The 121,896-nt window shown below is 42.4% G+C and overlaps 3 protein-coding genes across 9 annotated transcripts in view; all 3 read left to right on the top strand.

Annotated features, from left to right (window-relative positions):
• Positions 1–9,801: 9,801 nt before the first annotated feature.
• Positions 9,802–18,490, top strand: LOC137594298 (tyrosine-protein phosphatase non-receptor type 5-like). Its single transcript, XM_068313695.1, has 13 exons — positions 9,802–9,894; positions 10,897–11,188; positions 11,541–11,663; positions 11,767–11,862; positions 12,029–12,285; positions 12,441–12,633; positions 13,646–13,730; positions 13,962–14,041; positions 14,293–14,430; positions 14,563–14,673; positions 16,310–16,470; positions 16,753–16,866; positions 17,789–18,490. Exons 2-13 carry the CDS (start codon positions 10,919–10,921, stop codon positions 17,880–17,882), a joined length of 1,722 nt encoding a protein of 573 aa, XP_068169796.1. The 5' UTR covers positions 9,802–9,894; positions 10,897–10,918; the 3' UTR covers positions 17,883–18,490.
• Positions 18,491–23,171: 4,681 nt separating this feature from the next.
• On the top strand, positions 23,172–73,820 carry dusp8a (dual specificity phosphatase 8a). 4 transcript variants are annotated; one of them, XM_068312355.1, is made up of 7 exons: positions 23,172–23,298; positions 31,458–31,867; positions 43,614–43,752; positions 68,665–68,831; positions 69,086–69,245; positions 69,730–69,853; positions 70,143–73,820. In XM_068312355.1, the coding sequence occupies exons 2-7, from the start codon at positions 31,631–31,633 to the stop codon at positions 71,386–71,388; spliced, it is 2,073 nt and encodes a 690-aa protein (XP_068168456.1). In that variant the 5' UTR covers positions 23,172–23,298; positions 31,458–31,630; the 3' UTR covers positions 71,389–73,820. The 4 variants fall into 4 exon arrangements, with proteins under 4 accessions (XP_068168456.1, XP_068168455.1, XP_068168457.1 ...); XM_068312354.1 differs by lacking the exon at positions 23,172–23,298 and adding an exon at positions 23,475–23,595; XM_068312356.1 differs by lacking the exons at positions 23,172–23,298; positions 31,458–31,867; positions 43,614–43,752 and adding an exon at positions 48,799–48,823.
• Positions 73,821–85,665: 11,845 nt separating this feature from the next.
• Positions 85,666–121,896, top strand: part of mob2a (MOB kinase activator 2a) — a 49,795-nt gene continuing 13,564 nt past the window's right edge. The window contains exon 1 of one of the 4 annotated variants that reach the window (XM_068313263.1): positions 85,666–86,150. In XM_068313263.1, the coding sequence (XP_068169364.1) occupies positions 86,134–86,150 (17 nt within the window). In that variant the 5' untranslated portion in view covers positions 85,666–86,133. Of the gene's footprint in view, positions 86,151–102,941; positions 103,487–106,592; positions 106,910–121,769 lie in introns of those variants that run through there. The other 3 variants (XM_068313261.1, XM_068313262.1, XM_068313260.1) reach the window with 3 other exon arrangements.

The raw sequence follows: 121,896 nt of genomic DNA, 5'->3' as shown, positions 1-121,896 counted from the left end.
AACAATTCTATTAATAAAGTTTGACTGACTGATCTCAGTATTTCCCAACTGGAAATACTGAGATCAGTCAGTCAAACTTTATTGGAAATAACCCACTTTAAACTTAATTGGTCAAAAAATGCTGTTGTCGAGTGTCAGTGCTGTAATTTGGAATCTAGTGACGGTCCATTCTATTAGTCTGTGGAAACACACGGAGAAACTGGCATAAAGGTGAATGAAAGACCCTCAAAGCTGAACTTCCAGCCTTTTCTGAAATTTTAAGAGCAGAGTCACTGCTAGACAAAGGTGTCTGGTGTGCTGCAATTTATTTTAGTTGATACCTGAAAAAACACGTTCGGGGCATTCACCCCTGGCCAACCACTCCCACTTGGGGTGGGAGTGGTTGGCCAGGGGTGGGACAGTCTATGGTTCCCTTGGGTGGAATATATCACAGCGCCTTAAAGGGTGTAGCACGTCCTGTGCCGTATGCTAAAAGTCTAGTAGACTATTCTTCATCTTAGTGTGCAGTGTTTCCTAGGTGTGTCCTAAATGAGTGACCAGTTTTGGTGTAGTGGTTTTATAGCCAATGCGCTGGGGTTTATCCAATTTAGGGGGCTTAGGTGTTCCCCCCCAACTATCTTCCTTACCTGACTGTGCCCTTCCACGCCTGTTTTATGAAGGACCCGTACCAATAAAGTCTTGTCTTATTGCATACCAACCTCTCTGCTGTGTGTCCGTTCAAAGGTTCTGACATTCCTGGCATTTGCTGCCTAGGTACACCCACACATATTACAGTACTTTCATCAGAAAATCTCAGCTAAGGAAAAAAACCCATGCGTGTTGACTTCTTTCTAAGATGGCAAAGGAATCAAGTGATCAGGTTCCTTGATGAGGCTCAGAATGGCTTATTGAAATACTAGGGGCCATTCACAGCTGATTAAAGGTACTCATCATGAATGCTCTAGCTAGTGGACGGATAGTGCGACTACAGCCACTACTTCTTTAAATCTATTTCAATTTTTTTATTATATGTGCCTTATAATCCGGTGTGCCTTATATATGAAATAAATTATAAAATAAACAATTCATTAAGGGTGCGCCTTATAATCCAGTGCGCCTTATAGTGCAGAAAATACTGTAGTCCTTTTTTCATGAGTTAAAGAAAACATCCCCCCTATTTTTTCTTTGACAAATAACACCCCACATTTGTTTGTTAGGATTTTTTAAAAAAAAACTTTTACTGCCTATCTAAGCACCCTGACATTTCATTCATTCATCATCTACCGCTTAATACTCTATGGCGGGTACCAGGGAGCTGGAGCCTGTCCCAGCTGACTGAAGGCGTGAGGCGGGGAAACTCCGGGCGTGACACCGGTGCACCCACACAAAGACCAACAACCATGCAAGCTCAAACTCACACACTACCTTCAATTTGGAATGGCCAATTAACCTGAAGCACATGTTTTTTGAGGTGTGAAGAAGCTGGAGGACCAGGAGAGGACCCACACAGACATGGGGATATCGTGCTAACTGCACAGAGCAGGATTCGAAGCTGCCTTGCTGTGTGGTGACGGCGCTACCCACTGCACCCCCGTGTCACCCACCCTGACATGTCATTATGTTTAAATATTTTTGCACAGTTCTTTTTTTTTGTTCCTATGTGTTGGAAGCCTTTTTTTAATTCCAATAATTCAATGACTGAATAGCATTGCTCAGTTTTTACTGTCTGCATTTGTCAAGATGAATCCAGAATCTCTATACTCAAACCTTTCGGTGTGCTTGACATCTGAGCACTCAAACTAAACTTGCATGAGCTTGAATGGAATTCATGAAGCCATTTTAAAACTCCTGATTTTGTTAGGTATAATATTCTTAGTTTGCTTTATGGAATCGGCATGAGGTGCATCAGGACTGTCCCAGTGATCTGTGTCTGTGTGACTACTAATGCAATCACAGTTTTTTTTTTAGCAAAACAAGTTACTGACTCGATTTGGTATTCTGAAACCAACAATCAACATCTAACAGTTATGCATCAAAACTGGACCAAGTAAATGACAGGACCCTCTATCAAAACCCTGGAAAACCTTCATTTCTTTCATCCCATTAGTTCACACAGAGGTACTGCATGCAAATAGTGGTGAATATTGTCCATAATATATAATACATATTACAAATTATTATTTTCAAAAAACAATTGTTAGAAATAAGAGTGTAATAGTACTGTACGACCACTGCGAACAACAAACAGATTATTGGAGAAATTACCAGTTGTTGTTGTTATTATTATTATTGTTGTTGTCTTTGGTGGTGGTGGAGGTGATTGTTAAAAAAACAAAACAAAAATAGAATGATTATTTCTTGCAATTTCAGCTCTTCCGAAACACTGAATAATCCTCAGCACTCAGTTTTTTTCAGGTCTATGGAGCTCTTAAGTAACATTTTGTCTTTAATTGTGTCTTCTTTTATAGTAGTTTTACCGTGTGATGATATGACACGATATGATAATAATATGATACTCAGCAAACAGCTAAAAAACTTAGCATGTATCTTCTGAACATTGTAAAGCCTTTCACAGCTAAAGAGACAAATACTTCCCTCGATGCTAATGTTGCTTTTTGCACATCAAGGACTGTTGTCTTGTAAGTTTTCCATATTAATTTAACAGGTGATATATCATGCTTTGTTTGCAGTGTTTCTACTCTGATTTTTCCTGAACTTTCAAATTATCGTGCTTCAACCACTTTATGGTAATGTCTATAAAGCTCATTTAAATCAAACACACACACACACACAAACACATGAGGTCATTGTTGTGCTGTGCTGTGCTGTGTTTGTGTTGATCAGATCATGCTTGTTTCCTGCTGGTGAAATCAGAGCTGAAAGGGAAAAGCTACCATATATCTAGAGAAGAGGGAGGGAGACTAAAACCCACTGAAGGGGGGAGTCACTAGCCATGATGGGAAGTTGTAAGTAGTGATAGCAAAAGAGGAAGAAGAGGGAGAATACAGAAAACAAACAGGACCATGTGTGAAGATAAGAGCAGTAATACCACAGGGACAATCAAAAGGGACGAGGTTTTTCACTCAAGATGAGTGAGACCGGGTGAGAGAGGTGGGAGGAAGAGTCTACAGTTTGGAAGCAGAGGAGGTGACAGTGGGGGGTATTCACTGCTCAGCCATGTATTATGATCTGATCTTCTGATCTGACACACACACACACACACACACACACACACACACACACACACACACACACACACACACACACACACACACGCACACACGCACACACAAATTTGTCCCATTGCAGGGGTTTGTTATTATCAGGAAATACAATGAAAAGACCAAATCCCAGAGATGGGTCAGTCTGGTAATACTTCATGATTTCCTGGTCTGTCTGTGACTCGAAGCATCAAACCCACTTCCACATAATTATATAATATTGTTAGTAGTGTTGCTAGTAGAGTTTTTTAGAAAATGCTTCCCAATTAGGAATGAATTATACATTTCTTTGGGACTTTTTTCTGCAGTGGATTAATACATTTTCATTGTTTTGATAAGAGTTTATGGAATCAAGATGGTCTATGTAGGATTGACTCAAGATGAAGTGCAGCAGTTCATTACACATGTTCATGGTAATGAACATTGTGTGTGTGTGTGTGTGTGTGTGTGTGTGTGTGTGTGTGTGTGTGTGTGTGTGTGTGTGTGTGTGTGTGTGTGTGTGTGTGTGTGTGTGTGTGTGTGTGTGTGTGTGTGTGTGTGTGTTCATGGTAATGAACGGCTGCGTCACACCGTGTGATGTTGGTGGTCATTCATGTGTTCTTACAGGTTTTTCAGCAACAATCGAGGTTCATGACTCAGAGTTCTACCTGCTGTTAGGCTTTATTTTTTGATACTTTTGTCATTTTACGGTACAGTATATGTTGACAAGAATTCGTTTGTAGAAAATCTTTCATCATTTAAGCCTAAGATGTAATGGTTTACCATGTGGGGACCATCTTTAGGTGAGGTGAGTTCCCTTTGTCTGAATGTATGAACAGTTCTGTGTGTCCGCAATGTGATTAAGACACACACACACACACACACACACACACACACACACACACACACACACACACACACACACACACACACACACACACACACACACACACACACTCATACAGAGTCGTTTGCCTTTCAGTTCCCTCGCTCGCTCTTTCTCCCTCATTCTGGCTCTGTTGCCTAGGCTACCGTACAGCCTCTTGCTGCATATACTTCGACGAAGCTGCCGCCTGTGGATCTCTCTCTCCTCTAGGATATAAACAAATGAAAACCCATCACACTTTTCTATCTCTATCTCCATTTCACACAGAGACACACACACACCCACAGTCGTGGATTTTGCCTCTCCTAACCTCACACATCCTCTGCCTCTCGCTGTCGGGCTGCCTCCTTTTTACATGCAAGCGCTCTCCTTCTCGCAGACAGAGGAGCAGTAAAGGGATTGGCATAGCTCTTGGGTTTGGCTCAGAGGGAGCAGAGCAGCAGATGGTGATGTGAAGACGACCTCAGCCAGGTAAGAGGACTAATCCTCATGAGTGACTGTTCCAACCTTCGTCTAGTCCCCTTGTCTGTCTCCTCCATCCCCCCACCTACAGTGCGACATGAAGTGAATACCAATTCCTCAGCATAGCCTTCATGGTTCATATGGTTGCTGCGATTTCCCAGCTGTAAAAAAGGTATGGATCGGTGGGTGTGCGTGTTTATTTTCAGATTATTAGAACTGTATGTTCATTTTGCCAACAGGTTGGTTCTTCGATGCTGTTATGACTGTTTTCTCTCATCCTTTGTCACACGTAGCTTGATTTCCTCTGTGTTGTATCATGTCTATGTGACAGTGTGGGAGTTACCAGAGAGAGATGCAACAGTCCGCCTCCCTGGGTGATTCATTACTAATCCATCCAGCTCTGCACTATGGTCGCTCTAGTTTAGTGTGGCGAAGTATGTGATTGCAATGTTTTTTAGTATTAATATGAATGCCATAAAGATGCCATTCCTGCTCTGATGTTCTGATGCCGCCCAATCATATCAGCAATTTTTTTGTCACAGAAAATCCAAATTTATCTCTAGCAGTAAATCAATTTGCTATGCAACACATTTGAATTATTCACACTGTATATCTTAGGTTAAATTGCAGATTTATACATGTGTAATTGAATTAATTTATTGAATACCCCTGAAACTGCTACAAGAAACTGTAGGAGTGTATGTAAACAATAGAGTTGATTGATTTTCTGTTTGTGATGTGCAAGAAAAGGCTCTAGGCTTACTTGCTATTTCATTTTAATGTCAATGTAAGCTTATGTGTGCATTGATATCTATATTTTATCAGTTCAGTGGGTGTGCATGACAGAAACAAGGTTGATAAGGCTGGTCTTGGCCCTCGTGACTTAATCTCACATTACCATCCCATCATCACTTTCAGTAAGAGCTTCCTCTTACCTCGTTTCCCTGCTACATTCAGCATTTCAACAAAACACTTGATATGTCACATGCCTTTGATTCACCTGGAAACAGGAAATGCTGCTGCGCCTAAGATTTTGCTTTTATGACTCAGACACATAAACAAACAAAGAAGAAATCCTGACCTTTTTTAATAGAGCAGAAAAGCAGATTTCAACACAGTATTTGTCCAGATGGAGGCACTTGGTGCATAAAGAATGTCCATTAAAACACAGGCCAGCTGTCACCCAAAGCAAAAAAATAATAAACCATGTTAATTCCTCTCCGTCCTGGAATATGGGCCACGTGTTTATTGTATGGCTCTGTTTATACTCAGTTGGAGTTGGTGCTTTAAACGGACGCAGATCAATGGAAACTCGACACACATACTCTATTTGAAGATTGAGGGGGTGGTGTTTGTTAGGACCCAAAGACAGTAGGCCTTTGGTGAGGGATGAGACTGGATTGGCTGTCAGGTTTGACTTACCTGGATTTGTTGTGAATTTATTTGTGCTGGTTGTCCATTTATCCCAGATTATTTTAATTCTGGTGTTAAAGGAGTTAAGTAGTCATCGTATTTTCTGTTAATTAATTTAAATCCCTCTTTGTGTGCATCGGATGTTTATTTTTATATGTAGTACTCAGAGCATGTCACTTGCTAGTTGTAAAGCATTTTGAAGCTCATGCCTTGTGTGAAAATTGCCATACATGAAGATTTCATTACTATATATAGTTTGATTCTTATATCATACGGTTACAATGAGGAGCTGGAAGAAGTTGATGGATATAAATTGAACTGATTCTGCTTGAAAGAAAGTAACCATTACAAAGCTGAGAATGTCAGCAAGAGATGCTGTTTTTAAAGATTTAATATAGGAATGAGAGTAAAACAAGCAGCACGTTAAGAACTAAAATACAGATATAATAACTGAACAGTTAGCAATTGAAAGCTGTTGAATTTTTACATTTTCCATTGTCGGTTTCTACATGGCTAGAGCCCTGGTTAAATGTGCCAAACATGCATTGAGCCAAACAAGCACTTAGCAGTCAAAGTAAGTGAGTGAAAAACAGCGTTTATCTCAAACGATAAAAGCAAAGAGATAAACATGGATATTGTCACTGTTCTCCCAGTGTAGATACATATTTATTATTCTTTGTCCATGCAGTGTGTGTGTGCGTGTGTGTGTGTGTGTGTGTGTGTGTGTGTGCGTGTGCGTGTGCGTGTGCGTGCGTGCGTGCGTGTGTGTGCGTGTGTGTGTGCACTACAGTATGATGGTTGCCACAGTTACCAAAACACCAACCTCACTGCGTCATTGCTTCAGACAACCTTCACATAAAAATAAGTCACTAGTTCTTCTTCATCTCTCCATTCACTCACATACCTGCCCATCTATTGTTTAAAAATTGAATCAGTTTATCTTATATAAGCGTGTGTGTGTGTGTGTGTGTGTGTGTGTGTGTGTGTGTGTGTGTGTGTGTGTGTGTGTGTGTGTGTGTACGTGCGTATGTTGTGTCGATACTTTACTTGTGTATGTGCATTGTATGTATGCCCATTGCCATGACAACGGACCAGGGTAACTGGCGTCATCATCTCAAAAAACACCTTTGCAGCAAGAAAAAGAGCTCCACTCTGTTCAGCTCCTCTTCTCTCTCTCTCTCTCTCTCTCTCTCTCTCTCTCTCTCTCTCTCTCTCTCTCTCTCTCTCTCTCTCTCTGTCTCTCTCACGCACACACACACACACACACACACACACACACACACACACACACACACACACACACACACACACACACACACACAGTCCTGTTACTGGTGTGGTCTCATATTCCGCTGAGCTCACCTCATTCGTTCAACAGGGTCCAGTGGCACAGAAGGAAGGGAGCGGAGATGAGAGAGAAGACTTGACTTCATGCATACTGATTAGACTGGAGCAATCTGAATATATTTCTGGGGATGTCTGCTTAGTCTGGGTGTCTGAGGGAGGCAGAGACAGAAAGTGAGGGGAAGAATATTGACAGTTGACTGTGTCACCTTACATCATCATCCTCTCCTCATGAAAGCACAGCAGGGAGCCAAATAGGGTGTTACTCCACTACGACTTCAGATGAAACGATTACTAAACATGTCTCAACGTGACCAGCTGAGTATGAGTCACATCGTGACATTTCTCCGCATGCACCATATTGGGATAATTTAAATTTCCTATTTTATTCCTATTTACATATTTTTCATTTCCCATGAACAACATAAGGCAAAAGATACGACTTGATCCATCCTATGGTCCATCTTTTTTTTCCATCAGGATTTTAGGATCATTCTGTGCGTTTCTCAAATGAGGATTTCAATAACTCAGAAATTGTTCAATATTTTTTTCACAAAATTGTATGTGCACAACCCCAATATCGAGGAGACAGGCATTTAAGTGTTTTACAATGTCTTTTTTCTTAATTCTCACCATTACAGTTAATTTTATCTGATACAATCAATAGTACAAATTATAGTGGGGCAGATAACTGAAATAATCATTCACATCCGGATACAAACACCAAAATTGGCACATATACTCATTGTGGGTAGCTGTTATGATAAAACCCGTTAGACACCTGAAAATGAAAGATGGCGACCATTTTTAAAGATGTCAGCTATTGAATATACAGTAACATGGCATTTCTTAATAAAATTGCATAAACTTGTCCTATTTGAAAAATATTGGTGTCAAATCATACATTTTTCACTATGCAGTATTCAAATTTGGACCCATGGACTTACTCACTGGCTTCTTTGTACCATATAACCTACCAGTGCTGTCTAATAAGCCCCGCATCAGGTAGCTAGTTTAGATTACATGTAATCCCATTGTTGGATCACTCTTTGTCCAGTCTCTATCCTCGACCTGTTTGGCTTGGGTGACCCTGCCAGTAGTACAAGACTTCACCAATATAGCTGTACAGGTCATGGAGACATGCAAACTGCCATACCACGGTAAGGTGAGGATCCCATTGTGGCCGGGTTGCTTTTTTTTGTCTTTTCCTTTTTTGTCTTTTTTTACGCATTCATTTACGCTCTTATTGAGATTCATTGCCATCACTTGTCTCGTGAGCTCAGAGGGCGGGGCTTCTTTATCACAGATGAAACACATTTGACATTCAAGACTGGCTCTGCTCAGCTTGGTATGGCATTCCTCTTGCTGAGTGCTCTCTGCTGTTCTTTTTTCAACTCTTTCCAGTTTTGTATTGTTAAACATAAGGCGACACCTTTGATGATACCGCGCCTTGTTCCTCCTCAGAGTTTGTTCAATATCACCACCATCATGAAGTCTGGCTGGATCCAGGACAATAAACATCTGCTTAATTGCATGAAAGAGTGGAATATTAGTCGCAAGCGTAGCATAGCCATCATGGTGTCTTGAGCTCTTCACTACTATTCTTCTGGCAAAGACAACACCTGCTCCAATCAGTATGGAATTTTGATGGTCCTGGATCTGTATTTGCCATTTTTTGAATGGTAATCAAGGTATCACAGTGATAATTTGCTTTTCTTAATTAGCTTTTCTTCACAGTGTATCAAGGCCGAGGGGTTATCCTTTTACCACCTTGTGCTCATGCACATTAAAGTATGGGATACAACTAGGTTCGGGAATAATAAAAAAAAGACCTACAACTAGCTCAATCGTTCATTCAGTATCCTGTAAGTCCCTGTGATCTGTACACCTTCCAGGTCGGTCCATGAACAAGTCATGTATAGCCCCCTCACCCTTGGCTTGGCTCTCCAGCGCTGGCACACCCTGTCAATTTAGGCACAGCTGGCTAACGAAACATCTATGTTAAACTACATGTAATCAACACTAGCTAACTCATGTGGGGCTAATTAGACAGCATTTGGGACACTGAAGGCATTATTTGGCTAAACCAAACTAACTTCAGCTGACACTGAACCCCACGCTGAGTTTCACAGCAGCGGTGCCACCAGCGTGCCCTGGCTGTGCCTGGATATCTGCTTCGCTGACCTAATCTACTCATTCCACTGCAAGTCTCTTGAAAAATGAGCACCATCTTTGATTTTTAAGTGGCTAATGGATTTTATCAAAAGATCAACCCCCAAAGAATATCTGTACCAATTTTGGTGTTTGTATCCGGAAGTGAATGATTCTCTTGTAATTCACACTTGATCTGCCCCACTATTAACAGGGACAACTGAACAAACAACTTATTAGCTGCCTTTATTCAATGAACCCCAAAGAGGAGGATTTAATGTATTTTTTCTTGTTGAATTTGAAACACATTAAAATGTAAAGCTTGGATGTTGTCTTTTCTACCTCAGATTCAACGCTGCCTCACAATGGCTAACTGTGGCTACTTGACAAAGGATACGGGATTTATCCTGGTCATGTGATCTGACTCACTTCTGCAGTTTCATGCCATCTATATCATAGGTGAGTCATGTGACAGAATTCATAGTTTTTGATGTTCCAACAGACCTAATCCTTTTCTTCAGCACCGTAGCCAGTAATTATTAATAAATAAACTGGTTCCAAGCTCTCTTGTGCCAAATTTAGCCAACAGCACACATTCAGGCAAAAGTGATAAGTGTGCAAAACTGCACACCACACTCCTACAGACCCCCATATTCACACATCCACACAAAACACGTGGCAGTCATCAGCCAAATGTACACATTTATTAATGGCTGAAGGACGAAAGTGTAGGGCGAAAAGGGCTTTGGATACACTGCTGACTGATACAGAGGTGTGTGTGTGTGTGTGTGTGTGTGTGTGTGTGTGCGTGCGTGCGTGCGTGCGTGCGTGCGTGTGTGTGTGTGTGTGTTGTCAGTAGATGATAATGCGTGGAATAGATGAGAGGGAAGAGAGCCACTCTGTTGCCTGGCAACGGATGGGGCTGTAAACACGCTACCCCTGACTCATCTCTCCACAATAGAGCCTCTCTCTCCCTCCCTCTCTCTGTCTATCTTTCTCTCTCACACACACACACACACACACACACACACACACACACACACACACACACACACACACACACACGGGCACATGCACGTGCATGCACGCCCATACACATTCACACAAAAGAATCTTATCTAAAGGAGAAAAGAGGATGCGGAGATGAGAGCCACTCCAAGTTGTTTAGCTATACATCTGAATATGTCTTTACATACTAATTTACAAGTGCACAAGCACACAAACACACACAACCTGAATAACATAGCAAGCAATAACTGAACTGGAAATCAATATGCTCAATATCTTTGTTAAATTGTCTTTTTCTATTTGTGACAAAAGAAAAGATGATACACATTGAAATATTATTACTAAATATTTTCACATGGAAAAGTTTAACTTTGTGCAGCTTGAATTACATTTACCCATTAGTCATACACAGCAAACACATAATACCTCATGTTTTTATCTTTTAACATGAAGGATCCTTATTTAACGGGGGATCATGATCCGCCGGCTGAGCAGCTCCACCCGTTCCCACACTGAGGACTCCATCTTTCTAAGGCCTGACGAGGACCCCGTCTGGCTGGATGAGCCCACAAAGACTGAAAAACTAGGTGATGGCGTCCCTAAAAAAGACAGGCTCCAAAATTGCAAAGATGCAACAACTGGGGGTCAAAATCCACAGGGAGAAGAAGTGTTCATGCACAAAGTGTATACTCTGGTGATCGAGATCCACTGCTGGGCTGCACTATTTGTCGTCTCCCAAGTCACAGTATGTGAAAGGATATCCTTTGAAAGCAGAAAAATAAGACATGGATAAAATTACTACTCTCATATGGCTTCATACTGGAATAAATGCCTGCTTTAAAGTAGCCTTAAGTTAAGCTAACCTTGCACAAGCTTTAGTTTTCAATTCAGCACACAGACCTGTATGACAATCTTCTTAATGCTATCATATCTGTTCAGCTGGAATACAGGTCCAACATTAACATAATACAGCCATCTTGCTTTGTATTTATTTGTGTTTCCTTCTCAGCCGAGAGCAGATACAACTCTGCCCGATTCTGAATGAATGGGCGGTGAGAGCACGCTGACAATCTGTCTTCTCTCCCACTCTCCTTAAGGGCTACTGGGTGTTTTTTGTGGTAGAAGGAAATGGACCGCTCTCTTCCATCTACAAAGCCCTGCAGGTCATTGACTTCTATCTTGGCTTCATCTTACCCTGCCACCCAATATTTGGAATGGACGTAAGTGTCAATCTCTCTACAGGAGAGCTGTTCACGTTGGAGGCCTTACAGATTGACTGAATTAAGTGTTAACTTCCTTTCCTGTCATCATGTCTCTGGTCAGTCCATGCTGTTGATGAGGGAAGTTGTAAACACAGAGCAGCACAACTGGATTGTCAATGGAACAGCTGGGATTGGTGTGGCCATCTGTGTTATCATGGTAAAACGTGATGGACAGTTCATTTAGCTTGTTGAATATTGAATTACTATGATTCACAACACAACAGTATTTAAAGTGAACTACATGGAGTGGATCATCATTTTTAATTAGTTTCACATGTTTAATGAGCAGTAAATTGAGACACGTTCTGTTGACCTTTCCTCAGGTTGTCCATATGGTCTGTAAGTGGCGTTACGGCTCTGGCTTGTGGTCATCAGGGACGGTGTCGCAGGATCTTGGTGATCGGCGGCAGTCTGTGAGCCGCCAACCCTCCTTCACCCTGTCGGAATGGACGGATGCTCAAGAGGATCTGCTGGATATGGACCCAGTGCCACAAACGCCAGTCTTTGAAATGGGCACTGACATCAGGATGGAGGCAGACGCCGCCACTCTCACTGTCACACCAGTGGGACTTCAGGAGAGGTTAGATCATGTTGCACAGGACTTCGTGGGGGGGGCGTTGGTTTGTCTGGATCTGCAGGAAGGCATTCATGCATTTTACCACCATATATGGAGATGCTATTACAGATGAGAATATGCATGCTGTATTTCTACATGATTCAATATTTATCACACAGGAGGGGCTCCAATGTGTCTTTGACCTTGGATATGTGTACACCCGGCTGCACTGAGCCCTATGGCTATGGTGCTCAGCTCTCCCCTAGAGACCAGTCAGCCCAGGAATACCTTCGACAAGGAACACACAGCCTGACCCCCGCCATGCTCCACATGCGAGCCATGGATGACCAGAGTCTACAGGCTGAGTTTTATGTGAGCACAGCTATAGCGTTCACCAGCCTATGCATTTCAGACTAACAGGACAGACTTACCAGAAATGATTGTACAATGGCCCCCAAAGAGGGGGTTTTAGGCTCTTTTTAGGTGCACAAACATAACTAAATGAAATTTAAACAAATGGCACAGAATAGGTGGATTTGTTGGTGTGTTGGGTTCTGTTGTCCATGAATCACTGAAGTACTGTTGGTGATATTGTAATAACATCTTATAAACAATATGAATGCAGTTTTCAATTGGGAAAATAATATTTAACTTCACTCCTATAGTTTTTTAAGCAGATTCATTTCACACATCACTTATTCTCTGTTGATTATATTACAGCTATAAGATACAGGTACAATATGCCCTTGTACAATAGAGATTTTTTTAAATTTTAATTAATGTAGTTTTTTCTCTAGGGTATTGATGATCCCCAACCCTTTATTTAGAAAACGTTACTCTGTGGTTTCATTCTTGTCATAATGACACACTGCTTTTGGTCGCAGGTTATTTTTTTACCAGCTTTCTTCTTACCCAGATGCATAAATTGGACAGTGTCTGAAATTTTGGATGATATTATTAGATGAAATGGTGTGTTATCTTGTATTGTATGCATGTCTCATTATGGACTGAGCCCCCCTAGAATCACCCCTGGCTCCCACACACTGCCACATACACACCTACACACACATCCCGTGGAGCTCTGCACATAACCATAGGCTCTTTCACTACTTGTTAGTGGGCGATGAAGGATGGATACAGGGATATTTACATGCATAAACCCGTAGAGGATTCCACTGTCTGTGAGGCAGAAAGATGTACTTGTTATTGTTCCGAAGTTTTCCATAGACTTTCAATTGAACACAAATAGATACCAACAGTTTAGTGTAAAGAGCAGTGAATGACTTAATGTGGAGGGTAATGTCCTTACTATTTTGTTATCTTGTGGAGGTGATTCCAGGTCAATACTTAAGTTGTCATAACATTGTTCTATGCCCATCAACAGGAAACTCCCATGAACTTTGTGGACCCTAAGGAATATAACTATCCAGGGTTGGTGCGAAAGAACCGCTACAAAACCATCTTACCTAGTGAGTACAACTGCAACTATTGGAACAGTAGAAACAGTGTGCTGCTTCTCTTGAATAGCATCACATCGCCTTTGTAGCTCTGATGTGTCTGTTAAAAGTCTGTCTGTGTCTCACCCTGAGACACAATACAAAAAAAGATATCAGTGCATCTAACATAATGTTATATGTCTGTGTAAATACTGCACTAAAAGCCATCTGTCTTTCTTTCCGATGATAACTGTCCACTACCAGACACACACAGTAGAGTGATCCTGAAGTCACAGGATGAAGATGATTTCCTCTCTACCTACATCAATGCTAATTATCTCAAAGTAAGTGTACGCGTGTGTTTGTGTGTGAGTGTGTGTGTGTGTGTGTGTGTGTGTGTGTGTTAAACACACACACACACACACTGACAACAAGAAAAAACCTGTAATGGGACAAAATATATTTTTGTGTGTGTGTGTGTGTGTGTGTCTCTCTCTCTCTGTGTGTGTGTGTGTGTGTGTGTGTGTGTGTGTGTGTGTGTGTGTGTGTGTGTGTGTGTGTGTGTGTGTGTGTGTGTGTGTGTGCGCGCGCGCAGGGCTATGGGGGTGAAGAGTGTGCATACATTGCCACCCAGGGTCCCACCGTGAACACAGTGGGGGACTTCTGGAGGATGGTGTGGCAGGAGAGAACCCCAATCATAGTGATGATCACTAACCTGGAGGAGAAGAATGAGGTCAGTGCAGCAAAACCCTAGATTGTACTGACAATCACATCAATGGATGTCAATGAGATTGTAATGTGTGGACACATACTGAAGTAGATAATGTAATGGCTAAAAATACTGAGTGTGAATTGTATCTTGTAGAAATGTGCAGAGTATTGGCCAGAGGACACTGTGACCCACGAGGGCATTGAGATCACTGTCCTCTCTGTAACACAGGAAGATGACTACAGTTTGAGGGTGTTTACTTTGAAGGTAAGACACAGAAAGGTGGCACTATGGGATAAATGGTAACAAATCAACATATTGGAAGGTTGTCAATTTAATTCCTTGTCCCCTACAGTAAAGATGTTAAAATATCCTTGAACAAGGTACTGAAACCTAAACCCTGTTTATATACAGCAGGGGTGTCAAACTCAATTTCACCTAGGGCCACATTGGCATAATGGCTGTCCTCAAAGGGCCAGATGTAACTAATAAATGTAACTAAATGTAGTGTAAAATAATTGTAACTATACCTTAATGTTCAATAACTCTGAATTTATTAGTTAATCAAGTTACAAATATTACAGTTGCACAGAAAAAATGTTTGTTTGTTGCTCTGATATAAAATAAATCCTTTTTATTTGTCAGGTTATCAAACCCACAGAATCCCATCAATCAAGGAATAAACTATGCAAGTGAATAAAGACAAATAACATCAAACACAAGTTAGGACATTAATCTTGTTCAAACATTATTGTCAGAGTTAAAATGGGCTTACTTATTGCATTGCGGGAAATGTAGTTTCAGGTCAAAGCACGCCTTTGATCTATTATTTTTATTACCTTTTATGCTCTGTGGCGGGCCACATTTGGCTCCCGGGCCTTGAGTTTGATACATGTGATATACAGGAATTGTATAGGGTCAATTAAGCTGCTTTTTCTTTTTGGTTAGGTGTGCATCATGTTTACCATCTTAGTTAAACAGAATATCATGCTTTATCAGCATTAAACAAATGGTACATTCTACTTACCTCAGAGGTAAAAAATCATAGGTGAGAATGGTACAACATCCCCATTGAGAGCTTTCCAGTCAGAAAACAAGACAAAGACAAACACTTCCAAGGAAACATTCGTTGTGCTTAAACTTTTGGAATATTAGCTTAACTTACCCTTTCGTCACTGTAGGAACACATCCCTGGCTGTAAGGTAGACAATACAATGTGTGCGACTGATTTAATGAGGAAAATCAGACAGAAGTGCTGCTGAAATGTACATCGGTGAAGCGGAGCAGTCTTGGATTCTGAGATCAGGGTTTGATGGGGTTCCTTCAGCTTTGCAAGTTGAAGTTCTGACCTCAAAAGGCATTCCAGTTCAAACTTCTGACTACGAACTTCTAAATTTTGTCTGTCCCCGGACAATTGGGATTCAACCAAAGCACACCTGTGAATGAAGGAAATGTGCTTAGTTTTACAAATACTTTCCTCATATTATAATTTGTGTACACGCATCTGATCTGCTGATAAATGTCAGAGTAATATAAACCTGATACGCTGCGGTGTAGCCTGTCTACCATCACGACATAAACCAACTTTCTCCCACATGAAATGTTTTATTCATCAGTCTATTTAGGTTTGTGCACATTTTGAGTGCAAGTGTTTCTTCAACACCCGTAATGTCATCAAATGTTTTCAGTCCATTCACGATGGTTAGGTAGAAAATTTGAGTTCAAGGAGGCATAGATTCTCACCAAGGAAATTATAATAATTGTCTAAATCCAGCCAGCAAGTGATCAAAAACATCAAGGGAATAATTACAAATCAGTCTGTTGGATTAATTCATTGTTGTCAGGCTGACACTGTAAAAAACTTTTTCAAAACCTCTCATTGTATGCTCTGTGTGCGCACCAGTGTGGTGAAGAGGAACGTAGTCTGAAGCAGTACTGGTACACCTCGTGGCCTGATCAGAAGACACCAGACAAGGCGCCACCTCTTCTAGAACTGGTGCAAGAAGTAGAAAGGGCACGGGAGGAAGCCCCTCCCTCCACTGGCCCTATAATCGTTCACTGCAGGTACAAAAGTAGCTTGTTTGTGATGTGAGGAGTTTGTGTTAAATACATGACTACATTCATTTAGGCAATGGCCCCTATGGGTGCACTTATATACAGTACCAACAGCAATCACTTGGCAAAGCAAATTATTTGTCTTATTTCACTGTGCTGCTGGCTGATTTCCCCGTGGAGTATTTCACATTAATTAAATTAGTTTGATTTGTGCAAATCAATATACCAATCCATCCATCCATTGTTTCTGCACATTCTTCAGACCATTTACTCCTCCAATTTTTTCTGCAGTGCTGGAATTGGTCGGACTGGCTGCTTCATCGCCACTTCCATCCTGTGCAAGCAGCTGAGGACTGAGGGCGTGGTTGACATCCTGAGAACTACTTGCCAGCTCCGTCTGGACAGGTGAGATGTTATCAGGCGTGGACCATGATCATAACTATCTTTAGCTCTTGACATTAAATGTTATGTTTTGATAAATATTCAGTTAATGCTTTAAATAATGAGTTACATTAAATAAATTGAAGTTGGCTGAAATATAAGTCGCTTGACTTAAAATTAGACTTGAATGGAAATTTAAAGTTTGAATTTTAAGTACCGAACATTGTGCCAATTGAATCAAGAGTCTGCAAGGAGCTCAGTCATACCCAAGTTCTTCCAGAGGATGACAGGTGCTGAGATACCAAGTCAGTAAGGTCCAGTCCATCAACATGTATGCCCAACCGGTCATCACACACAAAACCGGAACAGTCTCAAGGACAGCTAGTTGCTGCTCATGTCAGGAGACAATAACTCCCCACAATGCATGGAGGCTTCAACTCAAAGTCCAGCACGCTGCAGTCCATGAAAAGAGAGGCAGCACCTCCCTCTCTGGCTCACAATAGGAAATTCTAATAAAGACTGACAATTTAGTTCCCAGAGAGGAGTGGTGACAGTCACATACTCACATTAAAATATATAAAAGATTTTGCTGCAAGACTAAAATAAGCATTGATCTCATAAAAGATTGACCCCTTTTGTGGGGTTAAACTGTGAGAATACATACAGACAAAAAAGGAGAGGCAGTATGGATGTTATCAGACATCCATCAGAGAGATGGCCCTGAATATGGATCAGAAGTTCCCATGTTCTAATATGAGGCACCACTGAAGGTGGTTAAAACAGCAAAGCAAAGATCTTGTGAGAATTGAAGTTCCAGAAAAAGGAAAATAAAGCTATATATGCAGATGTGTGTGCTCTTTCAGTGCTTTCTAGTTTGTAGTTCCTTTGAGACAATGGTCAAATGGTTCTGTCCTCTCTGAGTTATTGTTCTGTCTGTGTTTCTCAGGGGTGGGATGATCCAGACATGCGAGCAGTACCAGTTTGTGCATCACGTTCTCAGCCTGTATGAGAAGCAGCTGTCTCACACTGCTGAGGAGTAGAGTGAACACTACAGCCACACCCAGACCGAGACACACCACTGTACACTGTACCGCCTCTGGTGGTATGCACCACTGTACCTAGAATCATCTCAACCTCACCCTTTAACAAGTTCAAACTATGTTATTCTATTCACCAGAGACAGACTCTCTCAAACAGGAGTACAAAGTCAACACGAAAGTTGAGCTCATTGTAATTCTTGAGCATAATAAGCATAGCAAAGTGATATTTGAGCTAACACTTAAAATCCAGATCAGACATTTTAGTGTTATTGATCCAGAGAGTCCTGGAGAGAAGCAACAGTCAGGTCTAAAATAATCTGAGATGGCACTCCTGACATAATTTGCACTGCTGAGGTTTTTATCACATTACATGTACAAAAGTGTCGGTCATCAGGTCCTGATACATGGTCTGAAACAGTCCCCTCCCACATTGTATGTACAGTTATCTAAAGGTTGAACTGGACCTGAAATAAAATCAGATCACCTGCGGTGGTGTCATTTTACTGCAAGGAAGAAATTCAAGGTCAGTTTCCACAAGTTATCATCAATAATAAGGACCCTTTACAGTGCAGATGCCAGCATCATTTAAATCTACAGAAGTAATCAAATACCAGCCTGATATTAAACAATATATAGATGTAAAAGTTCATATTAAATTTAAGTTAACTAATGTCTTTTCTCATTAACTCTCACTTCTAATGTAAAAAATCATTACAGAAGGCCTGTTTCAACTTTTGATGCATTCAGGGCCTCATCTTCAGGCTGCATGGTGCTAAGTGTTCATTAAAGGCATGTGCAATGTTATGGAACATAGGAATGTATAACAATTAGGTTATCAATTAACCGATTAGCATTTCTGTTCAGTCTACAGCATTACAGTTTTACCATGCTGCCTGTGCAGTCTTCATAGCCAACGATGTTTAAAGTAATCAACTCCTGCATTAAGGCCACATAGACGTACACTCAGAGGCGTCACAGAGCCAGTGACACTCAGGTGGGAGTGGGTTGAGACAGAATCAAAAATCAATGCAAAGCTGTGGAGAATCTGACATCTACACACATAGTGGTGATCAGTTAAAAGTAAAGTGCCGCATGATATCCTGATAAACATCCCATTACTATCATAAAGCTCGCCTCAGAATTACATGCTCTGTGATGCCTCTGTTTTCAACAGTAGCTTGAACATATCTGTGAAGTAAGAAGCCCATGATTGTTGTATAGACAGGCCAGGCCTAATCTGTATGAAGCACAATAGACCATTTAAGGTTGTCTTTGATGTTCAGCCGTACAAGTTATTTTATTTGCTGTATTGTGTTTTGATTGTGTTGATTTTATTGGATTGCATGTGCCGTATGGGACTCTATAGGTCCACAATCAAAGCGACGTGATTGATTGTCCTGCTTTTTGTTGTGTAAAGGGTTTAAGCCTATTATATTGCTTGCTCTCGCCCAATGCTTTTGATACAGTTTGCTTTTGTGAAATCAACCAGAGATATTTTTAGAACATTTTTATACAATCCTTTTGAGTAGATGCCTTGTGTATATTTCCGTTTACACCATGATGGAATGTAGCTCATACTGTGGATCAAACCATCTGTTTCTATTGCAAGATTATACAGAACAAAATGTGACAACTACCTAAGTTACCTTCCAGTACAGAAAATAAATAGGTTATGTTCAGTCTTCAGTATTATTACTTTATATATTTGGGCTTTGCTTTAATATGCTTTGCTTTCTGTGTACATTTTTATCATTTTATTGAATAATTTTACCTCAGACTGAGTCTCTACCCAGTCGGTTCCATCTGAAAATGTCAGCTACTCCCAGTTGTCAACATAAGAAATAATATGTAAGGCAGCTAAAACAGTAAAGACTGTTTTTCATGTAACAAATTTCACCTTCTAAATCAGACCAACAGTTGTGAAAAGTATCAGATGATGGATAAATAAACTTGCTAAATTACTGCCAAAATGAAGTTTTACAGACATATGTGACTGGAATTGATATATATATATTATACTTGTATACTTGTATACTTGTATACTTGTATACAAGCTTTATTTTCTGTGCTTGTTCTGAATACTTACCTGGTCTTCTTTTGGACATCAAAACTGGGAGGGCAAAATCATCAATTAGACAAACAAACAACCAGCAATCAGTATTCCTCTCCTCTGCTACAGCATCGCTTTAAGTTGTGAGTTTTGCATCCAAATAAAGGTAGATTTTCATGACTCTGTTTTGCTGTCTCTGACTCTTTCAGTCACATGCAAACCTCACTTTAAACCAGAGCATCTGTCAATGCAATATTATGAAAGAACTGTAAGTTTGCAAACACATCCATCCATCTGTTTTCTATAGCTGCTTATTCTGTGCAGGATCACAGGTTGAGCTGGAGACAGAGGTGAGCTCCACCCTGGTCAAGGCACCGCTTCATCACATGGTCAACACTTAAAAGATCAAACATTCATAAACACCATAAACACATCCTAAATACAGCACTCATACAATAGATGGATAATTATACACATGCATTCTTATGATTATATTATATGCATGAAAGGTAACTACGCCAAGTGCAACAACTTAAAGCTACATACATACAAACCATCAACCAATGCGAAGGCTGAAGGTCTGGAACTGCAGTCAAGTTTGGCCTAAAAGCCAGTTTGACGTGTATTATTTACTGGCCTCTTGCCCAGTTAGTCTCTAATCTATCCTTCTTTACATCCTCTGGTCTTTTCACCCTTAGAGGCTAATGAGCAGCCATTGCCTAATATGGTGCCATTTCTTGCCAGAATTCAATACTTTGAACCAGGAAGTCTCCATCTACCAGGGGTCATGTGATAGTGATGTCCACACCGATACTCCACCGATACTCTGACCTGTCAGTCTGATCAGGACACAGTCAACTAACTACAAACTTGCTGAACTTGACAAGACTAGGTCAAGGTCAAATTTCAACTTTTTTACACTCAGGAACCAGATAAGATAGAAAGACAAGGGAGAAGGCCAGTGTGAGTAAGACCATAGATCAAAGCACTAGGCACTAGCTTTGATCAACGGTCAAAGCTAGTCAAAGCTAGTGCATAGCTTTGACCGACCCTGAAAGGTCAAAGCTATGCACTTGTCAGGAACTATTTTCAGGGTACCCTGACCTACCCTTTGCAGGATATTGCAGTCTCTCACTGCCTTGGTTCTTGCTTTATTTGTTAGTAGTGTATTGGTTTTCCACTCCTGATAGCAAACTAGACAAGAAGTTGCTTTCACCTTATTGAACATCTGCATCTAATGAAGTAGGGATAGCATTTTAAGTAATTCTGACAGTTATTAAACAAGGCTCCTATTCTGATTGGTGTGCCAATTGCTAAACTTTTAGCTTATAAAATGTATAAAGTGAATCATCAAAGACAAGGGAAATAGGTCATCCAGTGTTGAGAACAACACAGAAAATTTTAAGCAACAGAATATTTAGATGAGATGGTCACGATTCCCTCGTCTTCATGGATTTGCCCTAGTCTCATGGAGTAGAAAGTGCAGCTATTGCTATACAAAGCAGCATTACACCTCTTTCACTCAGTATTTGGTCCAATTTATATTTATGATTTTGCTAATCCTTGTACACAAGGATACACTAAAATGATTGACTGTAGTATGGCTTGCAAGCATGCTATGATCAGAGACCACTCATGTCATCATAGAACATCAAGGTATTGCCAGAATAATTGTAAGGATTTTAATTAATATCAGGGACCATGATGACATATAATACTGTTTAAACTTGTGGAAATAGCAATTGTTGTACGATGTTCTGTCGAGGTGACGTTCGTGGCCTTTGCTGTACAGCACCAACAGATAGTAGTTAAATATGTAAACCGCTAGGTGTCAGTATATACAACGTAACTGCATATTGTTTCAATAGCCTAATGAAACCCACGTTCATTTGTTTGATCACATTCACTTTGGGATGGCTGGGAAACAGAACAAAGGCCTTTAGTCAAACAAAAGAGACTTAATAACTTGAATTCAGACATCCAACGCCTGAATACTACAAGCGTTACTGTGAATAAACAATTCATGTTAACCTTAACAATTTATATCTAATTTCTATGATCGAAATATACTGTAAGTTGTATATTATAGCTTTCCTAATAGCAGAATTTAATGTTATTTTGTATTTGTCAGCCTAATTTTACCCAACTTGCACCAAAATAAATGTCTAATTAGTCAGCCTGAAAGAAAACATCCCTGTAGGTGTCCAGGATCTCAAAGATGTTGAACAGTGTACAGAATATAGTACAAGACAAAGGAACAGCTCAGTTTCAGATACCAGATCATTTCATGAAGACGTCCTATCCATCCATCCATCCATCCATCCATCCATCCATCCATCCATCCATCCATCCATCCATCCATCCATCCATCCTTCCTTCCTTCCTTCCTTCCATACTGCATATCTTGGGAATTAGAAGCGGAGGTAGTAATCGACCTAAATCACTGTCTGCATATACAGTACAAATTCTGCAAGGCGATATAAATGAACAGCGGCATTGACAATGAATGTTTGGACCCACAATCAACAGAACTTAAATTCAGGTTCGGGTATCTAAAATCTGTGAGCAAAAGTCACACCAGTGGTGGTAGTTGGGATTGTGTACATTAACAAAAACACCACAAACACAACGTTTTCCGTCATTGAAATGAAATTTCACGTGCTGTGTTGAAGAGGATTTTGTGAGAAATTAAATAATTTTTTAGACGTTTTAAAGGTCTTCATTTTTTGAGAATGTATACATTTAGAACATAAACAACATTGTTTTAAAATAATGCTGGAATTTCTATAGGATTTTGCATTCACGTGGTTCACAATTGCTACTAAACGACTGCAGTACTCATGTGCGCGTCTCCTTTAAAAAACAGACTGTCCCTTTAATAAGCGGATCAAAGAGTCGACGTCATCTATCCTAAGAGGCGAACGCGCTGATTGGCTGGAGGTGACGTCAACTCATATTTTCCTCCCCCCCCCTCACACCCAACTGAACCATGACCTCATCGGTTTAGCTAGTTCAAGAAAGTGCTAAAGTGCACTTCTATAACAGCCCCCCACCCTCCTCTCCTCCTCCGTCCTTCTCAACGTACACACGACCCTTTTCAGCTGCTGACTAGCCTCACAACGCTAATCTTTCCCAACACGTATCAGTTAAAGCGGCTGAAGGAGCGCAGAGTTGTCCGTCATCGTGCTTTCATGTCTCGCGCTGTCACCCCCTGTCAGCTCAGCTGTACTGCCCCCCCCCAACCCCGACTCAGCCAGGTAGCAGGCAGACACCGGCCAGCCTCATGAAGACACGGCCGTCGCCCCCCCCCCCCCTCATTGCATGGAGGTCAGCTGAATGACACAAAGGAGCTGCGTGGAACCCGAGGTCAGTGTGTGAGCGTGATTCGGTTCATAGAAGCTACTCGTTAGTAACTGCGTCGTAGCCTTCAGAGCTAGCTTACGTTAGCCGAGCTGTGTCTGCTCGTACCGTCCCCCTCCCCCCCCCCGCCTCGCGCTGCAGCTCCTGCTGAGTCTGTCCCCCCCCCCCCCCCCACACACACACACACACCTCCCTCTTTATGTGCGCTCATGTCTTATAATGGAATTAAACCCGTCCAGGCTGAAGTTATCGATTCGTTTACTTTCCCAAACGTCAGATCGTTTTCCACTCAACCATTTCAAGGTAGGAGGAATGTGTGTATTTATATTATTACTGTTTATTATGCGTGTCATATGCACGCGTTATAACATCGGGCAGGTTTCGATCAGTGCGATGTGAACCATTTCACGAACGTGTGGTTCAACATTTCTGAATGCATAATTGTTTATAAGCGATGATCCGCACTTCTGTTTGTATTTATTAATTTATTAATCAAAGTCGCTTTATTATAGTGCGCTACGAACGCTCACCCTCCACCATTGTTATTGACGTTAATCAATGATAATGGTGTCTATGTTGTAGTGCGCCCCTCATAATATTACAAGCTATGCAAGCTTTGATTTTTAATACGCAATTTATAAGTGTTCTGCAGTGTTATATATGTCAGGGATCGTTGTTGGTATCCACGTCGTAATTATTCCGGTAGAGCCGGGGTTGTTTCAGTTTTCTCCACTGAGGGAGCATTGATTAAAGAGCACCATGAGGCTTTCTGCTGTATGTGTTATTTACAGTAAAATGATACTTTCTGCTCCAAACAATCAGAAATCGATTTTTCATAATTACACGAACACCATAACAGAACCAATCATTTCGGTTTTTCCATGTATATCATTCTTCTATTATACACCCTCAGTTACCCTGAATTGACTGACAGTGCTGCTCAACTATTGCTGTCGGTCATACATAAGAAGCATCCATAAATGTTCTCGGTAGATTTATGTCTGTTTTATAAACACTGGATGTGCATGTTGTTTGATTTTTGGGTGACTGTGTTGTAGTAGCATTTATGACACATGACAGATGATGTCTGGATTATATTTACATTTGTGTCAGGAAATCAAAGAAATGAAGTCCAAGTAATCAATGAACTAACTAGTATATTGGCACAAAATCTGCTAATCTTTTGATAACAGATGAAGAGGAACAACAGAGTGTTGACTACATTTATTATGACTGTTTAGAGTTAATGTTGGTTGTTAGTAGGATTACGCAAATGCTAATGAATGCATTTTCATGAAACTTGGTGGGAATAGGCACAGAAAAGACTTCCATTGGATTTTTACTGCAGATCAATTCAAAAGGTGGATTTGTTTAATTGTTTGTTTGTTTGTTTGTTTGTTTGCACATTCTTATGAAATGTGTAATGAATGCATTTTTTTAATCTTAAAAGAAGGTTTATTTAGGTGGTGATATTTATGAGTTTATGCTATTTGGTACAGATCCAAATAAAAATATGGATCCACCAGTTTTTATAACTCCAGTCACCTTAATTATGTGTGCAGGATTAAAGTTTGATTGGATTTAGGGGAAATAGCAGTTCTTAACATAGGCATGCACTTTGAGTGCCAGTCAAAGTTGTCTTATTTTATAGTAAATATATTTGAATTGAATTTTAGATAAGATATATTATTATATTTTTTAAATAGAAAATAGGCTCTTCAAAGTCAGACACTGGGATTGAGAAAACTGGAATATTTTTCCACCTGCTTTGTAGACTGAGCTATTATTCCATCAACCAAGAAAACAATTAACATGATAAATAATGATGAAAATAATATTTTGTTATAGTTAACACCCAGGAGTCTAAAACATGAGGTTATGATCTAGTAATTGATCCAACAGCATTTTGAAGCATACCATTAATTCGTCCTCTATCTGTTCCAGTCTGTTGGTGAACAGTAATCCCATGCTAATGGAGTTGGTCTGAATACCTGCAGTGACTCTTATGTTGGTCACATGCAAACAAGTAGCTGATGAGAGAACCTGTGGTGCAGAATAAAGGGCAACAGAGACTCTGGTGATATTATTGTTTTTGGTCAAAAGACGCTACTTGAGTCGTCATTGTGTAAGTCGAGGAAGCAGTTTTATATTGATCTACTCTAAGCTCTGACCACAGGTGATGTTATTTGTGGAGTTAATGAATAACTTGGATTGGGTTACATCAGTATTGGTGAGCGTCCAGTAACTCTGTTTCCCCATTCAATGATAGTATTGAGCTTTCCCATCATGCTTTGCTCATGGTTTATATCAAGTGGCTATAATCTGCATGGACTATTCATTTTATGGACGTACTGTAACTACAATTTTATTCACCAATTACAACAGAATAGTTTTATCTTCAGTCATTTCTTAGCAGCTCTGAAGAGAATAACAAATGAGTCTGTTGTTCCTGTAAGTCTTCATTCTGCTGTTACAAAACATGGCAGTCATTTTTATGTAACACACATATCTCTAAATCTGTAACCAAAGATTATTTTGATCATCAGACCAGTTTTTCCATTGTTTGAATCAACTCGTGTTTTTCAAGGCCTGTGCAGGTTATCAATCATGAATACAAGCAAACCTTGGTTTTCGAACGCTTTGGACATCAAACAAATCGGAATTCGACCAACAAATTCAGAATTTTTTTGTCTTAGAAGTCGAACAAAATTTGGAAGTCGAATGCAAAACGATCGCCTTATTGGGGCGACCGTGGCTCAGTGGCATCGCGGGTCATCCAATCATCCAGTCATTTGTCGTTGTGTTCTTGGGCAAGACATTTTAACCTCCTTGCCTCCAGTGGGGCAATCGCTGGTGTGTGAATGTGTGTGATTGTTCAGCTGGTGGTCAGAGGGACCGTAGGCGCAGGTTGGAAGCTATGCCCCTGTCAGTCTGCCCCAGAGCAGCTGTGGCTACACACGTAGCTTACCATCACAAAGTATGAATGAGGAGTGAATGAATAATGGGTCCAATGTAAAGCGTCTTTGAGTGTCCAGAAAAGCGCTATGGAAATCTAATCCATTACTATTATTATTATTATTATTATTGTTATTATTGTTATTATTATTATTATTATTATTATTATTATTATTATTATTATTATTATTATTATTATTATTATTATTATTATTATTATTATTATTATTATGGGGCGGCACGGTGGCGCAGTGGGTAGCGCTGTTGCCTCACGACACGGCAGTTCCGGGTTCGAGTCCCGCTCTGTGCGGAGTTCGCATGCTCTTCCCGTGTCTGCGTGGGTTCTCTCCGGGTTCTCCGGCTTCCTCCCATCTCCAAAAGTATGTGCTTGAGGTTGATTGGTCGGTCCCAAAATTGCCCGTAGGAGGGAAGGTGTGTGTGCATGGTTGTTTGTCTTTGTGTGTGGTTCCGCGGTGCACTGGCATTGTGCACGGAGTGTCCCCCACCTCACGCCCTGTGCCAGCTAAGATATGCTCCAGCTCCCCGTGATCCACTACGGCGGATGAAGTGGCAGATGAATGAATTATTATTTCTTGCCGCCAAGCGTGAGAAAAGTCGAGAGAAAACGTGACGGTAATGTAGTTTTTATTTTAGTTTACTGTATTCAATAATTTTTCATTTAAGTTGCGTTCCATTGCCTATATGGTACGAGTTACGGTACTGTAAACTTCTGTCCAAAAGACGACGGTAACTCGTACCTTAGGCAAACCTGATTACATCGATGTTTTTTTTTCTTTCTTTCTCGTGTTTGCTCCTTTATTTTTTATTTAATTTTATACCATTTAGTGTAGTGTATGTCGTGTGGTATGTCCTGTGATGTCAGTATTTATTTGTTATGTAATGCCTGAGCAGTGGATATGTGCAATCTATCTATCTATCTATCTATCTATCTATCTATCTATCTATCTATCTATCTATCTATCTATCTATCTATCTATCTATCTATCTATCTATCTATCTATCTATCTATCTATCTATCTATCTATCTTTCACATTTCTTTGATATGTTTTGTTACTATACAATTTGATATATATATTGATATATAAATGACATTATGAAATAACACATTGTGTTGAAAAAAGATAGTTTTCTAGCGTCTTGGAACAGATTAAAAACCATGTACATTATTTGTAATGGGAAAAATTCATTCATCTTCCAACCCGCTTAATCCGCCAACGCAGGTCGCGGGGGAGCCGGTGCCTATCCTGGCAGTCTCAGGGCGTGAGGTGGGGGACACTCCGGGCACGATGCCAGTGTACCGCAGAGCCACATAGAATCAAACAATCATTCACACACACCCCATTCCTACGGTCAATTTGGGACCGGCCAATCAACCTGAAGCACATGCTTTTGGAGGTGGGAGGAAGCTGGAGAACCCGGAGAGAACCCACGCAGACACGGGGAGAGCATGCGAACTCCGCACAGAGCGGGACTCGAACCCGGGTCCGCTGTGTTGTGAGGCGGCAGCGCTAACCACTGCCCCACCGTACTGCCCTCATGGGAAAAATGTATTTGGAATTTGAACAAATCGGTATTCGAACCGCTTTCCGGAACGAATTGTGGTTGGAAACCGAGGTTTGCCTGTACTAATAAGCAATATTGGCAAACAGTATACACTTTAGTGTCCACACATTTAAGAACATTTTCTAACATTCATCACTCTGATAGTTAGGTGATGCTCATCTGGACGTCCCAGTAGTTTAAAGAAATTAACTCTGAAAATTCTACAGCTAGATCTGCCTCATGAAGGACCAGTCAATCTGGTTCTTCTCCCCTAAGCCAGGAGCGTAGGTGTAAATGCATTGATTGAACTTAAATGAGCACAAGCTTCTCTGTCTTAATCATTTCTTCATGTGAACTTTGCTGCACAAGGAATATATTTTATAGAAGTGTTCAGAAGGTTGGGGTTTTTGTAACAACTCGCAACAGACATAAAAACTAATACCAATTTCGCCTCTGGCAAGAGCAAATCAACAGCTTGCAGAGATCGTCTCCATTAAAATCTCATCATGTTAAAGTGAAAATTATGAATTCAGTACAGACACACAGCTGAAGTTTGAAGGATCTATTTGATGAGATATTGTAAAGCTGTCGGCGTTAGCTCTTTCCCACCTAGTGTCCAGTTCCAACGTGAGGCATCACTGGTATCCATCCCATCACCATCACCCTTTCTGTGGACCTTTCTCACCCCATCTGGGCTGTTTCTATGGCAACAGCAGAATATGCTCCAGGCCTGTACATGCTTCCTGTGTGTCTTTGCTTTCTCTCCTCTCAGCTTGTTTTCCCCTGTTTAGCTCGAGCATCACGGCAAACTCCTGGCTGCTGCCTGCTTTATTTGGAGGAGACTTGTTTGTTTTACTCCTCACAGGATGCAAGATGGAGTGAGAAAGATGACTTATACTAAAAGTGTTTTGTGTTGTTATGCTGGGTAATATCTCATTTTCTTATTACTCTGCCTTTCTGTATTTTTTATATTTTTCCTGTCTCTGTTTTTCCTTTTTCCATATTTCCTCCTATCACCTCCTGTCTTTGTTCACTTTCCTGTCCAAAGCAACGGGGGCTGCTGGAACTAAAATGACTGTAGAATGGTGATTTAGTAGTGTAGAAAGGTGCAGAGCAGTCACATATGTAGACCTGCACACTCCCCTCCCCATCCCTGTTCACTGCACAAGAGCAAGAAAGGGAGAGAAGGAGGGATTCAGAGAAAAAGAGTGAGAGAGGATGGGCAACAGTCACCATCAGACATATGCAGTGTAAGATGTAGTGCACAGCAGCAGGGATTCTGCAAAATAAGGAGAGAAATTCACACCCCTGGAAGCTGCATCGGTGGCTGCTCGGTTAACGGCTCCGCACTGTATGAGGTATGTTATGACAGGTGATAAGGCAGGTCGTAATGAGCCAGGAGCTGTTGTGGTCAGGGAGCACTGGCGTTGCTGCTGCGCTTTGTGTTTCTGCAGAGTGGCTGCATGAGATGTAAAAAAAAATAATTCTGTGTCAAACTGCTGCTAGGCACAAATTTTTGCCCTGTTTAAAGAATTAATGCTGTAATCCACATTCAGTCACACTAAAACACAAGAGATGAGAGATTGGATCAGATTTAGTTGGTTCATGTTTGTTTCTTAAGATCCAGTCGGCATTATGGTTGTGCAGAGCACTATGTGTCTTGTTTGTATGCATTTACTCCAGAGAAGACGCTTTCTAATTAATGTTTATGGGGTGAGCAGTGCTGCTGTATGTCTAGCTTTACTCCATGTTCCTCTTCTGCTGTGCTTGCATCACATAGATTGCCAGGCAGCATAAGCATTTGTGCACCTATGTTCAGGCCTTGCCTGATTATGATTATCTGAATCCTCAGTCGTTGCAGTCGTTCCAGGTTAGTTAAGGAGAAAATGAACCACCTCACTTTGCCTCCTCTCATCATCTTCATCATTTTCTTCCTCACTCCATCTCCACACATTTCCCTCCCTTACCTTGAACTGGCTGAGTTGCTATGCTGGAGAGCCTGACTGAATAACATCCTTTGTCACCTCTTCTCCCCCTCCCTCCGCAGCAGTGGTGTCAGAACAGGATTGAGAAGTTACAGAGCAGAGCTGCCTGGATGTTTTCCCAAAACAGGGCAGATCAGAAGACCCAGTCACTCCACAGTTTCTCGCTCTCAGTCACTGTTTTCTGGCCCACCGTGTCAAACCTGTTCCTGCGTACAAAATGTCTTTCCTGTTCTTCTTCTCCTCCATTCCTCATTGCTGACATCAAGACTCACTTATTTCACTTTCTGCTTTGTAATTTCCTCCTTTACCATTTCCCCACTATCTTCTATGTTTTCATGAGGCAGGTAAATATGTTTTTGATATTATATGGTGCCGGTGGTTTAAGTTGTGCCAAAGCTTGTGTTTGTTTTTTCCACTGTCTCTTTCCACACCTATCATACTCTCCCTTTTCAACTGAGGGTTAAATCTCTATTTCGGCATTGTGGTACATGAGAGAAGGTCCATTCATTTTTCATGACATCATGTGACTGTACATGAATAAAACAACACAACAGCATTCACATACTGACCTTCTCACTTGTCGCATGACACCTTGTTGACAAAGGAAATTATCCTCGGCCTCGACAGGGTTTTTGTTTGTATGTTTTCTCCAGGATGCGGAGTGGTGTTTTTTAATGTAACGGTTGAATGAAGCCCGAGACGCTTTTACCCAGTTGTTGATCTTCCAACTCTGACAAATGATTTGTGTTAAATGTAGAAGTTCTGTTGCAAAAAGGCAATCAAAGTGATTAATGGTGATAGATTGGAGAAGGCAGTTTGTCAAGGCTCAGAAAGACATGCACACACACACACACACACACACACACACACACACACACACACACACACACACACACACACACACACACACACACACACACACACACACACACAAACACACACATGCTCATTCACAGATACGCACACACAAGATGTCACACAAGCTCTTTTTCTGTGTCCAGACCAGACCTGAATTACCCAGGCTTAAATTATCTCACACCCTCAGGTTCCTGTTTCATGAGTAGCCACACAAGAGACCCTCAATCGTCAGCGTCCAGCCTTCACACACACACACACACACACACACACACACACACACACACACACACACACACACACACACACACACACACACACACACACACACACACACACACACACCAACACCTTTTATAGTTGCGCTTGTCTAACTTAAGTCTTCGGCTTTGTGTTTGAATGTTTGATCTCAGGACGGATAAATCCTTGTGGACCATCCAGGTTAACTGGGAGTCTATAAATAACATTTATATTCATGTTAAGCATTGCGGCTAGTATTAGCTTAGAGTCCTGCCAATAAGAGATCAACCAAATACACAGCAATCCAATGTGCAGTTGACTGTGGTATGGAAATGTGTGTGAACTAAATCCATCAATATCACTTTTAAAAAAGTGGTGTGACTGCTTGCGCTTGTTGTTCTTTGCATGAGTGAAATGATTGTGAGTAGAAGTGATCATGTCCTCAGTGCCTGATCATCAGATGATTTGCATTTCAGCCACATTAAATCAAACCATTGCGTGATGTGCTTTTCTACTCCAGTGTGGCATCTCTTTTCAAACTGTTACCTTGTTTTCATCTGTTCCAGGCACCATGGATCTCTCAGTGCTTGCTCCAGTGGTAGCTCTCCTCCACTAGCCTCATCTGCTCCTCCCTCCATCTCTTCCTCCACCTTCTCCTTGTCACATCTACTCCTCTTCCCCCTAATCCTTACTACCTCAAGTCAGTGACAGAGAGAGGCCGATCTGCTATTCCTTCATCATGGCAGGAGAGAAAGGTCCAACTAAGCGAAGCACCATGGACATCAAGCGCCTGGCGAGCCTCATCCAGAGAGGAACCGGACGTTTGCTGGTCATTGACAGCAGGACGTTCTCTGAGTACAATGCATCACATGTGCAAGGTGCAATCAATGTCTGCTGCTCCAAGCTGGTGAAGAGGAGACTGCAGCAGGACAAAGTGTCTGTCACTGAGCTGCTTCAACCCAATGGCAAGGTGAAGGTGAGTTCAAGCACAATAGACATGACATTTGGGGTTCTGTGGGGAGGGGGGTGTCTGTGTGATATTGACTGCCAGAGTTAGGGTTAGGGTTATACAACTGTAAAATAATGTGCTAGTTTTTGACCTTTAGAGGTGCTGGAAAGGTGAATTTGGTTACCTTTGGTCAGAGCCTTACCTCAGAGCTAACAGATAGCCACCTTTTAATGACCATGCAGAAATGAAATTGTGATCATTAGGGATGAATATCCTATATATCTTGAGCCGTAAAAAATATGTGGGTCTTTGTTCTTTAGTTGTACAATCTGTTGCACTATATAGGAGAGAAACTCTCTGTGTCACATGTAATAGGGAGGACTTACAGAATCTGTTCTTTGTTATTAAGACTTACTGTAGATGCGACAAGTTGTGATAGTAGGACAAAAGACTTTTCCTTGAGCCAGAGGTCTCATATTCAAGTTCCCATGTCAACAATTGTTCACCCTGCTGCTGCTCAAGTGTCCTGGAGTGAGACACTGACTCCTCAATATCTCAGGTTGGTTATTGACAGCATTTCAAATGGTCTGTCTCAGACACTTCTACGGTTTTTAATTGGCCTCTTAGGTGTTAGCGCAAGTTTGTGCCACATCAGTGAGTGCTAAATTTGGCAGCCGGGCAGGCATACTGTAGGTTTGTTGGTTATCAGGGGTCATGAAATCGGATCCTCACGTTTTCCATGGCTTCTCCTTCGAATATGACAGCCTTTTTTCCGTGGCCTGTCCACCTGTGGCATGCTGACTCCTGTATTTTTAGTCTCTGTGTGAAACTGAAGGGAATCTAATAGAGGAAAACTAACTAAACAGGTAGCACAGTTCAAGTTTGTGTGCTTAATATGTGGTACATGTCTGAAAAAGCACATTAACTGAGCAGCAGATATGGCTAATGCTGCACTCTTATTCAAATCTTGTTTTTAGGTTGTGTGTGTGTGTGTGTGTGTGTGTGTGTGTGTGTGTGTGTGTGTGTGTGTGTGTGTGTGTGTGTGTGTGTGTGTGTGTGTGTGTGGGTGTGTGTGTGTGTGTGTGTGTGTGTGTGTGTGTGTGTGTGTGTGTGTGTGTGTGTGTGAGAAGCATTTAATTACTTTGTGGTTAACACAATGAAATGCTGATATGCTGTTTCTTTGAGGCCAATGACACGGTAACAGGTGTCTGAATTTTTTTTAATAGGTGTGCCTTTGGATGATAGTACAAAAGTAAATACCATTGCCTTTTTTGTGATCAGTTTACTTCCTAGTTGCCAGGACCTAGTTGGGCAGTTTGACCTGCTACACTCCTCTGACTGTTGATAAATACAATTTATTACCTGCTCACATGTAGAGTCTAAGATACTGTATAGGTCACCTATGGACAGGTAACAAAATGATTCTGTAATTCATGTTGATGTTAAGCTTGGCTACTTAAATTCCAAAAGACCTGGTCCAATAAATGGAAAATTAATCTTCATTAATGCCTTAGACTGCCTCTCCTGTTTGTATCCAGTTCACACTTGTGTGTAATTGGCAGTTTCCCTGTTGTCAGATGGCAAAATGGTGAGTAACTATGGATTCTTGCTATTTTTGAAAATCCAAGGACCCTCAGTTCATTTAATACAGCTATATAATTGGTGAATTGGCAGAGAGGCTGCATCCCCCTATTTCTCTTGAACTCTGTTTTAATGCTTTTTTCTTTTAAATAATCTTTATTTCAAGATCTTTGTTAATAAAACCGACATGCCGACATAGGGGCGGCAGTGGCTCAGTGGTAAAGTGGGCGGTAGAACAGGTCGTCCCGTGATTCAAGCTCAGCAGTTCGATTCCCGCCCCCGCCCAAAAAAAATACCCGGAGGTGAGCTGACAGTGGGAGGCGTCAGCTCACCTCCAGAGCACTGCCGAGGCACCCTTGAGCAAGGTGCCGTCCCCTTTACAAATTGCTCATTTGAGGCGCACCAAGAAGGAGCTGCCTGCCACTCTACCTCCCTTGCATGCCTACAGGCCCCCTTGTGTGTAGTGTGTGTATTACAGGGGCCTGTACACACTAATATGCATGCATGTGATTTGATTTGATTGACTAACAAAAACTAGAGTGTGCGTTCTTAATTTCCCTTCGGGGATTATAACAGTGTATTAAATTAAATTAAATGCCTTTCTTCTCATCCAGAATTTGCCACTGTTAATTGGACATAGATCTTGTATAACCCCCCTCACATCCATACATTGTGCCTGTTTGAATTTCAACACACCTGGACACAAAAGAAACCGCTGTGAGCAAAGGCCAAACAGGAGATCATGCATCTCATGACTCATGCTTACCAAATGTTTTCATTATTTTGGGCTCTGGTGACGCACGACTTGCTCTTGCAGTCTACAGATGTAATGCCGACAAAATAAGATGAGTGTGAGAGCTTGTGGATCCAGTCTTAGTTTCATTTCACTTTAATCAGTGAAAGCATGTTTCTGTGCTCAGTCTTTTGGGTTAGTCTTTTGGGCCCTGTGGTTTCCAGATCTCGTGCTGACATCCCATATAGCTGAGCTTCCCCTTATATTCTCTCACTTTCTATCTCATGACAGCTCTGCACCCATCTTTAACTACCATAGGTTCTTACATCATCACTTATTCCTATTATATTTCCTCTTCCGCTCCTTATCTGGGTTGTACCATGGCTGGTTTGTTATCATCATTCCCCACGCACAGTAAAGAGGATAACGCTGGCGATTAATGCTAGGCTGGATAAAGCTGGAGCTAGTTGTGTGAGGGAGGAGGGCCTGACCGACCAGAGTCTTTTGTTATTGGCTAAGCATGACATCATCCCTTTTGTGCGGCCACTGGCAGGCTGCGGGCTAGGCACGTGCAGACTGGCTGTGTGGTGTTAAGGTCGGCTTCCCACACACACACGCACACACAGAGACACTCACATCATCCTCCTTCCTACCCCCCACATAGCTCTGAGCACCGCCAGGAGCTGCCTTAGCCAGCCAAGACAGCAAAGGACACCATTGTGGCTCTTTGTTGGGGAAGTGAATGCAGGAAGCAGGAGAGCTGCACTGAGGGTATTCATGGATGGGTGGCTGCCTCCACCTCCTCCCCAGCTACCTCCCACCTCACATCCCATTGAGCACTAATAGCCTGCGTCCCCCAAGGCACTGCACTCACCCTCTTTCATAGAATCTCCCAATGCTTCACTTAACTGAGCTGAATGAACATCTCTGAACATCCAGAGCAGCAATCTAAATGGTGTCCTCTTTCTTCTCCCTTTCAAATTGCATCCCTTCATAACCTCTTTATGTATGCCCTCTATTAATGTGGGTCAGACCGAACTGGATACAGTAGGTTAGGTGCTGGTGAACCTTCACTGGGAGAGGAATGGCACAGGCTTAGTTGGAAATGGGGTTTCCTCATGCCTTTTCTCACAGACTTTAGACAGGCGGCTGGTTTCTTGGTTAAGCCTGGCTAATCCCTGCTGCTATGGTGGGGACAGACGGCTAGGCATGCCTGACAGATGGACCAGAAGTTTTCGCGACCAGCAGACAGCTTGTGGAAACACCCTTCCTCCCGTATGCAGGTATGGAGGCCCGACCTCTGATGATTGGGACCCAGAGTTGTACAAAGAAAACAGCAGCCGGCTCATTGAGAAAAACGATAGCGTTACAATCTGTCAATGTAACCTAATATTTCCTACCATAGGCAAGTTTCAAGTGAAGAGGGGCACAAACAGAGCGAAACCTTTTTCTGTGATTTGACATTTGACTTAATGTCAGATATTGTGTCAGAAGATGCAACATATCGTCATGAGCAACAGTCCTTGAGAACTCTTCTTTTTAAACAGTGACAGACAAAAAGGCCAACTGATCATAAACTGAAAATGAATCACCATTTTCTGAAAAACAAAATTATTTTATGTTGTCAAAAAAAATATACCAAGACTCATGTATGATTCACTGCTTATGTCTGTTTTGTTATAATTCTAGCTTCCATGCTGTTGATTAAAATTACAAGCTATTTGACTGCCTAAATTCAGGCTGTGGAAGTTTGTAATGACAGTAGTTGCAACAGTGAAATGCCTTTGTGATAGGTGGAGAGTACTTGTACAGTTTTTTAAATGTTGTTGACAGAATTCTGCTGTAATACACCCTTTTAATTATTCTTATCAGTCACTACAATGAACAGGAACATAGTTCTTACTCTTTGTATAATGGCTACATAGCAAAATAGAGAAGCAGGTCTGCGATGTTGTGTCAGCTTGACGCATGGCCAATTAATGCGTTTATGCAACAATTTGCCTCAGCTCCACTTGTGTTACAACATATGTTGTGTTTATAGTAAGACTCTGGCTGTGACGAAACATAATGGGAATCTATGGAGGCTTTTGAAATGAATTGGTGTGATGCTTCAGAGGTCTCATGAGATCACAGAGGTTAAACACGATAATAGGGTGCTGAGCTCTCGTACTTTTGTTTTGTGCTAGCTGACCACAATACTGTTAGCCTAGAATACTGTACCATACATTATACAATTATATAATATGTAGTCCTTAAAATGGTCTTTTGTTGGTAAAAATTTGCGAAAGTAATGTCTGTGAACAACATTTCTGGTCATTAATAATAATAGATTTCTCTAAAAATATTAAAATTTTGATCAAACTGATTATATAAACATAAATAAAAAGCCTTGAACAGCTTTGAATTCACGTGGCTCTGATGTTCTTTAATTGGCCATTGGCTCTCTGGTTCTTTTTATTTACATGTTCTCACAAGATTGACTAAAGCTTATATTTCTACCCTTTCAACCATAGAAGAAAGTAAAGGATTGTGTTGATTACAAGAAGATAATATCTTTCAGGTGTCAAAAATCTGGCAAAGATGCTACCGAAAATGAGATCAGAACCACTGAAGGATAAACCGAGCAAGAATATAATATGAAAACATCATTTTCACTTTTAGATAGATTCTTCATTTCCCATCACACTGTAAACAAACTCTGCAGCATAAATTATTTTTTTTCTTGAAAATGAATTTTGTAAAATTAAACAGAGAACATGATTTGCCTCTTGCTGCTGTTTCAGACATTGTCTAAAGACACTGGTGATGTCTTTGGAGTTTTTCAATCGAACAGTTCAGGATGCAGAAATTTCCCCTAAATACAGCATAGTACTCTGAAACATGGAGTGAAACATGTGACATCTGCCTTGACAGTAGCAGCAGAACTGAGGGCTAAACTGATGACTCACTTTGTGGATATTTTCCCAGATTACCCAGAAGGCAATCTCAGGGAATTTTTGCATGTTTCATTCACATTTTCCCATTTGCCAAGTTCAAACAAAGACACTGTAGCAGGCAGTGGTTTCTCTACAGAGCCAGATATGTCATCTGTTTGATTTGATGAGGTCATGGCATGAATCATTGTTTGCTTTAAAGATCCTACTGTTTGATATTGACACACACTGTAATATAGTTTCAGATGGAGCCTAACTGCCACAAAGTACCAAATAAGCAATGTTTACGTAAAGATGTATTTTTAAGTCACAGATGTAAATGAAACATGGGGGGGAATGATTCATAGATGATTTGCGGATTCAAAATATGGCTTTCATTATATACAAAGGGAGGAATGAAGAGATGACGTGTAGCCGGATCTACAATGAGCTGTTTTCAAAGACAACAATTTAGTCTGTGTGCGTGTGTGTCTGTGTGTGTGTGTGTGTCTGTGTGTGTGTGTGTGTGTGTGTGTGTGTGTGTGTGTGTGTGTGTACGTGCGTGCGTGCGTGTGTGCGTGTGTGTGTTATACGCAGAAATTGAAAATCTTATGTGAATTATGAACTGTACGTGACTGGCTACAGCACTGTGGGAGCTCTGGTGGGTTTAGTGCTTTGTACTTTTTAACTCTGTTGACTGATTGTCTGTCTCACTGGTCCATTCTTATCTAAACCCTCAACATAATTCTAAATGTAGAGTCAAACCTGAACCTGTTACTTAAACCCTTAACTGAAAACTCATTTGGTTTTTGTCAGTATAGATTCCAGAAGCACAGGGACTATGTGACACATGCAAGAACACCTATACTCATGGACGTGGCAGCTGCCATTGACAATCGGTGACATCAATAGGCCCCAGGATGCTGTCGTCACAGCAGTGGGTAGTGGTCTATGTCACACCCTGTGTGGCAAGGTCTGAACTCACTGACCAATTGCAAAAAGTGGATTTCTTATAACAGATTCTCTATAACACATGTGTCAAACACAAGGCCCTCGGGCCAAATGTGGCCCCTCACATCATTTTATGTGGCCCACGAGGGCATAAAAGCTCAGAGTGTCTAAAAGTAAATAGGTCTGGTAAACATCTCCACATTTTTTTCGTAAATTTAGATATTTTTTTTGCTAAATGGAAAAATGTATTTGTTTGTAAGCTTTAAATAGATTCTAAGTAACCAAATATTATTGAAAATACATTCATGATTAAACTACAGGACAGACCTTGGATTGGTTATTTTAGGTTTAGCCCGGACACAAGTTAGTTGGACATGCAGTACGTCGTTTGACTGATGTCGTGTCTCCTGGAACCAGTTAATGAAGTAGGGTGAAGCATACTTGTGTGTGTGTGTGTGTAATGTGGGTTTTTTTTTAGTTCCCATTAAAGTAATTTTAACAATAAGTGTAGTAAAAGTGTTCTATAAATGAAAAAAAATATGTGACAGGTTTACTGAATTTCCCTTGGGATGATTAAATTTTATATCTATCTATCTACCTATCTATCTATCTACTGACTTGATGTAATGTCACTTTTGTTTCCTTCTCAAAAATATTCCTTCCATGGCTGTGAAGTCAGTCTGAGCTGAAAACAGTTGAGCAGCTTCCTGACAGTCAACTTGTTTTCTGAGGAACATCCTGGAGAGGACACACAGCAGGGACTCAAGCTACGCTTCAGGAATGTGTGGCCATTTTTAGACTGTTTCTGCTGACGTTGTGTCACATGACAGTTGGCATGTAAACAAACATACTGTACCCCGCAACACTGACCTTGTCACTTGTCCATAGCAAGGCCTGGGAAAACTGGGTCTTGCTTTCTTACACAAGGATCTACAGTGTACGCTACAGCAGTTTTCCAGAGATATATTTTGTTGCTAAGCTTACCGTCATCTGTGTTTCACAGTGTTTGTATATGAGTGAGTGTGTGGGTTCCTCCAGAAGAGTGTTGACATTAAGGCTGAGTCGTGACATGCAGCCTTGTAGCAGACGTTGGTGTCCTGCTCCCCCTTGTAACATTTTATAACATGAGGTCAAGCCAAGTTCTATTTCCTGTTTGACACCATCACCTTTTCTCCTTTACACTCAGAGTTTCTCTTTTCAAAAATACACACACAATCTGGCTCCTTACTTGCTTCTCTCTTTCTTTCTTTCGGCATTGTGCTATCTGTGTACTTCTGCAGTTAACTGGAGAATAACCTCCTCTGGTGTCCTGCTGTGATGCCAGCCATTTGTGTGCATCAGGATCATAGCGATTGGGCTGGCAGTGCCACCTTCTGTCCTTCTCAGTGTCCTCCTCTCCCAACACTTTCTCTTGTCAGAGAACCATCTTCCTAATTCAGTTCCCATTCTGATCTCCATTCTTTCCTTTGGTCCATTGTATTTTCTCCCGACTCTTCACATCCCTCTTTGCTGCTTCTCTGTATGTCCTCTTGGTCTTGCAGTGTTCATGCGTCACAGCTCAGCACTGTAGTATTTGTGATGCTGTAGCACTGCAGAGAGATGAAGATATGTACTGCTGCAGTCTGAAAGCCAGCCCCATTCTCCCCCGAGGTGTTGACCTGTAACACTCCAGCTAAGTCCACGCATATCACATATTAGAGTAGAGTAGAGAGTAGAGTACAACTTTGCTTATCCAGAGAAATTAATTTCTCTGTTGCACACAGCACAGTAAGTACACAAAACACAGAAAAAGCACACAGAAAGCACCAGCATAGAAAGTAGTACAACATCAAATTGAAAGACACATCAAGAATATATAAATAGAAAATCATAAATAGGCATAGAAATAAAAATAAACAGGCCTGGTTAAGTATGGGTATAGTGAAATGTCTATAGCGTTTGTATTGTTTTTGATGTGTTGTCTGTGTCATCCCTCAGCTCTCGTGTGGACTTTCTTCTTCTTCAACTCCCCCGGAGAGGAGTTGAGTAGTTTAATGGGTGGGGGGGATGAATTAGTTCTTCAGTCTGTCCTGCATGTTGGAAGGTGCAGCCTCTGGCTGGTCAGGCTTCTCAGGCTTTTCTGGTCTTTTGGTAACTGTGTGCAGAGGGTGGCTGACATTATCCATGATGTCCAGCAGTTTGTCCAATGTTCTCTTCTCTGCCACCGTTGCCAGAGGGTCCAGCTTCATCCCGACCACCGAGCTGGCCTGCCTGATCAGCTTCTCCATCCTGGAGAGATCCACCTTGGTCACGCTCACTCCCAACACACCACAGCGAACGACAGGACGCTGGCAACCACAGACTGATAGAAAATCCACAGGAGCTTCCTGCAGATGTTGAATGCCCTCAGCCTCCTCAGAAAGTACATCCTGCTCTGTGCTTACTTGTACAGCTGCCTCGTGTTGCTGGTCCAGTCCAGCTTGTTGTCCAGCCAAAGCCCAAGATGTTTATATGTCTACACAATCTCCACCTCCTCTGTTCCTATCAGAACTGGTCTAGGTTGGGGTCTGTCCCTCTTGAAGTCAATGACCAGCTCTTTAGTTTTGGAGTTGAGCTGCAGGCTGTTGCTGTGACACCAATCAACAAAGTCCTTCACCAGGCATCTATACTCCTCCTCCTCATTGTCCCTGATACATCCCATGATATCTGGGATATCATCTGCATACTTCTGGATGAGACACAGTTCTGATTTGTGTCAGAAGTCCGCCGTGTACAGGGAGAAGAGGATTGGAGACAAGACAGTCCCCTGTGGAGCATTGATGCAGCTGACCACAATATCAGACGTGGCGTCCTTTAGCCTGACAAACTGTGGTCTGTCAGTGAGGTAGTCTTGGATCAAAGCAACCAGACCAGGGTCCACTCGCATTTGTAAGAGTTTGTCATGCAGTATACAAGGCTAGATGGTGTTAAAGGCACTTGAAAATCCAGCAAAAGGATCCTCACAGTGCCGCTTTCCTTGTCCAGATGCGAATGGGCTCGGTGTAGCATGTGGAGGATGGCGTTCTCCACGCTGACCTTTTCCCGGTAAGGCAAACTGTATAGAGTCCTCAGCATGTTTCACCTGAGGCCTGAGGAGACTGAGGAAGAGCCGCTCCAGATTCTTCATCAGATACGATGTGAGCGCCACCGGTCGGAAGTCATATTATTAGTTGTATATTATTAGTCATGTAATATACGTAATATAATATACGTAATATAATATACGTAATATAGTCATATAATATACGTTAGTATGTATTATTAGTCATATATTAAGGGCTAGCTTTACCTTCAGGTAGAATCTGTGGCTGAAATCCCATTATTAATAGTGTCATACATCTACAACTATTGAATTTAGAGGCAGGGAGTAGTGTCTCATGAAAACAAAATGACATTTTATCCTTTTAGCTGAAGCAGTTGACCTCAAGATAGTAGAATGTTCCAGAGAGTAAAGCTTTGAGTTTCTCGCAGTTTAGGAGAATAGTTTTTATTCACAAAATGATAAAGGCTTGGATTAAGTTATGAATTAGTCAAGGGGAGAGAAGTGTTGCATTGTCAAACAATCAGCAGCGGAATAAATAACTCTTCTGTTTTAGTGCAGTAATGATTTTATGACTTCATCGTAAAAGTAAAACTTTTTGTGCAGTTGATAAAAAGACCGTTGGGTATTGTATACAGTGTTCACGTGTATACAATCCATCTATGTATAGTTAAAGGCCACTAATCTGCATTGAGGTAAGGAACCCAAATTAGACCTGATCCCATTAGGATTTGTAGCCCAAATTATCCAGGGTCAACAAAGAAGATGTGTGTCTGGGATTTAAAACAAAGAAAGGTGGAGATGAAAATACTACGATGGATTAAGGCCAAGGAAGGATGTCACTGTGTAATTTAAATTTGTAGCACTGCATTGATGTCTTTCTCCATGCTGACTGCTGCATCACAGTTGTATTTGACTGAAAAGCAGTAAGGTTTCTTTTCAGATTCCTCAAAAAACTGAAGTTTTTTGTGCTTTTATTCCAGTGAGCCTGATGCAGCAATAAAGACCTACGCTGGGTTTTAATGGATCAGACTCATAGGTAGTCAGACTTCACAGTCTGACCTTGTCCTGTCTAATTCACCTGCATGGCCATCTGCCCTGTCTTTCTGCTACAGCTGCTCTGTAAGCAGAAACACAGGCAAAAATACTATTTCCATGGTGAAGCTGCATGTGCCACATGCTCTCATCAGCTGAACAGATGAGATAGGTTGCCTCTTTAAAGTGCAGTTTTGCCCAGGAGTGAGCCTCTTTTTAGTGGCAGCTCTTAAATGAGGACGATGGGGGCAGGGGGTGTATGGTAAGGTAAGCAGTGAGTTGTTGTGTCTGATTGCCTCCATCACTATCTTTAGTTTCCCGTCCTCCGCCTACCGTTTCTCCTCACCTCAGTTTTCTCCTCTTCCCTCTTTATTTCCTTCTTCCATATCCCTGTTTCTCTTTCCTGCTCCTCCACAACCCACCATGTCCATCCCTCCCCCCTCCTCTTTCCCTGCTTCCTCCTCCTCCTCTCTTCTCCTGGCCAGTGGTGCTTCAGTGATGCAGTGATTCATAGCTGCAGTAGGTGCTGCCTAATGGTCATGTGACCAAAGCCTGCCTGACAACACGGGGAACAACACAATCAGGGTTGGCGTGTGTGAGAAGCTCATGCACATGCTCACACTTACACGCATGCTCACAGTATCTGATCTTTTTTTACAATCTTTACAGGCAGCATCACACTGATGCATTGACAGATGCCCACAGCCTCCACAACTGATCCGGTTTTTATCATTTTACCTTCCAAATGATGCCCCTCAGGAGTATCTGCTCTGTAGATATTGCAGTCTGTTGCAAAGTGCAACACTCAGCTCTAATGTATTATTCATAATCCTATATTTTATTTTCATAACTACTGAATCACCTGTAATTCATTCTGCTTACTGTGGCAGTCTCTAGCACATCGGTGAAGCCAATTTCTATTGTCAGTACTCCCTGTGGGGTGTTTGTGCATTCATTCTGTGTCCCTTGTTGCTGCTTCCTGCCTTAATTTAAGGCAACGTAGTGGTTAAATGATAGAGGAAACTATCTCAGGGTATGACGTCTACTGTAGCTCAGCAGCATTTTGGCAATAAATTGCTCAACTCAGCCAGCCACAGACTAATTGGCCTCTTAAAATGTGAATGCTTAATCCTCAGTACTGTCCTGTGTGTGACATGCTATGAATTCTCAATAATGCTGTCCAACCCAGCCCTTTTATTTCTGCATATCTGGACGGGTTACAGCAGCAGCAAACTAAGCAGGGTAGACTAGATTCCTTCCCAACAACCCTTTCAAGCATTTCCGGGTGGTTCCTGAAGCACTCGTAGCCTAGATGGAATATATAATCCCTCCAGCTTGTTCTGGGTTTACCCCGGGGTTTCCCTCCTGTTAACATGATCTTCTGAACGTACCGGTTGTATTTAAAAAAAATTCAGACATATCAACTAAAACTCTTCCTTGTTCCTTCTTCCATAACAGAAAAATTAAATGTCTTCTTGTATTTGTTGTTTGTTCATTGCACAGGTGGAGCTGGGCAGGAAGCAGGAAGTGGTGGTTTATGACCAGAGCTCCAAAGAAGCAGGGCATCTGTCCAAAGACAGCTTCATGCACATTCTTTTTGGAAAGTTGGAGGGCACTTTCCACAAGGTCTCCCTCCTAACTGGTATGTGGGAGTGTGTGCAGCATGAGTGTGATGGTGGTAGAGTTCTTTCTTTCTTTCTTTCTTTGTGATTAAAGTGTTTTTGCAAAAATCCAAAAAAAAACATCTTTTTTTCTTGCATACCTTCCTTCTTTCTTTCCATCTGTCTATTCATCTGTCTTTTTCTGTCTTTGTCTGTCTGACTGTCTGTCTGAATGTCTTTCTTTCTTCTTGTTTTTGTATCTCTATTTGCCAATTTTTTTCTTTGTCTTGCGGCTCTACTTTTTACTGCGTAGTAAGCAGGTGTGCTGCACCTTATCACCACCTGCTTTGTTTGTGTGTGAGTGTTGTTCCCAGTTTGATCAGCAGATGTCACTGATGTGCCAAGTCCTCAGTCACATTAAATTGTTCATCCTGGTATTTCAGATGTATATGAGGTGAAAGAAAAGAGAAGAGGAAGACTTCAAATCATGCTGCTAGAATGCAAAGCCTCTCTGATGATCCTTTGATTTTTACACTTCCTTTGAATCATTCTGTAACCCAGCATCACTGAAATGAAACTGAAGCTTAGTTTCAATCCTCTTGCCCTAATTACCACAGTTATTGTCCTGTTGCACTTTCTATGAAGCGAATTGAAGCTTATAACTGAGCTCTTGCAAGACTGTTAATATCCTCATTTAGTTAATGGCATCTCATCTGCGGTGGCTGCAGCTTTTTAAAGGATGACAGTATACAGCCATAAACCAGCAGAGTTCAACCCAAATGTGTCTGTAGAGAAAGGAGAGTGTCATCTGCCTCAGTTAGGATTGAAATTCAATGGAACTGAAATGAGGAAGAGGGATGCTGTTCAAGCAATTCTCCACTCTCCTCCGTCTTCATCCCCACATCTCCCTTCCTCACCTTCCCTCAGTTCCCTCCATCCGCTGGGAGATTAGTGCTTTTTCATGAGTCATTCATAGATGCTGAGGATTGCCTCAAAGATCCACAGTTAGTCCCACTCACTGAGATGTATTGAGCACATGCTAAGGCTGTGCACCACTTTATATAGAGGTATACTGTACATATACAGATTATGTAGCCATTTCGATTACACACACTCACAGACACAGACACACACACAAACACACACACACACACACACACACACACACATACACACACACACACACACACACACACACACACAGAGTTCATTTTCTTCTATACTCTGAATTGAAAAACGCTCATCAGCGATTTGTTGCTCTTCCTTGTCTCACTCATGTTACGTTTAATCACAACAAAGAAAGAGGACTTGCGCATCTTCTGTTTTTGTTCTTGCTCTTCTGCTGTTTCCACGACAACAGTGGCAGAGAATTTTCCCCAGAAGGATTCAGCCAATGGCGTTGGCTTTTGTTTGGGTGCTTGTATTATTGGGGTCAGTGGAGCTGGCAGCCTGTCTCTGTGCTTGCTTGATGTTTATGTGCGTATTCGTGTATATGGATGGGCAGAGGGGGGTATTGCATGTACACGCATGCATGCATGGATTGGTGCCTAAACGCATTCATACCGAATAATGTTGATGAGTGCTGCAGTATTTGCTTTTGTTTGAAGGAAATCTGCAGTATGCAAGAGAGGGATTGCATGAGACACAAGAGGAAAGGGTGCTTCACTATTAAAACACATTACATCAAACATGTGTGTGTGTGTGCGTGCGTGCGTGCGTGCGTGCGTGCGTTTGTGCGTGCGTGCGTGCGTGCGTGCGTGCGTGCGTGTGTGTGTGTGTGTGTGTGTGTGTGTGTGTAATTATGTTAAAGATGGGCTCCATAAAATATTTCCTTTTTTCCTTTTCCTTCCATTTTCCCGATCTTGCAAACTGTAATCCTCCCCTCTCTTTCCCTTTTTCCTCATCCCTTAAGCTTCTTTTTCCTTATCTTCCTTCTCTGGCCTTGCTCTCCTTCTGCCTTCAGGTTTTCCACCTCCCCTTGCCTGTCTACTGATCCTGTGATTTCTGATGCTTATAATTCCTGCGATTACCTCATATTTTACTGACAACTTAAATTCAGTCTGACTGATGCAGACCGCACACTCACAGCACACACTGTAGCATCGCTGCATATCAAGTGGGAAGGAATATGAGTGGAAGAGGGGTTACATGGAGAGATGGGAGGAAAAGAATCCATAAATGGGATGGACAGGGTGAATAAAAGAATAGTTGCTCAGCTTACTGTCAAAGGACAGGAGGATTTTCTGCTTTATACAGAACCTTGCCTGAAGGAGGCTGGTGCACATTCTTGCAGAGACAACAGCGAGCAAATTGTAATGACTCCAACTTCCCATGAGCTCCAAAAATTGTTTGCAGTAAAGATTTGGGTAACGGCTTGATTGATATGTCACACTACCTTAACCAGCATACAGGGAACTTTTTGATCTTAATCAACTGATCATTTTTCTGTATTTTCACAGAAAGCTTTGGATTTTTGCCTTGTCAGTGATGTTATGAGGCAAACTTTGTTTTTGTGGATGTCTGGTTATGGAATAGCTGATAAATGTACCTTTACTTATTTTGAAATTGTTCACATTAATGATGAACAATCTTCCATGTGTGTGTATGTGTGCATTATTACTTCACTGACTGTGTGAAAGTGTTTTTGAGAAACATGTTTTTCTCTGAGGACAAGCCGTATTTTTATCACAGTGATGATCTCACCCGGTTGGAGTTCAGGCTGATGTGCCTTGCCTTTTTCAGAGTTCTGACTCTGTGTGTGTGTGTGTGTGTGTGTGTGTGTGTGTGTGTGTGTGTGTGTGTGTGTGTGTGCGTGCGTGCGTGCGTGCGTGTGTGTGTGTGTGTTTGCGTGCGTGTGTGCGTGCGTGCCTGTGTGTGTGTGTGTGTGTGTATGTGTGTGTTTTTCTTATTGAGGAGAAGAACATTGCTGCCTCCCCAGTGGGTCTAAAGTTTGCGTGTTTCCCACAAATTCTCAGCACACAGCCAAACCAAAGACAACACTGCCTACTAGTGTGTATCTAGGTGGTATGTTGGCATCAGGCCCTGCCAGGAAGAAATGATTTGATGTTGGCCTCAGATTCTCAGTGTTGTAGTTTTAGCAAAGGAAGCAAGAGAGACTTTTTTTTTTTAATGGAATAATGATCAAAACAGAAAACAGAAACGTGGAATATGCACTAATGTTCTGCAGATGGAGAGAGCTGGATCATGCTTTCAGGGGAATGGGGGTTATGATGAGTAGCATTTTATTCACAGCGCAGTGGTTTGTTGTACACTGAGAAAAAAACTGATCACTGGAAATGATTTGAGGGGGAAAAGAAAGAAAGAACTGTAGAAGGGAAAGAAATACAGTTAGACCATGAAAATGGAAATTAAGGTGTGAGGACAGGGATGCAGGTTTGCTTGTGTGTTTGTGCATGTGTGAATGTGGTTTGCAGATGTGCAAGACTGCTCCTAATCTTCCTCAGTGCCATCTGTCAATGTTTTTTGCTGGATTATGGAGGCGTCACACGACGGGGTCAAAAAGATGAAGAGGAAAGAAGGATATTTGAAGGCATCATTTGAGGCTCTTGAAGAATGTCTGAAGTATCTTTTGCACTTTTAGACTAAATGATTAATCAATTAATCACAACAGCTAAGAGCTATTCAGTCATCAGCCAAGGTGAAACATCCAAGGCGTTGTTTAGATCTGACCTCTGACCTTCACCAGTTGCGGTTGCGACTGAACAGGATCGGTGAGAACTGAACTGTCACATTTTCACATCAAGTTTTGAGCAAGTTATGCTGTAACACTAAAATGTATTTTTTTTTAAATGAAGCATACTCATTTTTGCATGCTTATCTGTAACCGTCACTTACACACACAAATTACATATGCAGTGGTACCTCTACTTACGAGTGTCTCTACTTACGAAATTTTCTACTTACGAAATTTCTTAGCAGTAAAATATTACCTCTAGTTACGAAAGAAATTTCGACTTACGAAAGGTAAAAATACAGTATGGGCTGATACTCGCAGCACCCACAGGTTCCTGAACGCAACATTCATAGCTGCTCTGCCATTGGCTATTACCTATTATCATCCTGGCATTCCATTGGCTAAGAGGGACCTCTTTGTGGACCTAGATCGGTGTTTATGCAGGGTCCTCGTCATTCGGCTCTTGACCCATGACGTGTTCTGGTAGTTTTACGTAAACATATTAACTTTTTGAGTATTCACTATGGACCCCAAGAAAGTGACGGAGAAAAGAGGAAAAGAAAAGATGAAGAAAAGAGTTTTTTTGTCCATACAAACAAAGCAAGAGATGATAGAAAAGCTTGAAAAAGGGATGCGTTTGGTTGATCTCGCCAAAGAATATGGCCGTAATGCATCTACAATCACCACATTATTAAAACAAAAGGAAGTTAAAGGAGTTTAAGGCATCCCGTGGGTGGTTGGAGAAGTTCAAAAGGAGGACTGGAATTCAGTCTGTTGTTCGGCATCGTGAGGCAGGAGCGCATGAACCAAAGAGGGCAAAAAACAATGAGGACAGCAGTTAAAAGGTAAATGACCATCATTTTTATTCTTCACCCTATTCTTTGGTTTTTACGCTATGCACAACTGTCATTTATTGTGTAATAATCTAATCGTAACATGTATTTGTTACATGTTGTGATGCATTTTTATGGTTTATAAAATATTTATGTTGGAATATTTTTGGGCTTGGAACAGATTGGGGCATTTGCATGGAAAACGCATCTCTACTTACGTAATTTTCTACTTACGTAATTTCTTCCGGAACCAATTAATTTTGTAAGTAGAGGTACCACTGTATATTCAAAGGAACGTTTTGAGGATGGTGGTGAGAGACTAAGGGTAAAATATTACAACTTTCAATTTCATTTCATCACTTTTGTTTGGCAGTAGCTTTCATGTGTCTCCAAATATTGAATCGACATATTGTTCCACGTAGAACGGAGCAACAGAGCGCTGTGATGATGGATATATGGGCGCACGCTGCAGTATTAGTACGCAACTGGGACACCGTTTTGACATGCTGTCTCCCACGCCGTCCGCCTGCCAGCTCAATAAACAAGCACACAGGACAAGACATGGTGATGACATAATGATGAAAGGTATTTGGAGATGAAAGCTGCCTCCCTCTTATTTTCTTTCTCTCACTCACACACAGCAAAAACACAGGAGCTGCTTTGTACCCCAAGGCCTCGGTGAGATCAGGTTAAGGTGTGTCTGTGCAGGCAGAGGTACAACGGTCAACACTGTGTGTGTGTGTGTGTGTGTGTGTGTGTGTGTGTGTGTGTGTGTGTGTGTGTGTGTGTGTGTGTGTGTGTGTGTGTGTGTGTGTGTGTGTGTGTGTGTGTTTGTGTGTCTTTGCATCAGTGAGAAGCTGAAGGAGTGAGGTAATCGTGGGAGGCCTAATCTCACAATGCAACCGTTCACAGACACTGAGCTCGATGAGGAGGTCTGTTTGTGTCACTGTGTGTGTGTGTTGTGTGTGTGTGTGTGTTTGTGTGTGTGTGTGTGTGTGTGTGTGTGTGTGTGTGTGTGTGTGTGCGTGTGTGTGTGCGTGCGTGCGTGTGTGTGTGCGTGTGTGTGTGTTTTTGTGTGTCTGCATGAATATGTGCATACGAAGTGATACATGCACGCGCATGAGGCAATGTTTGAGTGGTCATCTGTGAGAAAAAGACAAAACGGAATGAGGAGGGCTATTGAGGAGATGAGGTAATACTCGTCTCATCTTGAATGTGTAGATGTGTGCAAAAGTGTTCGGTTGCCTACATTTACGTGCATTCACGTGTGTTTTAGTCAGATTGTGTGTGTGTGTGTGTGGTCACGGACATCATGCAGTGAGGCAAGCCGTCATGCTGACCTGTGATGCATTAGTCAGCCTCCGCAGAGCTGAAAGTCTTGCTTTATGGCTTGTTCCTCTACTTCTGGAGCCCAGCAGGGAGTCTCCACCTCCTTAGGAGAGAAAACCTTCAGAGTCTCTGCCAAAACACACATGTGCATCACAAAATCTACTTAATTAGAACCTGCCTAGTTCAGGGGAGTTGTCATTCTGCTGCAGCTGTCAGATGTAGTAACACAAAGACTACCTGACTACGCTGCACCTCCAATGTCTGTCAACAGCGCCATCTTAAGTCCCTCTGGGGATAGACGGTAACAGAACTTGCCATCGTGTGATAATCACATGATCAGTCAGCATTTATTTGTCATTCTGTGTCTCCATATGTGATTGGTCAGAGAGTTTTACCGTTACGTCATGCTTCTTGGTTTAAGGTCAGAACCTCCTCCTCCATCTCTTCCTTTCTCTACCCTCATTATCCCCCTCTCTCCTGTCTCTCTTAAACCCCTAACATGACCTTTCTGAACCTTCTTGCCCCAGAGTCTCCCCCATCTGCCCCCCCTCCCTCATTTTACCCCTCTCCATTACACCATGGGGAGCTCCAGCAGATCAATGACTTCATTGAGAAGGAGCCAGTAGCGCCATTACGAGGTGAGCTCACCTACCCTGGGGAGAACCGACACATTATTCTCAATGACCTCTCTTTCCTCATCATCCCTCCTTACATCTCTCCTTCAGCCCATTTGCCCCATCCCTATTCCTTCCCCTATTTCCCCTCCTCCTCATCGCTCTCCCCTCTCTTCTGTTTCACGGTGCTGAGAACAAACGCTATTTTTAGGCCAGTCTCCTGCGGTCGTAACATCTGGCGCCAGTGGCCTTGGTGCTCTCACCCTGGCCTGTAGATACACAAACACACACAGGGACACACAAACACACACAGGGACACACAAACACACACACACACACACACACACACACACACACACACACAGGCCCCACCCCAACCAGCACCATGGGAGCACAAAGGTCAAAGAAAATGGCCTACAAAAATATCTATGACATCACCTCCTTGCATTGAAAATCGTTTCCGACATCATGAAGCCTTTGAGCTGCTGACATAATGTTGTGTTTAGCAACAAACAGTCATTCAAACAGTATGCAGCCAACCGCTTACAGGCTCACACCTTGATGAAATATTTTGAAAATTTTGAACCTGTGCTCATTCCTTCAAGTAAAATGTATGCATGCACAGCATACACAAGCTCACATACACATAATAGGATAACACGTCCCAGAGAAGGCCTGCATCAAATTTTATGTAACAATGTTCTGTTCTCACCCCCACCCCCGTCCGCTCCATTGGCCTCACATGATGAGCTTGATGTCATTTTCCCCTACTTTGCCTTTAAAACAGGACTGTGTGTCTGTGTGTGTGTGTGTGTGTGTGTGTGTGTGTGTGTGTGTGTGTGTGTGTGTGTGTGTGTGTGTGTGTGTGTGTGTGTGTGTGTGTGTGTGTGTGTGTGTGTGTGTGTGTGTGTGTGTGTGTGTGTGTGTGTGTGTGTGTGTGTGTGTACCATTGCCAAATGTTTCCACCATGACGTGATCTCACTGCTCTGCTTTCCTCCTGCTCCTCTTCTCTTTCGCCTCCATCACTCAGAGTCCCTTGCTGGTTCACACACACACGCACGCACACACACACACACACACACACACACACACACACACACACACACACACACACACACACACACACACACACACACACACACACACACACACACACACACACACACCACAAATCAATCTCATATTTGGACATGCAAAGAAAAAAAGAAAAAAATCTTCCAGATGCTTGTGTAATAGACAAGCATAAATACCATGTTTTTTAGATTTAGCTAAAAGTAAATTTTCCTCTTTTAGAACTATATGCTATTTATAATTTAGTCTGTGATGGTCACTTATTTTAATTGTATCTTCACAAGTACAGAGAGGTAGGCCTTATTATGATGTTAGTTGTTCCATTTTGTGTTGTATTTGACACTTGAAGAACTTGAAATTCCTCATTGATTTTGAGACTGGGTCACATCACCACAGCAAGAATTTTCTCTCAAATCTCAAACATGTACATAATACAAGATTCAGAATGAATGAGGGTCATGCACTATAGTAATTCCTTATTACATGCATTATTGAAGAAGCAATAAATGTGTGATCTCTGGAGAAGCTTTTAATATGAAATAATGTTTATATATTGTTCTAAACAAGTTTTGCACTGCAAGGTAGGAAAAAGCTTGAACATAACACGCTTGAGACTTGTAAAGTGACTAACATACGTGAGAGCTGTACGTGCTGCCGAGCATTCATTGACTGGAGCTTTTTAAAAAAAAAATTTAATGTGCGGAAGAGATTGCAAGGTAAGATCCAAGTGTACCACAGTTAGGAATTGCTGTATGACTATCTAAGTCACTCTATGAATTAGGGAAGATATGTGTTTACATGTTTTTTACCATAGTTGGTATATCCATTTTTTTGTCATTTAGTTTACTTTGATAGAATTATATTATAAATTCTAAATAAATATTATAATAAATAATATAAATAAAATATGGCCACTGATTACTATGCTTCAAGAATCCATCCAAAAATTTGGAGTGTTTGAGGAGAATTTGTCAGTTGACGAAGTGGTTGTGTTCTATTATGGACATAACACTGTCAAGCAATTCATGCGGGGCAAACCAATTCGGTTTTTTATAAATTTTGGGTATTGTGTGTGGTGTCAGGATACTGCTACAATTATGATCTGTATTGACAAAGGGTCTGCTAGTGACGAAAACAGCGATTTGTTACTCGGTTCTAAGGTGGTGCTGAATATACTCTCGGTTGTAGATAACCCCTTCTCTTATAATGTATACTTTGATAATATGTTCATTTGAGGACTTTGGGATTCAATGCCACGGGAACAATGAGGGAAAACAGGATCAGCAAGTGCCCATTGAAGGAATTAAATGCAATGAAAAAAGAACCGAGAGGAACATGTGATTACAGGTTTGATCACAATGAAGAAATTCCCATTGTGAAATGGGTGGACAACAAATGTGTTACAATTGGTACAAATCATGACACAGTACAACCAATAAAGAATGTACAGCTTTGGCAGCGAGAATCTAAGTGAATAGGAAATGTCCCTCAACCAAAGAACATTTTGTAAAAATTGTACTGCAACCGTAGTTGTTGAATGTTTTGTTCCATATCATTCTAAGGAATGAGCAGCTTTTGAACATGTTAAATTAAGTGTTTTTTGTTCATTTGTCATTTATTATTAAGTAGAAACCGTTTATATTTATTGTCTACTGAAAATGGAAATGTTCTTTTATTTGGCCGGAATGTATACATATCAACCCAGTGTCCTCATTTGAGGACAGCCTGTGTTTCTTTTCTTACTTGATATAAAGGAGTTTTGGAAGTTCCAACATGTTTGTATTCCCATTTTATGCAAAAGTTCTGAAAATCATTACAAAAATCTAAAAATTGTTAACTTGGGTTAAAATGGGTTAAGTTGCTGCAGGGATCGGCCTACATTACTATCAGCGATGAAATAAGAAAAGAGGAAAAAACAGGTGTGGGTGAGGAAATGGTAGGAAGATTTGATCAACACAGGTTATGTTTTGGTCATGGAGAACTGGAGTTGAAATTTTAATAATTTTAAGATTTGTCATCAGTTAGGTTTAGCAAAATTTGGATTTGAGCAATTCTAATTCCAATTCTGATTTTGCTTCTTATTGCAGTTTTTAAACATTTCCCAGTCACAGTTCTTTGAGGGACGGGGTCATGACTGACCACATGCTCATTACGCAGGACAAAATTCTATTTAAAAAAAATATGCAGTAATCCCTCACTTATTTCCGCTTCAAGATGCACGGCTTCACTACATGGGGTATTTTTTGTAAGCAGTCACATGATACTGTACGTGCATGCAATTGGCTGACAGCATCCGTGTGTGTTCTGCCTTCCGAGACTCACAGAACGCAGCGCACTTCCGGGTGTTAAAGAAGCACTTTTCTTTATTACAAAAATGTTTTAAACAGTCTATAAGAAAGTGGGGGAAGGTAAAACAGATATAAGGTGGTTTGATATCAGTATGTAGAGGGTTCATAAATGTTTAATTTACCTTAAATAATAAAATTAATACTTTGTCACTATATCCCAGAGTTTTATTTCAATTCGGACAGCAGTGACTTATGATAAACATTATTTAATTTTCACTTCATCGATTGAGACAACCTGCTGCTGGCTGTCCGCTCAGGGTTGAATAGGGAGAAGGTTGACATAGGAGAGGGAGTGAAACAAACAGTGCGTGATACACTTACTGATTTGCGCACCATGTTCGCAAAGGTCTTTAGTCATGTTAGTTCAGTTTTGTGTTTTTCTTGCCAGTGGAGGGGAATCAACATGAAATCAGCCCTATTCTCCCATCTCCTGTACATTTGGGACATCCTGTTCCAAAATGTGCTGAATACCTCTACTATCTTTCTGTAAGCTGTTTTGTGCATGCAGCCCATTTAAAGTATGTACCATCTGGCTCATGCTGCATTTGAAATCTATCTAGAGGCCTTTTGAACATCCCAACACACCCTGTCACGCAGTCATCCAGTGTAGAATAAAAATAGTTTGTTTAAACTGTTACCTAGGCAGTGTCAACATATCAGGTCAACAGGAGCTGAAGTTGAACAGCATGCTAACCTGAGACGGGCCGCTCCATGCTGCAGTCCCATTAGCACCTCATAACTCAAATCTCACCATAAAGTTACACCAAGTGTTTTGCAGTCTGCTTTGCTGCAACATCAGTTTCCCGCCACAGCATTCACCCTGAGGACACTGCGTACATGCAGAGTGCAAATTTACAAAGTCTAAAGAAAGGGAAAATGCATAGCTAATAATTATGCTAGTTTGTCCAATCCAGAGCTGGCATTCCACCGTCAGATTCCAATCATGCTCAGGCTTCCCACTGCTGCTCCTGTCAGAGCATCATTCCATGGAACAATGGTGGATTCCTGTTTAGCAGTCATGCTGCTTCCTTATTTTATTGGTTTGCATTTTTTTTCAGATGTTACAATCAGATTCACGTTTCATCTCTCCCATGTGGATGGACTTCTATTTATTGACAGACTTTCCAAGTGTGCTATAACATGAGAAATCTTTTTTTCACAGTTTGTTGATAATATTCCATAGAAGGATGGGGATTTTCTTTTCCAGACTCTTTGCCACAGGAGTAGACTAGCTGCCTGTAACAGAAGTGGGATTACTGTAAATACATGCTGGCCACACACGAACCCTTGGACTGAACCTCTAGGGCTGTTAATTATTCCTGATGAAGGTTTGTTTTAGAGTTCTAGGGAAGCCCAACACTCCAGATTGAGGAATGCAGCATTTTTTGACGATTCTCGGTCTTCCTTCCTCCCCTCTCTGATCACATCTAAATAGAAACACACTAAAGCGTATGTGCTTATCCATAGATTAAGACAGACTACAAGAGTGGTCACTTCCTATTCTGTTGTGTAACTATTTCCTGTTTCTGATCAAATGATATCAGGATGAGAGAGAAAAATGTTTTGGGAACACGATTTATATTTGTGTGTCATCAAGTTGTGTTTGGTTATACTTAAATATTGTTTTATGATTTTAATTTTTTTTGTCCCACATCAACTTTGAAAAATCATTTAAAGTACTATGAGGGAGTAGCCAGGGCTTACCCAGCTCCTCTCATGACTTCACATACTCCATTGTTCTACCGTAACTGGTGAAGTGACATCACTCAAACATTTAGGTTATGACACACACACACCCACACACACGGATCAACATACACACAGTGTCTCCAGGGCCTGCAGAGGTAGGCTGTCACCTCGTCTGGTACGCCCAAATATAGTCTCCAGGGAGTAATGCCTGACTTTTGCTTTATGTCTGTGTCATGCAAGTTAATAACAAGAAAGTCTTTATTGTGTTTACTTTCTTGGAATTTATGTCCAGTGTTTGAGTGTGTGTGTGTGTGTGTGTGTGTGTGTGTGTGTGTGTGTGTGTGTGTGTGTGTGTGTGTGTGTGTGTGTGTGTGTGTGTGTGTGTGTGTGTGTGTGTGTGTGTGTGTGTGTGTGTGTGTGTGTGTGTGTGTGTGTGTGTGTGTGTGTGTGTGTGTGTGTGTGTGTGTGTGTGTGTGTGTTTTACCAAATATCCATCTAATAAAATTGGATTTGGGATTGGTATGGGAATGTTATTCATCTGAAGTCAGTTAAAAACAAAGTGGGACTTGTATATTCCATATTTCTTACCTTTCATTTTACAATGATTGATGCTGTGTGTGCTAATGAGGTCATAGCATTTATTCATGGGGAGTCATTAGGACACTCAGCTACAGGCACAGACAGACACTAGATAGGCTACAGTGAAACACCCAGTACAGTGACGACATCTAGGTAGTGTGTGTGTGTGTGTGTGTGTGTGTGTGTGTGTGTGTGTGTGTGTGTGTGTGTGTGTGTGTGTGTGTGTGTGTGTGTGTGCGTGCGCATGCGTGTGTGCGTGCGTGTGCGTGCGTGCGTGCTGTGCGTGCTGTGCGTGCATGAAACCAACAGATGGTGTAGCTTCCAGGAGTGGTGTCATGTCGGTTTTTCTGTCAGTCCTCCTGCTGCACTTGTTGGAGTTAATTACCACTGAACTGATCTGAGGCCTGCATGTCAGTCTGCATGTGGTGATGATACACACTCATTACACCTTATTTCATATTGGTGTACATCAGACTGCCCATCATGTGACAGACATCGAGGGGAGGGTGAGTCTGAGGTGTGCTTTGGGTGTTTTATTGCATTGAAGGTTTGCCAGTAACCCCTGTGCATCCCAGCACATTTAGAATGAAGTAACAGTCTGTTACACCCAAATTAATGTGTGTGTAAACTAACACACCTCTGCAGACAGGAACAGTGTGTGCTCTTTTTTTATGTACCCGCACGTTATTCATCTTTCCTTTCTTGAAGACTGTTCTTATTTTGCCTTTACTATCATCCTCACACACAGATACAAATGCTTTCTCTCTATACATCATCAGAAAACAGCTGTGAGCCATTTCACTCTTTACTAAGACTAACGTTAACTTTATGCACTCACACTCGCACAAAGTGGGTATACAGGCTTTATATGCATGAGCACATACTGTAAGCACATGCCTGTGGTGGCATTTCATGTTGAGGCTTAACAGTCCCCTCTTTCTGCACACACACACACACACACACACACACAAAATTGAAATCTCCAACTGGGATTTTTAAGTAGTTCATATGGTTTATGAGGGCCCGTCTGGTCCTGAAAGCTCCCTTGGTGTTTGATAGCTTACATTCTTCTGTCTCTCTCCGTCTCTGTGTGTGTGTGTGTGTGCGTGCGTGCAAGCGTTCGAATGTGTGTGCTTGTGTGTGTGTGTGCACGTGTGTGTTTTGTGTGTGCTTGAGTGTATTTATCAGTGTGTGTCAACTAATTTACCAGTGCAATAGATTTACTGGTGCAGTAGCCTTAAGTGCTGAGCTCCTCCAGGGGGGTTAAGTTGTTTGGAGGACAGGGGGTCTGCTGGTGACTGATGGGAGCAAGCCTCCCTCCAGGCTGCACAGATAGAGGTGAAATTACCTCATGCATGAACAGACATATGACCAAGCAGAACCATAGTACTGTTAAAACCCACACACTGCTGCCCTTCATATCTAATGCACTGGTAGTGAATGCTACTCCCTCCACTCACGTGAATGTTACCACAGGACAATCTGCAATGACCAGCATCACTTAAGGGAGAACCACGCAAATACAAAGAGCGAATATCTGGCAGATGAAAACAATGTTAATATTGTCTTAGCATCCAACGTTCTTCGCCTGACTTTACTCCAAGAGCCTTCCTTTTTTTATCCAGTCTTCTTCTGTTATATAAAGATGCATTGTATATCTGGGCTAGAATTAATGAATTGATGACTGGTTCTATAAAGATTTTTATGTTTTACTTTTCCAGTACTTCAACCTGTATCTCACAACAATAACGATTTCCACAATATCTTATTGGTTTGTGTGTGAAACAGGTAACACACACTTTGCTTATATGAGTGGTGTTGTGATCCACATTTCACGCAGGAGAAGACAGTCTTTGATCAATTATTTTCTGCATTTTAAAAAAATGAAGTAACAATCATTAAAATTGTACAGGAAACATAGATGTCACACAAACGTGCATGCGCGTGCGCACACACGCACACACAAACTCACGCACAATTCCTTAATTAACCACTTGTACCCCTTTGCAATATGACCACATCATTTCAGCAACCGTACCCCTGTGGATCAGTGCCCCCTCCCTCAATCCATCCCAGCTACTTAATCTCCCTCTGCTCCTCTCTCCAGCACCTCCCCCAGCCTCAATTGCTCCATTCCTCCCATGGTGACTACTTCACTCCCCAGGCATGGCAGCTGTGTTCTCCTGTAGGCATTACGTCATCGCAAGAGCAGCCTTGTTACTGATCCCTTGACAACCAGCATCAGGGCGCACATGCAAACACACACGCACGCACACACATACATGAACATGCACATACAGACACACACTTGTGTACATGCAAATGCACCAATGTATATTATTATTTGAACACATAGGTGTCTGCTTTATACCTCAGCCCTGCAGCTTTGAGCTTTCTTTGTCCCTCTCACCTTCCTCCAGCCATCTTCTTCACACATGTTTTCAGCACCCTGTTGATGCCCACACACAGACACAACCATGAGCTCATACACATTAGCTCACAGTCTTCACCATCTTAACCTGCCCCATCAGGAGAATGACGTGTATTTTTCCTGTGATATCCTGACAGATGATCTGCAGTGTAGGATGACACTCCTGTCGCTGCCTGTCTCCCGGTGAAGAGACAGTCGCACAAACACCCAGAAAATATATCCATTCAGATATATTTTAACTGCATTATGATGTCGGTATTAAATTATTGAGAAGAACTGACATGCATGAAAAAGTATTTATTTTAGGAATTTAGGAATTATTGAATGCTTTGTCGGTCGAGACAGGTCACTTATCTAGAAACTGTAGACCCAAACAATTCCAGTGTTTTTCCTGTACTACAACATGTATTTGTACCCTAAAGGATGGAGTTCTAAAGTTAGATCAGATTAGTTTCAATATAAACACAAATGTATGTAACATATAACGTGGAGAGAGAAATGTCTTCTTTACCAACTTTTGTAATGTTATGTTTTAGGCCAAAAAAAAAGCTTTGATGAATCGCCGGTCATAATTGCATACTTATTTTAGCTGCCTTCATGACTCCAGCATCTCCACTCATTGCTTGTGAATGAGCAAAATCAATTTATTGTTACTGTTTGTGGTGCTCATTGCACAAATTGTGACTTCCCGTGCAGAGAGAAGTTTGTCGTTACTCTCTTACTCTGCGTACACATGCTCACCTTTGCTTCTTTCTCACTGCTTTGGCTGGTGTCTATGGGTGCAAGTGTGTGTATAAACTCTGTGTCGTCCCGGTAACAAGCCCCCTACCATGTAAGCATGCTCTAAATTTATGAGAGGTTTGTGTGCGTGTGTGTGTGTGTGTGTGTGTGTGTGTGTGTGTGTGTGTGTGTGTGTGTGTGTGTGTGTGTGTGTGTGTGTGTGTGTGTGTGTGTGTGTGTGTGTGTGTGTGTGTGTGTGTGTGTGTGTGTGTGTGTGTGTGTGTGTGTGTGTGGGAGGGGTGGGGGGTTGTCGTCCTGGAGTGACCGTCCTATTGCTGTCACAGGCACCCATGTGCAGTCAACAAAAAAACGACCTTACTGTCATTTATAGCATCTTGGCTGTAATCCTCTAATTAACACACCTACTATTCTGAGCCTTGTTACCCTGCTGAGGACTAGAGGAGGAGGAGAGGGGTATTATAGGGAGGGAAGGCAGGGTGTTTGCGCTAGGGACTGAAAAGGCTGCATTGTTTTGATGCTGTTGGTTTTTCCATGTGTTGTGGGTGTGCAGGTCTCGGAGGAAATTTTTTCAAAGTTGGTTTTATGGCTTCGAGCCACACAGACAGAACAACCAGGCCGTGGTGCGGAGTCACACCGGGGTGGATGTTTGAAGTGTAATGACCCCCGTGGATCACCGTGGAGTGCCATACCACCTCAGATAATAAACGCACCCATATGTGTATGTATGTGTGTGTGTGTGTGTTGTGTGTTGTGTCCTGTGTCTGCGTTTTTCACAAACCTCATCATCACCAAATGACCTATTTCCTCTCCCGCTCCCTCTCCCAGTGACCTGTCATTGAAGGGAAGGTGACGTAAGGCTGTTCTCACCCGTGTGTGATCATTCAGGGGTCCACAGTGGTGAGATGAGATCAGTCAGCCAGCATGCAGCTGGCCCCCTAACTAGACAACTTGTGTAAGCTCATTTGCCTTTTTTGTAGCTGGGCTCATGGCGGCGATACATAACAGTATGTGCTTGAAATCCATCTGACCTGGTTTGAATGTAATCAGCGTGTCATTATGTCTCAACCTGAGACTCAACAGAGAGACAGGATATCTGATGGGTGTACGCATCAGTTGCTGTTTTTAGGAATCTGTGCTACTTATTGCCAGCAAGAAGCTGAATGACCATCCAAGGCTTTTTAAATCAATCCACCGGACTTTAAGAAAGTTTTTTGAAGACATTTCACCACTCATCCAAGAGGCTTCTTCAGTTCTGGTGGTGGTTGGTCCTGTCCAAGCTTATTAACCCTGTGAGGTGTGGTCAGCACTATTTATATTCCAACGACTATTGTCAAAACCCATCTGTCTCCTCAACAATGGTCGTTGGGAGTGCCAGGGGGTTTCAATGGGGTGGTCTTTAAAATGGGAGTTTCATCGAGCCTTTGTATGCTAATAGGTGTCATTAGCATGAGACATTTCACCTGAGACAACCTGCTGAGTCATTCTTTTGGGGAGCTTCCAAAGAAGATAATTGTAAATTGTCGAAAGATTATGTCGGATAACCATGACCTGGATAAATGACAACATACACAGACAAGCTGAATGACCCAACTGCCATGTTATGTTTGATCAATCGTTTTTATGCCTTCTTTTTCTGTCCATTACTTCTCAAACCCAGATTGCAATCACCTTTCAGGCCCTTGAAGATGTGCATCTCATAGATATTTTCCTCAATTTGCTTAGGTTTTACATTTTGTTTCACTTTTAAAATAAATGGAGATTTTCATGTCTCAGTTTGCTCTCATACGGTTAGAACAGGGTGACTGGTGTGTCACTCCCTGGATGTAGTTTCTCCAGTTAGGCTTTCAAATATATTTAAAGTGGCTCAAACCTACAGTTAGCATTCAGAGTATTCCATTGGTCATAAATCCTGCGCTGCTTTGTTTCCATCGCCGGACTTGTGGCCCACATGTTTGTAATTCCATAGTAAAGCACCAGGAGTCTGTGGCCTGTCAGATGGATGTCGTCTGCTGACCACAAGCTTGTTTGGTCTTCTCATCACCTCTAGTTGTCCCTCTTTTGTCTTCTTTCTGTCTCTGTCTCTCTCCTCTCTTCTCCTCTCTACTCCTTAAACACAAGAACACAATGTCCAAACACTGGTGTGTTAGACATGAACCAGTGCAGGAAACACAGTGAAGTCACACACATTCCCTTACCTTCATTGACAAATCAGCTTTCAACACACTGACACAGTCTTAATCCCCTGCACTCTGCAGCTACGGTACATTTAAGGCAGTCAACCTAAATCGGGTTTTCGGCATCTGCTTGTACTGGTTTGCTTCATGAAAGCTGGAGGATGCTTGGTTTTGGAAGTCATCTTTGATATATCATGTGAATTAAATATGGAGGCCGTTGAGAGTATTTTCACAGTATAATCACCCCATTTCTTTACTGTTGCTCTGAAATCCTCAAGTTCAGAGAACCTCAGCAAACAGCTTTCGTTTTAAGAAGCCACGTTGTAATGTATATCAGCACAAGCCCGTTTTTATGGGCCAGTTGCTGCCTTCACTTCCCTGTAATCAGCATCACAAGACACTCGGTCGTGTAGCAGCATGCATATCTCCTTGTGGCTGCGTCTTAACCTCTATCCTTCCAAGATAGAGGCCTGCTCTGCAGCTAGGCCCCTAAGGTGGCTGCATATTTGTTGGGTGAGTAAGGAATGTGGTTACATGCCTTAGACATTAGCTATGACGGAGTGCTGGCTCCGCAAGAGAGGGAGGGTGCAAGGGAGGTAGCAGCGGAGGGAGGGTTGAGTCTGAGCTCACAGCAAGTGAGCTCATTCACCCCAGAGCTGGTGGAGAGGGAGCAGTGCTGTCATCCTCTTTGCTGTGTGTGAGTGAGAGAGAAAGAGAGAGATAGAGGAGGAGGCGTAGGGAGGGAGAGGGAGGCGTGTTAACCAGCGACTCGGCGAATGAGAGACGGGGAGAGCGTAGCAGCACAACAATAGTGGGCTGCTCTTCTAGCCGTAGACTCGCAGAGACGCAGTGAGCGCTTAGAGGTCTGGACGCTCTGTAAAGCAGCTGCAGGCATATCACATCTGGTTCCTGGTCCAGGGCGTACGGGCTCGTCACTTCGGTATTTCCTCATCTGCCATGAGCGAGCAACCAGTTTATGCGAAACTACAGAATTGCTAAATATTTGCACGTTTTAGGAATTTTTGTGGTCATCGAGAAGCAAGTCTGCAGACATTTTGGACTAGCAATTTTTGTGAATTGGGTCTGTTCTCTGAGGGTCTGGACAGTGGAACAGCGGACCACCACCAGCAGGAGTTGTCTCCACTTGGAATTTTTACACTCAGACTGTTGGCTTGTCTAAATCAAACCTCTGAAGAGAGCGTTTCTCCTTCTTCGGGCTTTTAATTTTTTTTGCGGTGAGGGTTCACTCCATCACCAAGGGAAGGAACACCAGAGCATTTCCATCCGTGTGTGTGTGTACGCACGTGTGTGTGTCTGTGTGTGCATGTGTGTGTGAGAAGTGTGATCTGGGGATGCCTCTGGATGTAGTGATCGCTCCTGTTGAGGACTGTTTCTGGCCGGACCTGCAGGACACAGACATGAGGCTGAAGATCAGGGTCCGCCGAATGAAGGAGGGCAGAGAGTTACGAGGTGTGTATCCACCTGGACTCTGAGCAGAAGTGATTTGTTCTTGTGTGTGTGTGTGTGTGTAGGTGTAGGTGTCTGTGTGTGTGTGTGTGTGTGTGTGTGTGTGTGTTTGTGTGTGTGTGTGTGTTTGTGTGTGTGTGTGTGTGTGTGTGTGTGTGTGTGTGTGTGTGTGTGTGTGTGTGTGTGTGTGTGTGTGTGTGTGAGAGAGAGAGAGAGCGAGCTATGTTGATTGCCATGTTGGGGTAGTCAACCTTAAGGTTTTTGTGTACCCAGTTTACACAAAGTATTATTGCACGTGAGATGAAGATGACTTGTGTGAGTGGAACGAAAACTCCTGATGATGATGATGATTCCCGCACTGCAAATTAAAACAAAAGCACAGTAGGCTCACAGAGATTGAGGTATTCTAGCCCAGTCACACAGTAAATGAATGGATGTGAGTTGAATGTTAAGGAAGGGAATGGGATTACTTGTGAGAGCTACTGCTCTCTTTGGTTAAAAGAGGAAACCATGACAAACCCACCCTCCTTTTTGTTTGCACGCTCAGTTTTATTGAGGCAAAATAAGAAAAAATATATATAAAGAATTAAGAGGATGATGACATCATAAGGCAATGAGGAGCAAGGGGAGAAAAATGGGCTGGAGGGGGGAGACGGGAGCCGTGACCCGTGGTGGGACATAGTGCTCGTGCTCTCTCAGGCTGTGGTCATTGACATGTAAAACTATCACAAAGGTTCTTTCTCTTTCTCCTCCTCTGCTCCTGGCTCGTCTCTCACTTCTTGTGACTCCCTCTCTGTGTCTGCAGAATGATGTCTTGTGGCGATTATGTTGTCAATATGTATGCAGCGTGCACTGCAGGTGTTTAACGTAACATAACCTGATCTTTCAAGCAGAGCTCTGAGACAATGCAAAACTACAGCGCCGTGGAAAATCCTTTTGGTATGCCAGCACACTTGTATGTGTGTTTCACAAAATATTCAGTCAAATTATCAAAAGGAATTTGTTCATGCTGTAGTTTGATGCTTTGACTATTGATGTGTAAAGTATATCAGAAAGCCAGTTCAATGCAGTTTGCACAACAGCCCTCTACACATGCCATTCTGTTACACACTTTTACGGTAGTTATGTGTTTCCTTTGTCGTGTATTATGTGTCAAACTCATCAACTCGGACTGGACTTGACAAAAATCCCAGTTTTTCCATCAATAGGGGAAAATAGAGTAGTGTCTGTCACAGGTTATTTGGAGGCACTTCACCCCATTTTTGTGGAGAAAGATGTGAGTTCCAACAAAATTACTGGGGGGGGTGTGTGTGCTTATAGTCCTGTGTTCCGCTAACTCGGGATTGCTGAAACAGCAGCTGATCAAAGTGACAGTCTTGCTATCAGTCCAGATAAGATAGCAGAACACTTCACTGTTTAACCATCAGCCAGGACACGTTAATCATAGTCTTTACGGGTAGTCATCAATGCCTTGTGTGAAGAACAGTGACCTCATCCTATTATCTCATCTACCTTCTGTCAATCTACATATTTTAACAGACATGATGACTCTACCCCCCCACCCAACCCCCCAAAAGACCACATACATTGCCATGGTTTCTCCAGGATGCAGTACTGCCTTTGTGGAGCTGAGTGGGGCATGTGTGTAATGATGTCATATTGGGTGGGGGTCTGGGGGGAGGGAAACTATTGAAATGCTAATGTACCCTGGTAGTGGAGGGGACAGCTGGAGGGGCGCAGAGGATGGCGTCATGTCTCCCCCGATATGAACACCACAGAGGATGGATGGGAGGGAGGGATGGAGAGGTGCAGGGTAGTCATTCAGGCAGATCATTGCCTGCAGGCTGTGTGTGTGTGTGTGTGTGTATGTGTGTGTGTGTGTGTGTGTGTGTGTGTGTGTGTGTGTGTGTATGTGCACGATCTGCCTCTCCATTAACGGATGAGTTAAAGAGGGCAACTGAATGTGACTGAAACACACACACACACAGGCGAGAGGGAGGGTTGAGCCTGTATTGACGAGGCAGTAGATTGTACCCGCAGCAGTGATGTAACAGCAGTGCTCCCATTAAGGAGAACAGCCGGGCCGATGTGTGTATGTGTGTGTGTTGATCTGGTCGATATCTCTGGGAGTCCTCTTTCATTCATCGTTCAGCTTTCTATCCATAGATTCATGCAACATCACGGCCCCAAAACAAAAAATGAGAAATACAATTTCGAGCGACTTTTGATAAACACACAATTCTTGTGTCTGCGTGACGGGCCCTGCACCTCTGGGGAGAAATGTGAACTTAGTTGTAGGCAATGAAAGATGAGGAAGAGACCGACGTTCACTGCCAGGAAACAAAGGAGGCCCGGGAGGAAAATGAGCAGTTGCACTAGTGACGAAATGGGCGGAGGAAAAAAAAAAAGGAAGCGACACAGTGCCCTCTTTCCTGCCTGTGATTTCTTTCTCTGAATATTTTCCATATGTAATATTTGTGTATGAATGTATGTTCAGAATGCCGTTTGTCACTTCCTGACACTGCACACGACAAAATACACGACAAAGCGGCGTGATGAGGTGCTCATGCCAAAAATAATGTGAGCAGCATTTTCGAAATCAGCTGTAGTCTGACAGCTTTCCTTATAGCACCCGTATTGCTGTTCAGAAGAGGTTTATTTTCAATATAACTGGAGGACAGACACACTCTGAGGCCAACAAGGTGCCCCCTTGATCTGGAGCTTTCTGCAGCCATGTGTCGGCGTGCGTTGATTATCAGGCTGCACTTAAAGTGAACTCATCTCTCCCAGTTGACATTGTGATGTCATCGTCACAGACAGCTGTGCTGGTGTGTGTCACGGGTATTTTCAGTGACCTCAGTCTGAGTGTGCAGTGTAGTCATGTGTGTGCAATGCTTAGATTGGAATGGACATGTGTGTCATCCTTGTCTTTTGGAGAATGTGAGGCAATGCCTCTTTGGATTATGTGGCGCTCGGGGCTTTGTGTGTGTCAGTGTGTTCTAGTCCATTTTGACAGAACTCAGGGAGACGTGAGGAGCCAACTGTCATCAGCATCACTGTTGTAGCCACCTTGAGTGGAGCTGTGTCAGGTGAGGAGGTGACAGTAACACTCTATCTCCTGTGTGACTAACGTCCGGTAGCGTCAGGGTCGGTTATGCAAAGCTTTGACTAGGAGGAGGGTGTTGGTGTTGGCGTAATGTCACTGTAATGTAAGAGCCCTTAAAAAGCAGGCAGGCACACTCAGTTCTGATCTCTTATCTCTGACCTCAGCCTTCCGTCATGCCAGTTAACCTCCTAACTCACCCTGGCTCGCCACGCTTCCTGCCATTTGATGTTTTTTTAACATGAGATTACGTCAGCGACAGTAATCATGGATGCAATTGTTAATCCAGGCATACAAAAGATCAAACAGAACATTTTTACCACCACTGAAAAAGTTGTTACCTCCCCTAGAAAGGTCAAGTTTTTACCCATGTCTGTTTGTAAGATTAAACACAAAAAGCAATTTTTATGAGTCTTTAATCTGAATCGATCCCATTCAGTACACATCCAAAAAGAATTGGGAGTTTTGCTGCAAAAGCGTGTTTTTATCTTCTAGAATTTTTTCAAAAATAAACATGGATCTTGATGCGGAAGAAGCAGACATGTGCTGGTATCTGTGACTATTAGCAGTGCTGCGTGGATCCATATTAAAAATTCAGAGCAACATGATTTTAATAGGTTCATATGAGGTCGTCCTAGTGGCTGAATGGTTGGGCTTTGCTTTTGTTGTTAATGTAAGAAGTGATTGAACTAAAAGACAGTTGGTCCTTGGCAGGAATGTGTGCTCATTCTAGTCAGAATCAGACTTTCATTCATGTGTTTATTTCCCTTCATACAAGCAAAGCCCTCAGTGTGAAACACACACAAACATTGTCTCCACTGTGGAACGTCCTGTCAACCGTCCTTCGAATAACTCTCTAACAATGTCCCTGCAGAGAAAGGGAAATAGTTGCTGTGTGATGTCAGGCTTTTCCTGTTGATTTAACTGTTTCTTGGAACATATCGCTTCCTCACACATATAGCGCGCCTGTGGCGGGGGCTATATGTAGCGCCATTTATTTTCTCTGCATGTGTCTGTGAATGTGCACAGGCTTGGGAACAGAGGAACCAGGAAGAAACCCTTCAAAGAACTATGCTTCCTCCCTCTGTTTTATCACTTAATGACATTGCAGCACCACCCATAGGAACACTAGAAAGACACAGTTGTGGAAAACGCCAATGTGGTCCAAACCCAAACTGTGAACTACAAATGACTGTTTAGTCTGCTCAAACGAGGCCAGAGCCGTTTGATCTCAGACCCCTCCCAGGGCAGCAGCTACCCCCCCCCCCCACGCCCGGTCTTTCATTACGTTGAGCTTGCCTTTCTGTATCTTTAAGTTATTAAGCGATCTCTCTCTTTCTGCTTCTACTCATCTACCCTTTCCCTCCGCTCCACCCCCCCCATGTGGAGCGTTGATGTCATTGCTTTGCTGGTTGCCATTAATAGCTGGAAACAGAGAGCCTTTCTTCACTCGGCTCCTAAAGAGACAGTGTGCCCAGAATAGGATTGGTCATGAGGATGCACCCAGCCTCAGAAGCTGTGGTAAAAATTTTTGAAAACTGCTATTCTTTGTCAAGTTATATAAGTTCATCTTACAACCTGTTGGATCCTATTGCTGCTGAATACATACTCGTATGTGTGCACGCGTGGGTGTGTGTTGACCAGCTGTACATGAGTAGGGCAGCTGGGTGTGTAACAACGGAAGGCGAAGTCCTGCCTGCACTGTGTGCACTACTTTAGAACAGTGATGTCATGTCTCACTCCCTCTCACTCTGTGTGTGTGTGCGTGTGTGTTCGTGTGTGTGTGTTTTCGCTTTGTCCCAGATTGGGTAAATCAGGGCCGAACCCAGATTAGGTTCTAATCTCCTTTCTGGGGCTCAAGGTTTCCTTGAAGCACTCCTCTCCTTTCTGCACACTCCTCAACGTGTTCATTACCAGTTCCTCAAAGCACACACTGACTGTCTCACACACACACACACACACACACACACACACACACACACACACACACACACACACACACACACACACACACACACACACACACACACACACACACACACACACACACACACACACACACACACACACACACACACACACACACACACACAAGCATTACTCTACTGTATCCTGCTTGTATAACTATAGGGTGGGGGCCAAGAGGAGATGAGAGTGACATTGAGACATTGAGCATGTGTTGACTGCATAATTATGTGATCATGTCTTCTGATTGTATCAACTTAGCGTGTACGCATGCATGTGTACGTGTGTGTGTGCGTGTGTGTGTGTGTGTGTGTGTGTGTGGTTGTCAGGGGGATGTTACTGGGCCTCTGTCCTGGCCTTGCACCTGTGGCCTCTCTCATTCCCTTAGCCTGACGCAATGCACTGCTACAGGACATGAGCTCATGCAGGAAACAGAGCCACACACACACACACACACACACACACACACACACACACACACACACACACACACACACACACACACACACACACACACACACACACACACACACACACACACACACACACACACACACACACACACACACACACACTCACACACACACACACACACACACACACGCACACACAAACATGCCAAAAGTGGAGCCGCCTGCCTCTTAAAGGGCCAGACAAACACATTCCTGACCGCCTAGAATTGAACTTAACTCTGAAACACCCAGAAGCAGAGAGAAGCTTTTTTTCCCCCCCTGCAACATGACAATTTCCAGACATGTTAGCCTAGATTTACCTCTGAAAGGTTAAAGAGCATCTGCCTACTCTGTTCATGCTGGGGCAGTGTTTTTTGCAGAATCTCCAGAGTGTTGTGTGACCACAGTGTGGAAAACCATTACTGTGCCTAACCGGTTCTCTCCCTTTTTTCTTTCTTTGCAGGCGGCTTTGCTGCTTTCTCCTCCTGCTTCCCCGGCCTGTGTGAAGGGAAACCAGCCACTGCTCTACCTATGAGCTTGTCCCAGCCCTGCATGCCTGTGGCCAATGTAGGGCCCACTCGCATCCTGCCACACCTTTACCTTGGCTCACAGAAGGATGTCCTTAACAAGGTAGAACTTAATTTGCATCTTTTCCACTCATGTAATTATCATTGAATGATACAATTACCTCCATCAAGAAAGGTTGGTTTTTCACCTGTGTCTGTTTAATTTGGCTGGTTGCTTGGTTTTTTAGTTGCTTGGTTGGTGATTAGGGCTTTCATGAACCTGGGCGGGAGGATCAGTGTTCGACATGCAAATAAAAATTTGGACCACATTTAAATGGCTAGCAGCTAACACATTTAAACTTATCTCCACCCCAACAGGATCTGATGGCTCAGAATGGTATCACCTATGTGCTGAATGCCAGCAATACCTGCCCCAAACCAGACTTTATCAGCGAGAGCCACTTCATGCGCATCCCAGTTAACGATAACTACTGTGAGAAACTGCTTCCCTGGTTGGACAAAACTAATGAATTCATCGGTAAGATTCAGGAAAATGTTATAAAATGATAATGTGTTATGAGGGAAAGTAAACGTCTGCAGTAAGAAAGTATAGTATGCTCTAAGTTGTCTTATAAAGACGTTTTTGAAGAGTTTGAGTTAACCAGGTCAGGGTAGATCTCCGTGTTGAACAAAGTCAACTCAACTAGCAAGAAATTAAGCATCTCATCCAAGACGTTTCTTCAGTTGTCTTTCTTTCAATCCTTTTAAAGGAAGTCATTTAATCTCAAGTTATGTGTTTATGAACACCATGATATTCAATACAATATATCCTCACATTGTCCCAAATACATGACCACGTGCAGCTTAGGTGTCGGGTATCAGCTTAGCAACAGGTTTAACACATCCCTGCTCTTCCTGTACTCTTTCAGGAAATGTCAGTTTGCTTTCAATAGACAAACATTGTCTCAAGAACATTTGAGCTAAACACTTGTATTCACACCTGTTCATTTCCTCACCAACAGACAAAGCCAAGGTGTCAAACTGCAGAGTCATTGTGCACTGCCTGGCTGGAATCTCGCGTTCAGCAACCATTGCCATTGCATACATCATGAAGACAATGGGCTTGTCTTCAGATGATGCCTACAGGTACGGTTGCTCCTCCCTTCAACTAAAAGCTGACGTAAGGTGTCGTCCTGAATAAATAGGCAACTGACTGTTGAACGGAATGCTAGACGATCCAGTCATGAGAAATAAATTCAGTAAATGATTGCCAGTGTACCGCGTATATAATGCATATTTGTTTATTACTGAATTGTACTTGGAGCACCAGCTAAAATGTTTTTTAACATGAAACCTTGGTCACAGATCGTACCCAAGTTGTCTAAAGGGGAGATCTTGTCAAGACTGTGTATTGATGACTCCTTTCTTCTTCCAGGTTCGTGAAGGACCGAAGACCGTCCATATCTCCGAACTTCAATTTTCTTGGTCAGCTTCTGGAGTTCGAGAAGGGCCTGCGATTACTGCAAGCTTTAACCTCTGATGACAAAATGTCTGACAATAATACTCAGCAAAGCTCAGAGGTTAATGGAATCAGCACGGGTTTCGAGATTAGCGGTCACCATAGCAACTATGATTCATCTGTGACAGAGCCACACATCCCGCTCGAGCCCAAGTTGCCATCACCCACCTCCCTCCAGCAAGGCTTTAATGGTCTACACCTCTCTGCAGAGAGGATCATGGACACTAACCGGCTTAAACGCTCATTCTCCTTGGACATTAAGTCTGTCTACACCCCTGACAGCTCCCACTGCCCCAATCTGGCACCCACACACTCTGAAGACGTCCCCAAGCTATGCAAGCTTGACAGCCCAGGAACAGGCACCTCCAATGGTGTCTGCTCCCAGTCTCCCGTCCTCGACAGCCCCGGCTCCTTGGATTCTCCGTTCCCGTCACCTGGCAGTGGGAGCAATGTTGGAGGTATTCGACTTGGAGGAAGTGAAGGAGTCCATCGCTGTGGTTCTTCCACATCCAGACCCAGGAGAAAACCCAAACACTGCTCTGGCAGTTCCCCAAAGCACTCACAACTACACCAACCTCCACAATCCCTCAGTTTGTCACTTGACAACAAGAGCCCCAGTGTGGATGAGAACCTAAAGGGCTCCCTGCTCCTGTCACTACCCTCCCTGCCCACTTTAGGATCAGGGGCCATGTGGACCAAACACAGAGACACTGTCCAGGCCACTACCCCTGTGACTCCCGTCACCCCTACTACAGATGTTCCTTGGAACTTCGGGGCAGAGGAGGGCGGCGAAGGAGGGATGGAGCTCGGTGGAGGAGGAGTTGGACAGAGAGAGGAATCTTCCGTGAGGTTTGGGAGCAGCTCAGCATATGTAGCATTTAGGTGCAGTGAAGGTGTGCGGCTACAAGACAAATCCCAGAGGGAGAAGCTCTCAACACCCCAGACACAGAGAGACAATCGGGACTCAATTTCATCATCAACAGTGTCCATGTCCAACAGCGCAAACAACAATGGGTCTGCGTCAGAGAAGCAGTTCAAGCGACGTAGCTGTCAGATGGAGTTTGAGGAGGGAATCTCTGAGACACGATCCCGAGAAGAACTGGGGAAGATTGGGAAGCAATCCAGCTTCTCGGGGAGCATGGAGATCATTGAGGTATCCTGACAGATAATGGATACCACCATAGCTGTCCCTTTAAGGCAGGAATGGCCCTGGCTAGAGGGAGTACAAGATGAAGACATATGACAGGGAGCTGAAGAAGATATTTTTGTGCTCCCCTCAAAGACAGTGTTAAAGACTCCAACTGAGAGAAGGACAAATAAATACACAAGCTGAGAGTTAATGTGAATGAGTGGGCAGACGAGGTAGCAGTCACTCCTAGATAGATGGAGCTTATGATGTGGTGCTTAGCAGACCATAACAATCCTGAACTCTCATACAATATGAAAAAGATCTCTGGGGAAAGGGGCAAAGGGAGTGACTGTAGGTACTAAAACGTAATTTTTATGAGCTCTGTCACATATAAAAAGAAATGACCAAGGCAAGTGTCATGTTGTATTCTTACTGTGTAGAATACTGGACACAAACTGCTTGCCTGTGGCCAGATAGAGTGTGCTTCAATAGGTGTATAGCTGCTGATTTGAACCAAGCCCTGTGTTTCCTCCTGAAGCTTCACCCCATTGATGGAAAACTTCAGAACCTTGCACGGCTGTGTCCGCCTACCCCTACCTAGCTGTTCTGCCTGCCACAGACTCTGTATAACGACGCCACCAACAATACCAGACTCTAACAACACCATCTCCTCAAATCACCACAGCACAAAGCAGAGAAAAGTACTTACTCTAATGGCGGTACTGTATTCTAATAATGAAGGATGAGTGTGTTGTTGCTGAATAGAGCTGAAGACTCTTAGCAATGGGCAGTGTTTCCCACCTCAAAGCACAGTGTGTCTTTGCAGATTTTGGCTCCCATGTCTCCAGTGTTAACAGTGTGATGGGACTGAGGTTACAGGATGGTGGGAAGGGTTTGGGTATACAAGCCCTCAGCTCCTTTATAGACCCCCAGTCCTCAACTCCCTCCCACTGCTCTCAGTCACCACCTAAGGTCACCACTGAGCATGAAGGTTGACTACAGAAAGACAAATACTATATATACAATATGAATATATATAGCAATTTTAATGGACTTTTAATGGACTTACTTTTTTTATCAGTTATAGTTTTAATTTATTGTATTGGTTCATTCTGGTAATGAGAAATAATATAATGTTTTGTGGATTTATTTCTTTTTCTTTTGTTGAATTATTATTATTATTATTATTATTATAATTTGCTGTATGGTATTTATGAACACACACAAAGAAATACACACATTCAACAAAATCAAACAAGCAATATGTGCTGTTCCTTCTTTGGAGTGATGTATGACTTTGAAATGCACTTTTCTGCTTTCTGATAGCCAAGCTCGGTTACCCTTCACACCCTGTCAACATCATGCTCCGAAAGGAAATTGTTGAGTTAAGTTTCAAATAAATAGCCCCTGATTTGTGTTTGGAGGATGATGCAGACGTCCCACTAGTAAGATCCATAAGAGCAAGATCTCTCTTTTGTTCAGTTAAAAGGCTTTTTTGTTCCCACTGCTTGTAGACGAAGTAGCCACAACACATGGTTCACTCATAGTCAGTAAATCATTTAACGTCAGTTTAATATGGGCAGGCAGACACACACTCTTTCACAAGCTTGAAATGTACAGGCTTGCATTGAGTGTAATCTCTGTGCTTGCACGAGTCCATCATCATCACTAAAACATTTCCCACCAAAGCTGAAACCACCGTACATACCCCCTCCAAATTGTATGCACTTAAAACACATTTTCACACATTTAGGCCCCACAGACACTTTTTTTTTTCATTCTCAGGAGATCCTTCCGTGAGCCAAGCCCGGCACAGGGTACACAGCTGCTGGTAAATCAGCATAATGCTTCTCCATAAAGCTCCCTCATTTTCTCTGTGTTTTTCTCTTTTTTATTTTTTGCTCTTATTTCTGCATAACTGCATAAAAGCAATGTAAGAAAACAAGAGGATCTTCATGTCTTGAGGTGAAAAATGAAAACTTTGCTCTCCTGGTGCGAGATGGTTATTTATGATGTAAAATGTGTCTACTTTTCCTCTGATGCTTGATTTCTTTATGGTGATCTCTGACCTTTGACCATGGGCTGCTGCAGCTACATCAAGTTTAGATAGATTCCTGTGTTGCTCTGAGGCACAAACAACCTCTCCTCACCCATCTCCCTATATTTTTAATAAATGTTGTTAGAATTATTTATGACATGTAACAAAGATGATGCAGGCTGTCCCATTTGCTAAAACTGTTGTTAGCTATTATTATTATTATTATTATTATTATTATTACTATTATTATTATGTGTAAATAGCAACGCATCTAATAACACTGATGAATTTGGATGTGTTTTTAAAAGAAAATCCTGATACCTTAGGCTGCTTGATGCAAAAATACCTCAGGTTCTATTGAAAGGCTTTTCCTTCCCCTGTACATGTTTTGTGAAAATGAGACAAAATACAGAATGACAACTATAAACTTCTCTCTGCTTCTTCTTCTTATTACTACACTGCCCGGCCAAAAAAAAGTCACCGTTTGGGTTTCAATAAGCAAATTGCAGTGTTATGATCAGGGGTTGCTTCGGTTGGTCAAGTCTAGGCTCAGCAATATTATTTAGCAAAAAAATTAAGTCAGCTGAGTATCAATGTACTGAATGACCAGGCTATCCCATATATTGATTTTTTCTCCTGGATGGCACGATCATACTCCAGGACAACAATGCCAAAATTTATCGGACTCAAATTGTGAAAGAGTGGTCCAGGGAGCGTGAGGAATCATTTTGACACATCAATTGGCCCCACAGTCCTGAGCTTAACCCCATTCAAAGTCTATGGGATGTGCTGGAGAAGACCTTGCAGAGTGGTTGGACTCCTATCATCAATACAAGAACTCGGCCAAAAATTGATGCAATCCTGGAAATAAAATAAATGCTTGGACGTTGTACGAGGTTGTTGAAACAATGCCGTGGCAAATGCGCGCTGCAATCAAAGCTACAGGTAGTCCCATGAAATATTAGAATGTGTGGCTGTGCAGTGTATTCTTATGTTCTTGCATGGGGACCTGATGGAGAAGGGCTGGAAAGGGAATTCCACCAAACACATGATGACATCCCATGTCCAGGGGCTTTACTATTGATTTTGTGCTGAATCGAGTCCAATCTGACTGCTTAACACACACTCACCTGCTTCAGTTTGACATGTTAGGAGTGGTGGAAAAACAAATCAACAATGTAAAAAAAAAAGAAGCCCTGCATTCGAAGTCATTCCTGAGTAAAATGACCATCCTCTACATGTAAACTTAAATGTGATCCACGATCAAGGGAATACTGCCTTACAGTTCACTTTATCTTTGTAGCTAGCTTACATTCAACTGTATGCAGCATTATAAAAACACACTGCCCACATGTTCCCAGATATCTGTATGAACACTTCTGATCGCATCTGTTTTGGATGTTTCCATACTGATCATAAAGGCAACATGCTCTTGCTTTTCTGTTCATGTCAAATCACATGCCGGACAACACAGATTTATGTAATTTTAAAAAAAAGTAAAACTTCTACCAGTTCTAAGAGAATCCTGCAAATCAAGCTTGCCTGACAAAGATCAATAATCAGATTGTTCCACAGTGGCTGGTCATCCAGTTTTACACGAACAGCCGTGTTGTGATGATCAAGCCATCCCATGCGAAACCATCATTCCTCAGAGTTGGCCTCAGATTAAAGACATCTTCCTCCAACATTATTAAACTACATTAATAAAACCATAAAGTGCATGCCTAATTTTATACAGATACATCCCCATGTTGCTTCCAGAACACATTCTACATTCAGCAGATGGCTAAGTAGTTTAAAACTACAAAAATGCTCCTGAAAAACCCCCATGGTTGTTTTGCTTTCTTTCACAACACGAATATGGTCGTCTTGGAAGAAAAAAAAAAAAAAAACGGTTACCCCTCCTGCAAACTTAAGCCAACTTGTTTTGTCTTGGATCCAAGTCTGACTGCTTTGTTCAAATATACACAAGCAAACTATTCTTTTGCCGAGGTGCTCCTGGTTTTGAAATAACTGCCCCCAAAGTCTGAGAACACCCACAGTCCAGCATGAATACATCTATGGTCCCCACCAGGAGTAACTTCGTAACAGCTCACTGCTAATGCCCCCTCCTGTGGTAAGTGGTACTGCTGCCTTTTTTTTTTGTTTGTCAGTTTTTGTTTTTTTCATGAGGTAAAGGTACCTGAAGAAACAAACGGCTGATTGGTCAGATAGAATTGTCACTGCGTCATCAATGCACATACAGAACATCCAACCTACACCTGTCGTTTCTAAACATCCAAGCTAACGCCACAGCTTTTTCATGGGGTGTCACCATAATGGCAACTGACACTGAGGCTGTTAGGCAAACCTCTGACAAACATCACCCTGTTGACTCATTATATGTCTATTTCCTCTTCTCAGGATCTACACATAGTAATGGGTGGTGTACAGCCCCCGCCCCCACCCTCCACCTACCCCCGCTCCATCACTTCCTTATTCTGGCTTTCTGTGGGCAGAGGAGTGGGAGGGTTGCCAGTGTTTGTCATTGATGTGATGTGTTTGAACAGGGCTCACCTCCAGGGGACAATTCACTGAGTTCCATCAACATGAGTGTAACTATAGAGGTCGTGCTGGTTTCATGATGTCATGGTGGAATTTCACCTTGTGCAATCAAACAACATTTCAGTGTAAATGAAGCATCCCCCTCCCCAAAGCGCCACCGTTCTATTCAGTCTAGCCAGAAGGAAACCACATGGCTCTGGGGCTTTTTCAGCACACACAAAGCATCTTAATGAGCATTTCTCCAAACAGACACAGGTAGCGATATGACATGACCAGCCCCTCCAGCTGAGACCCTCTCCTCTTCCATACATATGTGTTTGTATGCAAGATTTATTTTAGGACCATCATGAGAATTCCCCATAAAAACAACAACATAACAAGATCGCCACAGGAATATGAAGGAAGTCCCACTCGTTCTGTTAAAGATGAACCCATCCTAGTGTGTCTATTGTATGTGTGTGTGTGTGTGTGTGAGTGTGGGTGGGTGGGTGGGGGTGTGGCAGATGCCTGCAAGTTGAATTGTATAGATTTTTATCTCTGCTAAACATTCATGAAATCTCTCCTCTTCTGTTTTATATTCTGCGCATCCAGGTTTATTGTCGCCACTCTTTGTTCATAGAATTACTCAAACATTTATCATCTGATTCATTTTCTCTGCACAGGAGTAGCTCAAAAATATACTTTGCTGATGATCTGGATGGTCATCTGCATTCAAGATTTTTTTTGTATTAGGGGCTATTGCAAGAATTTGCTTCTAAATTTGACAAAACAAAACAAAACAGACAAAACAGCACATAATCATACATCCCTGTAAGATGTAGCACACAGCAAAGTCTAGTCTGGAAGTAGGAAGTAGTCCAGAACTGGTGACCCAGATGCAGTAGGGTTTGAAATTTCACATCTTTTCAAAAGATGCTACTTGTCTATTCAGTGTGTAAACAGGCATAATGTGACCAATAATGTGAGTGTGCGGATCTCTTTGTGCACTTTAACCCACTTAAACTGAATAGAATTCTGGCCCATTTGCATGTGCATGTAGATTAGCATGTGTTGGAGTTGCACACGTGTGTCTTAGATATATTAGAAATGGGTACCAGACGTATGCATGCTAAGAGGCTGCCTGGCGCCTGCTCCCAGGCTGTCTATATGGAAACAGTTAGGAGCTACGACGTCAGAATGCTAGGGTAGCTCCTCTTTTCCACTCGCACACATGGGCACTCATATCAGAAGTACACATACTCCCACACACACACACACACACACACACACACACACACACACACACACACACACACATATTTTTATAGAGCGGGCCCGCTTAACTCCTCCTCTCTGTGTTTTTTTTTCTTCAGATTGCTTTCATCTTAAAATTCACCCTCATTACGCACATTTACTTCTTGAAAGTTGCGTCAGCACAGCATTCCACACTTTTCCACGCGTCACTCAGAATGAATGACTCCAAGCAGCATTTCTCGCCCTTTTTTTTTTTTCCATGGAAAACTCTTGTCCTTATATAACCCCCTGGTTTGGCAGCCAGCTTGTCCTACTATTTCTCCCTGTTTGTCTCCCTTTCTCTAACCTCTCTCATCCCTGAACATCTCTCGCACTAATGGGCAGAAACCTTGGAAGTGTGTGCAGGGAGACAGAACAAGGTGGTTCTCCTCTGCTCTGTACCAGGCCAATGAGAGCAAACGTTTTTATCCAGTGTGACGTCCCTGCTGCTGTCCTCATGCAGTCGCCTGCACAACAAGGATTCTGTGCTGAGGAGGTTTCTCTGGCCATATGAGCTGCAGTAGGCTTCAAGTGTTGTCATGACCATCTACAAGGGAGAGGTGTTGAAAGCTAAGAAATGTCACAAGGAGCACACTGCAATGTCTACAATGCTTTGATGTGGAGGTCAGCATGAGCCGTCGGTCACAATAACGCTCTGGGATCCACCTGGTTGATTTTCATTAAGCACAGAGACAAATGACTTCATGGTTGATTTGTGCAGCACCATGAAGTAGACACACACTCATTCTGATTACTCAGGCTGGGGTTGTGTAACTGACTGCTGCCACCTACTGCTTGCTGTCTCCCAGTCAGACTCTGCAGCTCTGTGTTTGTCCCCCTGACAGGAAGGTGAGAGGCAATCGATACGTTTGTTCCCTAAGTCGAGCCAGCAGCAGATTGAATGTGTTCCAGTCGTCAGGTTTCGCATTTTCAGCAGTGAAACTAAATGAATGGACAAAGAGAAAGTAGAGAAAGTGTGTGTGTGTGTGTGTGTGTGTGTGTGTGTGTGTGTGTGTGTGTGTGTGTGTGTGTGTGTGTGTGTGTGTGTGTGTGTGTGTGTGTGTGTGTGTGTGTGTGTGTGTGTGTGTGTGTGTGTGTGTGTGTGTGTGCATACAGTCAAAGTGCTGACTAAAGCAGCTGGTGGTGCTGACATCTGTCTCTGTCTTTCTAACAGTGGAACAAACTGCTGCCGTCTCTCTCAGCATCAGCCCCATCAGCACTCTCTACTCAGGTCCAAACCCCATCAGTGCATCAACACACACATTTAGACACACACTCGGCAGAACATATCCTCTGTCTAAGCATCTACAGCTCCAAAATCACCACTGAAGAACACATATGTTCCTGTGGATGTGGCTCTGCTGACACGAGGTCAGGCACAGTATCCTCTAGTGTGGAGACTCGAATCACAGATTCTGCCACACACACACACACACACACACATACACACACACACACACACACACACACACACACACACACACACACACACACACACACACACACACACACACACACACACACACACACACACACACACACACGAGTGTGTATAGTTCTTACCTCATAAACATACAACACAGTTTTAAAGTAGTTCACCACCCTGACCACTGCTTTTTATTGCACAGGTCTGTTGGTAAGCTTCAGCCTTGGCATTGAGCAGTTCATTATTTTTTCTGTTAATTTAACATAAATGATTATTTAAGAGCTACAGTATACAAAACATGTATCTGTTAATGCTGATACAGATGACGACAGTGATTCAGTTGTGGACGTTTTGATTGAAATTTTAAGTTGGTTTAGTTTTGTTTCAGAATTATTTCACACATTTTTAGAGGTTCATAGGTAATATTGGTAATACCATGTTACACTGGAAGTAAATCAGAAAAAGACAATCCATATGGGGAATCGTGTATTCTATTTAATTCTTTAAATTAAATATGAGGTGGCCAATTAAGAAAAGACATTTTTTACACAGCTTTTACATAAAAGTCGGGTCACTAAATATTTTTAAATGAAACCTCTAAATTTTTTCTAATTATTATTATTATTATTATTATTATTATTATTATTATTATTATTATTATTATTATTATTATTATTATTATTATTATTAATGAAACAAATGAATGAATGAATGAATGAACCATAAGCCCGTTCTTACTTCTGCTGGACAACGACATGGTGACTTGTACTGTAGAAAAGCAGAATCTGAATGTCTCACAGAGACGACTCTTTGCTACTGACACACAACGTCTGTGGCGGTTTCTCTGTTATCATTTCTCCCCTCTCTGCCCATGACCTCAGAGCCACATGCAAGCTATTTTTGTTGACTTGCTTCTGGCAGAAAATGACTTCATGTCTGATTTGCTAGAAACAGAAAGAGGTAGGACTGCATCACAGCATGTGTGGTAGATGTACTGGTCTTGACTTGTTCAAACCCATTAAAAACAGCTAGAGCTGTGTAGTATTGTCATTTTCCACCCATAAATACATTCAAAAATATAAAAAAGTCATGCTAGTGCATCCTTCTATTCCTTTCTAAAAACAATCTGTCACAGAAAAAGGCTATTTTAACGTAACAATTTTAAGGTTTTTTTCATTACATGTATCTATTACATGAAAGCCTCTAGAAGCATAGAAATAACACAAATATTACATCAAATATATTCAGTTTTGAAGGTGGGCAAATGCCTTTCAATTAATATAATATGATTAAAAGTCTTAACTATTGATTATATGATTTCAGTCCATTTTTAATGTTATAGTTTCTTTACCTGGAGGAAAGTTCACCCTTTGTGAAGGATGATGAAATTATCTGTAACCTCAATAGGCAAATTTTTCTGTTTGTGTGTTTTTGTTGTGTGCATGCGTGCATGCGTGTGTGTGCGTGCGTGCGTGTGTGTGTGTGTGTGTGTGTGTGTGTGTGTGTGTGTGTGTGTGTGTGTGTGTGTCTCGGGCACTAAACATTGACATTGTGGTGAGTTACACTAATTCACCACATGGTGATTTCAGATATCGCAATTCACATCACAATGTTTTAACATTTCCCAACTATAAGGGCCAACACAAGGCCCACAGGCCAACTGTAACTAATTGTTACCTCTCTGAAACAGTCTGGAAAAGACAGCAATAAAAAAAAGAAAAAAATGCAGAACACGTCCACATCGGACTCGGTTAACGTGGCTATGCACATTAAAATGTTGAGAAAAATACAGGAGCAAATTAAAACAGGATGTTTTGACTGTTCTGCTGTTTTGGGAATGATGCACCAGTCTCCTCTCCAAAATTTTCAAAATTAAAACCCCATATGGTTCCAGCGTCTATGATCTACTGATCATTCTTGTTCTGTTCTCTACTTGTGTTTTTCATCTGTTCCTCCATTCTCCTCAACACCATGAACACCAATTCTTTCTCACAACAAAAAATATCATCTCCATCTCTCTCCGGTTCCCTTTGTAATTTCTTGTATGGAAGCAGTGGAGCCAGGTAGGCTAGCAGCAGACATGAGTAATGTGGCTGACACTGACTCATAGGCCAAGACATCAGCCGTCAGTGTGGAGCCAGCAGTGACACAAGCACAAGAACAAGCACACGCTTTACAGTATATACTGATTCTACACACAGACTTGGTGGTGCCGACGTTATGAAACCCAGTCAGGCACACGGCTATTATCATCACTTTAATTTGTTTGATCATTGCTGAGAAGCTGAAAATGAATCCATCAGTGATGACATCAGACTGTTAGCAGCAGATGAGTCTATGACAACACAAACAAGTCTGTCAGTATGCATGGAGACTGTTCGCTAAATAAAAATAGACAATAATATTTAATTGCAAATTTATTATCATAACCGTCACATACTTAATCAGGAAAGATATTGATCTCGAACTTTGCTTTCAGGTTTTCAAAAAATATTGTTAGTAGAAATAAGGAATAAGAGGTGTCAACACTTTAATCAAAGCAATTAAACAATACAATAAAAGATATGAGTGCAGAAAACATGAACGTTACTGCAGAACTGTTGTAAACACATACACACACATATACACACACACGCTAATCGTTATACCCATTAACATTTATTATTCATACAAGAGTAATGTGAGGTGTCTCTGTTTTAATGTCTCCTAATGGCTTTTTGAGTTACCGCTGCCAGCAATGAATAAATCAGATCAGTCGTGGGGCAGCCAATAGCCTGCTCACCCTGGCACTGAGCTGATCTGAAGGTATTTGTGTGTGTGTGTGTTGTGTGTGTGTGTGTGTGTGTGTGTGTGTGTGTGTGTGTGTGTGTGTGTGTGTGTGTGTGTGTGTGTGTGTGTGTGTGTGTGTGTGTGTGTGTGTGTGTGTGTGTGTGTGTGTGTCTGTCTATGCTTTCACAGAATCTTTCTGATTCTAACAATTACAGTTTGTCTGCTGTTCGTGTTGGAATGCAATGCAAACATAATGTGTTCTAGCTATGACTACTGACCATAAGATAGACTTTATACTTGAAATCCACAATATTTATCCATTGCCATCAAGATTAATCAACATTTTATGATCCTGCTCACCTAAATCTAAACATAATGAGCTGACAATGAGTTTATAAAGTGGAGTGCCACTGCATAGACCTGATGAACTGACACTGAGCTCTCTGATATGCTGCACCAGCCTGGATGATGTGGGATGGGAACATATCGACTGGCTCATTATTGATGGGTGGATAGATTTCAGGAAGTGACCTTGGCTAACTCAGACAAGCACCTGATCAGAGCCCAGTTTGTTTTCCCACAGCGTGCATCGCTGGCACCAGTCGGCCCTGTGAAAACACACTGCGGCTTATAGCCTTGTGCATGGTAAACAAGTTTCACCATACTGACCTGAGGTCATTGGAGACCCGGCATAGGTCATGGTAGCATGCTAACGTGATGTCATGAATTTGGTAAGTGAATTGCTTCACAAACAGTGTTGTCATGAGCTTACAGTATGTTGGACATGACAGCGCGACACATATGAGCCTGTGTGCATGAGACCAAGACCCTGAAACCTCACCAGTTATATTAAATCACATCCTTATTCGTTATATCATTCAAATGTGTTTTTTTTAATGTTGTGTAAAGCCAATATTCTATCTATGAAAATACACTATTTAACTGCTAAAATGCCATGAAGAGCCACAGGCTCTACCGGCTGCCCATGAGTGAGACACAGAGACTAGTTATGCACAGTTATACAGATGTCTTCTCTTCTGTGGATAAAAATAACTGAAAATTATTGTGCCATTCCTTAGGGTTCACACATGTACCAAGGCCCAACAGCCCCCCTTTAATTCATTCAAATCTGAAACCAAATCAAGCTTAAAGCCCTATAAATATGTGCCTCGAGCAGTACTGAAAAAGTGAAACAAAAATCCAAATCCATGGATCCATTGGAAAAACCAACAAAGAAATGGACACGGGTAAAACCATAAAGGACAGAACAGACTAAAACTTTGGGTATGGAAGAAACAGATAGTATAGTTTAAATATTTAGAATCTTTTTTTAATCCACTGCAGTGGGGAAGTGAAGTTATCGCAATGCCTCTAAAGAAACAACTCGGTTCTTCTCAGGGATTTTACTCTAAACAAAAACATCAGCATCAGACAGGTTAGTGTCAGGTGAACAGTTCTGAGGAAGAATGACCCTTATATTAATCCCACATGGGAACACAGATGTAGACCTAACACACACACACACACACGCATGCACACACGCACGCATGCGCGCACACACACACACACACACACACACACACACATTAGCACACTAAGTTCCTATACACTTGCAAATAGAGATAATGTAGAGTGATGAATTGAAAGGGGGGCCAACATGGGGACACTTTCTGGGAGCAGTTTTGCGGGGGATCTCTGTCTTGCTCAAGGACACATCAGCAGTGCCCAGGAGGTGAACTGGTACCTGTTCAACTACTCCATGTTGTGGTCCACACAGGTCTTGAATTGGCCTACAGTTGCATGGCCAAGAGCTACTTCCACACTTTTAGAACTTTTCAGACAAGAAAGTGTGACTTCTCTGTTTAGCCAGTTTATTTCATTTTTATTTATCCTTATATAGCCCAGATTCACAGGAAATGTCTCAAGGGGCTTAAGAATCTGTACATGGACAATATCCCTCTGACCTTTGTGTACTATGGATATATGCAATTTCCTCCGGGATTAATAAAGTATCTATCTATCTATCTATCTATCTATCTACTGCGAGCAGTACAACCCTCACATAGGAGAAGGTTCAACTCCCCCCAAAACCCTTTTAACCATTGAATGGAACATTTCACCATGTACTTCTGAAAATGAATGGAAATGAGTCCTCCAGTATTAAAAACATTACTATCAGAAATGTAAAACTGCATTTTACATGCATTGTACGGGCCACACTGCCTCAACATGTATCCCACACCGCCACCGTGTGGCCGTTAACGACATTACAGCAGGTCCGAACGCTTCCTGCCAATCATTATTCTAACTCCACCCCTCATTGACCTGATTGGATATTAGCAAAGCGTTGGAGCACCAACGGGCCAATAGCGTGGCTCTGCCTCCTGTTAACAGGGCTCTTATTCTAAATGCCCACACCATCACCTGTGAACGACTGTATTTTTTTTATAGAGGCCTGAGGATGCAAAGGGGAGTAGGGGAGGGTTGGGTGGAGGGTTGGAGGGGTGAGAAGGAACCAAAGAGGAGAGGTTGAGACGGAAAAATAGGCAGAGAGGACTGGCGGAAGGCTATGACGACATTGTGTCCCAATTTAATGATGTTTCAGAATGGGAGAGGCAGACAGGAAGTAGACCATTATTTGTTTTACAGGAGAATGTATACAGTATATTGATCCTGTAAAATTGCATCGATCCAATTGATGGGTTTCCTGAAGAGGTAAATGGGTGAACACAAAATGAAGAGCGGAAGGAGGCAAAGAGCTTTGAACAGAGACACAGAGTGAATGAATGGTCAAGGGTTGAGTTGAGGCAGGATTACATGATCAGTCACGGGATTAGAAATATTCTGTACAAAATTATGAGGGAAGGTTTCTCTGTGACTGCAATAACATTTACTTTAATAATCAAATAATGATTGTTTCCTAGAGATCAGTGTATATTTGAATGTTTTCTTTTGGAATTAATATAAAAAGCAAAACATTTTCCCCTTTGATTAAATGAATACAGCATTATCCACAGTTTTGCTTTGTAAACGACTGAAGATTAACCAGCAGTTAAAATAGTTGGAAATTAACCTTCTCTTGCTTAATTATCAACAGTCTCAGCACTATTTCTAGGTTTAAAGGTCACTGGGGGACAAGACAGATCTAGAAGAACTCATCATCTTGCCAAACTGAGTGAAAAACAGCATCAGTTGTGGAAAAAAAGAGAAGAATGAATTTGAAGTGGATGTAGGTGAAAAACAGTTTATTCTACTTCTGCCCATCTCCATTGACTAACAACAAGAGGAGTGGTAGAGCAGCTTTTTTTATTGGTCATTACTGCAGATGTCCAGTCTGCACAGGTCCATAGTGACGGATCAGTGCACATGAGTGCCTTCCTGTTTAGATTTATAAACTGCAATGACATTTCACTAGGTTTTGTCTAGAGGGTTCTTCCTGTTCTGCCATCTATATTATGATGATAGAACTACAGAGAGTTCACTTGAGACAGTGATGGATTCATTGGGGGGGCCCTTCAGACTGCACATGACATTACATTTCATTTCATGACCCACAGACCAGAACGTTTATGTTGCTATGTCCCTGGCATTTAATTTAAACAACATTCAAATGCAAAGAGTGATACAGCAGTGACGTTATTGCGGTTTCACATGAAGATGGTCCTGGGTTTGAATCTAGATCCACAGCCTTTCTGTGTGGAGTGTTCATGTTGTTCTCTCTCTGTCTGCATGACTTCCCTCCTGCAGTTCCTTCAGCAGCAACATATGTGGGCTGGTTATTGTTTATCAGTCTGTGTGTGATGAACTGGTGACCTTTCCAGGGTGTACCTCGCCCATCACCCAATGTCAGGAGAGTGACCCTATAGTTATAGAGTAATGGATGGACTCTCTTAAAAGCCAATGCACGACCTTAATTTGGGAGCTAAAAATAATTGTATTTTCCAGAAAAGTTGCCGTTAATCAATGAACAAAATACTTGTGGGTCCTCTGGGGTGGTTGCAGCAGTGAAGCGTGTTTGTAGAACTACAACGTTCATGCCAATGCCCATTGTCCCACACGTTGCATGCTTTAATAACTGCACTCAATCTTTAAACAATATCTTTCAACTTGTGTTGAGTAGTGAATATTTCCAACCGCGTGGACGGTCACATTCACCAAATACCCGATTTCCTCCGTGTTCAGACCCTCCGTGACACGCATGTTACGTAGGCTCCAGGAGAGACCGAGTCGGGTGTTTACTTCCGGACTCCGACTTAGACCTCGCTCAGACAGCAGGAGATCCAGTGGAAGCCCAGGCTGTCAGGCTGTAAGCCATACGAGCCTTCATGACAGAGGTTACCGGGCTGACCAGCGGCATCCTCCGAGACGAGCGTCACTCGGTACCGCGACACTCCTACAGACCGACACCGCTGCCCTGCACTCCTCTCCGGTCAGAGTCACCGAGGGCTGCTCTCCAGCTGCGAGCGAACAGACTGATCTGACTGACGAACTGCCTCTTCATGATCCGAGCTAGCTAAGGATCAAAACAAGGACAACTGCTCCGAGTGGACGCGGTCAGGATTCAGCCGCTGGGAGAGCCACACGGGCTCTGGGGGAGAGCGACGGGACTCGTGGGCCAGGTAGCCGGGGCAAGCAAGGGTGGTGGCCGAGAGACGAGGGGTCGCCTCCAGCTCCTGGTGGACTCATCTCCTGCCAGCTCTCGCTAGCTAAGCTAGCTCCACTCAGCGCCATGGATTGGTTAATGGGGTGAGTACAGACGGCTAACTTTCTTAGCCAGCTTACTCTCCCATGTCGGGTCAGCTACGCAGTCTTTCTGACACTGACCATGTTTTCACCCGGGGGTACGTGACACCGCGACCGCTAGCATTTAACTGGTGCACTGTCGTGTGGAATTATGTCACATTTCCACTTAATGACCCCATTCTGTCCACCAGCGGCTAGCATGTTGTCTAGCTTAGCTTAGACCTGCGGTGCTAGCTTGATAGCGGGGGCTCGCGGTGGCTTCACGCCGCCTCAACGTCACCAGCGGCCGGGCTGTCTCTGTCGGCCTGTCGCTGTCCAGCCAACGACGGCAGCGCCCAGATTAGGGTTGTGGGAATATCTTGTTGTACATGCATCTTATTTATAGGAATGATTACCACAGCGGTGAGCTAACGTTAGCATCTTGTCACAGTTCCCGGGTTCACTTTATTTCCTCTGCAAGGTGCGCTGGCCGGAACCACCGTTAGCATCCGTGCTAACTTAACGTTAACCGATGTAACTGATGTCAGAGCGCTCAGATGGGGATAAAGCGCTTATATTTGACTGACAGATATCTGAAATAATGGAGAAATTAACACTGGGAATATGTTAGGTGTTTTAATACGTAATGTAACTGGTATATTTGTAACGCGAGCTGCAGTACCCAGGAGCTAATGCTGTAACCGTTCACTTAGCCGGAGACACCTGACTGGCTACAAGACGCTGATCTTGTGTGTAGTTTTGTATTTGTTATGCAAAATATAAAGCACTGGGATTACCTTGTGATATTTGATTATAAGTAAAGAAGGGTCAGAGGATGCAATGTCGTTTTTATTAACATGTGTTTGATCACATTTTCATTCTCATAGGTATTGTTTCACTCTCTGAAACTCAAGTTTTGGACTCCCTCTAGGTGTTGAGGTGTTGCTGTGACATTTTGTTACCTAACTGGTTATCATGTTGGGTGTCTGGCAGAAGCAGATCAGGGAAGGGTGGAGACATGTTGTTAGGGGGGGTTTCTTCTGTTTGTGACCTTTTGGTCGACAGATAACTGGGTATAGGTCGACTGCTGTTAGCTGAACCTTCACAGGGGTTTTTTCTATTTTGTTCCACTGATCTTAGTAGTTTGTTCGGTCATGGGCAAAATAATATCTGACTATCTTTAGGTACTGAAGGTTCCACATGAATGTTGCTTGTAGCTTTTATCTATTTAGTTCTCAACTCCTGAGAAGATATCTGATTTTGGTGTTTAATTTATTCAGTTTCTGTCTGCAAGTTCATGTTTTTTTTGTTTACTGGTAACTTTTCCTCACTTGAAACTTTGGTTACTGAACTCTGCATATCAAGCACCGACATGTCTAAATTATGTCAGGTCTGTTGGTTGTAAACCCGATTTATAGGTCTTAACCTCTCTTCCCCTTCTGTCACCAGTATGAAGTAATGGCAGTTTCTTATCCTTACATTTGGTGGTGTCAAGATTTGATTGGTTTGCTTTGTGATGTGACATAAATTCAGCAGTAACACCCGTTTACGATTTGTTCCAAAGGAGCTAAGGAAAGAGTACAATGACATACAATTACAAGAATTCTCTGCTTGTTGTCGTGATTATCAACAACATTACTGAATTTGCTTTGTGTTGATTTGCCGGTTTACCTTTCATTTTGTCTGGTTTGTGCATGTAATATGCCTGTAAGGCAGTATGTGATGTAGCACTGATAGCATTGGAAGCAAGCAGGCACACATCCAATGGTTATCACCGACAGAATGGAGCCCATGAATGAGTTAACCAAGTGTGTAATCACTCTGAATATGGACCCAGGGTGAAGGACACTGCAGCCAAGGCTGATGGATTGAGGAAACATGGGGAGAAGTGAGAGAAAGCAGAAGGATGAGGGAAGGAAAGGAAAAAGGAATGAAGCTGTAGAAGCAGATTATTTTAGGACACATGTGTGGAGAAGCATTCAGAGTGAAAGAGACTAATGAAGGAAAGACAGGATGATCTAAAGCGAAGGAGGACTGACAGATGGCAGCTGTTTGACTGATGAATGAGAGGAAAGTATTGAGGAGGGGGCCATGAAGGGTTTTGATAGAATGGTTGATTGGAGAGACAAATCAAAGAAATGAACAGGTTGAAGGGAAGAGGTGGAGAAGTTGATTGGAAGATGACGCTCCACAGAGAATTAAATGGAGGTCTATACTGGATGACAAGGACATGATGACCTATTTATGGTGGATAGACTGAGGAGAAGTGATGCTGGGATAATAATAGTAGGCCTTCCAGTGGATGGCAAATTCACATGTTTGATTCTGTAGTTCTAGAGGAAGATATCAAAAAGAGACAGTTTTCTTTCTGCATGTGGCCTGTGCGCTTGGCTAAAATGTAAGGCATCATGTTCCTGCAAACTACAGTGAGTGAATTTGCATTCATTGTATTTATTTGGGGGTCTTCATTGTAATGAAAACATTATTTTAGAGCTGAATGACCTCATCTGTCCAGATTCGGATGGAGACATGACAATAAACCATTTGGGCGACTGTGCGATCTCTAAATGTGTCTTTTCCCTGCTATGTGAAACGCAAGGATTGACAGATGTTTAATCCCCTTTGCTTGTGAGTGATGGATTTGTAATGCTTAACGAAGCGTATGAGAATGGAAACTACTACAGCTAAGTGGAGTGCTGCTTTCAGCTGCCTGGCCTTAACACTAAGCTTGTGCTGCATCACCTGTGACTCAGTGGCGTGTAAGCAGCATCATTATCCTTCATTACCGGAGGAATGCAAGCAAAAGTATGAAAGATTGCAGTATAAAAGGGACTTGTGCTAAAAGTTTGTTTTCATTCTTGGTGGTTAACAAATTCTACCTAAGATGTTTGTTTTGTCAAATTTGAATATTTGACGTGTAATCTTCTTTTTGGATGTTTTACTTTTTGTTAAAACTATATTAAATTAAGTATAACTGGCTGAGTACTTAACTCTGTATACCTTTTCAAAACTGACCAAAGTATTGAATGACCTCATCTGTCCAGATTGAGTGATGACACTGGTGTTTTGTGCTTTTGACTTTTTTCGTTGACACATTTATAAACCGCTGCACTGCAGATGCAGACGTAACACAACGCTGATGGAAACCACCCAGGGCTGTTATCACATCCCTGGCTCAACTTTGCTCTTTCTTTCTGACTTTTACATCTGCAATGTTTCTCTGGTGCATTGTTCTGTTAGGACTGACCTGAGGGCAATAAATCAGTCGGCCTACCAGAAGGTCACAGTATCCTCAATGGAATGAGCTTTTATTAAACTTGTTACTGTATGGACACAAGCTCCTGTTGGTTCTCTATGTGCCAAAGCCCAATGCATTCAAATTCAAATTCACCTCTCGTTGTCCATGAGCTTGCCCAGCATCTCAACACCGGAGTTACCACCCTTTGAATTCACATCCGCTGTTTTATTAAAGTTCCCTCCTTTGAGTGACGTGAGCTCCTTGTACATTGCAGCAGCGCTTACCTCATTATTAAGAAGATGTCATGGAAGGTCTTTGGAGCTAACAATACCAAATGGATACCTGTATAAAGATGTGGGACATTTTGAGGACGTATTTTGTACAAAAAAGACCTATTTTATATTGGGTGTATAACAAAAAAAGGAAAAATCTCTATCTACAATTATTGGTGGCCATTCCTGTTGGATTTCATACAGTTGTACAGAGACGACAGTTTGTCATAAGTAGAGTAGCTTGAGTTATTTAAACCAGTATCAGCTCTGCCCTGCATTTATGTAGTTGGACCCTCACCGTAGGCTCAGCTGCACGCCTAGAGCTATTCTGTTTTGTTACTCCCCAGAAAAGGTGTTTTAGTTGCTTTCAACCCTCCAACTGTCTGACTCTCACCCCGCTGCCCGGTCTCTTCCTCCCTCTCTATCTGTCTTTCCATAATACTTACCCTGCGCCCTCTGGAGATGCTGATGTGCAGAGACGTTTGCGTGCTTGACTGCTGCCTGAGCTGGACTGCAGAGAACAAGGCAGTGTTGAATCGTCCCAGGGAAGCCCTCTCCAAGCAATGCTATACACCAAAGCTACGGAGGGGGTTGATTTTGTATTCAGACTTGAGCGTGCAGTCTTTTTTTAGAAACCCTGTTTTTTTGTGTTTACCATCACCTTACACCGTCACCTGACACCTGACATGAGACTTAACATGGAGGTCAGGTGTGATGTCCAAAAATTGTGCTCCAAAAGTAAGCAACAAGGCTGCTGCCACACCATAAAAGCTCAGTTGTCATAGTTAAGTGGTGTCAGTGACTTCAGGTTTCACAGGAAGATAACACCTGCTATAGAGCACTAGATCTAGTAACAACCATGACTAGTAGCTCCAGCACACTGGTCAGACCTGTTGGCTGTCGGGACAGAAAAATGCTGCATCAGGGAGGGTTTTTAGGGCATCAGTGTACATCATCCAGGGAGATATAGAGGCCCTACCTATTTTTGTTTTTGTTTTTTTGAGGAGGTAAGTCACCTTGGTGCAAAAACACACTCAAACACATACACCCCCCCAGTGAATACTTCTGTTCTCTCTGGTTTTTATCTCTGGAGGTGTCTCTGTCTCTCTGCTTCTGTCTTCCCCTCTCCTTCCTCTGAGGCGTGGACATAGAGAAGCCCAGAAACAAACAAAACACCAGCATGACTCGTCAGTTTGACTTCTGCTCAATATGCATAATGTGTACAAATGGATAATTGGACAATCCAAATGCAGCCCTTTGAAAGCAGTTGAGATGTAAAGTCTTTTCTTATGTTTTGGGGTTATTTTTTGCTTGGTTTTTGTGATATTTCCCCCCTTTTTTATCATGGTTCATTATTTGTAAATTATTACAACTGGTACTGTGATTGATGAGGGGGATGCAGGTCCATCTCATCTCGATACCTGGTGTGGCTGCAAACTTGTGAAACTCGTCAGCACACGGAAATGGTCTGGAAAACTTTGAATGGGCTTCATTTTACAATGTCAGTTGCACCGTGTGACAACATTTAACCAGCGACCTCATGGTGATGTAACTCCTTTTGTGTAGCCCTCATCTTGAATAATTTTTCTTGTGTATCAGGAGATTTATTAATCACCAGTCATCACCAGACACCAGTCATAAGATCTGCTCATTAGAGCCATGCCGTTGTCGCTTTGCTCCCAGGCTGTGTGCGTGTCTGTCTGCTTGTGTTTGTGTTGCCCGTTCCACTTATCGGGAGGGTGGCACCATTCTGTGACTGTGTTGACTCTTTCGTGAAGCTCTGCCCAACCCAGTGCACACAACGGCCACAGAGAGAAGTGGTAGGGGAACAGCTGTGACCAACTTCCCTATCTTGCTATCAGTCAAAAGAGGACATTTTCTCTCAAAGCAGGTTGTTTTCACACACACACACACACACACACACACACACACACACACACACACACACACACACACACACACACACACACACACACACACACACACACACACACACACACACACACACAGAGGACTTAATTGGTTCATCCAGTGGGAAGACCGGACCCCCACAGGCCTGAGAGCAGCTACTGTTCTGTCAGGGAGCATCACAGTCATGGACCGCCGCCTGCTGGAGCTGTCTCAAGATCAGCCAAAATAAAATGAACCCCTGGCAGCAGGATGGAGGATGGTTGCCACCACCCTCAAGGGATGCGTCCACAGTAGTTGACTGTCGAGACTGGTTGCACTCTTTTGGTTTGTTTTACAATAGGACACTACATCTTTTAAATGCATTTAAAAGTACATTATGGGTTTTTCATGGGATTTCTACATAATTAGTTTAAATAATTCGAGGGGCAGCCTTAGTGTTTTGATGTTCATGAGGTGGTTTTACCAAATAAAGTAGCACAGTTGGCTGATGGGTCTCGGTTTTAAGTCAAATGGCTGCGGATGCATTTAAAGTGGATTTAACTTCATTCCAGCTGATGACTATCTGACTACCATCAATCTGCTGTGTGATCAGAGCTGCAGTGTTTCCCGTCACATTCCCATTCACATAAATTATTGCAAAGTGAACTTATGGTGGTGTACTCATCAGTCTCCTCAATGACTAGCTATAAGAGATGAATCGGACCCATGATGAGAGCCGTGAAAAGAAAAGACAAAAATATACATCGATTGGGTCCTAGAGCAAGATAAACTGAAAAAGATAAAGAGGGAACAAAGGGAGAGGCAGCTGATGAAGAGGAGATCAGCAGGAGAATATAGGAAAGAAGAAAAGGAGGGAAATAATAAAGGCTCAAAGGCATTAGGTGAGATATGGAGATAAATGGAAAGGGGTGGCATGGGCCAGAGCGCTTGATTAGAAACAGGAATGGAGTTGGGAGCTGTGTGCAGGTCAGAAAGGACGGAAAAGCCATTTCATTGGGTTCACTCTGATGTCCAATGCCTGATTAGTCAACTTCAAGACCAATGATTGGTATTTATTAACCGATATGCATTTACAGTAAAAAATACAAAATCTTGGTGTTGAAGTCTAGAATAACCGATGATGTAAGTACTAGGTATTATAATCTTTAATTATTATTTTATTAAGGAAATTTTTGAGGTGATTGTTTCTTCTACATTATGTTTACACTGGCGGTAAAATCTGAACTGTATTTCTTGACTAATCTCAGCACCTTGAAATCAAGAGTTTACGGTTCTCATCCTGATCAAACAACTGATATGTGTTAGAGGAGGAAGCCTTGAATATGTTGAATGCTTTCTTCTGCCTTTTTTTTTTAACCACTATGTGGTCGACACCTTTGGGCGAAGCCTCAGCTGAGCTGTGAGCTGCTCGGTCCATGTACAGCTGCTGAGCTGTAACGTTGGCGTAAGCCTGCTAGGTCTGTGGCTAAAGGTAGGCCTCGAGGCTGGTCTGATCTGTAATTGGATTAGAGATCTCGGCGTTGCATCAGGGGAGGATAGTCAGATGTATGAACACATAATTTAAAAGCACAAGCCTCGGGGAACCAAGTTGTCGGTGCTGGAAGCTGCTCTGCTCCTCCTCTTTTTCTCCCTGTAATACTTTCATCTTCTCCTCAGCAGTCTGGTGTTTTTCTTATATTCCCCCTTCAATCTACAACCCACCCCTGTACAGCAGTACGGTGTGCAGTGTATGTGCAATGTAATGCATTTAAGCGTTTGCGTGCATATGGATCAACCTGATGTCATGGTTACCCTCTCCAAATGGGATTACAGGAGTGGAGAGGAGCCCATGGCCGAGACACCCAGCAGCAAAGGTGGTGGAGGTGCAGCGTAAACATCATGGACGTTAACGGAAAGATTACCTGCCTGTTGCACTTGCAGAAAGGACTTAGGAAGCCGCTGTTGACCTTTTCCCTTTTGGGAATTTCCTGTTTAGCTGCTTTTGAAGTAGAAAGTGATGTCATGGGTGGTGTGATTTCTATGTTTACCCCATTTAATTGCATGTTGTGTGTGTTTGACAGGTTTCAACAAGAGGCACAAAACAGAGATGAGACCAAAGATCCACAGTTGATCAGGAAATATATCTGAGAGCATTTTCCCTTCTTGCTCTAATCCAATGGGTTTTTTTCCCCCCTGTGTGTTTACACATGTGTGGCAACACCGTAGAGAATGGGCCTGTTGTCACATCTGATACAAAAATATTTAATTCTCTGTAAATTAATGCTGAAACTCCATCTATGGGATCCTCGTCAAACGGGCATGCCATGTTGGCCTCTAAAATATGGAGTTGTTTATAAAACCGCACGTCGGTCAAACTCGCCATCCGACAGAACCAGGAAATGAAGCCGCGTGAGTGGTGGTGAAAGGGGGCGGAGTCAGAAGAAACCCTGGGTTAGTGAAATAAAACCTGTTCCTGACCAGGTTAGCTTCAGAGAGTGTTTCTGCAGTAAAAAACCCAGAGGTTCAGTTTACCTCTCTTCGTGAAACAGGCCAGGGTTACTGCTCTGACTCTGGGTTGTTACCTCCCTTTGTTAAATTGAAAACCCTGGTTTTCCCTGATTTCAGGGTTAACTTACCAAGGTCTTCCACTAAACCTGCTTTGTGAAACAGACCCAATGTGTGGGTATGGTAGCGGTGATAAATGTAGTGGCAAAACAGTTTCAGATTCAAGAAAGATGGCGACAGTGTTGTCAGCACTGCTGTTATTTGAAAGACAACCCTATTGTGATGGAGGGAGAAGAGGTGGAGGAGGTGAAGCTCTTAGATCAAGGTGTGTCCTTCTTTGAAGGAGTTAATTTCAGCGCACTTGATTCACATCCACACCCAGTAATAATTTTCCTACGATTATACTGAGAGCTTTATAGCAGTAAGTTGAGAAGATTTCTCTATCTGATCAGTCAGAATCAATTCAGCGACGTCTTGGCGTTTTTTCATAAAAAGCAACTGATGGATAGTTTGTTTCAGGGCTACTGAAAACCCTTTTTTTTTACATAAAACATGAAAATGTGTCGACATTTTCAAGACAAAATATTTGTTTTTGCAAGTGCAAGTTGAAAGTATTATAAACTTTGACGTAATGTAGAAACTGTCATTGCATGAAGGTGGCACAGTTTTTTGAATTGCAGCAGCTATTGCTGTTTGCTGAGGAGTCTCCATCTACAGATCTAAAACAGGCTTCTTGGTGGACAGCTTGCTAAACAATAATACTTGAGTTAGAACATGTGTCACAAGTCAGCTCTGTGAGGTGCTTCACATCTAAAAAAGGATGTGGAGGAGTAGGGAGATGTTTTCCATTTGACTTGGAATGAAGGCAAAAGGAAAGTGGAGAGTTAGCCGCTATTCGGGGTCATCTGATTTCCGCTGTTGGGACGGGGTCGCCATATGGGAGCTGCCGACTGGGCCTCCCAGGAGCGACAGAAACACAAGACGAACAACAACAGAGGTTTTGAAAGCTATCCGCACTTAAGACCCTGGATGCTTGGAGGAGTTGGGACGTGGAAACAACGAGCCACTCACTTTGCTGCAGACAAATCCAGGAAGGAAGGAAGCACTTCTCCGTCACGTCGAACTCCATCTGTCAACGATATATTAAGATGGAATGTGAGAGGCAGGCTTTCTGTTTTGTTTTGAACGAGATGTTTGAACACAAAAAAAATAATAGAATTTTTATATTAAAAATTTTGTATTGGGCAGTCACACTACTTACAGAATATTCTTAAAGTATTTAATATCACTAATATTTTTGTGTCCAAAATATATGAAAAGGTAGAAGACGAAGGCACTGGGTGGGAAGTTACTCTTCTGTTTGGGAAACGGGCCATCTACCATTTTCATGTTTTACCTCCAGGTTTGCCTCCCCCTCTTTCTTTCCTGCTACTTGTCTGAACTGAACTCCTATCAGAGGTTCTGTACCTACAGTAGCCGCCTCCCAGTGGAATCCAGAACTGACAGAGTCGTACATCAGATGAGGAGGGGGTGCGTGGGGCAGAGCAGGCTGCTGCAGATTAGAGGTGAGAGGAGTCTACTGCTGATGTATTACCGGCCATTACCTGGTTAAATGAGGCTAATTGAGCCGGCTACCCCAGAGGCTGAGATGGCAGAGATGAGCTCACATGAAGAGCGATAGAGGGAATAGATCTGCTACTCCTGACCTCTGGTCATTTGCGTGCTGTTCCTCTTCTCCCTCTTCACTCCTCTGCCCTGCTGCTTTGTCCTCTTCTTCATTGCTCGGCTCCAACATGTTTCTCATTTTGCATCTGCAAAGAGGCTTCGATTTTGTTATGGTTTTTTGAGACGGAGCCAAAAATGCGTTCTGTGTTGTCAAATTATTATGGAACAAGTGTTTCTAATGGTCACGAGCAGCGCTGTTAAGCTCTCCGTGCAACGCTGCTCTACCATCTTTATATTGTCCAAACACATCTATTTTTAAAAGTGCTGCTGAATGACTTCAGATTTTTTTCTCTAAGGTCTGCTGTATCTCTTAGAGAGGAACGACTGTCCTTTGAGAAACAAAGAAAACGGTCAGTATTGAGGCGACAGCGGTGGAGGAGCCTTATTTCTGTCTTCAGTTTTGACAAAAGCCCACGTATTTCAAAAACATTCCCCAATTAGTAATTGAAGCTTCCTGATTTAAATGTGATTCATGTCAAAGCCCATGACAAAATAAGTTTAATGGGTCTTTAAAACTCAAATTCCTCCCCAGATGTTTAGCAAGGAGTCCTCTTGACCTTCCTGATAGTACTTTAAAAGCCAGGCTTTAACAGGAGGCATGAATAGAAATAGCTGATGTCTATCTCTGACCTAGAACGATGAGCTATATGTACACACACTCCTGGCGGATGGATATCCGCTCCTCGAGCTGTTTCTGTCCCAGGCCGTCAGATGATATGTCATTTCTCATGTCACGCGTTTGCAAAGTGAGAATCGGGAGGAGCGAGAGACGTTCCCCACATCCGTTTCCTTTCATAGAGGAACAGCAGGTCATGGGTTTCGCTCCGCTCTACTGAGTTCATGTGTCGCTCAGGGCCACAAGGAGGAGAGGGAGCAGACGTCCACAACATGCAGACGGGACGTTTCTCCTTCACGCTAAATATGGTTTAACCCTGTATTAATTAAGTGAGGCTTGTTGTCGTCTGAGTCTTCATGAAGGAAGCTAGCAGGTCACAATTCTTAGTTTGACGTCTGTCCTTTGTGGTCTCCATCCTTACTCCTCCTTCATGTTGAGGCGTCACTACGGTCGTCTTCTCTCGCTGCAGGCTTGCTTCTCTGGCAGGCCTGTGTCCACACACACACACACACACCCTTACACACACACGCACACCTGTATCTTTGTTTGTTTACAGGCCTGTGTTTGGCTCGTGTGACCTTTATTCCTTTATCTGCCTCCCTGCCCCGCCTTGTTCTGTAATGCGCTCTCCTTTCCGCCTCATTGTTCTGCTTCTCCGCCAGGCCACTGTATCTGGAACAGGGGCTCGCAGGAAGTCCTCCTCACCCGTTGCTCTGAAGGGGAAAGCAAACAGTGACATGCACAAACACAGGAAGCGCTGCTTTCCTCATGCATGTTTCAGTCTTGCGATCTCTCTCTCGCTCTCTCTTGCTCTCTCGTTCTCTCTCTCTCTCTCTCTCTCGTTCTCTCTCTCGCTCTCGCTCTCTCTTACTAGGAAATGTAAATGAAACATTCACAAAACAGATGTCATCACAATTTATGGTGAATTTTATCTTTTCAATTCTTTCATTTTATGTATTCCAGACATTTGAATGAAAGTGTGAGAAAATTGTGTTTGTGCTTCTTCTCTGAATCTGCTCAGAACTGACCTCGCCATATTACTTCCTCTTGCCTTTATACTGCAGCGAGGCCTTCACTGAAGCTGGGATATTACAGTTATCAATCTGGTGTGCACTCCAAAAGCTGAAAAGTGAGCAACTGCTCAAAGGTGGACGGAGGTCACTGGTCTTCCCAAAGACACACACACACACACACACACACACACACACACACACACACACACACACACACACACACACACACACACACACACACACACACACACACACCAGATGTTACATCATCATTGACAGCTGTTAAGTGCACACTTGAACGCTCTGTTTTCGTGTGTATGTAAGCACACACATGAAGGACGGAACGGTTTCCAGTTTGGTGAAGGGTTCAGGTCTTCCCCAGCACTGCCTCAGAGCTGCAGTTACATGAAGCTGGAAGTCAGGGCAGGATTTTAAAGAACTCTGATGAGATAAGAGATGAAAAATCAAAACATTAAAGGGAACAGCAGTTTGGATCAGCTGTTCACAGCCTCTGGTGATTGGTCAGAGTTTGGTAACGCGGATCAGGACAAGTCGGGGTTTTTTTTTGGTGAACATGACTAAAGCTGTTAAATATTTGATGATAAAGTTACTGACTTTCAGACATTCGGTTGGCATCATTGTGGTTGTTTTTCCATTTGTACCCTGATTTAGAAAATGCTTTGCAGACAAAAGAAGTCAGTATTTCATTCATTCATTTTCTCTAACTGCTTCATCCGCTTGCGCAGGTAGCTGGAGCCTATCTCAGCTTACTAAGGGCGTGAGGCAGGGGAAACTCTGGGCGCGAGTGCCAGTGCACCATGGAGCCACACACACACAAACACAAATGCACACACTCACACACCACAGGCAGTTTGGAACGGCCAATTAACCTGGAGCCGGAGAACCTGGAGAGAACCCACGCAGACACGGGGAGAACATGCAAACTCCATACAGAGCGGGACTCCAACCCGGAACCTCCTTGCTGTGCAGCGACAATGCTACCCACTGTGCCGCCCTAAAGCATTTCACTTGAAGAATAATAAAACTAATTCAAGTATTGCACCGTATCTATAAATACTCCTCAGATATCCATCTTTGTCGCTGGTCCTCTGGAGGTCAATTCTTTGTTCCAAATTTGTGATTAAAAATGAAAAAGACATTCATCGTTTTTTGAATGTCCTTGAACGTAACATCCTGAATTTGGAACAATTGTGTAGAATTTAGAATGGAAAGCATCATAATAAATTAATACAACGTTAATTAATACAGCATTCAAAATGTCAAAATGCAGAACATGCGTTTGAAATGTGTGTAGCATATCCAGAACGTCGAGAAAGAATTGATGACTTTCTGTCCACAGAATTTTGATCTGACGTGTTTTGACCACAAGAGGGCAGCACGTCCACTTCATAGGCCTGAAATCGAAGCGCTGTGTTGTGTATGAGACAGGAGGAATGTAGATGGAGGAAGAACGAAGGGGAGGAGAGAAGATGATACAATTAGCCTGAAATTTGATCTTGTTGCATAATGATAGTTTTAAGGCCTTCCCACTGTACACTGGGCTCTGTTGCTCTATGCAGTCCAGTAGCACACAGTCATCAAACCAGTGATACCAGTCGAAAGCCAGCCAGAGGTGCACTCTTCTTTCAGGGGTTTTTGTTCCTAGTGCAGGTTAGGGTGTAATTATTCTCAACAAACCAGGTTTGAAATTTTGAAAACTTAAATCATAGTTAATCGTTGCGTGCTGGGGTGTCATTCAGTCTTCCTCTTCTTTCATGACACTCAGTCTTTCTCTAGGATACTTTTTTACAATCCAGTCACTTTTAAAATATTTTCTTGCAATTCTGCATTTTCCCCCACAAATACTTCTGCAAGAAAAAGCAGGTGACTCGTCCTTGTGGTTTTGTTACCGCCAAAGGTCATTCTTGTCTTCCTCCGTCATTCATGCAGAAACATCATGTCACTCGGGCATCATTGCTGTCTTCCCTCTAATTCCTTGTCTTTGCCTGGTCTCCTATCCTCATGGGCCCCCTTCAGTCTCTGCTGTAAAGAGTCTCCTCATGATGAGGACATCTTTTACTTTGTCTCTGCCTGAATTTTTTCATGCTAACAGCAGGTGGCACCAAAGTTCAGCCGTCCCGACCACTTAACGTATCGGCGCCTCTCCTTGCTTTAGTATCTTGGCCTCTAAAGAAAACAGTGTTCCCAGCAGTCAAGAGTTCAAACAATCATAATAAATTGAAAAGAAATTTCACAGCATCCAAAACCCAGATTTTTCTACTTTTAGCATTAAAATCCAAATAGTGCTTCTGCCAATATAATATAGAGAATAAAAGAATGATGAGAAATAATTTACCATTTTATTTAGTATATTCTCCTCCTGCACTATATGGAAAGTGTTATTTCTCTGTCTGCAGATACTTCTTTCTGGGTATCATTTTAAATTCATTTAATTAATTTTAAATGAAATTGGGTTAACTCACTAATCATGCAACAATAAAGCCTTTTTTCAGTTTTGATATCTGAGCCTTTTTGTCCTCCTGCTTGTCTGTTTTGATAGTGGAGTTTTTGGTCTGGAGCTTAATTTTAAAATTTTCATGCATTTGTAGATTCACTTAAAACACCAGCTGGAGGGGTGCCTTTTGCTATTTAGAAATTAGTTTTTTGTTTTTCTTTTAATTTCTGCATGTATGTGGAAGCACATTATGTTATGGAGTTCCCCACTGTGGGACTAGTAATGGGCTATCTTATCTTAAATTTTTAAGAAGTTTCATTTACAATTATAGAACGGCAAGAAAACCAGAAAATATTCACATCTGAAACTAGTAAAAAAAAAAAAAAGCCAAAATGATCACTGATGTTCAATTGATTGAAAAGAATTATTATTTTAGTTCCAAAAGGAACCCAGCCTCTTCACTGATGACTGGCCGGATTGTGGTGGCAAACAGAGAATTCAAAAAATGCAGCGCTTCTTTTGCAGGTAAGACGATTTTTCAATTTTGGAACTGAGCTGCACATTCTCAGGATGCCTGACCAGCGATCAGCACATAGATAGGATCTCATTTCATTTCCTAGTATTTAAATTGAAACCAAGAAAGCCTAGATTTTTAAAGATAGCACTGATTGGGTAGAATATCCAGACATAACATTTGTCGTTGGGTGCGTCAAAAAGACATTTCAGAAAGTACCAAAATGACATTTTGCACATTTTTACACCGTGAACTCCCATCAGCTCCAGCATACTGGGAGACCAGTATCAGACTGTGTTTTAAGGCTCAGATTCGTGGTGATAAGTGAACTGACAGAAACAAGCAACAGAAGCCTATAGGACAGTTGAGAAAGTAGGCTCAGCTAATGAAATAAACACATCTATACATTAAAAGGGCGCTAGAATCGTGTCCCGTCCATAAAGGCCAGCCTATGTGTGAACGACTTACTGACCGGCTGCTGGCGCCTGCCTGGTCGTATATATAGGCCCTTTCATGCTGCTGTCGCTGGCCTGAGCCCAGCACACATACACACACTGTGCTCAGTGTGTGTTTGTTTGTGTGTGCTGAAACACACTTTAGGGTGTGTGAGGCAGAGACACTTCTCTCTTGGTACTTGGCAGGAAGACCCCATGTATATTAATGTATGCACTCAAGCTCCTGGAGCCTGTGTGTGTGTGTGTGTGTCCGTCCGTCCGTCCGTCCGTCCAACACTGTTTGACTGTGTAGTTCCAGAAAGTGTGTGCAGGAGTAGAAAGGTCAAGATGGTAACTGTCTTCTGGAAGCTTCGCTGATGATGAGGCAAATGAAGAGTGTGTGTCTGTTTTGTTTTCTCCTGGATATCAAAGATTGAGAGAAAACCTGCAAATCCCTCCTCTGAGAAGGAGAAGACACACACACACACACACACACACACACACACACATTGACTGGCATCTTTGATGCTATAAGTATGCTTGGGCATGCACTTAAGTTCACATCATTCTTACGCAACATGTACCAGGAAGAGCACGACGGGGAGGGCTGGAGCTGGATGGGCTGAAGGAAGGCAGACGAAGGTGCCAGAAAAGGGGGCTCATGGTGTGAGAGAGGGGCGATGGAGCAAACTTGAATGGAACTGCAAAAGAGTGGAGAAAGCTGAAATGAGCTTAACGAAGGCGCTTCAAAAGGAGCAATAAAATCGAGGGGCGTTTAAGATGCAGGTGATGACTAAGCGCAGGGAGGAGGAATGGCTGAGACGGAGTGGAATAAGAAAAGAAAGGAGACAGATTTCTTAACTGCACCAATAAATCTGGGGCTGGTTGGATTCTCACCCTCTTTTCTTTCCACTCTTCTCCCTTCTTTGAGTCTTCTTCTCTGTTGCGTATCATTCATAGTTGTGCATGTTGTAGACATTCTCTTCCTCCTGCCTCGCTTAAGTATGAAGAACAAGAGTCCATGCTGTTCAAAGAGAACGAGCAATGGTGGCAGCAGAGCAGCCGGTCAGCACTTCTGGTGCCAGGCTGCTCTTACTGTAATAAACTAGCTCAGAAGCATTGGAAGCAATGATGAGTGCTTTTGTGGCAGCAGCAGAAACACACACACACACACACACACACACACACACACACACACACACACACACACACACTATACCGCACTCCTGTGATGTAATGCTGAAAAAAACCTGCTCTTAAACTCATTTAGTATTTCTCTCTGCTTCAGCCACACTAGAGCTCTACGGTCAAAAGTTAATGAGGGTTGTTTGAATATCAGACATTTTTAAGTGAATATGGTGCTTGGGATGTGTGTATGTCTGCTCCTTCATGAGCTGGACCTGTGCTTTAATATACTGTACCTCCATCATTATAAGCTAGAGAGACAATTTAGGAATCAAATCTTTGGATGAAACTTTTTTTTCCTAATCGATTCAAGTCCTGGTGATAAATGCTCCTCTGGGGGTTGACTTGACAAATCGAAGCTACTAAAACACATAACCATAGACATCAGCCTGGATTTGAAGCTCCTTTTTTTGGCACGTCTTCCTCCCCTTTAGGGAAGCTTCCACATTTGACTGTAAGCAACGCACATCTGCTCTTTCAATTTCTTCCTTCCATGTGGTGTTACCATGTGCTTAACTTATTAACTCTGTCTTTTCACCTATCCAACTCCAACTTTTTGCCTCTCTAACCCCGCAGACAGAGAGAGCTGGGCTGCAGGGGACGGCGCTTCAGTATGGGAGGTTCCCTGTAGATCTTTGGGACAATGTCCAGTTTTCAACACCACAACTTTGTCAATCATTTAGGGAGTAGAATTTAATTTTTAAAGAATATGTACCAGCTTCCTGTATAATGAAAAGTCAAGTCTACATGTCCATTACAGAATGAATGTCTCCTGACTCCTTCCTATTCTTAGTCAGGACTCTTTTCTACCCTCCAGGCGTTGACGTGCGCTGCGTGGAAGTGGATGAGTCTGGTTAGTGTTCTGCGTGGAGGGAGAGTTTCTATAGCAGCTCCTCCGATGGGAACCGCATTTGAAACACGAGAAGCTCCCCGGGACCCTGAGTGGGGAAGGAGGCAGGCTCTGGAAACGTGTTTTCCTGAAGGGATGGCGGCGTGCTGACGTCTGCTTTATGTTTTATCGCATGAAGGCGTCGCTTTATGTCGGAACAGGACGGGACGTTCGATGTGGACCCGCTGGACGAAAATCTTGGTGTTTATTTTGCGCGTAGTTTTGCGTGACAACCTTTCCACCCGACTCCGTGTTATACTAGCGCATATGCTCCAGCTTCCATCCTCCGGACCGGACCGGGAGGTCTTTTTGTTCTGATCGAATTGTCTGCAGTCTGTGGACGCGTTAACCCTTCTCCACGGACACTAACCCCCGAGGAGGAGGTGGGTGGAGTACCAGAGGAGGAGGGAAGAATCGAATGGAACGAAAGGTGTTGGGATAGTGAGAGAGAGGAGAGTATTGTTCCGTTGTCGCTGCAGCAGAGAGAACAGAGAGGGAGAGACTGGCGTTCGTTTCTTTCCGGTTGAGACAGAAAACCGAAACGCCGTCAATTCTGGATTTCTTTATCCGCTTCCTGACGTCCAGGATGAGGTTTAAAAGGAACGGTTCCTATACCCTCAATAGGTAAGACACTGTGATGTGCGCCGCAGTAACGAGGGGTGGGGGGGGTGCTAAAGTTATTTGGTGGAGACCCTGTTGTCGTTTTTTTTTTTTTTGGGGGGGGGGGGGTACCTCAAGACTTAAATGTCCTTCAGTAATAATAATAATAATAATAATGATCCATCTTTTAAGGATCCCTGTAGGGAAATAACTTTTTTATGCTCTCTTTCTAGTTCTTGACTGTAATGTTCTTCAGATTTGGGTTATTTCTGATGGTTATTTCTGGTGTGAATTATTTTGCATCCATATGAAACATCACTGTTTGATGCAGGCTTTGTGTGTGTTTATGTGTGTGTGAACACAACAGTCAGTTTTTCTTCTGTTTTTTTTAAAATTATTATTATTATTATTTAGTGGCCCCTAATTGGGGCACATATCTTCTTGGTGGTCATGTGACACATGTCCACCAGTCGTTGCAGACACTTGCTGTCTTGGAGGACAGATGTATTTTTATTGGAGCTAACACTGAGCAAAATCAAAATCTTAAAGGATAGTTTTTAAAGTGAACGCAGCCCAGGTGGCTCCTCATTGGATGTGTGTGTGAATGGGTGAACACTGGTGTGTGTTGGAAAGCTCTTTAAGTTATTGAAGGCTTTAGAGAAACACTGTAGTTAAAGTCCATCAATGCTACAAACTGATAAGTAATCTCTAATAAACTTAAAAATGTAAGTATTTAAAATATACAGTACCTTCCTCTATTTCTAACAAGTAAAATACCCCCACTCTTGGCATTTTGTCAATATATATTGTTTATTTCAGGGGTGTCTTGAGTTCACCAGTATGACAGCCCCTCGTTGGCTCAGAGAGGTCGGATTGAGATAAACTGGTTTGTCCTGCTTGCAGGGAACTGGCTTTTGTTTCCTGTGTTGCATTTAGGAAAAAGCAAAATAATCTATTCCCTTCTCCAGCCCTCTGGGTCCTTTATCTCCTCTCTCCTCCTTCACATAAAACCCCCTCTCGTCACCCCATCACCTAGCAACTTTCTATGGGTTTAGTTGTGAGGATGATGTCAGCCTCTTACCACTCTCACCCACTTCCCCTTGACTGGATTGGAATGACCTCTATTGATATCCTGGTGTTACTAAACCCGGTCACGAGCCGGGTCTTTCTTCTGTTTAGTGGTTCAGCCTTTCTCCCCCATATTGTGTCGCCTCTCCAAGTCTGATTATAAGAAAACTTCTCTTTGTCCTTCCTTCTTCCACAGCTTTTTCCCAAATTAAGGTATAGCGGATGTCTTGCTTTTGTTTTTGTCTTGACTGCACTATTAGGTCCAAATTTTTGAGGAAGCAGGCGCACAAGCTCACAAAGGAAACTCACACGAACCTATTGAAAAAGTGACAGTTAATGTAACGTCAGTTTCACTTCTCACACATTTCCTCAGGCACTCCCTTTCCTCTTTGCCTTCCATTGTGGCGTCTGGTCTTCTGTGTTAGTGGATGCACACAAAACCCACATCCTGACTCTTGTGTACCAACACAAAAGGCAGCTGATGAGGGCCAAACACACTTTCATGACACAGCAGAAAAAAATTTGAGGACACTGTGAATTGTCTTCTAAATCTTCATCCTTGCCTTTTTGTTTTAGCAAGGAAACTGTGTGTGAATGTCACCCTTTGTTGTCATTGTGCGATCAGTGGTGATAATGGGTGTTCACTCTAGAGTACTTCATTTGACATCTATACGTTGATACTTTGAAGGTGGTAGATTCTGATAGCCATTCGTAGCTCTGTCACAAATGTACATCTGTGTACACACGTGAAAAGGAGGAGGCAGTTTAACAATGAAAGAGGCTGACTGGATTTGGCTCCTTTGACAGCCCTTTGTAGAGGAGGCGGTGGCGGCGCTGGAGGAGGGAGGGATGACGTCAAGACTTGTAAAAATGCATCGCCTTGCTGCTGTATTTCGTCTTAGTTGTCCCTTGTCCCAGAGAGAACTGAGTGGAAAGAAGCAGCAGAGGGACGTTCAGTGTCTGGGGTTTGTGTGCAGCTGGGTTTTATTTGTACTACCTCTGGGTACTGTTATAATCCATCCAACTGTTCAGGAGCTTTGATAAGCTGATAGGAGAACAGGATCGTAACATCTACCCCCCCTCCATTCGTGGTTGATGTTATCTTACTGCAGTCTACTGAAGGTGACTGTCCCCTCTGCCTCTGTCTTGTCTTTTCTCTTAACTGCACTCATTTGTTTGTGAGCTGTGTCGTCCTGTTTGACATTGAGCGTCGTCATTCAGCGGTGTCGTCTCTTTTCCACGCTGTTGGTGTTTCCAGCATGAAGTGTCGGTCGAGTCCGCATCGCTGACTGCAGTGTTCGATCACAGCATCACTGCAGTCCTGTTGCGTGCCTCTGCCTGTGTGTTGATTTGTGGAGAAGGAAGAGGTGAAGGAAATGGGTTTTTATTATCTGACAGTACATGAGAGAGAAAACGATGTCCCATAAGTCACTCTTTCACCTTGTTGTCCCAGAACGCCACAGAAGCTCTCTGCAGTGATTGGCTCACTTCTTGAGGGCTTGCCTCTATGTTAGGCCCTCCCATTATGCACTGCTGCATTGTTTGTGTGAATGAAGAGTCAGGGTGCACATGGTCTTCTGAGTGATTATTAAGCCTTGGGTGCTGCCTTGGTGTTGATCTAAGCTTTGACAGTTAGCCACCGGCTGTTGGAACCTGTAACGGATCACCTCATGTGCAAAGCCTTCCAGGTGCAACACAGAATGTTCCATCTGAAGATGAGACGTTTTGTTCTTCAGGGTTTCTACCTCACAAAGATCCCCCCCCCCCTCTCTGTCTCACACACACACACACACACACACACACACACACACACACACACACACACACACACACGCTGTTATCTCTGTGTATGTCTGTCCATCTTCCTCCCCCGCAGTCCAACCTGTGCTGCCCAGCAGTCAGCAGTTTGTTTATGGGACCTTGTTTGCCAAGCTAATCTTCCCGCCTTTCAAGTGGGAGCCTGCACACCAGTGAGGGAGAGAGAGAGGGAGAGCAGGGGGGAGAGAGGGAGAGAGAGGGCGTGAAGTATACTGAAAGTGAGGCAGGCAGTGCGGTAGTTAGAAAGGAGAGAGAAAGGCAGCATGCTCAGAGAAGTGTGTCTAGCTTTTTATCTGAAAGCGTACATTTCTGTCTGTCGCTCATACTGCATGCACCAGTCCGTCTGTCTGTCTTCCACGACCCATCCAGAGGCTCTCACAGCAGCTGCATGATTGCACAGGTGCTATGCTGCCGGAGCCGCCGCACCTGTAGCTGGATTGGTGAGAAAGGAGAAAAGGCGGTGAGGTGAAAGAGAGGAAGGGTGAGAGCTTTGTCACCCTGACTTTGCTTCACTACCGACCGGATGGGGGTTCTGGTGTGCTGCGACTGCTTCTTCTATCGGTAGTTAACTAAGTCATCTGTTTGTCTTTCTGTTGTCTTAAATACTGTGAATTGTTGTTGTTTTCTTTTTGTCCTCATTTAACTTCCATTTTTATTACCGTCTCCGTCTGGTCCGTCTGCCAACTCCTTTCCGTTCGCCATCTCTATGATGCTGCTGCGGTTTTGGAGGAGACTTTTAAGGACAGTGCTGCTGTCCCTGGCAGAGATACTGCTTTAGTCAGATGCACAGTGTACTCACTGCTTATGGGAGGGGAGGAGGATGGAGGAGAGAGTTCGAGCGATGGCACACAGCCAGTTTTAAAAGCTGACCAGAGAAGTCAGAAAGTCAGACGACGCTGCTAACAGGGTTCGCTAGGAAGTTAGTTAGCTGTATCTAAAATCATCTGGTCAGTCAGAAGTGCCAACCTTTTCCTCTCATCCTCCAGTTTGACCTTGTGACTGTACAACAATGTTTCTTTGGACACTGTGTTCCTTTTCAATGGGTTAGGAAAGTTTGAGTTTTTGCTGCATGCAGGGCATGTCAGGATAGGCTTTGCTTGCTTGTCTGGTTTGGCTCCCCTATGTTCCCTACTAATGTCCTGTACCTGAAGCAGCAATTTTGTGCTTTCAATTAAAAAATCCGATCAACTTACTGGCACTCGTATATTTGAGTGTTTTGCTTGAGAGAACGAGTAAATGATTTACAGTTGGAGCAGAAAAGATCCAGTTCCCCTCTCTTGTGGTTGTGGGCTTAGCCAGTCTGCCGTAACTGCTGCATAAAGTCTAAATATAACTGGTTCTCTGAGGAGCATTTAGATGGTGAGTGTAAAATTGTAGCTTTAACACAGACACACACATCACAGCTGGATTAGTTTAGGAGTCGCTGTGATTCAGAACTTTGTTTCACTTCACTACTACTGTTTGCTTGAATTAGAAGCCTGTCGGTTGTGTGTGTTTTTTTGTCAGGTATTCGTGTGTTATAGTATTTTGGTTAAATACACATGAAACCTATGAAGGCAGGGTCTGTCTCCAGAGAACTTACGTTCTTCCCTCCCTCGTCATGATCAAGGCAGGGGTGGGATCGGATGTATTGCTGATGTCCCAGGCGCTCATTAAGCCAAAATGGGCATCCGTCATGTCTATTTTTAGCCTTTCCTCCCCCTGGCCTCTACGTGGTGATGTTATATGGCGTGTTTGATATGTGTTTTTGGAGGCACACCCATCCAAACAGGTCCCCGTTGGCCTTGGCCAGGTCCGGTCCTAGTTTCCATGGACTGCAGTGTTTCAGCCTTCAACAGCATCGTTGTCTAGTAGTTAATCTGGAACGCTGTTGAACAGTACCAAGTCTGATATTGGCCATCGTGTTTTAAAGAGGCTGACCAGCGGTGGATGACTTGCCACTAGCATTTGAAAAAAGGTAATGGAGAGCGTGTTAGTAGCTCCTTGTCTACTAGGATGAGGGGAGCCCCTGTTTCCTTGAATCCCTTGAGTCAAATTTTTGTCTATTAAAAGTGCTGCAAAAATTTGCCATTTAAAATGTAAGAATAACTCCATGAACTACGTCTACAACTTCCTTAGTTTTTCTGCCCCCTGTGGTGTTTTATTGTTTGTTTGCAGATACCTTCACAACTATATCAACAACATTGTGTTTTAGTTTGGGTGTGTGTTGTCTCTCCTGATAGGTTTGTAGATTTCTAACTTGTGAGATGTGGGACAGTACTTGTCATCGTTGCGTCATCGTTCGGTGTGTTATGTTTGCAGACCATACGGTATTCCATGTGTCTCCCATTAGGCTGTCTTTGGCAACCTCCACTACTTCCATAGAGCTGAGACGGTCAGCTCAACAAGGACACCATTCTTTACCAACAAACCACACACTCCTTCCCCTCAGCCCAACAGACTCCCATCTTGTGTGTTTGCCTGTCACTCACATTGGACTGAAATGCGTCAAGCTGGAAAATACCAAGTCTAGCCAAAGAGGCAGCCTGGTCTATAGGAATTACAGCATATTTACTGTATTAATGGTATAATTTTTGTGGCAGAAAACTACTGAGATAATCAACTACACACAAACATGTTATAAAAAGCTAATGCTAGAAAAGGATCCACATTTTGGTTTGGTTCTGACCACTCAGAATAAAGATATACCTTCTTTTCTGACTACAGGAAAGTCTTCTTCTTTTCCCTGCAAGTCTTTTACCTGCAAGCAAAGCTGATCTAATTTGATTTATGCTTAATCCTGTCATGACATGTCTTTCACTTTACTTGTGTGGAGAAATGCTGATTGATCACTGGAGAGGTCGGTCAGTGCTTGGGCGCCTCACTTCACCTGCCCTCCAGTCCCTCCAGAGGGCAGACCTCTCGCACATGGTCAGTTGCATAACAGAGACAGTGTGTGTTTTTGCAGGAGGAGTTCAGGCCTGCTGGCTCAGGAGAAGGAGAAAGTGATTGCCTTGCACTAACCTCACCTCCTCAATTAGATCCAGCCAGTCAGCACACATTCAATGATGCATGCACTTAATGTTAAAGGCCCCATTCATTCCTCCAGTTTTTTTCCTACTTTAAACAATATAATTCACAGAATAGAACCAGATCATACTCAGTAACACTAAACACATATAAAGGAAGTTGTTAATACTGTAAAAAACATGCTTAAAGTGCAGCAGACTGGAGTAGAAGTGGTGACAGCGGGTAACCTGTAGCCATGGAGAAGCTGCTGAGAAGCTTCTGCTGGCCAAATTGGCAACTACTGAATAATGACATTACTTTGTTTGGCTGAGCTTGCAGGCTGTTCAGGTGGCAGGAAAGGAGTTAGACAGAACTCAGACAGCGAAACTACAGGCCTGATGGCTATGCGCACGTGTGTGTGTGTGTGTGTGTGTGTGTGTGTGTGTGTGTGTGTGTGTGTGTTGTATATTTATTGTGGCAAACTCGCTGGTGGTGGTAGGGGTTGGTGCAACAGCCCATGCCTTCTCTGTGCTGCCCCAAGAACAAGAGGCCCATTTGAAGGGAAACAGGAAGTGCTTGGGCGCCTCACTTCCTGTTTATGGAGTTTGTCCCGAGAGTGAGACAAACTGCTGCCTAATTGAATGAAGAAGGTGGGGGTGAAAAGGTGACTTTCTTTATTTGCTCCTCATCTGAAATCAAATCACACACACACACACACACACACACACACACACACACACACACACACACACACACACACACACACACACACACACACACACACACACACACTTGGCCGCATAGCTTTGCGACTTCTGTCTGCTACAGTGCAGTGCCCCCTCATTACTTCCAATTATCTCCTATCTGATAGGGCCTCATTTCCAGAAATAGACCAGAGTGGAGGACTGGGGAAAAAAAGATGAGAACATTTTTTTATAAAGCTCCTGAAAATACAGTCTAATAAAAAAGTATTTCACACCATAAACGCGCAGCAGGATCCCACCTGTCCAACGGTCAGATTCCTGCGCTCTCTCTGACATTTGATAGGGTCACTTACAGAAGTCAGAGGCTGCATACTAAACAAAGGATAACACCTTTTTTGCATCACTGGAGCTCCTCTGATTCCTGTGGTGCACTTCAGTTGCAGGTTTTTTTCTGTCCAACTTTTGTGTTGCAGATGGATGTGCACACTGTACACTGCACAAACAGCCCCACCCCATACCTCTCTAGGGGAGATGATGTCACTGCATAAGCTCGTCTTCCCAGGTGAAAGCCAGTTACTCCTCTAACTCCAGGCAATCAAAGGCTTGTTTACACCTGAATCCCCTGGAGGACACACACACACACACACACACACACACACACACACACACACACACACACACACACACACACAAACACGTTCATCTGTGTTGTGTCACAAGTTGCTGATCAGATTATATTATTCTCACCACGGCTTGATTTTAAAGTTGGACGTGAGATGTGTGTGTGAATGTGTTTTCAGCGCTTCCAGGACATCTATTGATTTGACCTCCCTTTTTTTTCCTTTTCCATCAGTCACGATTTTATTTTGCAAATCCTGTCTCTGTCCACGTCTCCGTCCTGTCTCCTTGTTATTTGATGCTTCACCTGTAGCATGTACCAGTGAGGTCAGTCTGTGAGTTCACATAGAAGGGTGGGGCCATGTGGTTGCGCTGTCATCTGAGCAATGCCTTCAAGGTATGAAATGTGTGGCTTTGTCCTGGAATACCTCACAACTCCATTCTCTTTCTTCTCCTGCCAGACACACACACATCACACACGTAGGAGTTGACATCCTGCATGATCTGGAGTCACAGATAATAGGTGGACAAACAGGAGCTTGGGCGTGACATGTCTTTTCAAATAAAGTTCTTTTCTTTGTTCTGGGGTTTATGGAGGGATTGCATTCACAACTTGTTGTTGTTGAGCTTCTTTTCAAGCTGTGGTGTTGTTGTTGTCTTGGGCGGATGTCCATTAGAGGTGCGTGTCGGTGGTGAATTCTCTCTTAGAGAATCCCAACTGGGCAGGAGAGGGAGACACTCTCACGTGGACCTCTAAGCTGATTAGAGGTTAAAATCCACACAGAGATGTTCAAAGGAACGTCTTCTAGGGATCACATGACTCCCTCACATTTTCCACCATTTTGTCTTTTGGTCGGTTGAATCTGTTGGCCTCCATCAGTTCTCTGCTTCTCTTCACAGCTCAGTCTTGGGTGGGGTCGTTTCCTCCCCCTGCATCTGCTCCCAATGTTAATCAACCTCACACAGTAGGCCACAGCTTCCTCTCTTATCAGATGGTGGCAAGATCTTGTCTAGTCATCAGGGAAATGTTTTGGGGTTTTTTTCTTCTTTCTATTCTCCCTGACACATAAGGCAGCAGTAAATATCTATCTATCACTATCTACCTTGTTCTTTCAATAGCAGGATGATTTTGATATTTATTTCTAGGAGAATACTAAAATAAAAGTCTATTCATAGGAATAGGCACCTGATGTGCTCTAGAAGGTTCTTGTTCTCTCAGAGATGACTTTTTTTTTCAAAGTCTGAATCAAGGTTATGATGTTCATTTAGTTTCTGCTGCTCTGTTGCTGTCATAAAATTTTAGTTTTAATTTTCATTTGTAATTTTCTGACAGATCTCAAAAAAATATTACTTTGCAGGAACAGGAATACTTGAAATTTGTAATGTTTGGAACTTTTCAAATTTTTAGACTGGAGTCAAGAGTTTTGTTCATTTATAAAAAGAAATTCTATGTAGTATTTTTTTAAATAATTGAAATGGCCATGAGAATACAGAAGCCAGATATCCTCAAAGTAAAAAGTAGAGCTGTGTAATGGCGTTGGTCATTAGTTTCATGTGAGTTTTAAGTCTGTTCAGCTCGTTCTCTGTTCACAGGGTTGAAGAGCAAACAGGACATTGGCTTTGGACAAATAACCAGTCAGACTCCAAAGTTATTTGCTCACATGCCAGACAGTCTTATGTCTTGTTATAACTGCTGATGTAGGAAATGGAGACCTTCCCCCCAGGGACATCAATCCCCAAACTTTTGCCTTTCATCTTTCACCTGCATCTGTTATCCTTTGAACCACGTTCGTGCAGGCATGCGGCATGAGTTATGTAACATACCAAGAAACAACCTGCTGTGTGTCAAGAGATGGATCCTCTTTGCCTGTCTTTAAATCATTAACTTCATGACTGGGGTAGTTACATGGCGATGCTGTCTCCACTTCTCTTGTCAAGGTTCTCAGAATTCTTCTCACGGTACATTTCATTAACGGCTCCGCTCGAGTCAGACAGCGATGTGGAATTTGACACACTCACTCAAGCAGACATAAACTTTGTCTGCTGAACATTAATTAGCCTGGCATTTGTTTGCAAGGTCAATAATTACTTAACAAAAGTAACATTCTCTATGTCTAAGTCTGTGTTTCCTGAGAAGAGCAGTAAACACAACATGCATCCACATTCCCTTGAAAACACAGGGAATCTGTCACGGATGTACCCCCCTCTGAGGCAAATGAAGTGGATGAGGGCTGCCATGCACAGCCTTGGACCTGTACACAAGAAGCTACACAAAACTGTGTCCATGAACTCGTACAACCCCATTTTATCTCTGCAGCATTTGCTTTAAAGACTCACCCAACAGCCCCTACGACAGTGCTGCCTTTGTTTGCTTTGGGCCTGTATTTTAACAGATGTTGCAGTTTAACTTAATAGTAGTAGAATACAAATTTGAGCTCTTTTTAGCTACACTTTTCAACTCTTCTGCTGCTTTAACTACAAGCAGAAAACAGGCCCGGTAGAGATTTACGCTGCTTTCTATCAAAAGTTGTGACAGACTATAGTTTTTATAATTACTCGATTCTTTTTTTCAGTAAGTGATATGAGAGACATTGTTGCATGATATTACATGAATTATCTTTGTGCAGACAAAATATTTTTTGGCGTAACTTTCCCTGTGTTTCTTTACAAAAGAGCCATTTACAGCTTGCTAGTTCCTTACATAGTTCCACAGTAAGACTGTTCCGTTCCTCGCTGACTACTTCCAACCCCTTAAGTCAGGACTTGGGTTCAGCTTAGGGATATGGAGCTGATTCGTGTGCATATATGTTGGTGGACTATGATTAATACAGGGAATTTTACATGATCGTCCTAGAATAGATCTCGCACATATTTTTAGAAATGGATATCAATGCTGGGATTGCTCTGTAGTTTTGTTGTTCTTTTACTTTTTTTCTTCTTTTTTTTTTTAGGAACATTTAAAAGAAAACTCTGTTCTCATTAAGCCCCATGGAGGGTGAGCGCACGCATGCACGCACACACACACACACACACACACACACACACACACGCACACACTCCCTGTGTAAATACGGGCGGTACCCCAATTCCTTTTCCCTCCACGTCCTTTTCATTTCCTTTTCTATTTGTGTATTCCATGATGGTCTCTCTCCCTTATCCAGCCAACTCCACTTTAGTCTATACATACACACACTCGCCCAAACACACATACACATACACTCACACATAGACTGCCTCTTGTCCTCCTCAGCAAACACGATCTTATGTACAGCTCTCTTCACAGCTCTTTCACGTCAAAAACTCCTTATTCCTGCCTTAATATCTCAGTCAGTGGTTTCACCTCCATCCTGCCTTTGTGTTTTTATGGATATTTTCATTTTAACACTGCGCTATCTCATGGTCATGGTATTGCTAAACTACACCAGTAGTGGAAAGTAATTCATTAAGTTTTACAGGTGTCAAGGCATGTTGCAATCTCTAGGGTCAGCGTAGCTCTGTTTCACTTTCACTAAGTGTCTCACACATCCAGGACACACACATCATCCACACCCTTCTAATAAAAGTTTGGAATGGAAAAGTGAAATGGAAAACTCGAGTTGTGAGGTTGTGTAATTTTCTGACGTTGCCTGGAGTGATGGCTCTTTTCCGAGAAGAAAGACTGTTCACAGCAGTGTAGTCTTCTCCAAGTTTTTAATACTTTTTTTGTGTGATTCATCAGTCAAGTCGCTTCTCTACAGGATTCAGTAGGTTTTGTATTTAATGTCTCTTGCCTGCTTTTAAAGCTGTACATATCTGCATCTTTTACCAGCAGGGGGTAGTGTTGCTCTTGCAGCTCAGGTGTTTGTGTCATATGTGTCTCCCTCACAAGACATATAGGAGAAATGCTCAGAATTGTTTCTGTAGAAATTGAAGTTTGTTTCTGTGCGTGCGAGTGCGTGCGTGTGTGGCTGTGTTGTAATATGTTCTGGGAAAACAACATTTATTTCTGCTTAACAGATTTATTAATTGTCTGATAAAAAATATGGTTGTTGGCAACCAACTTCTGTCTCCTCCAGGGAACAACACATGGACACACTCACTATTGTATGCATACAAAAAATTCTTTATGTCGGTTTTTGGTTTTAATTGATGATGAGCAAAAATGGAATTCTGAGGAAACTCTTCGTCCCGACATTTGATACGGTAAAAGAAGTCTAGAACAATATGTAAAGAGACCCAAATATGCAGTTCTCAAAAGAAAAACATTAGCTTAGAGGGAAGTTTGTAAACTTCTTGAACCCCTATTGATGGTGACCCTCACTGTTTTGTGGGGGTGTAAGTAAACACAGTACACACACACAAACAGCAGTCCTGCTTCAGTACACCATCGATCTGCCTCAGTGTTTTCTGTCATGTGATTAATCTCATGACTGATGGAGTGGCTCTGCAGCAAACCCACTGTTACCTGAAGGCATGTGGACAAAGTCGTGTTTTACTCATGTAATGATCACCTGCGATTTAGCACAAATTCCGTGACGCGGTAATAAATTTGTTTAATTGTTTAGTATTTCAAAAGTGAAACAAATATAATGAGAATACATGTATCAAGTTAGCGTCATCATTGCCATGAAACATATATTTTTTATATAGATATTACATAACTGAAGAGATGCAGTGCCTCAGGAGGATACCAGTACCATGTCAGTCACGAACGTCAGAGCAAAGCTCTGGCATAAATCCTGTGAGTGTAATTGATGGCTTTGACGAGACACAACCTGCAGATTTACAGCCATCCCTACTTAATTTAGGAGGCAGGTATTGTTTTCTTTAATGCTGATAATCTGTTGTCTGAAGGAGGGGCTGTGAACTGATGTTTACAAGCTTAGTCATCACAAGTAAGTGTTATTGTGTGCAGGATTTATTTGCTGTTAATTAAAGCAGTCCAAGAATTCCTCACAGGTTGAGTGCTTCGCAGCAGGTTGGTCCTCCCTTCACCCTTCAGCCATTGCACCTGTTTGTCAGCTCACAGACGTTTAGAATATTACCTGAACTTGCACCTGAACTCTGTGTGTGTTCTTCAGTTTCCTTCAGTTTATCCTTGACAGGTGTTTGGCTGACCAGGTGGTGAATTATGGATTGGATAGAGACTCTCCCTTGCTAAGGAATGTTGGGAGGAGTGCAGCGGCTAGCATAGGCATGCTATAACAACCTCCCGCACTTAAACAAACTCGCTGCCCTCATCTAATGTTCTGTTTTTAATCTCATTCCCTCCTTTTTCTGCTCCAATTTTTACTTCTCTACTCTTGTGGTGCCCTCGTCGCTCCCTGATTGCTTGTTTTCCACCATTATCAACCCTTACTCCCCTTCATATTCTGTTCTGAGCCACTGGATGGTGGTTAATGTAAGCAGTGTCCATGGAGGTGGTAATTTATAAATGTCTGTGCAGGAGTTTGGCATTTGTCATCTCCTGTCCACCATCCATTTAAAACCATCTCTTCCTTTAGTTGTCAACCAGTCAGAACATGACCTAATGTTTTTTGAGTACAGGAGACTCCTCTATGCGAACAGCGTATTTAAACATGTCCGACAGCAGGAGCTGGTCATCAACTGTATTATTATTTGAGTGGTTATCATGCAGTTTATTTATTAGTCATTTTATATACAGACTTTGTCTGTAGTTGCAGTGACAAAGCCAACATGCTACTTAATCATTAGCAGACAGAGAGCAGGACAGTCTGGTGGTGAACTTGGCTAAGGCAGCTAACAAAGATAATAGTGCACAGAGGAGCTGAGCACACAACAGGACAGCATTTCCATTCAGAGGAACACAAAGCATCAAACAGTGTACTGCAGGTTGGTGTGAGAACACAATAATTTCAGAATAAATAAATGATAAATAAATTCTCATCAGTGCCCATTCTTTTCTCAGACAGGATAGGAACCAGATATGAGCATATCAATAGAAACAGTCTGTCACACTTTATGTGTTTTTAATTCTTGTTCCCTTTTTCTCGAAAACAATTTTATAGAAACTTCTAATGTATATGCAATATAACAGTATTAGTAGTGTTGTAACCCTTGCTAGACTGTGTGTATACAGCCGTGACATGTCAATACATGCAGCCCTTCCCCTGCAGGAATGCAGCGCAAACGAGAGATGAGGCTAGATAGGAAAATAGTGCACATGCAAAGAGAGGAAGAGGATCTCAAGGCCTCAAAGGAGAAAAGGAGAGGAGCAATCGATGAAAATCCGGTGGATGAGTGGTGATATCCTTTCGAGAACTCAAGACATTAAAATACTGTAATATCTAAACTCCTTGTAGTGACTATGGAGAAAAATGTGATACCAGGAACAGTAATTCTGGTATTTATGCACTGTTTGCATAACAGGAGTAGTGGGTTTGAGACGACCTATCCTATTCCAGGTTTTGTCAGAACATGTGCTTACATACACTCTGCAGATGCTTCATACACACTCACTACATACATCCTCAGGATTTGATGCACCATTCATACATTAGTAAAAGTAGAGGGCGAAATCTTGAAGTTGGGTTGTTCATGTAGAATTATCTGACTTTTTTTCTTTTATCAGTCGTCATTTTAGTTGTTTTTAAGAAGTTGGCTGGAAACTAATGATTTTTTAAGCATTTACATTTTTTTTCTGGAAGCAGATCGAATTGGGTTGAGTTTATTTTCAGGATGGGTCAGTGGGTTTGTTGTGCCAGGTGTCCTTTGGTCTTGTGTTAACCTCTCTCTGGTTCTAGAGGAATCCCCCTGGCATCAAGATTCTTCATTGTGTTTGTTCACTTTCTAAGAGCTCATCCAAACATGCTACTCCACTCCCACATGTACTTTTTTTTAAATTGGTAAATGAACACCTTACTAGACAACTCTGATCTTTATTTACCTGTTAATCCTTTGACATGATTGGTCTCCTTTCCCATCTGTCCTCTGTATCCCATCAATGATAGGTTGGAGATTAGCTCTGGTGGGACTGGGATGGAGCTGTTGTGGCCCACGGCACATCTGTTGTGGTGGCTTGGAATTAGTGTTTTCTTTGTGTCAAATAGGGGGAATTTCCCCTGACATTCTGTTCAACCTGTTGGAACAGCCATCCATGAGTCTCTGCAGTAAAGAGAGCACTGGCAACCAACAAGTGCGGGGTTTTTTTTATAGTCCTGTTTGACTCTGTCGTGTATATTTAGATGTCCGAAAGCTTAGCTAGATTTGTTCTTGGGTTTAACATGAAATACCACATATTTCTGTCCACACAACACTTCCTTCTGTCACGTTCTGACGTCAAGACTGTAATGATTTGAATTGCTTACATTTTTTTTGCCTGCAATCTTGTTTTTCCCTTGGTGTTATCTTTGGCTCTGCTCAGTCATTGCTTTCGTTGTTGCGCTTATTATTTATTCAATCACTGAATCTCATCACATCTGTCACTCACATGGCCTTACTTTAATCTCTTCTCCATTTCTTAGGAAGCGATGTGGTCTTTGTTTAAAGTTATTGCCTGTATTTTGAAGGCAGTTGTCTTTTGAGGCAGTTAGATAAAAACAAGTACGCTTGATAGTTCTCATAAAACTGAAGTGACCAGTGATCTAATCTGAAAGTTCTTTTTAGTAATATCATTTAGTAATATAACTATTTCATAGTTAGAGTTGCTATTCTGCTCAAAGGTTCTCACATAACCCCACAATTTTTATTAGACTCATAGTATGCATCAAATATATATCCAGAAGAGAACTATTTTAGCTCCTAATATGCTGTCTATGTCAGGCATTCATCCAAGCAGGCATTCCTTCCACTTTCAAAAGACTGGTTGTACGTCATAATAGAGATCGATGATCTGCAGGAACACAAGTAAAGCCATGTCACGCCTCTGTAGTAGAAAGGAAGGTGACTGTGACATTTACAGAGAAGAAAGAAAGCAAACCTCTGTCTGCCAGATGAAGGAATGTAGTTGCTGGATTCCATTCAGTTCAACCGTTAAGCTGAAGGGCTTGACTTCAACTGCTCGGCTGCAGTCTCCCTCTCAATCTTTTCTCTCAGCCTGCAGCTCGCATAAAAAAAATAACAGTAGGTGTGACCATATCATCTATTTAATCAAAGCAAAACCTCCTCTAGGTAACAGTCACCTGCTGTTTGGCTTCATGCCTGATTCACCCAAGCTCTTTGTTAGCAGTATCTCTTCAGTGAGTGTAGAGGCCCCTGGCCAAGCCTCAGTGATCTTCAATGGATGTCTCCTATTTTCAGTGACCGCATGGATCCAGTAGTTGGAATTATATTAACGGAAAATTCCCTAAGCATGCAGTTTGCATTACAGCAGCAAACTTGTTTCTCCTGAATGTTCAGAAAAAGCACATGAACACTTACCAGCTATTATACTGGGTCCGGTGTGTTATGGTCAATGTCATTTTCTTTTTTTTTGTCTTTAAACATGCGTCTTGGTTATGTTAAAGGATGACAATTCTCGTTCAAAAGTAGTGTGCTCAACATTCACATGTGGCATGTTCTCCCTCCCCTTCAGTCTTTTTGCACTGTTCTTTGTACTTTATGGACAGGTTTGATGCTATATTTAGCATCAGTGGAAAAGTCAACTCAACGCCATTCCTCATTGCTGTAGATGCAGCAGCAACCTCTCAATGGGGCTGTGACTCATTTAGCACCTCCCACCCAATCCTGAGCTGGAGGGCAGCCTGTCTTAAGGTGTGCATGAGGTCACAAATGTCAGACTGTTGTGCTTTTAATTCTTTCAGATCATTTATTGGGGTCATTTTAGATTTGCAGATAAAAAAAGCAGCGCCCAGGTGATCCGACAGTCTGCAGTAAACATGCTGATTGTTGTCTCCTCAGGCCCTATAATCCACCGTTACACACACAGATACCACACTCCCATGCAAAGTACAGCACTCACATAATATACCTCAAAGTTTTATCTCTTCATTATTCTGACCACTCTAGTCTGGTATAAGGAGTGCACATAGCTCGTAGATTTCACAGATTAGCGTGTCTTTGTGCGTGTTCATGTTGAAGTACCAGTGTGGTCCAGTGTTTTCTAGAGCCTGACAATCACCCCGTAATTTTTGTCTGAGACAAAGTTTTCTGACCTATTCAAAAAGAGGAGGGATAATGAGAAGGTTAAAAAAAATAGACAAGAAAAATGGAAGGAAATGTGTTAAGATGGCAACAGAAGAGAGACTAAGAGAGACAAAAGTTCAGAAGCAGTAATTAAAGGGAAGAAAGGGGAAGGAATGTCAGTTGTGTAGCAGGTGTAATCTCAGCAGTTGCTCGCTTTATTCAGTGTCTTTTGTCTTTTATTTATTCTTTTGTCTTTTATTCAGTGCCTTTTGATCATTTTATGATCATGTGTCATCAACTGAGCTCTCTTCTGATTGTTACATCCCTCTTCAAAGCAGTGATGTATTGTAATTGACAGTGTTCATCCATTCGTCCGTATGTTAGTATGTCCACCAAATATCTTCACAACTGTTGCAGGTAGAAAAATGTAACCAAAAGCACATTACTCGGGAGGCAAAGGGGATGAAAATGAGAAAATGAGATGATGATCTTGACCTTGAGAAAGCTAGGTCAAGGTCAGATTTAAACTTTTGTACACTCAGGAACCGGATAAGATGGAAAAAAGAGGGAGAAGGCCAGTGTAAGATCGTAGATCAAAGCACTACAAAGCTAGTGCTTTGAGCTATGAAAGTTGGTCAGAGCATTAGCTTTGATCTTTGACCCTATGCAAGTAGGTCAGGCTAAAATTTCAATTCAGGGGATTTTGCAGTCTGTGACTGCCTTGGTTCTAGTTTAAAAAGATTTTGAATCATACTCATGCTTGGAACATGTCAATTAAGAAATAATGAAAACTATTATGACAGGAAACTAACCTGTCAGGTAAAACCCGGCAACACACACACACACACACACACACACACACACACACACACACACACACACACACACACGTTCTCAAACAGGCTTTGTATGATTCCCTCAGTGGTTCCTGTGCTTTAACATGTTTGAACAGGCCTGTTTGCTGCAATGCTGCCCATGTTTTACTATCCAGGTGAGGTTCAGTAACAAAAGGAGGAATGTCACCCCACAGTTCCTGCATGTGCACTGTTTTTATTCCGGCACTGGTTCTCACACTGAACGAAGTGACTCGCAGTACGGACAATTATTTAACGACTTTGTCAGATTTGAAGCTTGAAATACGAGTCCTGTTAAAACTGTGCACCCAGTTCAGTTTAGTTTTGTCTTACCTGATTTTTTAAATGATTGTACATGTTTGTTCTTTTGGTGTTTTAATTTCTTGTGTTAAATTGGTCAACGAGCAAAAGTTAAATAGAATTTTTATAACACTAGGCCATTACAGTGATTTTGATCATTGTGTTATAATACAAATAAGTTCTTTGAAAAGTAACAATTTGTGTATTTATATGATACTTGCATGCATTATGTAAGGCTTTTAGAAAGGAAAAACTAGATATTTGGTTTTTTTTACAGAATTATGAGAACCTGCTGGCATGCATTTTAAACAAAGAACTCCAGATTGCCAATTCAGTATGTTCTCATATATGTCTCATACTGCCCTATTTTAATTCATGTCTTATTTTTACATTTTATGCTTATGCTTCAAGGGCGCCAGTGTTTTAATATTTATACCTGTTATATTCCTTATACTTGTTGCATTCACACAATACTTTGTGTTTCAGTTGGATTTATGATGACTTTAAAACATCTTATATTGGTGCCTTTGATAACCACTGCACAAATAAACGTAATTGCATTCTTATAAATCAGAGCAATACATTATTAACCCAAACCCTTCACTAATTTTTAGATATTTTCTGTGTTGCTAAGAGAACGTTTTTTATTCTTAGAACAGTATTTAACGTGTAGTAACGCTTTGTTTTACTGTAGTCAATGGTAATCACCTGTTTCTTCCTTGTAAAGTAACCGACTACAGTAACTACACTTGAAGGAGAGAAGTACGAACACGTCCACATGGGCAGACATTGACGTCAGCAGAGCGCTCCCATTTACCGGCTGTTCTCTTCGCTGATTGGTTGACTGTACCTCACGTGAACACACCACGAAGTGCTTTTTTTTTTTTTTTTTTTTTGCGGAGCCAGTTGAAGTCCCGGACAGAGCGAGTTGGTGTCGGAGTGTGAACGCCTGTGTCTGAGGGGGAGATAATGATACTAATGTTTTAAAGTATGGTGAATAAGTTCTCATTTTCTGGAAATT

The sequence above is a fragment of the Antennarius striatus genome, chromosome 4 (genome assembly GCF_040054535.1).
Source record: "Antennarius striatus isolate MH-2024 chromosome 4, ASM4005453v1, whole genome shotgun sequence".
NCBI classification, from domain to species: domain Eukaryota; kingdom Metazoa; phylum Chordata; class Actinopteri; order Lophiiformes; family Antennariidae; genus Antennarius; species Antennarius striatus.
The sequence above is the reverse complement of the archived record's forward strand: the minus strand, read 5'-3'. Positions and strand labels throughout refer to the sequence as shown.

What these genes read in the sequence shown, in the direction of transcription:
- dusp8a (XM_068312355.1), top strand. Translation starts at nt 31,631, where the DNA reads ATGGCAGGAGAGAAAGGTCCAACTAAGCGAAGCACCATGGACATCAAG. An exon ending in CAAGGTCTCCCTCCTAACTG is followed by an intron (nt 43,753 to 68,664) that starts GTATGTGGGAGT and finishes CTTTCTTTGCAG; the next exon opens with GCGGCTTTGCTGCTTTCTCC. An exon ending in AGAAGGATGTCCTTAACAAG is followed by an intron (nt 68,832 to 69,085) that starts GTAGAACTTAAT and finishes CCACCCCAACAG; the next exon opens with GATCTGATGGCTCAGAATGG.
- LOC137594298 (XM_068313695.1), top strand. Translation starts at nt 10,919, where the DNA reads ATGATCCGCCGGCTGAGCAGCTCCACCCGTTCCCACACTGAGGACTCC. An exon ending in ACCCAATATTTGGAATGGAC is followed by an intron (nt 11,664 to 11,766) that starts GTAAGTGTCAAT and finishes GTCTCTGGTCAG; the next exon opens with TCCATGCTGTTGATGAGGGA. An exon ending in TGCCAGCTCCGTCTGGACAG is followed by an intron (nt 16,867 to 17,788) that starts GTGAGATGTTAT and finishes TGTGTTTCTCAG; the next exon opens with GGGTGGGATGATCCAGACAT.